A 144,179-nucleotide genomic window follows, 5' to 3' on the forward strand; every position below is an offset into this window, starting at 1 on the left:
GTAGAAAGGGGGCAGACTGGACGTCTTAGTAGGGGTTACTTACAGAGCAGGAGACAGCTATGAGCCCCTGGCTTTCGCCATCCAAAGAGTCATTACCAGGACCCTGGAAGAGAGACAGCCATATACCACCACCCCGAAATTCTCCTGTGACTCTGTCTTTAACAGAAATCTAGGTCAGAGCACCACCTAGTGTCAAGTCCGCAGAGTGGCTGCAGGTGAAATACGGGATGGCCAGCTTGCACCCTGCTTGCTGTCACCCAGTATCCAGCCAAGGGAAGGAGGTCTTGTGTGCTGCAGTTCACCTGGTCCAACAGCTAAGTAACGGATTGCTACAAGATGGCGTTACTCCAACTCCAGCAAGGACCTATGCACCTAGAGATCAGTGCTGTGACCTGGAGCTCAGCAGTCCTCATGGATGAACAAACCCCTAAGAGTTCACCTAGCCTCACAGAACGACCTCTCTGGGAAGAGAAGGCTGGATGGTGAACCTAATTTCAGAGGTGCAAGATAAGCAGAGCTTAGTTAAGGTCATGCCAAGGACATGACTGCAGTGAGTGTAGATTTCTTCCTGAAACCCATCTGCAAAATGGGAAAGGGGCTGAGCACATCAGGGCACACCTGTCATCCTGTTTACAGAGAAGACATAGGTAGAAGGATCTTAGTCGGAGGCTGACACTGGGCAAAATTGGAAGGACTTTCTGAAAAAGTATCTATAGCAACTGGGCACGGGTGGTTCAAGCTTTTCATTCTAGCTAAACAGGAAGCTGAGATCTGAGGATCATGTTTCAAAGCCAGCCCGGGCAGGAAAGTCCATGAGCTCTTAACTCCAATGAACCACAAGGAAACCAGAAGTGGTGCTGTGGCTCAAGTGGTAGAGTGCTCACCTTGAGCTGAATAGCTGAGGGACAGTCCCCAGGCCCAGAGTTCAAGCCCCACAACTGACAAAAAAAAACTTAATGAAAACTGATGCTGGTGTGCCAGTGCTTCCCGCCACCATCCCCAGACTTCACCCCACCAGTTCCTAGAGAGATACCAGTTATCTCCCAGGGAGGATGTGAAGTGTTCAACATGCTCTCTCCTCAATGACATGAATCTTTAACATATTATACCTAAAAAACAAATTCATATAGCACTTTTCTGAGAAAAAGAAATGCTCCAAGTTTGGATCGTTGGATGGATGGATTGTGGACAGATGGAGAAAGAATGGATGGATGAACAGATGGTAAAGAAGGGGATAAGGGATGGAGGGTAGAAAGATGGATGATAGATGAAATGATGAGTGGGTGAATGGATGGATGGGTGGATTGTGGATGGATGAGCATGGATGATAGATGGATAGATTATGGGTGGGTTGATGGTTGATGTGTACATAGTGGTTGGGTGAATGGAATATGGATGACTGATGAGTAAATGGGATTGGATTAATGATGAATGGATGGGCGGATGGACAGATGGTGGAGAGATGGATGAGGGATGGATTGGTAGATATATGGATAATGGATGAATTGACGGGAGGTAGATGGAAATATATTTGGTCTTTGCTCCTCTTAGCATAGAGCTTCAAAAATCTTCTTCAAGAAGATATTAAAGTGAATCATGTTTTGAGGATGAGATTCTTGCTAAGCCATCTTGACAGGATTCTTGCTCAATCTAGGTGATGTAAGGATGAGCGGGGGATCTGGAGAGACTTCAGGAAAGCCCCTAAACTTTGGTGCCATTGGGTTATTATGGGGGAGCACTGCCACCTAGTGTCCACAGAGGTGAACAGCAGGAGCCTGAAGAGACCATGAAATGGTCAAAGCAGGGTAGTTGCCAAAAAAATACAATGAAACACTTCTTGCCATGTTTTTGGTGTGTGTGTGTGTGTGTGTGTGTGTGTGTGTGTGTGTGTGTGTGTGTGTGTGTGTGTGTGTGTGTGTGTGTTCTGAGCCTTGAACTCAGGGCATGGGTGCTCTTCCTGAGCTTTTGCGTTCAAGACTAGTGCTCTACTACACAGGCCACAGCTCCACTTTCAGATTCTGTGAGTGGTTAATTGGAGAAGAGTCTCACAGACGTTCCTGCCCAGGCTGGCTTTGAACCGTGATCCTCAGATCTCGGCATCCTGAGTAGCAAAGAAGACAGGAATGAACCATCCGTGCCTTGGTTTTGCCACTTTTTAATATTTGCAACTGGTTACATTTTTTATTAACTTCGTTAATTTAGAGGTGATATACAGTGGGATTACATTTACATAGGCCAGGTAATAAGTGCATTTCCTTTCACAGAGTATCATCTGTTTCCCTCATCCTCTCCCATTCCCTCCCTTCTATCTGCACCCACGAGTTGCATAGTTTGCTTTCTTCCATTTTAAGTACACTCCACTGCTGCACTTTTTCACCCTTTTCCCTCAGATTCTATGCTCTCCCCTCCCCTTCCACAGATGTTCATGTGAATACACTATCTATAAGGTAAAGAACATAGAGTCATCATATATATAAAAAAATAAGAAAAAAGTTAGTTATTTCCATATCTTTGGAGTTCATTTCCGTATGTGTATTATATAAATAAAAAGAGGTGCTTGGGTAATACACCTTGGTGATTCTCTCCTAAGGCGATCCTCTTTTGGTCTCACTGTATGTGAGTATCTAGAATTCTGTATAATTTGTCATATACCAGTGTGTTTCAGATCTAATCCACCGATCAGGGAGAATATGCGCTATTTGTCTCTGTAATCTTGGCTTACCTCACTTAACATAATTTGTTCTAGTTCCATCCATTTCCCTGCAAATGATATTATTTTCTTCTTTCTAATGGTTATGTAAAATTCCATTGTGCACAAGTACCACTTTCCTTGTTGTTGGTGGTGGTTGTGGTGTTGGTGGTCATAGGGCTTGAACTCTGGGCCTAGATGCTCTTCAGCTCAAGGCTAGCACTCTTACCACTTGAGCTACTTCCAGGTTTCTGGTGGTTTATTTGAGATAAGAGTCTCATGGACTTTACTGCCTGGGCTGGCTTTGAACTGTGATCCTCAGATTTCAGCCTCCTGCATAACTAGGATTACAGGCATGATCCACCGGCACCCAGCACCACATTTTTTTTGATCCATTCATCTATTGTGGAGCATCTGGGCTGTTCCCATATCTTAGCTATTGTGAATAGTGTGGCAATAAACATAGATGTGCAGGTGTCCTAATCATGATGTTCAGGGTAGATGCTGGGTATGGCTGGGTCATAAGGAAGGTCTACATTTAGTTTTTTGAGGAACCTCCATATTACTTTCCAGAGTGGTTGTATTAATTTACATTCCCACCAGAAGTACTGTAAGGTTCCTTTTTTCACACACTCCCCCCACCCCTGCCCCAGCATTATTTGTTGTCCAAATTCAGAAGACTGGCCAGTATAACCAGGGGTGAGATGGTATCTTGGGTTTTTTTGTTTGCTTTTTGGCCAATCATGGGCTTGAACTCTGGGCCTGAGCACTGTACCTCAGCTCTTCAGTTCAAGCCACAGCGCCCCTTCTGGCTTTTTCTGCTTATGTGGTGCTGAGGAATCGAACACAGGGCCTCATGCATGCCAGGCAAGTACTCTGCCACTGATCCACCTTCCCAGCCCTTAGGGTTGTTTTGATTTGCATTTCCTTTATGGCGGGAGATGATGAGCATTTTATCTATGGACAGGGATGATGAGCATTTCTTACTGTATTTCTTTGCTATTCTTACCTCTTCTGAAATTCCCTTTTTTGCTTCCATGCCCATTTAGTGATTGGTATATTAGGTTTAACAGATATTGGTTTCTTGAGCTCCTTGTATTTTTTTGGCTATTAAGCCTTTGTTTGATGTATTTCTGGTAAAGATCTTCTCTCAGTGTACTAGCTGTCTTTCTAGGTGAATAACTATGTGCAGAAACTTTTTTATTTTGATGTAGTCCCACTTATCAAGTCTCTCTCCTCTCTGTTGTGCCCCTGGGACTTTATCCAGGAAGTTTCTGCTGTACCTGTAAGTTCTAATCTGTTACATTTCTTTAAAGACCCAAGCAAAAGTCTTTTAAAAATGCATACCTTGTTCTCATTTTCATTTTGTATTTTGAGAGGATGTTTTGTTATGTAGCCCAGGCAGACCTCAAACTCATGATCCTCCTGCCTCAACCTCCCAAGTGTTAGAATTTTAGACGTGCCCACATCCAGCTCTCCAGATATTCCTAGGCAGGACAAGTCAGTTGTTTAGAAGAAGGTCTCTTGATTTGGGTTTGTTTGGTGGTTTCGCAAAATATGAAGCAAGGCATGGTGGTGCATGCCTATAATCCCAGGAACCCAGAGGTGGCGGAGGGATTTAAAGCCAGCCTGGGGGCTGGTAATGTAGCTCAGTAGGAGAGCACATGCCTAGCATGTTTGGAGTTCTGGGTTCAATTTCCAGCACCACAAAAAAAAAAAAAAAGATAAAAAAGAGATCTAAGTGTTTGCAAGTAGAATGTGTCTTAAAGTTGTAAAGTGATAGCCTTGAGCACAAAAGCTCAGGCACAGCACCAGGCCCCAAGTTCAAGCCCCACAACTGACTAAAAAATAAATAAAAACAAATCAAGCTTGGACTAACTGAACGTTTCAATCCAGTTTCTATACCCCAGTTGGGACCAAAAGGTTTGTTGTTTTTTTTTTTTGTTTGTTTGTCTTTACCAGTCCTGGGGCTGGGACTCTGGACCTGGGTTCTATCCATGAGCCTCTCTATGCTCAAGGCTAACACTCTACCACTTGAGCCACAGCACCACTTCTGGCTTTTTCTGAATGGCTTATTAGAGATAAGACTTGCAAGGACTTTCCTGCTCACGCTGGCTTCCAAACATGATCCTCAGATCTCAGCTTCCTAGAGTAGCTTTGATTACAGGCGTGAGCAACTGGCACTTGGCTTCAAAGATTTTTTGTTTTGTTCAATGAGATTGCAAGAGTGGTAGTACATGCCTGTAGTATCAGCAACTCAGGAGACCAAGGTATAGTAATATTTAAACTCAAGAATTCTATGGCCTAGCCTAGACATCATAGGAAGACCCCTTCTCAAAAGAAAGAGCTTGTGCAGGGTGTACCCATGTCTGACACTGGGTGTGGAATGAGCCAGGCTGGTGAGCTGCATGGATGGTGTATGTCCGTTCTTCTAGACTCAGTGCCCCTTCCCCTGCATTTCATCCTGGAATGCAGTAGCTAAACTCAAATGCTCCTGACGTCACTAGCAACATGTCTAGCAGCAAGGGACCAACTCAGACTCCTAAAGACTTTAGGACAGCACCCAAAGAGGAGTTCCAAATGCTCAACATCAGAAAGTCCTTTTATGTGCCAATCTTGGGGCTTGAACTCAGGGCCTGAGTGCTGTCTCTGAACTTTTTTTTTCTTTTCTTTTTTCTTTTTTGCTGGTCCTCTACCACTTCTGACTTTTTGGTGGTTGATTGAAGAGAAGAGTCTCACTTTGGTGCTCCAGCTGGCTTCAGGCCATGATCCTCAGATCTCAGCCTCCAAAGTAGCTGGAATTCCAGAAGTGAGCTGCCAGCTCCAGACTGAGCATCAGCAATTCTTAAGACAATTCCTCTCCTGCGGGACTCCCTCGCCAGATGTTAGCTGTAGCCCCAAACCAAGCAAGCAACGCCCATTCCTCCCCCTGTATGCGCCTCATAAATATTTTATGGAGCTGTTCATGAATGATGTAGGCAATTAACCTCCATCCTGGTTTTATTAATGGAAGATGTTGCAATTGCAAGAACAGAGCAGGCATCCTTGGTTCAGGAGGCAGGGCCGCCGAGCCCAGGGGACAGGCTGAACAGGTACACACAGACTGGTGGCTCATTGCTAATGGCTGCTGGCATCTGGCTCTCAGAAGGTTGGCACGCAGCCCTGGCAAAAGTTCTGGACAAGCTGGACTGAGCCAGCTCACCACATAAGATGGATGAAGGCGAGATCAACCCCAGTGGGGTTTGAGTCATAAAAGTCTGCCTTGTTGCCTTCTTGCATAAACTCGTGCTGGCACACATCCCTTCCCCCTATGCACATGCAACTTCATGTCAGATGTATCTACAGGGAAGGGGAGGGAGAGGGAGAGAGAGGAGGGGGGAGAAAGTTGGAGATGTGGAAGGAAGAAGGAGATAGGAGGAGGAAGGGAAAGGGAGAGGAGAGGAAGAGAGGAAAAGACAGAGAGGGAGAGGGAGACAGGGGAGAGAAGCAGAGGAGGGAGAGGGAAAAAGAGGGAGTGAGAAAGTCAAGAGGGAGAGAGATAAAAGAGAAACAGAAAGAGGGAGAGGGAGATAGAGGAGAGGTAGAGAAGAGAGAGGGAAAGAGGGAGGGAGGGAGAAAGAAGAGAGAAGGGGAAAAAGAGAGGGAGAGAGGAAGGAAGAAGAGGAGGAGAGAGGAAAAGAGGGAGGGAGGGAGGGAGATAGGGAGGGAGAGAGAGAGGGAGGGAGAAAAAGGGAGGGAGGGAAGGAGAGGGAGGGAGGGAGAGAAAGAGAGATGGAGGGAGAGAAGGATGGGGGATGGACAAAGGGAAAAAAGAGAGGAAGAGAGAGGAAGCAAGGGAAGGAGGGACAGAAAGAGGGAGGGAGAAGAGGAAGAGAGAGAGTGAGAGAGAGAGGGAGAGGGAGAGGAGAGAGGGAGGAAGAGAGAGGAAGAGGACTTGTGTCCCTGGAAAGCTGAGCTCTGAGGCAGGCCAGTTGGGAACCACCCCCCCCCGCTGTAATTTGCATAGGTCCCTGGTTTCCTAGCAATGGTCTCTGACTGGCCCCAGCCCTGTCTGTCTGCCCACTGCCTGCCCCTCCCCTAGGGCGGGGCTTGTAAGGGTGACTGACAATGAAGCTGAGAGACCCAGCCCTGCCCCAGAGTCATGGATGCAATCACCAAGAATCCTGCCAATTCCGCAGGATGCAGCACCTCCTCCTGGCTGCCTCCTTTTGGTGGAACAAAGGTCTGGATGTGGGGGGAGGGAGGCACCTCCAGTCTGGCTGGGCCCAGGTTGGAGTGAGGCTGTTTGGGAGGCCCAGCGGGGAGGCTAGGCCAGGGAGGCTAGGCAGGGGAGAGGAAGGAGAGGGGGACTTTGCTGGGGTTCCAGAGGCAGAAGTCCGGAGCCTGGGCTCCCACCACGCACTCGACCTGGGAGGAGAAAGTGAGGCAGTGACAAGCAGAACCAGGACCACCGGAACAGGGGCAGTGGAGAAAGAAGGTCCACGTCAAAGCCCCTCTTGACCACCTCTTCCCATCAAGCCAAGGGCACGTTGGAAGGAAGGGTGGGAACTCATCATGAGACACTTCTCCCAGTCCCGGACAACTAGGTGGTTATCTGCTATTAGAAGTGTGGGGGGGGGGGTTGGAATTCCTGGGCCAAGCTTCGTAGCACATGCCTTTAATCCCAGTTACCATTGAGGAAAAGGGTACTAATGCTCCCCAGGAAAAAGCATGAGACCCTATCTGAGAAAGAATCTCAAATAAAAAAGGGCTGGAAGCATGGCTCAAGTGGCAGAGCACCTGCCTAACAAGCAAGACATCCTGAGTTCAAACCAGCCAAGCAAAAAAAAAGTCTGTCACACATGCTCTCCTGTTTCCACCCTCTTCTTACCCTCCCAACCCTTCCCTGATGCACCCATATAGTCCTGCAGTTCAAGAACACTGCTTCAGCACCCAGAGCAGACACAAAGACACTGACTGTGTTCAAGGCCAGCTGCCAGGTGCTCATCCAAATCCACACTTTGGAAAGATGACCACAGCCATTGTTCCTCTCCAAAAGTGGCTGTGGGGTTGCTGTCCGCTCATGTCTGCAGCTGAACAGACCCATGCCACACTTAAAATACAGACCACTGCTTTCCCTTCAGGACTTGCTGGCACCTGGCACTGCTTTTTATTTACCTTGACCAGGACCCAATTCCCAGGCTGGGAATTCAGTCTCTTCCCGTCTCTTCCTCAAAAATTGGTCTGACCTGAAGCTTTGAAAATATTAGAGGAAACACTTCAAGACCACCAGGTAGGTGTGGTGACTTCTGCCTGGAATCCTGGCTACTTGGAGGCTAAGAACAGGAGGACTACACAGAAAAGTTCAAGATATCCTACCTTAACCCATAGCAGGGTACAGTGGCATATGCCTGTCATCTAAAGCTACATGAGAGGCTGAGATTGGGAGGATCATGGTTCCAGGACAGCCAAGGCATAAATAAATAAATAAATGCCCTCAAAACTCCATCTGTACAGAGGGAAGTGGAATGGGGCAGCCTGTTCCTGTGGTTCCAACAACAACAGAGCACCTAAAGCAGCCAGGACATAGGGAATGGAAAGCCTGCCCTATAAACAATAAGCAAAAAATAGGGATGGAGGTGTAGCTCAGCAGTATTATGCCAGCTTAGTAAGTATGGAGCTCTGAGCTCAAACACAAACAGAGAGGAGGGGGCAGATGTAGGCACAGGTAATAATTTCCTAAGGACTCTAATAGCTCAGGAAATAAAAGCAAGAACTAGCTGGGTACCCGGTGGCTCACACCTGTAATCCTAACTACTCAGGAGGCTGAGATCTGAGGATAATGGTTCAAAACCAGCCCAGGCAGGAAAGTCCATGAGCCTCTTACCTCCAACTAATCACCAGAAAATCAGAAGTGGTGCTGTGGCTCATTTGGTAGAACGCTTGCCTTAAGCTGAAGAGCTCAGGGACTGCGCTCAGGCCCAGTGTTCAAGCCCCACCACCTACACACACACCTTCCCCCCCAAAAAGCAAGGACTAACAATTGGGATTGCATCAAATTAAGAAGTCACAGAGCTGGTTTGTTGTTGTACACCTGCAATCTCAGCATTCAGGTGACTAAGGAAGTACTGGGTAACCTAGTAAGATCCTGCCTCTAGAAAGAGGTAAGCCTTCAGAGTAAGAAAGGCCTGCTGACACCTGGTTTGAGCAAAGAAAAATATCTGTTATTTAAAGTCACCAAGCCCATAAGAATTGGCTGTGGCAGGCTAGAAAGGTACTACCATCCCCTACCGTCTCCCTCTCCTCGGGTGTCATGCATTGGTTGATTCTCTGTGTCAGCTTGACTGGGCCACAGGGTGCCCAGATATGTGGTTTCTGGCCTCCCTGCGAGTTTCTGGATGGCATCGGCATTTAACTTGGTGGGCAGAGTCCAGCCAGTTTGGGCTATGCAGGTGGACGTCATCCAACCCAAGAATAGAGCACAAAGGTGGAAGAAGCTTCATTCTCTCAGCCTGCCAGCTGGAGCTGACACCTTGCTCTTCTCCCCATGGACTGGGACTGGCACCTCTGGCTCTTCCAAGTCTCAGAGAATCTGAACTCTGCCTTTCCCAGGTCTCCAACTGACCGATAGCAGACTAGATTTGCATAACTCAGGAACAAATTGCTGATGATAACTCTTACTATATACAGATGCTCCATGCACAGCCTACACCCGGACTTCCCATAGGGTTACATCCCAAGTCTCCTGTCAAACATTTTGACAGACTGTAAGTCAAAGATGCCTTTCATCCACCTCCTCCCAGGCATTGTTGCTTAGCAACACAGCACACCACAGAGGGTCCACTGATTTCCCTGGGGATGTGTAAGCTCACTGTCACCATGCAATGTCCTGGACATCACTAGCTAGGGGACCAAGCAAGACCTGGTGAAAGTGAACTGCTCTTGTCTTTGTCCCATGGTGGGATAGTGCCATTGAGAGTTCAGCCATCATAAATCAAGGACTGTCTACTCACCTACAGATCCATCCCTTGCATCACCAAGGAAGATGACATAGATCTCATCTAAACAACAAACACAACTGCTCCAGCAGTGAGAGGGCCTTCTCTGCTCCCCAGGAGGATGGCTCTGGCTGAGCCAGGTCATGGGGGCAGAGGCAAATGAGAGCTTGTGGGCCCCTGGAACAGAGGCCCACGCCATTCCTTAAGGCTCCTCCCAGTGGCTCACTCCCTAATGTCACCATTTTGGATTCAATGTCAACAGATAAATTGGGGGAAAGAGCCTGAGGAGCCCCTGCCTCTGCCTTGTCACACTAGCCAGTGGCTCTGAACACTGAGGTCAAGTTGTATCTTCAGACACCAGGTAGGCAGGGCTGGATGGAGGTTTCCAAGAGCTACTTGCTGTTTGTATTTGAGGGACAGCTTATAGCCAAAGACCTGTGCTTTTATTATTGGGGTGTGTGTGTGTGTGTGTGTGTGTGTGTGTGTGTGTGTGTGTGATTGGTACATGCACACACACTGGTTCCAGAAGCTTGAACTCAGGGACCCACTCAGCTGCTTGGCTTTCTTGCTCAAGGCTGGCATTGTAACACTTGGACCACCCCAGGCCCACAGGCAACCCACCAGGCCACACATAGATGGATCCTTTTCCACTGAAGAGATGGGCCTGCACAAGAGGCAGAGGCCCCGTGTACTCCTTCACCCCAAGACAAGGAATGTCTACTCTGTTTCCTGCACCAGGCACCTAAGATTTGAGGAACACAAAATGGCCTGTGAGGGCTATAAATCCTTTGATGTTCCTCTCCCATCATCATGTAGTGAGACAAGGCCCCTCCTCTTCTCTATCTCTGTCTCTGTCTCTGTCTCTGTCTCTGTCTCTGTCTCTGCCTCTGTCTCTGTCTCTGTATCTCTGTCTCTGTCTCTGTCTCTGTCTCTGTCTCTGTCTCTGTCTCTGTCTCTGTCTCTGTCTGTCTCTCTCTCTCTCTCTCTCTCTCTCTCTCGTTGGTCATGTGGCTTGAACTCAGGGCCTGGGCACTGTCCCTGACCTCTTACTCAAGGGTAGCACTCAGCCATTTTGAGCCACCAGCTCCACTTACACTTTTCTGGTGGTTTATTAGAGATAAGATACAATGGGACTTTCTTGTCCAGTCTGGCTTTGAACAGTGATCTTTAGATCTCAGCCTTCTGAGGATTACAGGTGTGAGCCACCCATACCCAGCTATGTCCCATCCTTTTGATCCTAGGCTGGCTGCAGCACCAGTTCTGTGCAGGGCAAAGCCATGGTGTGATCCACTGCTAACTCTAATTCTCCTCAGAACATGCATACTGTAGTCCTGTGCTGCTTTGAAGACCACATGTGGAAAGAAACACACACACACACACACACACACACACACACACACACACACACACACCCTGCATATGACCTGAGCCAGCACAGCATGGCAGATGGCTCCAGCGGTTCCACATGCCTCCACCTCCACCACCAGCCAGTTCCAGCCCCTTGGGGCCTGAAGCAGGTGGCAGAACTACGTGAGTAAGCACCTCTAGGATCCTGGCCCACACAAGTACATTGGGGTGCACCGCTCAAGTTTGGGGTTCATCTATGGGAGCAATGATGCTCTCTTTGAGTTCCCTCAGTAATTAAAATTTCAACTTGACCTTCTCAGGTTGACAAGCAAGGGAGGAGTTTGCCTCCTGAAAATTCTAGAACCTTTTATATAATTATGGATCATGGGATCATGTGACTCAGTGAGAGAGAGAGAGAGAGAGAGAGAGAGAGAGAGAGAGAGAGAGAGAGAGAGAGAGAGAGAGAGAGAGAGAGAGAGAGAGAGAGAGAGAGAGAGAGAGAGAGAGAGAGAGAGAGAGAGAACCAGTTAAACACAAAGAGAATAAAAAGAAGAGCCAGGCACTAGTGGCTCATGCCTGACATACTAGTTGCAACTCAGGAGGCTAAGATCTGAGGATCAAAGTCTGAAGCTAGCCAAGGCAGGAAAGTCCATGAGACTCTTATCTCCAATAAACCAACAAAAAAAAATGGAAGTAAAGGATGTGACTCAAGTGGTAGAATACCAATAGAATACCAGTGAAAAAGCTAAGAGACAGTACCCAGGCCCTTAGTTCAAGCTCTAGGACTGACAAGAAGTTGTAAAAGGAAGAGGGAGAAGGAAGGGGAGCGGAGGGGAGGGGGGAGGGGAGGAGGGGGGAAGGAAGAGAAGGGAAGGGAAGGGAAGCTGCAGCTCTGTGGGACAGGGGCAAATGCATCATGCTGATCACAATGGTCAGGCCTTGGAGGCCAGAGGCAGCCAGAGAACTCTGTGAAGCCTGTCCCAGGAGGGAAGGAGAGGTGAGGGGAGGGAGGGGAAGGGAAGGAGAATGGAGAGGAGGGGCAAGAAAGGAGAGGAGGAGAGGGAAGAAGAAAGAAAAAGAGAGAGGGGGAGGAAAGAAGGGGAAGAAAGAAGAAAAGGGAAGGGGAGAAAAAAGGGTTATAGGAGAGGAGAAGGGAGGAAAAGAAGGGAAGTGCCACGCCACATACACTTGGTTGAAACTTTTGGAATAAAAGGTTCTGGACAGGAGTGGAGCTTGGCATAGACTCAAGCCCCAGGCATCCCCCAGGAGTTGGTGGAGAACTGGATTCCCTAAAAAAGACAATCTGGTCAGACTTAACCCGTTGTTCTCTGAGAAAGAGAAGTTCCAGTGTGACTGCTGCTCACCACAGTGACCCAGGGCCCAATGGCAGGATGCCTGCCCTGTACCCTGACAAGTCCCACCTGGGAGAGCGTTTGTCCTGCCTCCAGGCCAATTCAGGCCTGCCATTGTATACAACAACTTTTGTTTCCTGCTCTAACAAGTAGCTCAGTATCCAACCACCATGGGAACCCAGTCCGAGAGGCACAATGGAGACGAAGCTGTCAAAGCAAGCGTTTGGAAAGGAGCAGAGATCACAGCAGGCAAAGCAGCCATGAAGATGTGTCTGCAAGGAGTCCTTAGCTGGGTTCAGCAAAGAGAGGCCGGCGCAGGTGGGCAGAGCACTTCCATAAAGCTGCCTGTGGTGGATAGATGGCTTCTAATTTGACATGGACAACAGAATAAGGGACTGCAAGTTCAATGAATAGTCTCTGGCCAGAGAAACAAGGTCAAACACTTAAGTTTCTTCATTTCCAGTGGTTCCTGGTATTTCCAGCTGAGTGGACATCTTTCTGTGACCAGTGGGTGCCACGCCACCTACTGCGGAGTCTGCGTGAGAGATTGTGTTGGACAAAGAGCTTCAAGGAAGCATGCCTCCAGGAAGGAGGTGTTGGTTTAAGGCTTTCCATACACTTGGCTGCACCTTCATAGCCTCTACCTTTATTTTTACTATATTCTTCTTGGCTGTACATTTGTTGCCTTTATTCTCGTTTTGGCTATTTTTCTATTGATCCACGAACAGAGCATGTTGTATTTTTCCAGTCCAATAGAGATGGCTTCTCTAAGTAATAAAGACTAAGGCCAAAGATTAAATGTGGACAATCCCCCAATCAATCTATCATCTGATGTGACATTGCCTCCAGATACTCCTACAACTTCCAAGCGGTTTTGCAGCTCACGAATAGTAAATATAGAGACTTAAAATTTTTAGATATGTCCAACAGACAAAATCAATGAACTAAACTAAGTTAGAAAGAGTTATCCCAGTAGTTTAGAGAGTTCTAAAAAGAAGGGACCTCTGATTATAAAAGAAAAAGAAAGATTCTCCCAACAGTTATGATTAAGTTTAGTCCAACTTACATTATAGGGAATAGATGGTGTTTTCACACAAAATATAAAGTTAGTGACATATTTCCTAAACCAACCAAAAACCATTTCCTTATACAGGAGATTATAAAGATAAAATTAGTTGGATAAAATTAAAAACAGTACAATGTAAGTACAGTCCTGTCTTAGGTTTGTTAATTATTAAACATAAAAAAGGCTGAATAGATGACGTATTCTATTAAACAATATGTTAGACTTGTTTCGCACCACTTAGCTTAAACAGTTGGTGGGATAGTCATTAAATTTCATGTAATTTATCAATGCTTTGCCTTTAAAAAATTGATTACGTGCTTAAATAAACAAAAAATCTATGTCACATTCACACACTGTATAAAAATGTTAATTCTCCTCAATAAAGATACACTCAGATGCAACTTTTTTGAGTCTGTGTCTGTTTGTCACTTCGCCGACTCCTTTGCCCACGTATCCCGAGATCCCTGTCCCGTCGGTCCCAGTGCTCCAGACGAGCTGGTCCGTCGCAGGGAAGAGTGTAAAGGGGGAGCAAAAGGGAGAGAAGAAAAGAAGGTAGAACAGAAGGACTGAGTTGCATGAAGGGAGCTGATAAGAGGAAGGAGAGGGTGGGGCTGCAATGGTGGTGTCAGTGGCCTTAGAAGAAGAGACACACAGGTCAGGCATGGTGGCTAGTATCTGTAATCACAGCTGTGTGAGAAGTGTAGGTTTGGAAGATCTCAATCAAGCAGAAGGGTGAAACCCTATCGGAAAGAGAGTAAGAAAGGAAAGAAGGAAGGGAGGAAGGAAGGAAGGATGGAAGGAAGAAAGAAAGAAAGAAAGAAAGAAAGAAAGAAAGAAAGAAAGAAAGAAAGAAAGAAAGAAAGAAAGGAAGGAAGGAAGGAAGGAAGGAAGGAAGGAAGGAAGGAAGGAAGGAAGGAAGGAAGGAAGGAAGGAAGGAAGGAAGGGAGAAAGAAAGAAAGAAAGGAAGGAAGGAAGGAAGGAAGAAAGAAAGAAAGAAAGAAAGAAAGAAAGAAAGAAAGAAAGAAAGAAAGAAAGACAGAAAGAAAGACAGAAAGAAAGAAAGAAAGAAAGAAAGAAAGAAAGAAAGAAAGAAAGAAAGAGAAACAAAACCTTGCTAAAGCCATGGCTGAGGGGAAGAGGGCTTGGTTCAAGGATGTTCCACTGGCAGCTGTGTTGACCCTGGACGCCGCAGAGTGAGGAGCCATGAGAAGCTAATGTGTTCAGTGCTGAGCCAACCTCTGACCTTGTGACAGGAGCCCCAGCTAAGAGACCCCATCACATGGGGTAGTGCTTCTCCCAGAATCCATTGGGGGGAGGGCAGGCAGAGGGTAACATGACCCAGAAGGATCTCACAGTGAGGGGGAAACAGAGCTATGGGCTCTTCTTATCTTCAATCAACCAGCAGAAAGCCAGAAGTAGAGCTGTGGCTCAAGTGGTAAAACACAAGCTTTGAGCAAACAAGCTCAAGGACAGCACTCAGCCCCTGAGTTCAAGCCCCAAGACTTGCCCCCCCAAGAAAAGAGAATAAAAGAATCTGTCACAAGAGCTCCAAAAGTGACCTGGGCCCTCAAGAGCAGCAGACCCTGAAGTGGGAGGCAGACAAGGCCCTGGAGGGAAGCCACTTTGGGACAGGCCCTCCCTGTGCCTGGGGTGGAGGGGCAAAGGCTCCTATGTGCCAAACACAGCCATGGTCAGGGATTGCAAATCTGCAATCCCTGGGTTTGTTTGTTTTTGTCAGTCCTGGGTCTTGAACCCAGGGCCAGGCCACTGTCCCTGAGGTCTTTTTAAACAAGGCTAGCACTCTACCACTTTGAGCCAATTCAATTTTCCAGGAGATGTGCTGTTTCATGTATCCCCAGCCCCAGCTCCACTTTGACTCTCTGGGGGTTACTTGGAGATAGGAGTCTCCTGGAAACCCTCAGATCTCAGCCTCCTGAGTAGCTAGGATTATGGGCAGGCATGAGCCACCAGCACCTGCCTGGCTCCCTCCTCAGCATTTAGCACCAGGAAGCCACATGAGCAGGAACCCAGAGCTAGGGGAGTGCAAACAAAGGCAGATCACAGTCCAACACCAGCTAGCATCTTCTTTACATATGGAGGGCTCTGGCAGTCCCTCTTCAGCGTTTTGGGGGCCACCAGCTGTGCCAGCAGGCTAGGCCATAGTCTGGGCTTAGCCACAAGTGCTGGGCTGGGCTGAAGTGGACTTGAGCTGCCATTCCAGAGGGGCACTAGTCTATCAAGTGGCAGATGTTTTCCTAGGGTCTTGATCCAGTCTTCTAGCCCACTGGAGCACAAAGGTGCAGGGCCCTGGGAATCAAGCCCTACCCCCAGGTTTAAGCCCCGCCCCTGCTCCTCTCAACCAATGACTTTTCAAATTAGCACCTACATCACTGCAAGTTTCCTTGTGGCATTTCCACAGGTCTACAGCGCATCTTGATCAATATCTCCGTCTTTCTCCCCCATCACTGAGCCCTTCTTGAAGAAATCTCAGGATCCAGGGTTGTGGGTTTCATCTGTAATTCCAGCTACTCCGGAGACTGAAATCTAAGGATAGAGGTTGGAAGCCAGCTGAGGCAGGAAATGCAAGCCTTTCTTATGTCCCATTATCTTAACAATAGAGCTCCATCCTTAAGCAAAAAAAAACAGAGTTACAGGCCCTGAGTTCAAGCACCAGTATATATAAAAAAAAAGTGGTCTAGGCTAGCAAAAATCATGATCCTATCTCAAAAATAACTATAGCAAAAGTCAGTATACACTGTGGAAAATGAACTGTGTAACTTGCAGGCAGGCTGGGAGGGAGAAACTGAGGAAAAGCAAAGAAAGGAGTGAAATGTATTCATTGCCTGACTTATGAAATAGTAACCCCTTTGTATAACACCTTAATAACTGAAAAAAATAACCACAAGCTGGGCACTGGTGCCTCATGCCTGTAATCCTAGCTACTCAGGAGGCTGAGATCTGATGATCATGGTTGAAAGCCAGCCTGGGCAGGAAAGTCTGTGAGGCTCCTATCTCCAATTAACCACCAGAAACCCAAAGTGGCACTGTGGCACAAGTGGTAGAGCACTTGCCTTGAGCTGAAAATCTAAGGGACAGCACCCAGGCCCAGAGTTCAAGCCCCATGAAGACGACCCCTCCAAAACAAAAAGTTTTTCCTAGGGGCAGGACATGTGGCTCAGTGGTAAAGTACTTGCTTAGCATGCATGAGGCCCTAGGTTCAATTCCTTGGTAGCACATAAGATTAATAAAAGAATGGGGGAGGGGGGAGGCTGGGAAGGGAGGTGAAGGGTAAAACAAAGGAGGAGGCTGCAATGCTTGGTAAGAAATGTATGCATTATCCTGCCCATGTAATTGTAACCCCACTGTACAGTATGTTCTCAAATAAAATAAAATAAAATTAAAAAAAATAAAAGAATCATAAAAAACAGTTTTTCCTAGAGTTACAAGGATTTTCCCTTATGTTTCTCTCTCGATATATGTATTTGATCCTAGGGTTTGAACTGGACCTGAATGCTGTCCCTGAGCTCCTTTTGTGCAAGGCTAACACTCTACACTTGAGCCACAGTGCCACCTCCAGCATTTACTGTGATACATTGGAGATAAGACTCTTATCTCCAAAGCCCAGGCTGGCTTTGAACTGCAATCCTCAGCTCTCAGCCTCCTCAGTGGCTAGGATTACAGGAGTGAGCTACAAGCACGAGGTTATATTTTATTTTTAGTTTGCCTTTAATTCTGTGATCCATTTTAAGATCACTGATCCAATTATGTAGGCTTGGTTACTGTTGTTGATGATGATGATTAAGCATGTGTTTCCATGACGTGTTTGTCTTCTCTTCTGAACTTCCTCTGTCCCTACAGCCATACAGCTGTGCATTTATTTCTAATTTACTAACTTCTAATGCATGAAGAGCAGGATAAAGATTTGCCTGCTAAGAAGAAAGGAAGGAGAATTTAGCTTCAGAAATTGTTGAATTTTTTTAAACAAATATTCCTTCGGTGCCAGTGTCCAAAAATAAATATAGCCATTACCTGACTCACATAACTGTGACCCCTCTGTATATCACCTTTATAATAATAAAACAATTTATAGGCACCATGGCTCATATCTGTAATCCTAGCTATTCAGGAGGCTAAGATCTCAGGATTGCAGTTTGAAGCAGCCTGGGCAGGAAAATCTGTGAGAACCTTATCTCTGATAAACTACTCAAAAAAATCTAGAAGTGGAAGAGCGCTAGCCTTGAGCTTGAGCTGAGCAATAGTGCCCAGGCCCAGAGTTCAAGCCCCACAACCACCACAACCAACAACAAAAAATCCACTTCTAGACTCCTTATGGGGCTGAGATGGTGGCTCAGTGATAGAGTGCTTTGCCTTGCGTGCTTGAGGCCCTGGGTTCAATGATTCAGCACAACATAAGCAGAAAAATCTGGTGCTATGGCTCAAGTGGTAGAGTGCCAGTCTTGAGCTGAAGAGCTCAAAGGACAGTGCCCAGACCCAGAGTCCGGGCCCTAAAACTGAACAACAACAACAAAAAAAGCCAGAAGTGGCACTGTGGCTCAAGTGGTAGAATGCTCACCTTGAACAAAAGACACCTGGAGGAGACTGCACCCAGTCCTTGTCTCCAAGCCTGAGGGCAGACAATAAAAAAGCAAAACAATAAAAAAGAAAACAATTTTTAAAATCCACGTATTTCAACCATTACGCTATTGTGGTCATGGGACGGAAATAGGACATTTATCAAGAAATGCCCTCCAAACCAAGTCCATGCAGAATTATTGAAAAATCTTGGCCAGATGCTGGTGGCTCACACCTGTAATCCTAACTACTCAGGAGGTTGAGATCTCAGGATCGCAGTTCAAAGCCAGCATAGGCAGAAAAACCCTGAAAGACACTTATCCACAATTAATCAGCAAACTACTGGAAGCAGAGCTGTGGATCAAGTGGTAGAGCACCAGCCTTGAGCAAAAAGGTTCAGTAAGAGAACAAGGCCTCAAGTTAAAGGAGATAGAGGGAAGGAAGAAAGGTAGGAAGGAAGGAAGGACGGAAGGAAGGAAGGAAGGAAGGAAGGAAGGAAGGAAGGAAGGAAGGAAGGAAGGAAGGAAGGAAGGAAGGAAGGAAGGAAGGCAGGCTTATCAAATGTCTTCCTGAACAGAGAGCCAGGCAAGGTGGTGTGTGTCTGTATTCCCAGCAACCAGAAGGCAGAGGCAAGATAATTATAAGTTCCAGGCCACCTGGAACTCCATAGCAAAACCCTGTTTCAAAGAACAGGAGAGGAAGCCATGTCCTGGAGGCTCCCATATATAATCCTTGCTCCTCAGGAGACTGAGATCTGAGGATCACAGTTCAAAGCCAGCCAAGGAAGAAAAGTCTGTGACACTCATTTCCAATTAACTAAAAAGCCAAAATGGAGCTCAAGTGGTAGAGTAACAGCCTTGAGTGAAAAAAACTCAGGGACAGCACCCAGACTCTGTTCAAGTCCCAGGACAGGCATGAGTGTGCGCATGTACACATGCACACACACATACACACACACACACACCACCACCACCACCACCATGACCACCACCATCCAAGCCCCTCGCCAGGCAGACACTTCAGACAGCAAAATGAAGCTGCCATCATTAGTGCTTTCTCTGAAACCCACATTGCTAAGTTGCTGGGTGTATTTTCCAAAGATGGCTACAAGAATAGTTTCGCCTACATACTTTTCCTTAGTTTGTTTTGATTTTGAAACAGTGTCTCACTATATAACCCAGACTGGCCTGGAACTTCTGATTCTCCTAATTGCCAGCACATACCACCATACTTGACTTTGAATATTTTTTACCAAGACCCATATTAAGAAATGGTTAGGCCGGGCACACACCTGTAACCTTAGCTGCTCAGGAGGCTGAGATCTGAGGATCATGATTCAAAGCCACCCCAGGCAAGGAAAGTCCAAGAGACTCTTATCTCCAATTAATCAGCAAAAAGCCAGAAGTGGCGCTGTGGCCCAAGTGGTAGAGAATTTGCCTTGAGCTGAAGAGCTCAGGGACAGAGTCCAGGCCCAGAGTTCAAGCCCCATGACCACCACCACCAACAAAAACACATTTAGGCTAGGCATTGGTGGCTCCCACCTATAATCCTAGTTACTCAGAAGACTAAGTATCTGAGGATTGTAGTTGGAAACCAGTCCAGGCAGGAAAATTAATGAGACTCTTATCTCCAATTAACCACTAGAAAACTGGAAGTGGAGCTATGGCTGACAAAAGAGAAAGAAAAAGAAAGATGGATGTTTAGGCCAGGTGCTGCTGGCTCACACCTGTAATCCCAGCTACTTAGGAAGCTGAGGTCTGAGGATCAAGGTTCAAAACCAGCCCTGGCAGACAAATCTGAGATTCTTCTTTTTTTTTTTTTTTTTTTTTTTGCTGGTCATGGGTCTTTCTTTCGTGTATGTGTGTGCATGTGTGTGTGTGCTGGTAATAGGACTTGAACTAAGAGAATGAGTTTTTGCTTTGACTTTTCTGCTCAAGGCTGGCATAGCACAACTCAAGCCAGAGCTCTACTTCTGGCTTCTTGATGATTAATTGGAGATAAAAGTCTCAAGGACTTTTCTGCCCTGGCTAGCTTGGAGCTACGAGTCTTACTTCTTACCCTCCTGAGTAGCTCAGAAAACAGGCATGAGCCACAGGCACCCAGCTAGTGCCATGATATATTTATCTAGTTGGACAGTTTATGATGTTTCCAGGTTAGTTTTTGTTGTTTTATTTTTTTGCCTTTTAAAAAGGATCTGAAATAGCACAGTTGTAACTCAGTAATGAAAGTACATGCGATTCTTTCTATAGGGTGATTTCTTAGTGGTAGAATTTCTAGGCAAAAGGAGCAAATGCTTTTCTTAAACAAACAAACTTATTTTCTGCCAGGCACCACTATAATCCTAGCTACTCAGGAGGCTGAGATCTGAGGATCACAGTTTGAAGCCAGCCAAAGCAAGAATGTCTGTGACTCTTGTCTCCAATTAACCACCAGAAAACCCGGAGTGGTGCTGTGGCTCAAATGGTAGAGTGCTAGCCTTGAACTGAAGAGCTGAGGGACAGCACCCAGGCCTAGAGTTCAAGCCCCATGACCGACAAAAAAAATTAATAATTCTATACTCTTCAGAAACACACACATATACATATCACTTACAATTTCAAAAGGGTGTTCTCATACTCTCAGTCATTAGTTCGTTCAATGCTCATGACTCCTCCAGAGGGAGGAGACCATTATGAATCCCAACTTTTCAGAGAAAGCAAAGAGGTTTCATTGAGTGAAGCCATTCGCTTAGTGTGACACACACAACCAGCCAGTTGCTGAGCCTGCCTGCCCTTCATGTCACCTGTTCCACACTCCTCCATTCCACCACCTCATGTCCACTCCTCACTTCAAAACATTCCTGTGATAGAGACCTTCTAGACTCTTCTAGATCCACAATGGATGGCTGATCTTGCAACCCCCATGAATGGAGCCAGAATGGTTTCTATAAGAGCAAGTGGATCTTGGCCAATTTACTTTTATAGGATGATGTTCAGGGGCTCCATTCAGCATGAAGTAGGTAATTTCTGGGGCTCAGATGGTTCTAGCATTGCTTTCATGGAGCCCAGAGAACGCCCTTTGGTCAATAGAACCTTGTCAGTTCACTTGTATAAATTAAAAATTCCACCATAAGATTTATTTACTGATTTATTTACTTTTCCCCAAAGAAGATCATTGTGATTCTGGTTAAAATGCAAACCTGCACAAAAGGGCACAGAGTCTGACCTTTCGCTTACACTCCTTGATCTCCTTCTAGCTATCTTGGTTTCCTGATTGTCAATGCTACAGCATTGGAGCCATAGTACCTGTCATACCTTACTGTAGGCAGTGCAGATGTAGCCCTCAGCAAGGTGCTCACAAGAGTCCCTAAGTGCTAAGTAAAATCAGGTATTCTGGGTGCTTCTTGGTTGTGACAGCTGCTGGGGAAAGGAGCTGTAGGAGGGTCAGGACCGAAGAAATAGCAGTTCACCTGGGAGGAGCAGCTCATGGGCCATGTGACATGGGATGTGGCCCTGGTGGGAGGTGGGGGTTGGTAGAGAGGATTGATGGATGGTAGGGAATTCCAAGTGCTGTTGCCCTGCTGTCTGGAAAACCCATATAGGTGACAGACCAAGGCTGCTTTCCTCTTTCCTTCTCATCTCAGCAGGTGGGGCCCACACTGGGTGGCCTGGGGAGTGAGGGGAGGAGGAGGAGGAGGAGGAAGGCAATCAGGTTCTGGCTAAGGATGGGTTCACACTCTCCAGGAAACTATAACATGGGCTCTAGAACAGCCTGGTGCAGAATTTGGAGCAATGCAGCCAGGCGGGGCGCATGGCTGTGGATGATAGCAGGCATAGGTGTTTTATGGCTGTGGTGGTGCAGGTTTGCCGGTTTATATGACTTGCCTTTTAATGTTCTGCATCTCAGGCATTGTTTCTGCAGTGCTCGCTCTTTCTCTTTCTCCCTCTCCCTCTCCCTCTCCCACTCCCCCCTCTCTCTGTCTCTCTGTCTCTCTGTCTCTCTCTGATCCTAGTCATCTTCCATTTGTTTCTGATCTTTGGAAATGCAGAGGCATCACATAGAAGGGCAGAAACAATGCAGTTCCTATGGCATGCACCACATGTCTGTACACACAGGTCACCACTGTGGCCAGCGTCATCATGCAGCTCAAGGATATACACACACATAGGACCAAGCATCAGGCTTTGTTAAAGCATGAAGCAGGCAACTTGCAACTCAGACTTTGCCCTTCACCCTTCTCTCCTCCAAAGATCTATTAAATGTGCAGACACAGAAATATTTTTATGCTGGCAATGAGGCTTGAACTCTGGACCTCATGCATTTGCTTAGCTTGTTTTGCTCCAGACTAGTGCTTTACCCTCCATTCGACTGACCTCTCCAATTTTGACTTTTTTCTGGTTAATTGGAGAGAAATTTTCCATGGATTTGTCTGCCCTGGCTATTTTTCAACCTTGATCCTCAGGTCTCAGCCTCTTGAGTGGCTAGGATTAGAGACATGAGCTATTAGCACTAATGTGAGAAAAAGTCTTTTCTATCAAAGGAGTTTTCTTCATTTCTGTTAATCTTGAGAGATTTTCTTTTCTTTTTCCATTTTGTCCACTATGGGTCTTTATCTCTGAGTCTGGGCACTGTCTCTGAGCTCTTCAGCTCAAGGTGAGAGCTCTACCATTTGAGCCACAGCACCACTTCTGGTTTTCTGGTGGTTTGTTGGAGATAAAGAGTTTCATGGACTTTCCTGCCCAGGCTAGCTTTGAACTGTGATCCTCAGATCTCAGCCTCCTGAGTAGCTAGGATTACAGGTGTGAGCCACCAGTGCCTGGTGAGAATTGTTTTTCTGAAGGGTTCCTGCTTTGGCCAGGTGGCTTGGCCCTTGTTAAGTACACTTTACTTACAAACTTCCTTTTCCTGAGCACCTGAGAAGCTCCTTGAATTTTAATTACATCTACATCCCTTTCCACATTGTGAGCCTGAGCTCAGCCAAAGGGAGCAGAGGGTGGTGCCTGCTGGATCAGGGATAGAATGGGAACAGCCAGCCTGCCTGCTCTGTGTGGTTGCTTGCCAACTTTTTGACTGATGGTGCATTCTTCTGTAGAAATAAACTTAGCCTTGGTGAGTTACTTTTGAGATACCCAGGAACTGAAAATCCACTTTCCTGTCCAGATCCTTAACCTACACAACCTGGAAGTCTGCATGTACACAGAAGAGGTAGGGCTTGCTGCCTGTCCTGAGCACAGTAGGGTTGCTCTATAACTGACCATAATGCACTTGTACTGAGACAGGAGACACATGGGCTAGAATAGAATCTCCATCAGCTCTGTGACCTTGTATCTATCTCCTGGCTGCTCATTTGCCCATTCAAACAATGGAGTTCATGCTTAGCAATCTCTATGTTCTCCTCCAGTCCCGTTGGCCTTGTCCTCTTGCTTTTCCCAGGCTCCTTCTTCTCTCCTATATATTTAAGACATTTTTAAATTTTATTTATTCCTGGTGCCAGTTTTGGGACTTGAACTCAGGACCTGGGCACTGTCGTTTACCTTTTACTCACAAAGCTGGTGCTCTACCACTTGAGCCACAGCCTCACTTCTGGCCTTTCTTTTACTCATTAATTGGAGATAAGAATTGCACAGTCTTTTCTGTCCAGTCTGGCTTTGGATAGCAAGCCTCAGGTCTCAACCTCTTGCGTAGCTAGGATAACATATATGAGATATTAGTGCCCAGGAATCAATTATATCTCTAAATGAAGTGAAACATACATAAAATATTAATTTCAATGTTGGACAGTAAAGTGCTATAACGAATCCTCCATCTTAGACTGTCTCTTTGTCAAGCATATAACTTTCTACTCTGTCAAGTCCCTTAATAATGGCAACCCTTATGGCCAAATGGTTCCTAACAGGTGATAGCCCCCTCCCCCCACACCAGGGAGGGATTTGAGGGAGACACATATTTTGTAAGAGAGACATTCAGACAATGGCACTCATTCATGCCCCTAAACTCATGTCTTTTCTACTTGCAAAACACATTAACTCACCTGGCACCAGTGGCTCACACTTGTAATCCTAGGTGCTCAGAATGAGATCTGAGGTTCATGGTTCAAAGCCAGCCCAGGAAGGAAAGTCCATGAGACTTTTATCTCCAATTAACCACCAGAAAAACAGAAGTGGTGCTGTGGCTTAAGTGATAAAGTGCTTGCCTTGAGCTGAAGAGCTGAGGGACAGTGTCTGGACCTAGATTTCAAGCCCCATGACCAAAAAAAACCCCCAAGAAACAAAATAGACACATTAACTTCATCCTAGTATTCCCCATCCCTGCACCCACAAAAATGTAAACTTTGCCACTTATTTCAGCATCAACTTTGTCTAAAATCCCCAGTATGACCTAAGTCACATACAGACCAGCTTTAAATCACGCTTCCTTCTGAGGCTGTATGCCAGCAGAACCTAATGTATAGTTTTATATACAATGGCAGACTGTCATAGAATGAACATCCTCGGGCTGGGAAGGTGGCTCAGTGGTAGAGCACTTGCCTTGCATGCCTGAGGCCCTGGGTTTGATTCCTCGGCACCACATAAGCAAAAAGAAAAAACCCAGAAGTGGCACTGTGGCTCAAGTGGTAGAGCACTAGCCTTGAGCTGAAGAGCCGAGGGACAGCACACAGGCCCAGAGTTCAGGCCCCATGACTGGACCCCTCCCCCAAAATGCACATCCTCATTTCTAGAGGGCTACATAGAACAGAAGAAAGGAATAGCCATTAAGTAACCAAAATCCAACAGAGTAAGCAACATTAAATCTCAAGGCTGGAGATGGGTCATCTTAATGAGATTCCATTTCGTGGAGACTCAAGGCCTCAGGAAGACTTTCCTAGGTGATGCTCATGGTTCCGCTCATGCTGAAATTTCATGCCTATGACTTCTTTAGGCTGAGGCTATATATTGTAGCTCTGTGCTTGTGTGTGTGTGTGTGTGTGTGTGTGTGTGTGTGTGTGTAGCCAGGTCTTCCATCAGTCCTCTCAATATTGTCCTAGCAGAGATCTTGATAAACTCCAGTGTCACAGCCTGTTCTCTATAACAGCTCTGTCCCTGAAGTAGAACCCTGCCTGGTCTTCAAAGCTTTTGCAAGCATCCTTTGAAATCTGGCCGGAGGAAGCCATGCCCCCATAGCTCCCACCTTCAGATTGCCTGTGGAATTCACTGTATGTGGACAGTATACAAACAAGGCTTGCATTGTGGTGGCCTGAGGCACATCTTTTGCCTCAGAGCCACAGCTGGGGGTGTGGCAGAGGAGTGCTGTGGCAGAATGTAGGGATCAGAAACTAGAACAACTCTTGGCAAGGATCCCCGTAGGTCCCACAGGTACTCTGAGCCTGTGAGGGGATGGGTAACACTAGAAATCTCTGAAATGCCTTCTAGAAGCTTCTTTCTATCTTTGCTAATCTCCATATGATTACTTGGTCACAACTTTGCTTTTCTGTCCTCAGCACACTTTGTTTATGTGTGTGTATGTGTGTATATGCAAACTTGTATGCATGCATGTGTACATGCTGGTCTTGGGGTTTGAACTCAAGACTTGTGCTCTCACTTAGCTATTTTGCTCAAGGCTGGTGCTCTGCCACTGGAGCCACACCTCCATTTCTGGCTTTGCTTTTTGGCTGGTTAGATGAAGATAAGAGTTTCCTAGAGTTGTATAACCTGTCTTGCTTTGAACCATGATCATCAGATGTCAGGCTCCCTGAGTAGCTATGATTACAGGTATGAGCCACTAGTGAACCGTGATCCTCAGATCTCAGCCTCATTGAGTAACTAGGATTACAGTTATGAGCCACTAGTGCTCACCTTGAACATGCTTTTTTGACTTTTTACATGGACAGTCTCAGAACTTTCCAGATCTTCCTATGCTCATTCCCACCTGAGTGTAAATTCTGGGCTTCAGATCATTTGATAATTCCTCTCTTCTTGCATTTTACAAGAAGCTGTTCAGAGAAGTCACATAGATTCCAGAACCTTTGCTGCCTGGAGAGATTTCTCCTGCTTGATTCCAGAGCATCACCCCACACATTCTGCCTTCTATAGCATCTGAGGAAAGGGACAGAATTCACCTAGAATCTTTGCAAGGTCACAGCAAGGCTGGCCTTTCCTCTTCTTTCTTTCTCACACTTTGCTCAGCATGTCTGAGGCTCCATTTCAGCTGATTCTAAGTCCTGACTGCAACTGCTGAGAACACAGTTGTTTTCCCTCCCTACCACTTTATTCTAACAGAACCTATGGCCTAATGCTTCATTTACAAAAAAGCAAGACTCCTCATGGCATTCATCTCCAAACCCTTCTAGCTTGGGCCCTGTATCCTGCTCCAAACCCACTTCCACATTGTTAGATATTTAGGAGAGCCACCACAGTGTACCACATGGCTCTGGGACCCATCTTTGTCATTTTAGTCCATTGGTATGACTATAACAAAATACCAGAGGCTACACACTTTATTAACAAGAGAAACTTGTGTTTTATTGCCTTGAAAATGGAGACAAGTTCATGGCCCAGCTGTCAGAGGCTCAATTATCAAATGATGCTACAGTTAGCTTCCAACATGGTGCTTGGAACACAGCATCTTTGGATGGGGACGGACACTTGCTGAACATAGACACCAGCAGTCAGACTCCCCTTAGATTCCTTTCTGATAGCATTAATCTCTCCACAACGTCAGAGCCCTCCTGGCCTAAACACCTCCCCAAGTCACCACCTTCTAACACTGAGAGGATGGGGATTAAGTGTTCAGCGTGTGAACTCGTGTGTGTGTGTGTGTGTGTGTGTGTGTGTGTGTGTGTGTGTGTGTGTGTGTGTGTGTGCACTCAGACCACAGTGATCTCACTTTCCGCATCTCTGATATAAAACATTCTGTGTGCTAAACAGGTATATTAAGGAGTTCCATGTGAAATCATATGAGCACCAGGAAACATGCCATGAACTTGAGATAGAGGGAGAAGGGATGATGGCTAGGATTTTTTTTTTTTTTTTTTTTGCCAATCATAGGGCCTGAACTCTGGGCTTCGGCTCTGTCCTTGTACTTTTCAGCTCAAGGGTAGCGCTCTACCACTTGAGCCACAGCACCACTTCCTGTTTCTCTAGTAGTTTATTGGAGACAAGAGTCTCACAGACTTTCCAGCCTGGGCTGGTTTTGAATCGTGATCCTCAGATCGCAGCCTCCTGAGTAGCTAGCGTTACAGAAGTGAGACACCAGCGCCCTCTTTTTCTAGGATTTTTATCCCTTTCTCCTGAATAGAATTAAACACACTGTGAACAAAAGTGTCAGTTTGTCCTCTGTATATTGGTATTATTTCCAGGCCACCATTGTGATTTCTGAGTACTGGGATAAAAAGATTCATGAAGCCAGCTTTCCAAATATATAGTATGGAGCTATATTTGGTGATGCCCATTCAAACAGCATAAGCTCATTTATGAATTCTAATTTGTATTTCACTCAGGAATCACATGGAATTAGACACCAGACTAAGGTGAGCTACATGGAAATGAAATGGACAGAACTCGAGACTTCAAAATTCTGTTGGTCAGCCAGGCCCTGGGGGCTTATGCTTGTAATCCTAGCTACTGAGACGTCTGAGATCTGAGGATTGCAGTTCAAAGCCAGCCCTGGTAAGAAAGTCAATGAGACTCATGAACCACCACAAAACTGGATGTGGTGCTGTGGCACAAAGTGGTGGAGTGCTAGCCTTGAGCAAAAAGAGCTCAGAGACAGCATCCAGTCCCTGAGTTCAAGCTCCACAATAGACCAAAAAGAAAACAAGACCAAGGATACTAGCCAGGCCCCAGGATACTAGTTCAAGCCCCAGGACAAGCACAAAATAATAATAAAAATAGATGCAATCATGGTTCTACTGTCTGAATTAGCTTTTACTTGTTGGAATTCTCTTTATGAAGGGATCCAGCTATTAGGGGATACTGACAGGAGGTGAGGAGTACAGAAGTCAGGCCATCCTCAACGTTTTTGTGTGACCCAACACTCAGTTCCATAACCTTGATGGCTGAGCTGTGGGATGAGTTTTATAGTCCTTGCCTTCCCTCTCAGGGGTGCAAAGCATTCACTGAGTTCTTCAGGTAATAATGGTAGTGTGCATGCTCTTAGGAGGTCTCCTCATCTCTATAATCATGTGAAGTAGAAATGGTGTTTCCACAGCCCTGCAAAACCACCTCCACCAGCACATTGACCCTATACTAAGGTGAACATATGGGAAGTAAAAATACTCAGGCTGAGTCTGAAGCAGTGAGACAGAGGGCCTGCACCATGCACAGCTCCTCTGGGTGGAAATCTGCAGCTGGTGCCTTACCATTTGAGTCAAAGCTCCGTTTTCAGAGATATATATATATATATATATATATATATATATATATATATATATATATATATATACAGATATATATATATATACAGATATATATATATATATATACAGATATATATTCAAATATATATTGTGAAACCTTTATTTATTTAATATATTTTTGTAAAGATACTGTACAGAGGGTTACAGTTACATGAGTAAGGTAATGAGTACATTACCCATGGAAGCATTGTTACCTCCTCCTCTGTTTTCCCATACCATCCATTCCCTCCCTACCTCCCCACTCCTCCCTCCCCACCCTCCACCAGTAGTTGTAAACTTCATTTTCAACAAATTTCTTGTACATCTCATTGTTACAATGTGTCAACCTGTATCTTTATTTCAGCATTTTGTTATTTCTCTTCCCTTCCCCAAATTAGAAAATTGTATATACAAGATGAAGGGCACTACAATCAGTGAACCAGGGGTTATACCATGGGGAAAGAACAGACAAAAGAACCCAAAAATCACATAGTACATGATACATACATTAAAATAACAGTAAGAAAGATAAAACCTCTTGTTTCCCTATCTTGGGGTGGGGGGGAGTTCATTTCACTTAGCATCATCTTATATGGTCATATGACAGGCTTTTTTTTTGGGGGGGGGTCTGGTCGTAGGGCTTGAACTCTGGGCCTGGGCGCTGTCCCTCAGCTCTTCAGCTCAAGGCTAATGCTCTACCACTTGAGCTGCAGCGCCACTTACGGCTTTTTTCCTTTTGCTTATGTGCTGCTGAGGAATCGAACCCAGGGCCTCAGGCATGCAAGGCAAGCGCTCTACCACTGAGCCACCTTTCCAGCCCCGACAGGCTTTTTTGTAACCTGGCCTTTGAACTATGATCATCAGATCTCAGCTCAGATTAAAGGTGTGAGCCACCCATGCTTGGCTTTGCTCAGAATTTTTATTCCGAGGGACTTCTGCCAGCTCTCATTTGGCTGTGGGAGGAAGAGACACCAGTGGGAAAAGGAAATGTGAGCTTTTGGTGGAGGGGGCTAGTGGAAGCTCAGTAGAACTTTCTGGAAGATGGAGTTCTGTATCTCCATCAGGGCTTTAATGCTTTGGACTTCCAGTATCCACAATCACTTTTTTTGTGCTATAAGTGGGGCTTGAACTCAGGGCCTGGATGTTGATCTTTAGGCTAGCACTCTACTACATGAGCCATAGCTCCACTCCCGTCATTTTGGTGTAAATTGGAGATAAGAGTCTCATAGATTTTCTTGCCTAAGCTAGCTTTGAACATTGAGCCTCAGATCTCAGTTTCCTGAGTAGCTTGGATTACAGGCCTGAGCCAACAGTGCCCAGCTTACAATGACTTTTTAGCGAGAGGTAGCTATAGGATGACTTGTTAGATGGGTTTGGTTTAGTACCAGCAAATTGTTCCTGGAATTTAAGCTTGGAGCTTGGGTGCTGTCCCTGAGTTTTTGTGCTCAGGGCTGCTGCTCTATTACTTGAGCCTCAAGTCCACTTCCAGCCTTTTGGTTAATTGGAGATGAGAGTCTCATGAATTTTCAGGATGGCTTTGAATCATGATCCTCAGATCTCAGCCTCCTGAGTAAATAGAATTACAGGCATGAGCCACTGGTGCCTGACTTTAAAATGAGATATTTTCACATGCAATTCATATGTGTTTCTGGCTCCTTTGGGACACCAAATTTTTTGATAACATTGGTCTTTTTTTGCCAGTCTTGGGGCTTGAACTTAGGACACTGTCCCTGAGCTTCTTTTGATCAGGGCTAGCATGCTATCACTTGAACCATGGCACCACTTCCGGCTTTTTCTATTTATGTGGTACTGAGGAATTGAACCCAGGACTTCATGCATGATAGGGAAGCACTCTACCATTAAGTCACATTTCCAGTCAATATTGATCCTTATAGGTCTTCAGTAGTATACTATGGGAAATTGGTGTGTGTGTGTGTGTGTGTGTGTGTGTGTGTGTGTGTGTGTGTGTGTGTGTGTGCATGCATGCATGTGTGTGCATATGTGTGTGTACATATGAATGAGTATACACCTTGCTTTGCACTTGCCCAGAGCTCTCTAGTTCCAGACCTCTTGACCTGTCTAGCCATTTTAATACTTGATGGCCCAATCATTTATGACACCTGATCCAGGCAATCATTTTACCTTAGAAGTAAGTGCATGATTCCCAGATAAGGTGTGTGACTTTATCAGAGTCACACAGCATCCACCATAGACAGAATAGGCATTGTTCACATAATATGAAGTTGCCCTGTGGCTCAAGTGGTAGAGTGCCAAATTTGAGCCAAGGAAACAAAAAAGCCAAGAGCAAGTGTAAGGTCCTGAGTTCAAATCCTAGTACTGGCACAAAAGACAAGGCTTTCTCTGCATCTCTATGTCATGACGTCTCATTTACCTCAGAGATGATCGTTGTTAAGTTTCCTGAGTGCTTACTTCAACAATTTATGTGGATGAATCTAATAAATTCTTTCTCCCCCAGTATTTTAACACAACAGTAATTAGGCCACTCATGGTGTGTGCAGACCTCCTTCATTTTTTTTTTTTTTTTTTGTCGGTCGTGGGGCTTGAACTCTGGGCCTGGGCGCTGTCCCTCAGCTCTTCAGCTCAAGGCGAGTGCTCTACCACTTGAGCTACAGCGCCACTTCCGGTTTTCTGATGGTTTATGGGAGATAGGAGTCTCACGGTCTCTCCTGCCCGGGCTGGCTTTGAACCGCGATCCTCAGATCTCAGCCTCCTGAGTAGCTAGGATTACAGGCGTGAGCCACCAGCGCCGGGCACCTCCTTCATTTTTGCTTAACATTTTTGCTTTCATTTCAGCACACAGGACTCTTTTATTTATCTCTTTTTCTGGCCGTTTATGGGGCTTGAATTCTGGGCCTGAACACTGTCCCTCAGCATTTCAGCTCAAGGCAAGGCTCTACCACTTGAGCCACAGCGCCACTTCTGGTTTTCTGGTGGTTTATGGAATATAAGAATCTCATGGACTTTCCTGCCTAGGCTGACTCTGAACTGTGACCTCAGATCTCAGCTTCCTGAGTAGCTAGGATTACAGGTGTGAGGCACTGGCACCTGGCTTTATTTATCTTTGATGGCTGCTAATGACAGATGAACTTTAGGCTATTACTCAGGACCAACAAAGTTAATCCACCAAAAAGCACAGACAAGAAACATCTTAGACTTTGTGGATCCTAGGATCTATGTACCCACTCTTCTTCCTTCCTCTTATTTTGAACACTGCTTGGACCAACAAAGTTAATCCACCAAAAAGCACAGACAAGAAACATCTTGGACTTTGTGGATCCTAGGATCTATGTACCCACTCTTCTTCCTTCCTCTTATTTTGAACACTGTTTTAACAATGCAAGGATTATCACTAGCTCACACCAACAGTCTGATGTGGCTACTACCTCTGGTCTTGAATCACAGCTCATTTACTCAGGCCTAAAGTAGAAAAAACAAAATGTATCTACCAGACACTTTGGGGACACATTTCAAGCAAAATCGTGACCAGACTTGCCTCAACCTTTGCATCTCTGAGTAAGAGAAGAAATCATGGGGAGCAGCAGAGCTGCTGGAAGCTCTTCAGTCATTCTTTCAGAGAGCTCTGTCCATTGTGCTGAAGATTCGTCCCCTGCTAGAGGCTTACGTGGAACTTGTCTTGAAATACAGAATTGGAAAGACTCACCTTTTTCTCAATTTGAGAGGGAGGCTCAGAGCATAGCTGCACCCCTCCCCCCATGCTGCTTTATCTCTTTCCTCCTTTTTTTTGGTTCCACTTCTGTTGTTCACAGTTTTTGGTGATAGCCCTGTTGCCCACACTTTTAGAGACAGTGAGTGAATCCATTTGGTCAGTAGGGGAAAGGAGTTGTTTCATCACTTTGGAGGCTTCTGTCTACCATGAACAGAACCCCCTGGCACAAATGAATTTAAATAAACAACATATACCACATCAGGTATATACCATGTGTAGGTACAGAAGGAGGGATGTTTCAAGGTAAGACGCAGAGAGTAGCTGGTTGGGGATGCATCATGGTTGATTTTGGCATATCTATTCAACATATTAATTCCATCTTTGGGAATAAGATGGGTGGCCTTGATCTAGGAGACATTGTCTGCTGCTTCACAAAGACAGGAAACTTCTTCCCTTCTCCCTTACACCCTTGACATGCATTCCCTCATTGGCCAGAACTGGGTCACCTGGCCAATTGCTGAGCCAATCATTGATAAGAGGGATTTAGCAAACCAGCCCTGGCTGAGAAAAATTCTCTGGAGTGGAACAGAGAGTTTTTTGGGCTGTCACGGCCCTTTTTAAAAATTCAGTGTATTTTTTTTTTTTTTTTTTGTCAAGCAGATCACATTTGGGAAACTGGCAGAGAGGAAAGTGGGAAGAACTTTTCTTCTTCAGGGGAGAGATATTTCTCTGCAAATCCCTTATCTGAGCAAACCTAGGTCCTGGGAATGAATGGACTTGTAGGAAGGCATTAGAGTGACAGGGAGGAAGAGGAAGAGGTGAAGCTTCAGAGTGAAGCCCGCCTCCTACTTCTTTTTCCATCTTTCTTTGCTTTTTCTTCTTCTAAAATTTCTGTTCTCTGCAGAGACCCAAGCATCCAGAATAGAAGCTCCCAATAGGTTTATCTACTCATTTATCCTTCTCAGGGAACAATTGCTTTGTTAGCATTGAAAAGATTTATTCACCCCATCTTTGTTTTCACCCTTGTGGGTTTTCTGCTTATTATTGGTTGTTTTTTTGTTTCTTGCTTTTTCTTTTTGTACCAGTCCTGGACACTGTCCCTGAATTATTTTTTCTCAAGCCTGAACTCTACCACTTGAGTCACATCTCCACTTCTGGTGGTTTCTTTTGTTTAATTTTTTTTTGGAGTGTCTGGTCGTGGGGCCTGAACTCTGGGCCTGGGTGCTGTCACTCAGCTCTTCAGCTCAAGGCTAGCGCTCTACCACTTGAGCCACAGCGCCACTTTCTGGCTTTATTTTTGGTTATGTTGTGCTTAGGTATTGAACCCAGGGCCTCAGGCATGCAAGGCAAACAATCTACCACTGAGCCACCTTCCCAGCCCTGGTGGTTTCTTTTGGTTTTGAACTGCAATCCTCAGATCTCAGCCTCCTGAGTAGTTAGGATGACAGGGGTGAGCCACAGGCACCTGGCTCTGCTGATTATATTTTAAGCTTAACATGGAAAAGCTTCTCTTTGAAACCTTTGCTTATGTATATCAAATGTCAATGGAGAGTTGGAACCAATTTTCCAAGTGTTTATATCATTTCATTCATTCCCTAATGCATTCATTCTTTCATAATCTTGTAATATCATAAGCACAAGTCCAATGCTGGCCCTTCTTTCTTGCCATAGGGGGTATTTGGGCATGACCTTTGAGGCCAGACTCCCAGGAGAGTCAAATGAAGAAATAACAAGGACTGAGGCAAGTACTGAGAAATATAGTCCCCAAATTCCTTCCATGGAATTTTGCTCCAGGATCCATGCTGCCTGAATCCTGGAATAGGTCACCTGCCTAATTTTGTTTCACAGACAAAGTTGGCACAAGTCAGCTGATGCTTTGTGTTGATCTCTCCTCCACATCTTCAGGAAGGAGACCACATGATTACATGACCAGAAGATCATGTGATTGTGTGACCACACGTCTCTTTCGCTGCTCCAAAGATGACAGACACGTGGGATGGGGAATCACATTGGTTTCTGTGTCAGGCTGACTTATTCCTTCTGTCTCTACTCCTGTTCTTCAGTTTTCTGGTCTACCTAATGGGAATTAAGATAATGTTTACCTCCCTGGGTGATTGCAAAGATAACTCATGGGAAGTCTCTGGTCTAGGCCCTGCCTCTAACAGTGCATATACAGTGTATTCTTTTACCTACCTGAAAGTGTATTTTAGTCCCAAACAGTACTATTTTCATAAGCATAGAAGCATGATCATATGCTGTTGCTGTTTAGAAGGAGGTCATCAGCAAAAGGTTGTTGCTCAGACTGGGTCTCTATCCCGCCTGGGGGCTGAAGTTGTTTGGTCACCCCATGCCTGTCGCTCCCTCAACATTTTAGAATTGAGCTGCATGTCTCACTTTGAACTATGATTACTTCCAGTAAACACTGGGAAGAAGACTGCATTGGAAATGATTCTTGAAGAGTTCAGCGGGACAGAGAATACACAGATACAGAACATAGGCAACTAGACTAGAAGCCTTGACCATTGCCAAATGTAGAGTAACAAAGAGATCAAGGAGAAAACTCCATGATTATTTCATCCACAGAAATACCAACTGGTTGTGGAAGTTTGGGTACATGGATCTCTCTACCTTTTCTTGTGTGTGTGTGTGTGTGTGTGTGTGTGTGTGTGTGTGTGTGTGTGTGTGTGTTTAAAAGAGACAATATTATGTTGATATTATATTGTGCTATAGATCCCCCAGATTGTTACCCAAAGATGGTTTTGCTTGACCCACAGAAGATTTTAGACTTTCAAATTAGTTTGTCAGGTCTGGTGCCTCTGGCTCACACATGTCATCCCAGCTACTCAAGAGGCTGAGATCTGAGGATCAAGGTTCAAAGCCAGGCTGGGCAGACCAATTGGAGAGGCTCTTATCTCCAATTAACCAGCAAAAAACCAGAGGAAGAGGTGTGGCTCAAGTTGGTAGAGCACCAATCTTTATTTTAAAAAAAATGCTAAATCAGAGCATGAAACCCTGAGTTGAAGTTTCCGTGCCCACTACCACACACAAATTAGTTGTCATCATTTAAAGAATAGATGGTTTCATTCTGCATCTGGAGGAACAGATAGCTGGAGTTGAAAATTGCTACCATTAAAAATTGTCATTGTAGCCGGGGGCTGGTGGCTCACACCTATAATCCTAGCTACTCAGGGGGCTGAGATCTGAGGATCTCGGTCCAAAGCAAGCCGGGGCAGGAAGGTCCGTGAGACTCCTATCTCCAATAAACCACCAGAAAACCGGAAGTGGCACTGTAGCTCAAGTGGTAGAGTGCTAGCCTTGAGCTGAAGAGCTGAGGGACAGCACCCAGCCCAGAGTTCAAGTCCCATGACTGACAAAAAAAGAAAAAAAATTCCTTGTTATTATAAAGATGATGCACAGAGGGGTTACAGTTCCATAAGTCAAGTCATGAGGACAGTTCTCCTTGGCCATTGTTCACCGCTTCCCATGCTCTCTTGCAGTGTTCCCTCCCCTCCCATCTCCACCAGTAAGTTGGATAGTTCATTTAAAAGTGTCCATTGAGTACTGTTATAGCATTGGTTCACCCTTTGTCCCTCCATTTCTATGCCTCCAACTTCCCACCATTTGAAAGGCCATTTGAAAGGTGATTTTTTCGGGAGGAGGAGCAGGGGAACTTCATCTCCACTCACCCAGATGGCTCAGTAGAGTTTTCTGCCTGCATCCCTGAGAAGATCATCTGCTTAGCATGATCCAGATTCTCCTGAGGGTTCTAACTACAGCAAGGCTTGCTCCATTCTTCCAGCCAAAAGGGGAAATAAAGGCAGATTGATATTTTCCTGTCTGTCTGACATTTCACCCCCTCTCCCAGAAAGAATGTGTATCATTAACTTTATTGATGATAACAGCCTTTATTTAGTAGAATTTAGGATGATTTCAACACCATCTCTCAACGTATACTTTTGAGTTGTAGGCATTAACATCTCCCACTTGTTAGAAGAGGAAACAGAGGTTCAAAGAAGCTAAGGAATTTACCGGGCCAACCTCTGATGCAGATTGACTGACAAAACACAACCTCTTGCCCTGGAACCACTAGAATCATCCAACAGCAGAGATAGGGCCAACTGGTCATCCAATTAAACAACACCAATAAGGCGAGTTTTCAAAGCAGGAAGTTTCCATCTGGGATAGATTTCTCAATTCACATGTCATAGGAAGGAATCCTCAGCCCTCTGAATATACCATCCGTGTGCTTGGGAGGAGACAGTGTCCTCCAGAGAGGTCAAAGTTTGGCATTGTGATGAGATACTGTCAGGCTGAATGTAGCCAGGAAGTAAAACATTGCTTGCAACGTCAGGGAGAGGTGAAAAAAGAGCTCAGCTCCATGACACTGGCAGAGACCTGAGGCTGGTGCTCTGGGCAACATTTAGCTCAGCAATCTCTGGTGAGATTTGACCAGCTGGGCCTGTGCAAACATTACACAGTTACAAAACTAGGTGATGTTATAAAGATCATCTGGACCCATAGCTATAGTGAAGATTTTCTTATAAAAGCTCAGCAGTGGACTGAGAAACTCAGCATAGCCTGGTGCTGCTGGCACACACCTGTAATCCTGGCTAATCAGAAGACTGTGATCTGAGGATCTAAGTTCAAAGCCAACCTGCAAAAGAAGGTCCATGACACCGTTAACTTTAACCCTGCAAAAACCTCCACCTGTATCTGGGCACTGGTGGCTCACACCTGTCATCCTTGTATTTAAGAGACTGAGATATGAGGATCATGGCTCAAAGCTAGCCTAGGAGGAAAGTCCATCATGAGATTTTTTTTTGGGGGGGGGGAGCGGTTGTGGGGCCTGAACTCTGGGCCTGGGCGCTGTCCCTCAGCTCTGCAGCTCAAGACTAGCACTCTACCACTTGAGCCACAGTGCCACTTCCGGCTCTTTTCTTTTTGCTTGTGTGGTGCTGAGGAATTGAACCCAGGGCCTCAGGCATGCAAGACAAGCCCTCTACCACTGAGTCACCTTCCCAGCCTCATCATGAGATTTATATCTCCAATTAATCTCCCCAGAAAGCTAGAAATGGAGCTGTGGCCCAAGTGCGAAACTGGTAGCCCTGAGCAAAACAACAACAACAAAAAAAGCAAAAAAGATTCAGGAACAACTCCCAGACCCTGAGTTGATGTCCCAGTGCCAGCCTCTAGAGAAGACAACAACAAAATAAAGCAGTATGCTACAGCACACTCCTACAGATTTGGTAGAGATGTGCTTGACCTTCATTCAAATGACGAGAACTCTGCTTGATGCTGCTCAGTAGGGCAGTGGGGAACCTCTCCTTTCTCTGCGGGTGTCAATCATTCATGTCGTTTGGTGAAGGTTCTATTCCCATCTGGTTACCATTCCTCGGCCAAAGCTGTTCTATGTGATTGAGTTTTCAGCTCTCTCCAACTATTTTGAAGCTCTTATGACCCATTTTCTCTCCTGGGAGATTGGTCCTTCTAGGAAACTTCACCTGGATGAGTTTTGCTGGTTGGTCTCACATGCAGAGGCGCCAGTGAACCATTATACTTGGATGTGTTTTGATGGGCTGGGTCAGTGGGAGGCAGGAAGGAGGCCTAGGCCCTTCTCTATTGATTTCTTGATTCAGTGTGACATTGGTGATCATCATGGCTTCCATCTGTGTGGTCCCTGATGGACGTTCCCTTGTGCACAAATCTGACTCTCTGTGGACTCTGATAACACTTCTTCTGAGCTTTCATCTCCTTTGGCCTCAGGGAATCCACAGCTCTCTTTTGCTGCCAATCTCCATGTGGCTCAGTGGCCCTTGTTTATTCTTTAACCTCCTACCTATCACTTCTTTCTTCCAGTTGGTTCACACAAGTGAACTAAATTTGTGTGTGTGTGTGTGTGTGTGTGTGTGTGTGTGTGTGTGTGTGTGTGTATGCAAGTACTTAGACTTGGGTCTCTTTATTTGTTTTGAGTACACTCAAGACTTGTGTTCTACACTTTGAGCCACAGCTCTACTTCCTGCTTTTTGGTCAATTGGAGATCAGAGTCTCACAGACTTTTCTGCCCAGGCTGGCTTCAAATCTTGATCTTCAAACCTCAGCTGCCTGAATAGCTAGGATGACAGGCATGAGCTACTAGTACTGGGCTTTTCATGGGGCATTTTGTTTCCTGCTGAGACATGGAGCAGTTGCTCCTGCTGAATTTACTCCTATGTGTTCCAATTGTTTTTTGGTTATTTCACAACCAATTAGATCCAGCCCATCACCAAGATCATCACATTGGCTGCCTGCCCCTGGCACATATCGTTGCCCCTCCCTGACTTCTTGGTCAACTAGAAATGTGAGGTCATTATGATGAGGTCATTCTTTTTGGAACTTGATTTCAGAACTAGGTTACCCAGGCTACAGGCTTGCCACCATCTTAAGGACTGTTTATGAGTGAGCTACCGTATTCCTTCATTCTCAACTTTCTGCTCTTAAATGAGAGTATCATAGCATTCCTTTCAAGCTAATTACTGCTAGGATGAAGTGAATTGACATACCTGGCAAACTTTATACAGGACAGTACTTAGTGCTTCATACGGGTGGCCTTCATTGTCAAGGTAACCATGCTTTACATACTAGAGCAAACATTTGATCAAAACACATTGCTTGTCTTTTATAGGATGCCAATTGTCTCATGGGCACTGCAAACAGTGATGCTGTGGTACTTTCTGGAGCCAGGTATCTTGGGAAGGAAATGGTGAGCCATTGTGTGTGTGTGTGTGTCTGTGTGTGTGTGTGTGTGTGTGTGTGTGTGTGTACACTTGTGTGTGAACGCACGGGTGCATGTTCTGGTCCTGAAGCTTGAACTCTGGACCTGGGCACTGTTTCTGAATTTTTCTACTCAAGGCTAGTATTCTATCATCTGTGCCACAGTTCCACTTCTGGCTTTTTGGTGGTTCATTGGAGATAAAAGTCTTAGGGACATTCCAGCCTAGGCTGGCTTTGAACCATGATCCTCAAATCTTAGTCTCCTGAGTAGCTAGGAATACTGTTGTGAGCCATCACTGCCAGAATTGTAATTGTCTTTTTTTTTCTTTTCCCCAGCCTTCTTTGAGTTTTCTCAGGTGCTCCCTAATGTGTGATGGAGTTGTATGTGAAAAGATGATTATAAGCAAAAAATATTGTGTGTTGGAAAATGTGTTTAATTTACCCTGGCTACTGGATATCTTTGCCTAGCAACAATGTGCTAGAGTGGTTAGTTATTAACTCTCAGATTTGCTGGGCTGATCTGAAACTGTAGGTACCATCTCTGTTCAGCTTTGCAGGAGAAAATCCCATTCATCAGCCTGAGAAAAGATTCACATTGAAAATTCAAGATATGAGCCAAATACTGGTGGCTCAAGCCTGTCAACCTAGCTGCTCAGGAGGTTGAGATATGAGGATTATGGTTCAAAGCCAACCTAGGCATGAAAGCCCATGAAACTTTTATCTCCAATGAACCACCAAAAAGCCAGAAGTGAAGCTATGACTCAAGTGGTAGAGTGTTATGCTTGATCAAGGGACAGTGCTCAGGTCCTGAGTTCAAGCCCCAGGACTGGCAAGCGTGTGCATGAACTTACCCTCCAAACCCCTTACCCACAAATTCAAGATATGTTTTCTACTAAATGGTTGTCATTTTCTGCCATCTATTACAATCAAAAAAAGAATCCATAGTTGGGATAATATAGGCAGGGTAAGGTGATAGGGAAGCTAGAAAATATATTCAAAAAATTAAGCTGGAATTAGGAGTGAGGGTATAATCAGGCTAAAAAAATAAACACTCTGGCTGGGTGCTGGTGACTCACATCTTTAATCCTATCTACTCAGGAGGCTTGAGATCTGAGGATCCTGGTTCAAAGCCAGCCTGGGCAGGAAAGTGCATGAGACTCTTATCTCCAATAAACAAAAACTGGAAGTGGCACTATGGCTCAACTGGTAGAGTGCTCACCTTGAGCTGAACAGCTGAGGGACAGCGCCCAGGACCACAGTTCAAACCCCACATCAACAACAACAACAACAACAAATAATCGGTGGAAAAATCATTAGAACCACAAGAAGTTGAATCCAAAACTGTTTCAAGAACCCACAGACCTGCATTCTTTCTAACACTTTCGTTTTTTCTTTTTTCTTTTTTCCACATGTAGAGTAAAGATTTCTGCTCCAGAGAAGTAAATAGGTGTGGGATAAAAAGTGCCTTTTTATGGTAAATCTATGACCAGAATGAGTATCTTAAATACGATCATGAAGAGCAGACTTCCATGTCACAAAACCCCTTTGCCAATCCAGATCCACTGTGCCAGTCTTGCATAATAGTATCAAAATGAAGAAAAACAACCAAAGGATAATTGAGAAGTTGCTAGGCAACCCTTCATCCAGGTGACCAGTTTGTGAATAAGGAGCTCCAAACCACATAGAGACATGAAGGTCACCTACGAAGGCCCTAATTCTCTGTTTGGCAGAAGCCGTCAAATTCTCCCACTCCTGGCAACTGGCAGGATACTGTCAGCTAACTTGTGTGTGGGTTTTTGGATGACTTCAAGCTTGTATTGTTAATCTAAGTTCCTCAGGGGTCACAGGGGGGCATGGAAAATCTAGTAGGGTTCCCTTTTCTTTCTTTTTCTTTCTTTTTTTTGTCAGTTATGGGACTTGAACTCTGGGCCTGGGTACTGATCTTGAGGTCTTCAGTGCCCTACCACTTGAGTCACAGCACATTTCTGGTTTTCTGGTGGTTAATTGGAGATGAGTCTCACAGATGTTCCTGCAATGGCTGGCTTTGAACTGTGATCCTCAGATCTCAGCCTCCTGAATAGCTAGGATTACGGGCATGAGCCACCAGTGTCCAGAGGGATCTCTTTTCTATTCAGGAAATCTCTTTTCCACATACCTTCCCAAAAATACCTAAGAAACCAGAAACAGAACTTGATTATTTTGTGGCCCTTGGGATTGAATTTAAAGTCTCACATTTATCAGGCAAGTACTCTACTATGTTAACTATACCCTCAGTCCTGTTTACTTTTAGGGTTTTTTTCTTTCTTTCTTTGTTTCCCTCAGTTAGGGGTCTCATGTTTTTACTCCTACTGACCTTGGACCACAGTCATTTTACCTTTGCCTCCAGAGTAGCTGGAATTATAGTCATGCATTATCATGTCTGGATTTTTTTAAAGTATTTGTATTAAAATTTGAATTCAGGTCTTTGAGGCTCAAGGCTGGTATTCTACCCCTTCAGCCACACCTCTACTTCTTGCTTTTTGATGGGTGGTTGGATATAAGACCCAGAGGATTTTCTGTTTGGGCTGGCTGAGAATTTGATCTCCAGATCTCAGCCTCCTGAATAGCTAGGAGTGCAGATGTGATCCACCAGTGTCTTTTCCTTCTCTTCCTCTTCCTCTTCCTCCTCCTCCTCCTCCTCCTCCTCCTCCTCTTTCTCCTTCTCCTCCTCTTCCTCCTCCTCTTCCTCCTCTTCCACCTTTTCTCCTCCTCCTCCTTCTCCTCTTCTTCTTCTCCTCTTCCTCCTCCCCTCCTCTTCCTCCTGCTCCTCCTCATCCTCCTTTTCCTCGTCCTCCTCCTCCTCGTCCTCCTCCTATTTCTACTCGTCCTTCTCCTCCTCCTCCTCCTCCTTTTTAGGTAGGTTCTCCCTAAATTTTGTCTTGGCTAGCCTTCGACTATGGTTCTCCTATCTCTACCTCTAGAGGAGTGAGTCAGCATAGCTGTAAAGGAAATAGAACTTTTGTCTGAATCACTGGGGTGACAAAAGGAACAGGAATTCATATCATCTCAACCCTCTCTCAACCTCTTCTAATTCATTTCTTCCTCCCTCTAAACTTTGTGTGTGTGTGTGTGTGTGTGTGTGTGCACGCGCGCACGCACATTTATAATTGTGCTAATACTAGGGCTTGGACTCAGGGCCTGGAGCTCTCATTTGGCTTTTATTGCTTAAGACTGTACTTACCATATCGAACACAGCTCCATTTCCAACCCTTTTTTGCCAGTCGTGGGACTTGATATCAGGGCCTGGGCAGTGTTCCTAAGCTTCTTTTACTCAAGGCTAGCGTTCTACCACTTGAGCCACAGTGCTACTTCTGGTTTTTCTGTGTATGTGGCACTGAGGAATTGAACTGAGGCCTTTAGCCATGCTAGGCAAGCACTCTACCACTCAGCCACCTTCCCAGCCCCTTTTCCCAATTCTTTGCTGTTGATTGGAGATCAGGCTCTCACAGACTTTCCTGCCTAGGCTGGCTTCAAACCGAGGTACTTAGATCTCAGCCTTCTGAAAAGCTAGGATTATAGGCACGAGCCACCAGCATCCAGATTCACACCATGTTTTTTTGTTTTGTTTTTTGTTTTTGTTTTTGCTTCTGATCCAGATTGTAAACATGTCTTGTATGGATTTATATCCTGCTTAGGGCCATAGCCCACACAGTACAAAGCAGAGTTTACCTTCACATGAGGTGAATTCTCCTGGGCATTTAGTGGTGAGGATTACATAGTGTGGGCTATTATAAGACCCAGGCAGTATGTGATAAAATGGGAAAGCACACAGCAGAGACCCTGGAATCTCTTTGATGGCCACAAAGGGAATGTCTGGGTTTCCTCCTTCTTGACATAAGTTCCTTTTTGGATTCTCCACATGTGAAGTTGCTCTGAAGCGATCCTTCTTTGATCTCCAACAGAACGCGCTTTGTAGAGCATTTCCATCCCTGACCCCCTGTGCCTCTCCTTCCCACAATAGTCAGATATTCTTCAGAGATAATGCTATCTGCACAGTAGCTTTTTCTCTTTCATGTCCCTGAGAAGTAGGGGTGGGGAGGCTTCAAACTTAGACACCTACATCATCACTGGAAGGTCTTTGTTGCTTTTCCTTGAGATAAATGGGTGCCAGTGTCTCTGGGCAAAAGGAATCAAACTTTGAACAGTGATTCTCAGATCTCAGCCTCCTGAGTAGCTAGGATTACAGGTGTGTGTCACTGATAGCTGGCTGGATTCTTTTTTCTTTTTTGTCAGACCTGGGGGTTGAACTCAGGACCTGGGCACTGTCCCTGTGATCCTTTTGCTCAAGGCTAGCACTCTACCACTTGAGTCACAGCCCCATATCCAGCTTTTTCTGTGTATATTGTCCTGAGGTATCAAACCCAGGGCTTCATGCATGCTAGGCAAGCACTCTACCACTAAGCTCTGCATTCCAAGCCCTGCATTCATGTTTGAGGATGGTTTTCTTTCTCTTATCAGCCCTCTTTCCTTCTTGTAGTTTGCTGAGAACCTCAATTCCTTTCTCCTGAACACCACCAGTTTCTCCTCCAAGTGGAAAAGAGATGGAAAGGATTCAGAGTTTCGTAATGCTTTGTTTTGTCTTTATTTTTCTCCTATTGATTTCTTTGTAATTAAAAAGGTCATAGAAATGTGAGGGGCTGAGAAGGTGAATCAGTGTTAGAGTGTTTGCCTTGCATGCCTGAGGCCCTGGGTTCTATTCCTCAGCACCACATATGCAAAAAGAAAAGCTGGAAGTTGCACTGTGGCTCCAGTGTTAGAGTGCTAGCCTTGAGCTGAAGAGATGAGGGACAGCTCCCAGGCCCAGAGTTCAGGCCCCACGACTGGGCCAAAAAAGAAAAAAAGAAATGTGAGAGAAATGGTAGAAAGATGGACGGGATCCTAATAGATGAGGTGGGTGGAATATGGTGAATAATGGTGAATGCATGTGGTTGTAGAGAATGTGGACTGACAATCATTCCTTCATGCTGAGTTTTTGGGGTAGGGAAGCCAAAGGCCCAGGGAGGGGACTTGAGTGGCCTGTGGAATTTCTGTGGGCAGGGCTCTCAGCGAACAGTGCCCCTGGTGGCCAAATCCAGTGTAGCAGCGCATGTTACTTTGGGAAGCAAAGAACTGTCTGGCCTTGGGCTTCCCACTCACCATGCAGAAACAGGAGAAATGAATTTGCCCGGGGACATTTTTTTTTAGATACAGCCATAGAATGCATACATCCCTCTAGAGAATCAGCCTCTGTGGGCAGCTGGTTGTTTAGCAGGTTTGGAGAAGAAAGGAGGGAGAAAGAGCCAGGGATGTTGGTTTCTTGTTTTTAGCTCTGTTAGCGTCTTCTGTCCCCTGTGCTAAGCAAGGTATTGTCAAGTGACTTTTTTAGAAGTGCAGTGTTGGATTGCTCTGCTGGTACTCAGAGACTCTCAGACAAGCATCTTCAGTCTTCTATTCAATAGTTTTCCTGCTGACCCATAAACCACACATCATCTCTGGGCATGGTTCTGTTTCTCTCTCTCTCTTTTTTCTTCTTGGTGCTGGTTTTGGGGCTTAAGCTCAGGGCCTGAGTGTTGTCTCAGAGTACTGTCTATCACTTGAGCCACAGCTCTACCTCTGTGGTGTGTGTGTGTGTGTGTGTGTGTGTGTGTGTGTGTGTGTGTGTGTGTGTGTGTGTGTGTGTGTGTGTGTGGTGTTTAATTGACAAAAAGAGTCTCATACATTTTCCTGCCCAGGCTGAGATTGAATGATGAGATCTCAGATCTCAGATCTCTCCTCAGATCTCAGCTTCCCATGTAGCTAGGATTACAGACATGTGCCACTGGTGCCTGAATATGGTTACCTCTTCTTCCTTTTCTCCTGTTTCTGTGGTTCCTTTTGTTCATTCCTGGCCACTTCCATCTGGTGAAAAATGTTTTAGCCATCTTCTTCCCAATCCCTTACCCTTTCAAGAAGCCATGTGTGATATGATTACCAGATGCAATCTCTTTGATCATAAATAGGATCCCATTTTACTTCCTGAACTTCCTGTTACACAATGGCCTCCACAAATGGCCTATCTCCTTCTGTTCTCACAAAAAGCCTACGATCAAAGCAGTTGTCTTTTATAAAAATTGCCAAACTGTGGGCCAGTGCTTTATACTTACAATTCTAGCTGAGATCTGAGGATCATGGTTTGAAGCCAGGTTGGGCAGACAAATATGAGAGCCTCTTATCTCCAATTAACCACCAAAAAATAAAGAGCTTTATGTACAGCACCAACCTTGTGCTGCAAAAAAGCTCAGGAGCAGTGCCTAGTCCCTGAATTCAAGCTCTAAGACTGTCAGATGCACACACACATACACACACATGCACATATACACACACACACACACACACACTTGTCATTTTATAGTTAAGAACTGGAGACACAGGTTAAGAAGCTTGTCCAAGATTAACTCACTGACAAACAGCAAATCTAGGAAATAAACTCATGCCTCATGGGCTCCATCAGTCATACTTGTTCTTCCTGGACTGCCATATCAGCTGCAGAGCTCTGCTTGGTTATTGGCAACATGAATTATGGCATCTTGAGATGGGTGACAAATCCCTGTGTATCACTTGGCAGGGCTGAGCTTGGTGAAGCTATCTGGGTCACCCAGGTGGACATTGTCTCAACAACAGTGATATATTCAGGTCCCATGAGAGAGAGAGACACCAGGGCCTCTTCCTTCTTCTGCATTGGTGCAGGAGGAGCTACAACTTCAAGGAGAGTGAGAATTTGGCTCTGGTCCCTGGGCTACTGCCAAACCAGCCTTGTAGAGGCTGCTTCTGCTTAGAGATTATCACAAATTGCTGGGCCCCACACCTGACAGCCAGCCAGCTGCATTATGTGTTCAGAAAGCCAATAGAAGCTGCCACTGCAGAAAACTTCCGTTTATGTTCTTATCCTCCTCATCCATCATGCCAGACAATGGAGTCAGTGCGACAGTCACCTTCATCCCAAATGAGGATTCAGTGTTGAGGGGTCACGTCTCAGGGGGACAGAGGGCCTTAGCTCCCTCGGGGAAGGGCGGTCACCTCCTTCTGGCATGTTAGGCAGGCATTTCCTCTTTCAACCCCCATTTGTTTATGCATGTATTGAGCAAGTTGCTGATGCCTAGCTACTGGTAGCAGCCAGTAGTCTCTGACCTCTTCTAAAAGATGAGAAGAAACAAGTGCTACCATTCCTCCATGGTAGTCAGCAAGAGTCTGAAAGTTTAGTTCTGAGATTGCTGCTAACCATGTGTGTGTGTGTGTGTGTGTGTGTGTGTGTGTGTGTGTGCGCACGCGCGTGCACGCGCACGCACAAATGCTTGCGCATGCATGCCAGTACTGAAGTTGAACTTAGAAACTTCTGCTTGCTCTTGTTCAACTTTGTTGCTTATGGCTGGTGTTCTACCACTTTATCCATACCTGTACTTTCTTGTGCTGGTTAATTGGAAATAACAACCTCCAAGATTTGTAAGCCCAGGATTCTCAGATCTCAGCCTCCTGAGTAGCTAGGATTATAGGCATGACTGTCGGCACACAGCTTGTTGCTAATTTTTGAATAAAAGTTCAGAAAGCCATTTTCATCCTTGGAGCCAGAACTAATCCTTTGCTTTTCATGCATAATCTCTCTCTCTTTACAATTGGTGATTTAAAATAAATAAATGAGGGCTGGGAAGGTTGCTCAGTGGTAGAGCACTTGCCTTGCATGCCTGAGGCCCTGGGCTCGATTCCTCAGCACCACATAAGCAAAAAGAAAAAAAGTCGGAAGTGGCGCTGTGGCTCAAGTGGTAGAGCGCTAGCCTTGAGTTGAAGAGCTGAGGGACAGCGCTCAGGCCCAGAGTTCAGGCCCCATGACCGGACAACCCCTCAAAAAAATAAAAAATATAAATGATCCTTAGTTATGGTGGGCCACGAAATCTTTCAAAAGGCTTAGAAAGGGACTCTGGATGTGGCTCAGTGGTAGAGCACTTGCCTTGCCTGCATGAGGCCCAGGGTTCGATTCCTCAGCACCACATAAGCAAAAGGAAAAAAGCCGGAAGTGGTGCTGTGGCTCAAGTGGTAGAGTGCTAGCCTTGACCTGAAGAGCTGAGGGACAGCGCCCAGGCCCAGAGTTCAGGCCCCAGACCGGGACCCCTCTCCCCCCCCCCCCGCTGCAAAAAAGATACATTTCAAAAGGCTTAGAAACCAAGCAAAGGCTGGAAGTATAGCTTGATGGTAAAGCATTTGTCTAACGTATATGAGGCCCCCAGTTCATCCAACAGCACAAAACCAAATAGCAGCCAACCAAAGTTCTTCCTCCTGAGCTCTAGCCTCTCTCCAAAGTGACAGCTTTTCCTTTCTGGAAAGCAGTTTTGGGACACGTAAAAAAATATGAGGGTGTTCTGTGTAGAACCTTGATTTTCTTAGCTAAACCATTTATCTTAGAAGCCTTTCTGTGCCAGTGCAATATGTTGAATTTATTCTTTTTAAAGATTGTGCAGGATTATATTGTAGGGATGTGCAATACTTAATGATGCAACCCAATGGCTCTGTGTGTGTGTGTCAGTACAGGGGCCTAGCACTACCACTTGATCCATAGCTCCACTTCTACTTTTTGTTGGTTAATTGGAGATCAGATCTCACAGACTTTCCTGAGTGGGTTGGCTTCAAATTTTGATCTTCTGATCTCAGCTTCCGGAGTAGCTGGAATTACAGGTGTGAGCCACAGGTGTCTAGCCCCGTTTGATATTGACAGATGCTTGTGGGTTTTTCTTTCTTTACTGGTTGCTTTATATACAGCTCTACAATTTCCTTGGCATACTTTAGGCTAAATGCTTAGTGAAGAAGCTGCTGATTCAGAAATGTGATTTAATTTATTATAGCTGTTTCCATATTGTCTTCTGAAGCTTGAATATTCTCATAGCATCCTACTGTATGAGACTATTTTTTCCTTATGATTTTCCTTCTTTTGGCCAATCTTGCAAAACCCATTTTCTTGTATGTGGAAGGAATATCCTGTTATCTCTAAAAATGACTTAAAACTTCATTTAAAATTTTCTTTTGTGCTACTATATATGTTTGTATTCTGTCCTTTTTTGGAAGGGAGCTAAGTGAAAGTGTTGTTCATCTGTGTATTCATAAAGGTATTTTTGCTTTTTTTTTTTTTTTTGGTCAGTCATGGGGCTTGAACTCAGGGCCTGGGCACTGTCTCTGAGCTATTCAGCTCAAAGTTAGCTATCTATCACTTTGAGCAACAGTACCACTTCCAATTTTCTGATGGTTTATTGGAGATAAGAATCTTGGAAACATTCCTTCGTGGGCTGGCTTTGGATCTCAATCCTCATATCTCAGCCTCCTGAATATCAAGGATTACTGGTGTGAGCTACCAGCACCTGGATATTTTTATTTTTTAAGTTGTCTAATAAGAAAAAGGGTTTAGAGAAAAAAGTCCACCTATATGAATGTAACCAAAAGCTGCTTGGCTCTAATTGAGGAGACCAGAAGGAAAGGTAAGAGTGTGAGAGTCATTTGATTGTAAAAACAATCCCATCTCATTATTCTATAGGGACTTGGCCTGTGATGGCCTTGATCCTTTGTGAGTTCCTGTAAGTAATGTGCTAGTCTGCTTTTCCCAGTACTTGTCCCTAATTTGCAATTGTCATGAAGCAATGGTGTTTGGGGTTGGAGGCATGGCTCAGGTGATAGAGCACCAGCCAATGAGCAAAAACATCAGATACCCAGTTTGAGTCCCAGTCTCAAAAGAAAATGTGTGAGGAAAATAAAGTACTACCTCATTGAAATATTACATATAAACATCATAATCACACAGTTTCAAATCTTCATTTAAATCATGGATCCATTTGAGTTGATTTCTTCTTTTAAAACTGCTAGAGGTAGGAATCTGATTTTATTCATCTGCAGGCAAGATATCTAATTTCTCCAGTCTCATGTATTGAAAAGATTGTCCCTTTTCCAGTACCTGCCTGTCTTTTCTGGGCGTGGTCAAAAGTCACTTGGCTATAGATGGTGGGGTTTATATTTAAGCTCCATATTCAGTTCCATGCATCTAAATGTATTTTTTAAATATATTTTTTGCCTGTCCTTGGGCTTAAATTTAGGGCATTCAGTTCCATGCATCTAAATATGGCTTTAAATATTTTTGTGCCTGTCCTGGGGCTTGAATTTAGGGCCTGGGTGCTGTCCCTGAGCTTCTTTTACTCAAGGCTAGTTTGACCACTTGAGACACAGCTCCGCTTCCAGCTTCTTTTTGCTTCAGATTAAGATCCTCAGATCTCAGGCTTCTGAGTCTCTAGGATTAAATAAATGAGCCACCAGTGCCTGAATAGTTTTTCATTTTGAATAAAAGTTTACAGAATCAAATACTTCTTTCAAGGATAATTTAATATATATAGTAACCAACAATTTCAATTTTATAACTTTAAAAGGGTGTGTCAGCTGGGCACTGGTGACTCACACCTGTAAGTCCTTGCTACTCAGGAGGCTGGAGATCTGAGGATCATGGTTCAGTGCCAACTCAGGCAAAAAAGAAGTCCGTGAAACTCTTATCTCCTGTTAAACACCAAAAAGCTAGAAGTGGAGCTGTGGCTCAAGTCGTAGAGTGCTAGCCTTGAGCACAAAAGATCAGGGTCAGGGTCCAGGCCCGAAGTTCAAGTCCCAGTTCTGGCACACATGCTCCAGTAAAGAGAAATAGTAGTTATTGGTAATCCCCAATACCCCTTTAATGCAGAAATCCCATCTTCATCATTTGAATCCTTCCTGTGAGTACTACATAGGTGATTGCATGAATATTGGATGCTTACTTTAGGTGAATGTCATTCTTTGCTAAGCCACACTTTATTTTCTGTGGACTTGCCTCTACATATATGTATATAATTTGTGTATAAATACAAATATATATGTATATAATTTAATGTGATTGTAATGTAATATATGTATAATATAATGTATAATATATGCTAATGTATATGTATACATAAATTATATAAAATTATATAAATATATAAGTAAATGCATACATAAAATTTATGTATAAATTATATACATATGTAATTTAAAATTAAATAAATTTTTATTTTATTTTATTTTATTTTATTTGAGAACATACTGTACGGAGGGGTTACAATTACATGGGTAGGATAATGCATACATTTCTTACCAAGCATTGCAGCCTCCTCTTTGGTTACCCTTCACCTCCCTTCCCAGCCTCCCCCCTCCCCCCCACTCAATCATACCCCCCTACCCCCCCACACCGACATTGTAAAGCTGGTTTTGACATGACATTTTGTACTTCTCATTGTTGCAACAGGTCCACCTGAATCCTTAAACGACTTGTTGGTCCCCATCTCCTCCACATGTTATACTGACATCAAATATAGTGAAAGCGGGGTTACACTGTGGGAGAGGGACATACAAACCAACAAATAAATAATCTTATAAATGCGTTAGAAACACATGCATGAAAGAAACGAAAACATTAAAATACATATTTAAGGGTTCATTTTCCTAACATCACATTATCTGACCTTTTCCGCTTGACTCATACCTATACTAGATATTGCAAATAAGGGAAACCATGGGACCTATGTTTCTTTGGGCCTGGCTTACTTCACTTAATATAATTTTTTCCCAACCTTTCAATTTCCTAACAAATGGGGAAATGTCATTCTTTCTGATGGAGGCATAGAATTCCATTGTGTATATATACCCCATTTTCTTGATCCATTCATCTACTGAGGGGCATCTAGGTTGGTTCCATATCTTAGCTATGGTAAATAATGCTGCAATAAACATAGTTGTGCTGGTAGCTTTAGTGTGGTCTTGTTTGTAAACATTTGGGTAAATGCCCAAAAGTGGGATTGCTGGATCATAGGGGAGATCTATGTGAAGTCTTTTGAGGAACCTCCATACTATTTTCCAAAGTGGTTGAACAAGTTTACATTCCCACCAACAATGAAGTAAGGTTCCTTTCTGTCCACATCCCCTCCAGTATCTGTTGTTGTTAGAGTCCTTGATTTTTGCTGTTCTAACTGCAGTGATGTGATATCTCAATGTTGTTTTGATTTGCATTTCTTTTATGGCTAGGGATGTTGAACATATCTATTGGCCATCCTTCTTTCTTCTTCAGAGAAGCTTCTCTTTAAGTCTTTCGCCCACTTATTTATTGGGCAGTTGTTTCTTTGAGGATTTGTTGTTGGGTGGTTTAATTTTTTGAGTTCCAAGTATATTTTAGATATGAGACCCTTGTCCGTTGTATGGTTAGTAAAGATCTTCTCCCAGTCGGTGGGCTTTCTATTGATCTTGCTAGCTATGTCATTTGCCCTACAGAAGCTCTCCAACCTTATGAATTCCCATTTGTCTAACCTTTCTTTGATTTGTTGTATTTCCGGGTCTCTATGCAGAAAATTTCGGCCTGAGCCAAGGAGACCTAGGGTTTCTCCTATTCCATCCTGTAATGTTTTCAGAGTGTCTGCTTTGAGTTCAAGGTCTTTGATCCATTTGGAGTTGATTCTGGTGCAGGGTGATATAGAAGGATCTAGCTTTAGTTTTCTACGTGTAGTTAACCAATTTTGACAGCACCATTTACTGAAGAGGCTATCTTTCTTCCATTCTATTGTTTTAGCTTCCTTATCGAAGATTAGATGGCTATAGCTCTGTAGGTTCATTTCTGGGTTTTCAATTCTATTCCATTGGTCCTGAGGTCTGTTCTTATGCCAATACCAAGCTGTTTTGATTACTATGGCTTTATAGTAGAGTTTGAAATTTGGTATTGATATTCCTCCAGCAGTGTTCTTTCCGTTGAGGAGTGTTTTTGCTATTCTGGGTCTTTTATTGTTCCATATGAATTTTTGGATTGCCTCTTCTATTTCCTTGAAGAATGAGGGTTGAATTTTGATAGGTATCGCGTTGAATTTGTAGATAGTCTTGGGAAGTATTGCCATTTTCACGATGTTAATCTTTCCAATCCAGGAGCATGGGAGGTTTTGCCATTTTTTAAGTTCTGTGTTGATTTCCTTTTTCAAGATTTTAAAGTTTTCATCATAGAGGTCCTTCACTTCTTTAGTTAAGTTAATCCCTAGGTATTTTATTTTTTGTGGGGCTATTACAAATGGAGTTGCTTTCCTAATTTCAGCCACACTTTTCTCATTGTTGGCATACAGAAAAGCCATTGATTTTTGGGGTTTAATTTTATAACCTGCTACTTTGCCAACGTTTTGAATCAGCTTGAGTAATTTGGGAGTGGAGTCTATGGGATTCTTTAAATACAAGATCATGTCATCTGCAAAGAGGGAGAGTTTTATTTCTTCTTTCCCTATTTGGATCCCCTTTATGTCTGCATCTTGTCTTATTGCTGTAGCTAGGCATTCTAATACTAGATTGAAGAGAAGTGGAGAGAGTGGGCATCCTTGTCTTGTTCCTGAGTTAAGAGGAAATGGCTTTAGTTTTTCACCATTGAGTATAATGCTGGCTGTAGGTTTGTCATATACAGCCTTTATTGTATTGAGGAATGATCCATGGATTCCTAATTTTTCAAAAACCTTCATCATAAAGGGGGGTTGGATCTTGTTGAATGCTTTTTCTGCATCTATTGAGATTACCATGTGGTTCTTATTCTTGCTCCTGTTGATGTGATGAATAATATTAATTGATTTGCGTACATTGAACCAGCTTTGCATCCCTGAAATGAATCCTGTTTGATCATGGTGTATGATTTTTTGGATGAATTGTTGAAGTCGATTGGCCAAAATTTTGTTGAGAAGTTTTGCATCAATGTTCATCAAAGAAATGGGTGTATAGTTCTCTTTCTTTGATGAGGCCCTGCCTGGTTTTGGGATGAGGGTTATGAGGGCTTCATAGAATGTGTTCGGTAGTGAGCTTTCTCTTTCAATTTCATTGAAGAGTTGGAGGAGTATTGGTGTGAGCTCTGCTTTGAACGCCTTGTAAAATTCTGCTGTAAAACCATCTGGTACTGGACTTTTCTTAGCTGGGAGGACTCTTATTGCTGTATCTATTTCAATGCTTGATATGGGCCTATTAAGCTGGTTTAACTCATCTTGGTTTAGTTTTGGCATGTCAATATTTGCTAGGAAAAGGTCCATTACTGTCAAGTTCTGAAACTTATTAGCATGAAGTTTTGAGAAGTATTCCCTTATAATGTTCTGAATCTTGGTTGTTTCCGTGGTGATGTTTCCATTCTCATCTCTGAGTTTATTAATTTGGGTGTGTTCTCTCCTTTTTCTGTTAAGGTTTGCTAAGGGTCTGTCAATTTTGTTAAGTTTTTTGAAGAACCAACTCTTTGTTTTGTTGATTTTTCTATAGTTTTTTTTGGATTCTAATTCATTTAATTCGGATTTCATTTTGATTATTTCTTTCCATCTACTGGATTGGGGTTTATCTTGCTGCTCTTTTTCAAGGAGGTTGAGATGTGTCATTAAATTGTTAGTTTCAGATCTCTCTAATTTGTTGATGTAGGAGCTCAGAGCTATAAACTTGCCTCTGAGTACTGCCTTTGCTGTGTCCCAGAGGAACTGGTAATTTGTGTGTTCATTTTTGTTGAATAGCATGAACATTTGAATTTCTTTTCTAATCTCTTCCATGACCCACTCATGATTCAGCAGTGTATTGTTCAGCCTCCATGTGATACCGGACTTTCTTTGGTGGCTTTTGGTGTTGAGTTCTAATTTCCTTGTGGTCAGAGAGAATGCAAGGTATAACTTCAATGTTTCTGAATTTAGACAAGTTTGCTTTGTGGCCTAAAATGTGGTCTATTTTAGAAAACGTTCCATGTGCTGCTGAGAAGAACGTGTATTCTGTTGCTGCTGGGTGAAATGTTCGGTAAATGTCTGTTAAGTCTAGTTGATCTATGCAGCTGTTTAGATCTGCGGTTTCTCTGTTGAGTTTTTGCCGAGTTGATCTATCTAGTGGGGAGAGTGGTGTGTTAAAATCCCCAACAATTAATGTCTTTGGATCTATATGGGATTTGAGGGAAAGTAGTGTTTCTTTGATAAATTTGGGTGCTCCATTGTTTGGCGAATAGATATTTAGAATTGTAATATCCTCCTGAAGGAGAGATCCTTTAATTAGTATGTAGCGACCTTCTTTATCTCTTTTCACGAATTTTAATTTGAAGTCTATTTTATCTGATATTAGGATTGCAACTCCTGCCTGTTTATGAGGGCCGTTTGCTTGGTAGATTTTGTTCCAGCCTTTAACATTGAAAATGTATTTGTTTTTATGGGCAAGATGTGACTCCTGCAGGCAGCAGATAGAAGGGTCTTGTTTTTTAATCCAACTAGACAGTCTATGTCGCTTAATTGGAGAGTTCAGTCCGTTAACGTTAAGAGATAGGACTGAGCGGTATTTGGGAGTTCCTGCCATGTTATCCACCTTCTTGGTGGCTGTGAAAACTGGGTTCTTCCTAAGGTTCTTGGATTCTCAGTTTGGGTGCAGTTTCTTGGCCTTTGTTGCGGTCTTGTTTGTTTTCTATGTGTAGGACATCTTTAAGAAACGTTCGTAGGGCTGGTTTGGTGGAGATGTATTGTTTCAATTTTTCTTTGCTATGGAAGGTTTTTATTTGGCCTTCAGTTATGAAGGAGAGTTTAGCTGGTTACAGTATTCTTGGTTGATAGTTGTTTGTTTTTAGGGCATGGCATACGTCATTCCAGGCTCTTCTTTTTTTTTTTTTTTTAATTGTATTTTATTTTATTTGAGAACATACTGTACAGGGGGGCTACAATTACATGGGCAGGATAATGCATACATTTCTTACCAAGCATTGCTGCCTCCTCCTTTGTTTACCCTTCACTTCCCTTCCCCGCCTCCCCCCTCCCCCCACACAATTTTACCCCCCTCCCCCCACCCAATTATACCCCCCTGCCCCCCCCACACCGACATTGTAAAGCTGGTTTTGACATGACATTTTGTACTTCTCATTGTCGCAACAGGTCCACTTGAATCCTTAAACGACTTGTTGGTCCCCATCTCCTCCACATGTTATACTGACATCAAATATAGTGAAAGCGGGGGTTACACTGTGGGGGAGGGACATACAAAGCAACAAAGAAATAATCTTATAAATGCGTTAGAAACACATGCATGAAAGAAACGAAAACATTAAAATACCTATTTAAGGGTTCATTTTCCTAACATCATATTATCTGACCTTTTCCGCTTGACTCATACCTATACTAGATATAGCAAATAAGGGAAACCATGGGACCTATGCTTCTTTGGGCCTGGCTTACTTCACTTAATATAATTTTTTCCAAACCTTTCCATTTCCTAACAAATGGGGAAATGTCATTCTTTCTGATGGAGGCATAGAATTCCATTGTGTATATATACCACATTTTCTTGATCCATTCATCTACTGAGGGGCATCTGGATTGGTTCCATATCTTAGCTATGGTAAATAATGCTGCAATAAACATAGTTGTGCTGGTAGCTTTAGTGTGGTCTTGTTTGTAAACATTTGGGTAAATGCCCAAAAGTGGGATTGCTGGATCATAGGGGAGATCTATGTGAAGTCTTCTGAGGAACCTCCATACTGCTTTCCAAATTGGTTGAACAAGTTTACATTCCCACCAACAATGAAGTAAGGTTCCTTTCTGTCCACATCCCCTCCAGCATCTGTTGTTGTTAGAGTTCTTGATTTTTGCTGTTCTAACTGGAGTGAGGTGATATCTCAATGTTGTTTTGATTTGCATTTCTTTTATGGCTAGGGATGTTGAACATTTCTTCATGTGTCTATTGGCCATCCTTGTTTCTTCTTCAGAGAAGCTTCTCTTTAAGTCTTTCGCCCACTTATTTATTGGGCAGTTGATTCTTTGAGGATTTGTTGTTGGGTGGTTTAATTTTTTGAGTTCCAAGTATATTTTAGATATGAGACCCTTGTCCATTGTATGGCTAGTAAAGATCTTCTCCCAATCGGTGGGCTTTCTATTGATCTTGCCAGCTATGTCATTTGCCCTGCAGAAGCTCTGCAATCTTATGCAATCCCATTTGTCCAACCTTTCTTTGATTTGTTGTGCTTCCGGGTCTCTATTCAGAAAATTTCCACCTGAGCCAAGGAGACCTAGGGTTTCTCCTATTCCATCCTGTAATGTTTTCAGAGTGTCTGCTTTGAGTTCAAGGTCTTTGATCCATTTGGAGTTGATTCTGGTGCAGGGTGATATATAAGGATCTAGCTTTAGTTTTCTACATGTAGTTAACCAATTTTGCCAGCACCATTTACTGAAGAGGCTGTCTTTCTTCCATTCTATTGTTTTAGCTTCCTTATCGAAGATTAGATGGCTATAGGTCTGTAGGTTCATTTCTGGGTTTTCAATTCTATTCCATTGGTCCTGAGGTCTGTTCTTATGCCAATACCAAGCTGTTTTGATTACTATGGCTTTATAGTAGAGTTTGAAATTTGGTATTGATATTCCTCCAGCAGTGTTCTTTCCGTTGAGGAGCGTTTTTGCTATTCGGGGTCTTTTATTGTTCCATATGAATTTTTGGATTGCCTCCTCTATTTCCTTGAAGAATGAGGGTGGAATTTTGATAGGTATCGCGTTGAATTTGTAGATAGCCTTGGGAAGTATTGCCATTTTCACGATGTTAATCTTTCCAATCCAGGAGCATGGGAGGTTTTGCCATTTTTTAAGTTCTGTGTTGATTTCCTTTTTCAAGATTTTAAAGTTTTCATCATACAGGTCCTTCACTTCTTTGGTTAATTTAATTCCTAGTTATTTTATTTTTTGAGGGGCTATTACAAATGGAGTTGCTTTCCTAATTTCAGCCACACTTTTCTCATTGTTGGCATATAGAAAAGCCATTGATTTTTGGGGGTTAATTTTATAACCTGCTACTTTGCCAAAGTTTTGAATCAGCTTGAGTAATTTGGGAGTGGAGTCTATGGGATTCTTTAAATACAAGATCATGTCATCTGCAAAGAGGGAGAGTTTTATTTCTTCTTTCCATATTTGGATCCCCTTTATGTCTGCATCTTGTCTTATTGCTGTAGCTAGGCATTCTAATACTAGATTGAAGAGAAGTGGAGAGAGTGGGCATCCTTGTCTTGTTCCTGAGTTAAGAGGAAATGGCTTTAGTTTTTCACCATTGAGTATAATGCTGGCTGTAGGTTTGTCATATACAGCCTTTATTGTATTGAGGAATGTTCCATGGATTCCTAATTTTTCCAGAACCTTCATCATAAAGGGGTGTTGGATCTTGTCAAATGCTTTTTCTGCATCTATTGAGATAACCATGTGGTTCTTATTCTTGCTCCTGTTGATGTGATGAATAATGTTAATTGATTTGCGTATATTGAACCAGCTTTGCATCCCTGAAATGAATCCTGTTTGATCATGGTGTATGATTTTTTGGATGAATTGTTGAAGTCGATTGGCCAAAATTTTGTTGAGAAGTTTTGCATCAATGTTCATGAAAGAAATGGGTCTATAGTTCTCTTTCTTTGATGAGTCCCTGCCTGGTTTTGGGATGAGGGTTATGATGGCTTCATTGAATGTGTTCGGTAGTGAGCTTTCTCTTTCAATTTCATTGAAGAGTTGGAGGAGTATTGGTGTGAGCTCTGCTTTGAAGGCATTGTAAAATTCCGCTGTAAAACCATCTGGTCCTGGACTTTTCTTAGCTGGGAGGTCTCTTATTGCTGTTTCTATTTCAATGCTTGATATGGGCCTGTTAAGCTGGTTTAACTCATCTTGGTTTAGTTTTGGCATGTCAATATTTGCTAGGAAAAGGTCCATTTCTGTGAAGTTCTCAAACTTATTAGCATAAAGTTTTGAGAAGTATCCCCTAATAATGTTCTGAATCTTGGTTGTTTCCGTGGTGATGTTTCCATTCTCATCTCTGAGTTTATTAATTTGGGTGTGTTCTCTCCTTTTTCTGATAATGTTTGCTAAGGGTCTGTCAATTTTGTTAAGTTTTTCGAAGAACCAACTCTTTGTTTTGTTGATTCTTTCTATAGTTTTTTTGGATTCTAATTCATTTAATTCTGATTTAATTTTGATTATTTCTTTCCGTCTACTGGATTGGGGTTTATCTTGCTGTTCATTTTTGTTGAATAGCATGAACATTTGAATTTCCTTTCTAATCTCTTCCATGACCCACTCATGATTCAGCAGTGTGTTGTTCAGCCTCCATGTGATACCGGACTTTCTTTGGTGACTTTTGGTGTTGAGATCTAATTTTATTCCCTTGTGGTCAGAGAGAATGCAAGGTATAACTTCAATGTTTCTGAATTTAGACAAGTTTGCTTTGTGGCCTAAAATGTGGTCTATTTTAGAAAACGTTCCATGTGCTGCTGAGAAGAACGTGTATTCTGTTGCTGCTGGGTGAAATGTTCGGTAAATGTCTGTTAAGTCTAGTTGATCTATGCAGCTGTTTAGATCTGCGGTTTCTCTGTTGAGTTTTTGCCGAGTTGATCTATCTAGTGGGGAGAGTGGTGTGTTAAAATCCCCAACAATTAATGTCTTTGGATCTATATGGGATTTGAGGGAAAGTAGTGTTTCTTTGATAAATTTGGGTGCTCCATTGTTTGGCGAATAGATATTTAGAATTGTAATATCCTCCTGAAGGAGAGATCCTTTAATTAGTATGTAGCGACCTTCTTTATCTCTTCTCACGAATTTTAGTTTGAAGTCTATTTTATCTGATATTAGGATTGCAACTCCCGCCTGTTTATGAGGGCCGTTTGCTTGGTAGATTTTGTTCCATCCTTTAACTTTGAAAATATGTTTGTTTTTACGGGCAAGATGTGACTCCTGCAGGCAGCAGATAGAGGGGTCTTGTTTTTTAATCCAACTAGACAGTCTATGTCGCTTAATTGGAGAGTTCAGTCCGTTAACGTTAAGAGATAGGACTGAGAGGTATTTGGGGGTTCCTGCCATGTTATCCACCTTCTTGGTGGCTGTGAAAACTGGGTTCTTCCTAAGGTTCTTGGATTCTCAGTTTGGGTGCAGTTTCTTGGCCTTTGTTGCGTTCTTGTTGGTTTTCTATGTGTAGGACATCTTTAAGAAACGTTCGTAGGGCTGGTTTGGTGGAGATGTATTGTTTCAATTTTTCTTTGCTATGGAAGGTTTTTATTTGGCCTTCAGTTATGAAGGAGAGTTTAGCTGGGTACAGTATTCTTGGTTGATATTTGTTTGTTTTTAGGGCATGGCATACGTCATTCCAGGCTCTTCTTGCTTTGAATGTCTCTGCTGAGAAATCTGAGGTAATTCTAATTGGTTTCCCTTTATAGGTGATTAACCTTTTCTCCTTGACAGCTTTAAGGATCTTTTCCTTGTTCTGAGTTGATCCTGTGTGGATTATAATGTGACGGTGGGATGTCCTATTCTGGTCTGGTCTATTTGGGGTTCTAAAAGTTTCTTGTATCTGAATAGGCCTATCTTTTTGTATGTTTGGGAAGTTCTCTGCTAGGATCCTGTTAAACAAATTTCCTAGACCATTAACTTCTGTTTCTAGGTGCTCCTCTACACCCATTATCCTTAGATTGGGCCTTCTGATGGTGTCTTCCAGGTTTTGGATAGACCTATCATATTTCTTGGGTTTGTCTTGGATGGTTGTATGTTCTTTCTCTATAATATCTAGGCTGTCTTCAATCCGTGGGATTCGATCTTCTGCATGGTCTAACCTGCTGTCAAGAGTCTCTACTTTGTTTTTTATCTCTTTTCCTTCTAATTGGTCAGCTTTGATGGCTTCAAGTTCTTTGTTGAAGCTCTGTTTTAGGTCTTGTATGAATTTCTTTACTTCCTTAATTTGGTGTTCAGTGTTTGTTCTCACATCACTTAGTTGATTGGTTATGGTTTCATTGGACTCCCTTTCCTTCTGTTGGTTCCATTCAGCATTCCCTTTGTTGTCTCCCTGACTTCTTTCAGCTCTTTGTTAATGGATTCCATGAATGCCTTTAGTGATCTTTGTGTATTCTCTACCTGGTCTCTCAATTCCTGAATTACTCTTTGATTTGCTTCCTCCCGTCTGTGGGATTCCTGCAGTTCTCTTTCTTCCCGTTCGTGGGATTCCTGCAGTTCTCTTTGAGTGTTCTCAACCTGCTCATGCCATTCCTCCCTTTCTCTTTGAGTATTCTCAAGTTGTTCACGCAAATCCTGTATCAGTTTTTGAGTAGCTTCCTCACGCTTATGATATTCCTGTATAAAATTCTGGGATGCCTCCTCTCTCTCCCTATCACGCACATACAGAGTCCTTTGTACATTGTCAAACTTCTCATTCATGATGTTTGCTAGTAGTGTTTGTAGAGCTATTTGGGAACTCTTCTCTGGATTATTCTTTATCTGTTCTAATCCCAATTAAATAAATTTAAAAATTAAAATTAAAGATTAAAATATGCCTCCATCAGCCATACTGTCCTTATGTGTTCTAATTTCTCTTCACTATTTTCAGACATATTGAGTGTACAACCGATTGTAGAAAACATTGTACAATAGATTCTAGAATATGTTCCAGACTCAATCCTGGAGACTATTCCAGTGCCTATTCTAGAACCCATTTAGAACATACTTTCTGGAAATGTTCTAGAACATATTTTTGGAATTATGACCTGTTGAGTTTCTGATTTGTTTGAACCTCTATATGTCCCTGTTTGTCTCTCTGTTTTCAGTCTGCTCTCCTATTGGGGTCTCTCCTGTTGTCATGTTTGTGAATTCCTTATCTTTTTTTCCCTTACTGAACCTCATGTCCATCACCTTGCTTTTTTGCTCTTGTCATCTTGGTGAAGAGCTTGTTTTTTTAATATATATTTTTATTGTAAATATACTGTACAGAGGGGTTATTGTACAGAGGTTACAGTTATCGAGCATTGTTATCCCCCCTTTGTTTTTCCCCTATGGTTCCTTTCCTCCCCACCTCCCCAACTCCTCTCAACACTCCCAGCCTCTGTGCCTGAGGTTCTAAAGTTTGTTTTCAACATGGTGTCTTGTACATCTCATTGTTAAAATGAGCCAACCTCTATCCCTATTTAAGCATCTTGTTTTTTCCCTTCCCCTCCCCAAATTAGAAAAATGTTTATATAAGGATCAGGACACTAGAATCAAATACAGTGAAAACAGGGGTTATACCATGGGGAGGGAACATACCAAAGAAACAAAAAACCCACATACTACATTATAAATATGTTAAAAACAATAGCTAGAAAGAAAAAAAAAAACACTGTCTATCTTGGGTTTCATTTTGCTTAATATCATCTTATGGTCATATGTACACAGCTTTTGACCTTTGCTGCGTGTCCTAGACATAGAACAGTTATTGCAAATAAGAGAAACCATGGGACCTATGTTTCTTTGGGCCTGGCTTACTTCATTTAATATAATTTTTTCTTAGTCTTTCCATTTGCTAACAAATGGGGCAGTATCATTGTTTCTGATGGAGGCATAAAATTTCATTGTATTTATATATACCACATTTCTCGATCCATTCATCTACCGAGGGCATCTGAGTTGGTTCCATACCTTAGCTGAGATAAACATAGTTGTGCTGGTAGCTTTAGTGTAGTCTTGTTTGTGATCATTTGGGGCCCAAAACTGGGATTGCTGAGTCATAGGGGAGCTCTATGTGGAGTCTATTGAGGAACCTCCAAACTACTTTCCAAAAGTGGTTGAACAAGTTCCCACTCCCACCAATAATGCAGTAGGCTTCCCTTCTGTCCACATCTCCTCCAGCATCTGTTGTTATTAGCTTTCTTGATTCTAGCCATTCTAAGTGCGGTGAGGTGGAATCTCAATATTGTTTTGATTAGCTCTTCTTTTATGGCTAGAGAAATTGAGCATTTCTTCATGTATCTATTGACCGTAGTGAAGAGCTTCTTTGGGGATTTTTCTCAGAATAGACACACAGGCGCAAACATTGAAAGGAAAACTGTTTCCTGAAATATTACTGGTTTAATCTTTGCACTTCATTGACCTTTGACATGGGAAGAGGACTCTGGGTTAGAAATTATTTTCTCTTCTCATTTAAAAGGCCTGGTTTCATTTTCTTTAAAGTTTCATGAAGTTCTATTGAGTGAGAATTGGTGTGTATTCACGTGGGTTTTTTTTTCTCTAGGGGAATTTTTAGCTTTTTAAATATGATTTTAATTTTAAAATAATTTAAATTTTAATACACAAATTTAAATATTATTTTAATGTAATTTATTGTTGATATATTTAAATATAATTTTAATGTGTTGTGCAGAGAGCCTACTATTTCATAAGTCAAGTAATGAGTCCATTTCTCCTTTTGGACACTGTCACCCCTTCCTTTACTTTCCCTGTTTCCCCCTCCCATCCCTGCCCAAAAGTTATGTAAGTCATTTTCCACATAGTGTCTCCTGAATAGCATAAGTGCATTTGTTTATTCTCCCTTCCTCCCTTTCTGGGCCCTTTCTTTACTCACCTCACAGAAGAAAAAAAAGCAAAAATACCATCACCACCGAAAACAACATTTATATCTTTTGTTCTTCATCTGGAGAAATTGGAAATTTATTTGATCATTGATTGTTGAGCACTAGACTTGACTTAAGCCTGTTTTATCCTGTACTGATCTTTTGGTTGTTTTGTCTGTTGTGGGGCTCGAACTCAGGGCCTGGATACTGTCCCAGAACATTTTTGTGCTCACAGCTAGTGCTCTACCACTTGAGCCACAGCACCATTTCTGGGTTTTTGAGTTTTAGAGATAAGAGGCTCACAGGGACTTTGCTGACCAGGTTGGCTTTGAACAATTATCCTCAGATCTCAGCCTCCTTAGTATCTAGGATTACAGGCATGAGCTTGTAATTACAGCTCAGCTTGTGCTGAGCCTCTCACTGTGGAAACTCAGGTTATTTCCTTATAGGAAAGAATTAGAAAATATTCTGTGATTACTGCCTTTCTATTCTTCCCCCATTTCTGTATCAGAATTCCTGTTACACAGGTGCTGGAATTTCTGGAGGGATTATTTGTCTTTCTAGTATTTTCTTCCTTGTTATCCATTGTTTAGTCTTTTATGTATTTATATTTGCTAGATTATCTTCTCTGTCTTATGATCCATAGATTTTTATTTCTCCAATCACATCCTTATTTTCAAAGAGTTCTTTCAGCTTTGATATGACTCCTTTAATAGAATCATATTTTAACTTTATGGATTCAGTGTCTCTGGCAGCTCTTTCTCACAGGCTACTAAGGACAGATTTTATTTTTCTCTTTCAGTTTTTCATCTTCCTGAATAGTACTTGTTCCACTCTCCTCTCAGCTCTGACCCCTCCAAAGTATATATATCCTATCTTGCCTTTTTCTGTTGTTGTTCAAGTCTTTTCTCTTACATCAATCTTCTTTGGTTGTCTGCTTATATTTAAGCATGGGTACCACTGACAGGGTTCATCCAGAGTTTTTTGTGTGCGTGTATGTTTGCATTTTATGACGATTAGTTGGGCTGACTTAGGAGAATTCTGAGGGGTATTTTCTTCTTGAGATCTTTTCTCTGTGAGATGTTTGAGTTATGCAGAAAACAATTTCTCATATCTTGCTAAGAAAATGTGGCTATCTCTGCTTTGGTATTCCAATTAGAAATAAATCCTAAGCCCAGCACTGGTGGCTCACGCCTGTAATCCTAGCTACTCAGGTGGATGAGATCTGAGGATCACAGTTCAAAGCCAGCCCAGGCAGGAAAGTCCTTGAGACTCTTATCTCCAATAAACTACTCAGAAAACCATAAGTGGGGCTGTGGCTCAAGTGGTAGAGCGCTTGCCTTGAGCTGAAAAGCTGAGGGACAGCGTCCAGGTTCAGAGTTGAAACACCACGACTGACAAAAAAAAAAAAAAAAGAAAGACAGAAGGAAACTAATGCTAGAGTCTCAGCAACCCCAGGCTTCCTTATCTACTCTGAGATCTTGGTTTTATTCATGCTTCAGAATCAATTGTCAGCATGGTTTGGGGCACAACTCCCCTAAGTTAGGGAGGACATGTGGAATGGTTTTCTTTTTTCCCCCAAGTTTTTTTTTTTTATGAAAATTTTCAACCTTTTTTTTTTTTTTGCTGATCCTGGAGCTTGAACTCAGGGTCTGCTTGCTGTCCTTTAGCTCTTTTGATCAAAGCTGTTGTTCCACCACTTAAGCCGGACCCCTACTTCTATCTTTGTGTTGGTGCATTGGGGATAAGAATCTCTCTGATTTTTGGCTTAGACTGGCTTTGAACCATGACCCTCAATATCTCTGCCTCCTGCAGAGTTACTATTACAGATGTTAGCCACCAATGCCTAACAATTGTGTTTTATATGCCAACTCTTGGATCCTTTCACCCCTTTATGTTTTATACATAAACCCTTGCAATCTCCAATTTCCATACAGGCACAGAGAGGCAGTTTTACACAAGAAGAGATTCATGTCATGGAGGCAAGGAGGAGGAACCAGGAATGGAGTCCTAGTTTTCTACTTCTGGATCCTGGCAGGTAATAGCTATTTCAGATCCAATTGTAGAATAAATGAGCACATTTATTCTCACATGTTGGGATGACCAAACTGATGAGTGTTTGGGGGAAAATAGGAGGCTCCAACTGACCACTCCTCCAAGAGATTTCCATTTGCCTGAGGCACTGGATATTATATTTGTAGTCCAATGGTAAAGGGGTCAACAAGGATGATATTCGTAATGGCAGGCATTTATCTGTTGTCTGACCTCTGGACACCTTCAGAATCAGAACAGGTTTGCTCAAATGAGTTCTAGATTTAGTCCTCATCCAGATGTCCTACAGAGTCCCCCAGAGTGCCTGACATTTAGTAGGTTCTACAGTCATTTGTTGAAGGATTGCCATAAATCACTTAAGTCCTATTAATCAAATGGTCAATCTTTTAATCATTAAGTTGCCAAGTTGAAAGGGACTTTTAGTCTGTGTCACACCTGAGGTCCAAACATTTTTAAAAATGAGGCCAGGCATTGACTCTACCCTCTTGTTCTCTGTTATTATCAATCTTCTTTATCCTCGCACTGATCTCAAATGTCTGGCTCCAAATTCTATTTGTGTGACTGCCCCTTTCCCCAAGAAAGAACATCTTCAATAGCTCTTCTTTTATTCTATTTTTTTCTTTCCTTTGGGTTCTTGAGCATAAGGTCTCCTGTATAAGTCAAGGTTGACTTCTAAGCAGTCCTGAGTGGCCTTGAACTCATGACTTTCTGCTGATTGGGATTATAGGCATGTACTATTTCATACCCACCCTGCAACAAGTTTTTCCTGCGTATCAATTAACTAATGATTATATCATCAAACAAACCTGCAGAATGGCTTTTGATGACAATAGGAGTTTCAGGACCAAACAAGTAGCCATGAGCCTTAGAGATTTTGTGCTTTCTCCTGCAGTTATAGCTTGATAAGCATTGCAGAAAGCTTTGCAATATTTCTGTCCTCTAGAAACTCATAGTCTAGATGGCAACAGTAAATCGAGACCAATCAGGGGAGCTTTTGTTGTGGTTTCTCTGAAAAAGGGACTCATACAGTGGGCTCAGATTGAGTGCACATGACAGGAAGTGTACACCCCAAACAGCAAATTTCTTCTTTATATTTGCCTAACTTTCCACCAAAATGCCAAGACTTTGCCCACTTTCATCACTTGTATGGCCAGTGTCTAGAACAGTACTCAGATATTTCAGGGAGAAGGAGGTAGAGGTGAAGGTAGATACATGGGGTAGATTTAGACTAACAGCTATAATAACTTTTCTTCTGAGGATATGTGTTTATTGTTGCCCCAATAAGTTATCTCATGAACACATATCCAAAACAAAATCAAACAAAAAATTCCCTTCCATCTCTGAAAGCATCTCATTCTATGATTTTATAAACTTTACAAGTGCTACTGGTTAGTAATAGAAGTTTGGTTATTTCAATAGCTGGTGGAGGACAACATAGTATGTATTTTTGAGCTATTTTATTCCCTGAGGTTATACTTCTGTTAGGTTTTTTTAAAAAATGTAGTCAAAGGTAGGGAATGTCTCCTAGTCTATGACAAGGCTCTGTTGGTCGGTCTCAAGGTGTCTGCACACCGACCTACTAATATGGCTAAAGTCTATGATGTAAGACAAGGTCTAGAAGAAAGTCCATTCAACCTTGCCAAACCCTTTTACTTTGCTGAGTTCCTTACCTCTGGACAGGAAATGGTATTCAGTCCTGGATTTAAAGGATGCTTTTTGCAGCCTTCCTCTGGCCCTGAAAAGTCAGGTATTGTTTGCATTTGATTGGTATGATCCTGAGGGAAGCATCAGCAGAGAGCTAACACGGACTAGACTTCCCCAGTGATTAAAAAATTTCACTACTCTGTTTGATGAAGCATTTCACAAAGACCTATGTGAGTATCGGGAAAAGAACCCAGGGCTGAGTCTGTTGCAGTATTTTGATGATCTACTGATAGCCACTAAGACCAAATTAGAATGCAGAGAAGGAACTGCCAATCTGTTACAAACTCTGGGAAAGGAGAGGTATCGGGCATCGGCTAAGAAAGCCCAGCGTTGTAAACCAGAAGTACAGTATTTGGGATATATCCTCAGAGATGGGCAGAGGTGGCTGACTGAGGCAAGAAAAGGGACTATGTTAAAGATACCCACTCCAAAAACTCCAAAGCAAGTGAGGGAGTTTCTGGGAACTGCAGGATTCTGCAGACTATGGATACCAGGATTTGCAGAAATAGCCCATGCCCTGTATGAGGCCACAAAACTAAAATAAAATAACTATTTGTACTGATTCACAACAGCAGGCCTTTGAACTTCTGAAGCAACTCCTCTTGCAGGCCCCAGCATTGGCCTTGCCAGATAGGAAGTTAATGGAAGCCGAATAAGGGGTCTAGGCCGGGAACAAACTTGGAGGTGGCTTTCACTGAACTTAAGAAAGGAAAGTTTGGTTACAAGTATTTACTAGTGTTTGTAGACATCTTTTCAGGATGGACCAAGGCTTTCCCAACCAAGCAAGAGACTGCAGGAATAGTGGCCAAGAAGATTGTAGAGGAAATTCTCCCAAGGTATGGGTTTCATGCAGTAATAGGGTCGGACAATGGACCAGCCTTTGTATCCAAGGTAAGTCAGGGAATAGCCACTGAACTGGGGACAGATTGGAAATTGCACTGTGCTTATAGACCCCAACATTCAGGACAGGTTGAAAGAATGAATTGGACCCTAAAAGAGACCTTGACTAAATTAGCCTTGGAGACTGGTGCAGACTGGGTGACTCTTCTTCCCTTGGCCCTATTGAGAGTTAGGAACTCTCCTTACCAGTTAGGATTGACTCCCTTTGAGATCATGTATGGCAATCCAACTCCAATGATCCTTAGCCTCCAATCAGAATTATTGGTGGAGCTGGGTGATGGAGAATTAATAACCACTCTTCCATCCTTGCAGAAGGTGCAAGAAGAAATCTGGCCTAAGACAAAAGCCATTTATGAATCTGCTTCTATACCCACATCTCACTCTTTCAGGCCTGGGCACTGGGTCCTGGTCAGAAGGCATCACGCAAGGACACGAGCCCAGGTGGAAAGGTCCATATATGGTGATTCTGACCACTCTTAAAGCTTTAAAGGTGGACGGAGTAACTGCGTGGATCCACCACACCCATGCCAAGCCAGCTGATCCCTTCAATCCTGAGGAGGAGGAGCCAGCAGCATCTTCAGTGTCAGCAAGGGAGGGTGTGCCTCACCCAAATAACCCACTAAAATTGAAGATCTGAAGATTGTCCAGGAACTGATTCTACTATTGATAAGTATGTGGTAAAGGGAATTAACCCTCATGACCCTTACCAACTAACTTGGCTGGTGACTCCTAAATGGGGCGAACCCATTCCTGTGGCAACAACAGAAGCCCCACTTAATACCTGGTGGCCAGACTTAATAATAGACTTATGTGATTTACCAATTGGGAGTTGGGATATTCCCGACCATTATGACCCTAGCAAACTGCCTGAATGCAATGGCCAAACAACTTGTACAGCAACAAAAAGACATTGTAACTCACATGGGCTAGACAAAACGCCAGGAGGATGTGCAACCCCAGCCAGAAGATATTACTTAGGGAGATGGACTATCTATGTCTGTCCTAGAGATGGGAGGAGCCCAGATCTTGCAAAAAAGTGCGGTTATGAACAAGACTATTTTTGCAAAGAATGGGGTTGTGAAACCACAGGAGATGGACATTGGAAGCCGTCCTCTAACTGGGACCTTATTACTATGGCTAGAAAATGAACCTATCAGGGTGAAAAAAATTGTGGAGCAATTCTAGATAGACCGTTAAAGAATTCCGGTGTAATCCTCTAACTATTACTTTTACTGAGATAGGGAAACAATTTTGTGGTTGGGCCCAAGGAAGGACATGGGGACTGAGGCTATATAAGGATGATTATGACCATGGATTAATTTTCAGAATAAACCTTAGACAAGAAGTCATTAGAATAGCCCTGGTGGGCCCTAACCAGGTTATTCAGCCTATTCTGCCCGAGAAAGCCCCACCTGCACCACCCCAACCTGAAAACATAACGAGACTTATAGTTACAGAGTAACACCCTACATTAGTAGGGCAGCAACCCCAAGACAATTAGAACCAGTGGACCTAGTACTAGTATTGCCTACAAATTCACTAATAGAATTGATTATAGGTTCCTTTGCATTATTAAATGCCTCTACCTCAGAATTAACTAACTCTTGTTGGCTATGCTATGACACTGTACCACCTTATTATGAGGGGATAGCAGTAGTAGGTAATGTAACCATGTCTGTGAGTCAAAAGGAGTGCAGATGGACTAGTCAAGTTAGATTAACAATGGGCCGAGTTACAGGTCAAGGGATCTGCATAGGTGAAGTACCTCAGGATATGAACTGGATATGCAACAAAACCACAAAACTGCCTTAGAAAGGGAATGAACAAATGAAATATTTGATCCCTCCTAGCAATACATGGTGGCTGTGTAATCAATCTGGACTAACTAGTTGTGTGCATATAAAAGTTATAATGAATGCAGGGGAATGTTGTGTGATGATAAGATTGTTACCAACCTTTTTTTTTTTTTTTACCATAGTAATGAGGAATTTTTAGATTTATATGAAGCTCCAAATTTTAAGAAAGATAGATATAAAAGAGAGCCTTTCACAGCTATTACAATTAGCCTGCTGTTAGGTGCAAGCATTTGGAGGGTTAGGAACAGAAATAGCGGCTTTAAAAAGACAGGAACAGCATTATTCAGCCTTGAGGGAATCAATAGATGAAGATATTAAAAGAATAGAGAGCTCGATTTCCCACTTGCAAGATTCCTTAAACTCTTTAACAGAGGTGGCCTTACAGAATAGAAGAGGACTAGACTTACTATTTTTACAACAAGGTGGATTATGAGCTGCATTAGGAGAAGAATGCTGTTTTTATGTAAATCACTCAGGGGTAGTAAAAAATAACATGGCAAAAGTTAGGGAAAGATTAGAAGAATGAAAGAAAAAATGACAGTCTGGACAAGGATGGTTTGAATCATGGTTTAATTTTTCTCCTTGGTTAACTACCTTAATTTCTACATTAATTGGACCCTTGCTAACAGTACTGCTATTGTGTACTGTTGGGCCTTGCTTTCTAAACAGATTGTTACAATATATAAGGGAAAGGTTGGAGACTATATCATTAATGGTAAAAGACACCTATTCTCCTGTAAACACATCTGATGTTGAAACTGAGATGTAATGTCATCAAGATTGATAACTGTGCCAAAACTCAAGGGAGGAATGTAAGAACCAGACTAAAGCCTTATTGTGACAGCTTTTAATGAATAGAGTGAAAACATGCAAAGGTCTCAGTGTGAGCATGACAAGGATAAGAGAAAGCAAAAAAAGATCAATACATGAGTGTCATGAGCGTGAGGAAGCTACTCAAAGATTGATACAGGAATTTCGTGAGCAGATTGAGAACACTTAAAGAGAAAAAAAGGAATTGCCTGAGCAGGTTCAGATCGAAGAGATTGACAGGAATTGCGTGAGAAGGTTGAGATCAGTCAAAGAGATAGATAGGAATTGTGTGAGCTAGCTGAGAACAGATGAAGAGAAAGTCAGGAATGGCATGAGCAGGCTGAGAACACTCAAAGAGAACTACAAGAATTGCATGAAAGTGAGGTAGCTAATCAAAGAGAAATATAGGAACTGAGAGATCGGGATGAGAATAGACTAATATCAATAGAGGCATTCATGGAATCCATAAACAGAGAGCTGAAAGAAGTCAGGGAGACCAAAAAGGAAATGCTGAATGGAGCCCAACAGAAGGAATGGCAGTCCAAGAAAAGCATAACCAATCAACTAAGTGATTTGAGCATATACACTAAACACCAAATTAAGGAAGTAAAGAAGTTCATAGAAGATCTAAAAAAAAGCTCCAACACAGAAGTTAGTAGGAAACTGACAAATTAGAAGGAAAAGAAATAAAAAAACAAAGTAGAAAGTCTTGCCAATAGGTTATTCCATGCAGAAGATCAAATCTCAGGGATTGAAGACAGCCCAGGTATTATAGAGAAAGAACATACAACCATCCAAGACAAATCCAAGAAATATGACAGATCTATTCAACATATGGAAGACATCATCAGAAGTCCTAATCTGAGGATAATGGGTATAGAGGAACACATAGAGAGAGAAGTTAATGGTCTAGGAAATTTGATTAACAGGATACTAGCAGAGAACTTCCCAAACATGCAAAAGATAGGCCTATTCAGACACAAGAAGCTTTTAGAAGTCCAAGTAGGCCAGTCCGGAACAGGACATCTCACCAAAACAATATAATTTGCAAAGGATCAATTCAGACCAAGGAAAAGATCCTTAAAGCTGTCAAGGAGAAAAGATCAATCACCTATAAAGGGAAACCAATTAGAATCACCTCAGATTTCTCAGCAAAGACAACTAAAGCAAGAAGAGCTTGGGATGTTGTATGCCATTCCGTAAAGAGAAACAACTATCAACCAAGAATCCTGTATCCAGCTAAACTCTACTTCATAACTGAAGGTCAAATAAAAACCTTCAATAGCAAAGAAAAATTGAAACAATATATCTCTGCCAAGCCAGGCCCACAAAATATACTTAAAGATATCCTACACATAGCAAACCAACAAGACCACAATAAAGACCAAGAAACTGCACCCAAACTGAGAATCCAAGAACCATAGGAAGAACCCAGTTGGCACAGCTTCCAAGAAGGTGGATAAAATGGCAGGAACTCCAAAATCCCTCTCAGTCCTATCTCTCAAAATTAACGTAATGAACTCTCCAATTAAGCAACATAGACTGTCTAGTTGGATTAAAAAGCAAGATCCTTCTATCTGCTGCCTTCAGGAGTCACATCTTGCCCATAAAAATAAACACATTTTGAATGTGAAAAGCTGGAACAAAATCTACCAAACAAACGGCCCCCATAAACAAGCAGGTGTTGCAATCCTCATATCAGATAAAATAGACTTCAAATTAAAATCAATGAGAAGAGATAAGGAAGCTCACTATATACTAATTAAGGGATCCCTCCTTCAGGAGGATATTACAATTCTAAATATCTATTTTCAAACAACAGAGCACCCAAATTTATCCAAGAAAAACTACTTTCCCTCAAATCCCACTTAGATCCAAAGACATTAATTGTTGGGGACTTTAACACACCACTCTCCCCACTAGATAGATTAACTTGGCAAAAACTCAACAGAGAAACCGCAGACCTAAAAATAATGCATAGATCAACTAGATTTAAGAGACATCCACTGAATATTTCACCTAGCAGTATCAGAATACACGTTTTTCTCAGCAGCACATGGAACATCTCCCAAAATAGACCACATTTTAGATCACAAAGCCAACTTCTCCCAATTCAGAAACACTGAAATTATACCTTGCATTCTCTCAGAGCACAGGGTAAGAAAATTAGAGCTCAACACCAAAATCCACCAAAGAAAGTCCTGTAACGCATGGAGGCTGAACAACACTGTTGGACCACCAGTGGGTCATGGAAGTGATTAGACATGAAATTCAAGTATTCATGATATTCAACAAAAATGTACACACAAATTAGCAGTTCCTCTGCAACATAGCAATGGCAGTACTCAGAAGCAAGGTATAGGTCTGAGTTCCTACATCAACAATTTGGAGAGATCTGAAACCAACAATTTAATGAGACATCTGAGCCTCCTTGCAAGAGAGCAGCAAGATAAACCCCAATCTAGTAGATGGAAAGAAACAATTAAAATTAAATCAGAATTTAAATTAATTAGAATCCAAAAAGACCATAGAAAGAATCAACAAAACAAAGAGTTGGTTCTTGGAAAAATTTAACAAAATAAACAGACCCTTAGCAAATCTTATCAGAAAAATATGAGAACACACCCAAATAAATAAACTCAGAGATGAGAATGGAAACATTACCACAAAAACAATCAAGATTCAGAACATTATATGGGAATACTTCTCAAATCTTTATGTTCATAAGTTTGAGAACTTGGCAGAAATGGACCTTTTTCTAGCAAGTATTAATATGGGGAAACTAAACCAAGATGAGTTAAGCCATATTAACAGGCCCATATCATTCATTGAAATAGAAACAGCAATAAGTGGCCTCCCATCTAAGAAAAGGACCAGATGGTTTTACAGCAAAATTCTACAAGTCCTTCAAATCAAAACTCACACCAATATTGCCTCAGCTCTTCAATGAAATTGAAAGAGAAAGTTCACTACCGAATTCATTCTATGAAGCTATAATAATCCTCATCCCAAAACCAGGCATGGACTCATCAAAGAAAGAGAACTATACACCCATTTCTGTGATGAACATTGATGCAAAATTTCTCAACAAAATTTTGGCCAATCGACCTCAACAATTCATCAAAAAAATCAGACACAACGATCAAACAGGGTTCATTTCAGGGATGCAAAGCTGGTTCAATATATGCAAACCAATTAACATAATTCATCACATCAACACTAGCAAGGATAAAAACCACATGGTTATCTCAATAGATGCAGAAAAAGCATTTGACAAGATCTAACACCCCTTTATGATTAGTGTTCTGGAAAATTAGGAATCTATAGAACCTTCCTCAATACAATAAAGGCTATATATGAGAAACCTACAGCCAGTATTATACTCTGAAATCCTCTAAAATCCTCTAAAATCAGGAATGAGACAAGGATGTCCACTCTTCCCACTGTTCTTCAATCTAGTATTAGAATGCCTAGCTAGAGCAATAAGACCAAATGCAAACATAAAGTGGATTCAAATAGGGAAAGAAGAAGTAAAACTCTCCCTCTTTTCAGATGATATGATCTTGTATTTAAAGAACCCCACAGACTCCACTACCAAATTACTCAAGGTGATCCAAAACTTTTGGCAAAGTAGCAGGGTATAAAATTAGCCCTCAAAAATCAATGGCTTTTCTGTATGTCAACAATGAGAATACTGTGGCTGAAATTAGGAAAGCAACTCCATTTGTAATAGCCCCACACAAACAAAATAAAATACCAAGGTTAACTTAAACAAAGAAGTGAAGGGTATTTATGATGAAGACTTTAAAAACCTGAAAAAGAAAATAAAAATAGAACTTAGAAGGTGGCAAAAATTCCCATGCTCCTGGATTGGAAAAATCAACATCAAGAAAATGGAAATATTTCCCAAGGCTATCTAAAAATTCAATGCGATACCTATCAATATTCCTGCCTCCTTCTTGAAGGAAATAGAAGAGGCAACCAAAAATTCATACGGAGCATAAAAAACCCCGAAAGCAAAAATGATCCTTAACAGAAAAACAGTGCTGGAGGCATATCAATACCAAATTTCAAGATCTACTACAAAGCCATAGTAATCAAAACAGCTTGGTACCAGAACAAGAGCAGACCTCAGGACCAATGGAATAGAATTGAAAACACAGAAAAGAACCTACAGACATATAGCCATCTAATTTTCAATAAGGGAGCTAAAAATTAGAATGGAAGAAAGACAGACTCTTCAGTAAATGGCTCTGGCAAAAGTTGTTAACTTCTTGTAGAAAACTAAATCTAGATCCTTATATATCACCCTGCACTAGAATCAATTCCAAAAGGATCAAAGACCTCGGAGACAAAGCATACACCCTGAAGACATTACAGGAAGGAATAGAAGAAACCCTAGGTCACCTTGGTACAGGATGACATTTTGTTAATAGTGACCCAGAAACACAAAAATCAAGAAAGGTTGGACAAATGGTATTGCGTGAAATTGCAGAGCTTCTGTATGGCAAAGGACATAGCCAGCAAGATCAATAGAAAGCCCACGGATTGGGAGAAGATCTTCACTAGCCACATAATGGACAAGGGTCTCATATCTAAAATATACCTGGAATTCAAAAATTTAATTCCCCCAACAACAAATCTTCAAAGAAACAACTGCCCAATTAATAAGTAGGCAAAAAACTTAAAGAGAAACTCCTCTGAAGAGGAAAGAATGATGGCCAATAGACACATGAAGAAATTCCCAACTTCTCTTGCCACAAAAGAAATGCAAATAAAAACAACATTGAGATACCACCTCATCCCAGTTAGAATGGCTATAATCAAGAACTCTAATAACAACAGATGTTGGAGGGGATGTGGACATTGTTGGTGGGTGCATAAGCTTGTTCAATCACTTGGAAAGCACTATGGCGGTTCCTCCAAAGACTCCACATAGAGCTCCCCTATGACCCAGCAATCCCACTTTTGGACATTTACCCAAATGATCACAAACAAGACCACGCTAAAGCTACCAGCACAACTATGTTTATTGCAGCATTATTTACCATAGCTAAGATATGGAACCAATCCAGATGTCCCACAGTAGATGAATGATCAAGAAAATGTCGTATATATACACAATGGAATTTTGTGCCTCCATCAGAACGAATTACATTGCCCCATTTGTTAGTAAATGGAAAGACTTGGAAAAATCATATTAAGTGAAGTAAGGCAGCCCTAAAGAAATAATAGGTCCCATGGCTTTCCTTATTTGCAAAAACTAGTATATATCTGAGTCAAGCAGAAAAGATCAGATAAGTTGATGTTAGGGAAATGAACCCTAAGATTTATATTCAAATTTTTTTTCTTTCCTGAGATTGTTTCTGAAATATTTAGAAGATTATTTATTGGTGTCTTTATATGTCCCTCCCCCACTATATGACCCCTGCTTTCACTGTATATGATGTTTGTGTAATTTGAGAAGGGGAAGGGAAAAAACAAATCGTTAAATCAAGGATACGGGTGGACCCATTGCAACAATGAGATATAAAAGACGTTATGTCGAAAAACAAACATTACAACTTTGGTGTGGGGGCAGCAGGTGGATAAGGAGGTTTCGCAGGGGGGGGCCTAGGGAGGATGGGAAGGGGAAACAAATAGGAGGCTACCATGCTTGATAAGAAATGCACTCAATATCTTGCATATTTAATTTAACCCCTCTGTACAATATTTTCACAATAAAATAGCAGCTTGGTCCTAGTACAAGAAGACTCCAGGGCCAATGGAATACAATTGAAAATCCAGAAATGAACCTAAAGACCTATAACCATCTAATTTTTGGTAAGGGAGCTAAAAAATAGAATGGAAGAAAGACAGCCTTCTCAGTAAATGGTGCTGGCAAAATTGGTTAACTACTTGTAGAAAACTATAGCTAGACCCTTATATATTACCCTGCACCAGAATCAACTCCAAATTCATCAAAGACCTCGGAGTCAAAGCAGACACTCTGAAAACATCACAGGAATAGGAGAAACCCTAGGTCTCCTTGGCACAAGCCGAAATTTTCTTAATGGAGACCCAGAACCACAAGAAATCAGTGAACGTTTGCGCAAATGAGATTGCATGAAATTTCAGAGCGTCTGCATGGCAAAGGACATAGCTAGCAAGATCAATAGAAAGCCTACGGATTGGGAGATCTTCACTAGCCATACAACAGACAATTGTGTCATATCTAAAATATACCTGGAATTAAAAAATTAATTTCTCCAACAACAAATCTTCAAAGATACAACTGCCCAATTAATAAGTGGGCTAAAGACTTTTGGAGTGTGTTCTTTACTCATATAAAACTTGTCTGTAAACTTCTGATTGAGAGTATTACAAAAGGAAACAATATGCCATTTGAAGGCCAGCATGAACAAAAGGAAATATTTATTTTAAAAGTGTTCTGCTGCAAAGAAACAAAGGCATGGATGTTTTAAAGTGTCTTATGCAAGGATGTTTCACTCCTGAGATGATTTTCTTGTTGCAGGAGTCAGTTATCAATTCCTTTAGTCTGGTCTGGAGTTTGCCATTGCAATAAGGATTCCAAAAAAGCAGGATCCAGTGAGTATGATCAGCAAAAGCAGCCTCCTCTCAGACCAGTACTCCTTTAAGGAGGATCCCAAAGAAATACCTGGTGTTTGTTTTGTTTGTTTAGTTTGTGCTGGTTCTGGGACTTGAACTCAGAGGCTGGACACTGTCCCTGCCCATCTGCCCTCAAAGCTAGTACTCTACTGTTTGAGCCAAAACTGCACTTCTGTTTTTTTGGTTTTTAATTACAGATAAGAATTTGACACACTCTCCTGTCTGGTTTGGCTTTGAACTAAGACAGTAAGAAAGCTAAGTGACATGAACTTTATGGACTTCTCTTTTGAACCAAGAAATACTAGATGAAGCTTATTATTAGGCTAATATTTGACAATTAGTAAAAGAAGAAAATATGTTCAGCAAAGGATACATAACTTAAATAACTCAGTAAATATAGGTGTACTGAATCATTTTGGAATTATTTTCTCTGCTTGGCAAGATTACTATTGACTTTGTCATTCCTTTTTGGGAAATTTAAAGTCATATTTGCACTTTTTTCTTGGTCGTGGGGCTTGAACACTGATCCTGGGCACTGTCCCTCAGCTCTTCAGCTCATGTTGAGTGCTCTACCCCTTTAGCTACAGCACCACTTCCAGGTTTCTTGTGGTTAATTGAAGATAAGTGTTTCATGGACTTTCCTGACCAGGCTGGCTTTGAACCACAATCCTCTGGTCTCAACCTCCTGAATAGCCTGGATTACAGGCATAATCCACCAACACCTGGCTCATATTTGCATTTAGTGCACTTAATGACACTAAGTATACAAAGAATGGAAATCTGAGTCAAATGATATGACATTGCAGTTTTCAGAATAATTGAGGTAGCAATAAATATGTCCTCCTTTTCCATTTTGTTACATTAATGCCTCATGAGCTATGGGATCCTTAGATTACCATCTCTTCCATTTGTGTAGGTATATTTAATATTAGGAAATGTTCATAGAGAAATAAAGAAAGACATGTTTTTAGAAAGCAAAGGAGATCAGGTATGAAAGAACACCCTAGAAGGAGATATATTTATCACACGGAGATTAAGAACTACCCTAAGAGATTTAGAATGTTAAAGACAATGAGGAAGAAGCCTAGTTGATAACTTGTTCTTCAATAACCAAAAATGGTTCCTTAGAACGATTTCTGCTATACCTTTTTGACTATCACATATTCCTTTCATCTGGAGTTATTCCTTCTCTTCTGATACAACTGTTAATTAACCTCTGTCTTTTTGGTGCCAGGACTGGCCAAAAGGTTTCTAAATCTCACTTAAACTACCCTTCTCATTGTTATTAGCAGTGACCACTCAAAAGCCTGGAATCTTTGAATTTCCAGAATTAATCTTCACCTGACATCTAAGCACATTCCTGGCATTAATTGCTGTGACCTAATGAACAAAACTTTTTTTTCAACACAGTATCCAAATATAGGTAAAGTACATTAATTAGGTACTATCCTCAGGTATCAGTATGCATGGAGCAATTATTTATTCCAAGTATGGGTTCTTTATTTTGCATTTGTTGTTATTTTGCCAGTCCTGGGGCTTAAACTCAGGGCTAAAGAATTATTCCTCAGCTTTTTTTTTCTTTTTGCTCAAGTTAACCCTCTACCACTTGAGGCACAGCACCACTTCCAGTGTTTCTTTTTCTGTTTATGTGTACTGAGGAATTGAACAAAGGGTTTCGTGCATGCTAGGCAATCACCGTACCATGAAGCCATATTCCCAGAGCCCTAAAAGACTTTCTAAAGATGGTTTTACATTTTCATTCTGTAACAATGTATCATAATTTTGGCCAGAAATTTTTGCTAGGAAAGGACGTTGAACACAATACTAAGTCCAATAATGTTAGATGGATAACGAATGACTGTCGCAGTCTAACCAGGGCACAGAGGGGCTTACCTCATGTAGCTGGTACAACAGACTGAGAGAGACAGCCGCTGAACCACAGCTCACCTCCAGAATGAGAGGGCCCCCTTGGTTCCAGGCACATGGGGATGCTAGGACACCTCTCCAGCACCCATTCAATTAGTTCCTGAAAGAGAGAGAGTGAATGAAAGATGGCCAGAATTACACTTAAGCCAGGTGCCGGTGGCTCAGGTCCATAATCCTAACTACACAGGAGGCTAAATCTGACGATCATGGTTCATAGTCAGCCTGGGCAGGAACATCTATGCGACTCTTATCTCCAAAGAACCACCAGAAAATCATAAGTGGCACTGTGGTAGAGCACTAGCCTTGAGCTGAGGAGCTCAGAGACAGTGCCCAGGCCTAGGGACACTGCCCAGACCTAGAGTTCAAGCCCCACGACTGACAAGCAGTGGACTTCCCACCAAAAGAAGTGGACTGATTAGCACCCATTGTCCTTGAAGCATGGCAGAGGAGTTATGAGTAGGTCACCCCGCTTCTCTGTTCCTCAATTTCCCCAGCTGCAAAATTGAACAAAGTGAAGGAACCCCTTCCTCATGGGGATAGGGTAATAATGAAAGAGAGCCATGTTTTGTTTCATAATCCTATACCTGTCGCACCATTAATAACACACACTGTCTGAGCTCTTTCCGGGTATCTTCCTGACATATTCTCACAGAATTGCTGAGAACCGTATCTGACTGCCGCTCCCTCTGTGCCTGGCCCTGCTCCAGAGATCCCTCTGTATTAATCCCTTGTTTCCTCACAACTGTCCCATGAGGAGACTGAGGTCCGATGGTCGAGGCCCAACCCAGAACTTCACCTGTGGTCAAGAAATGGCTGCCGTGGACTAAGTCTGGAAACATCCATCTAAATAAATTACTGAGTGTGACACTACGTGTCTACCATCCCAACTACAGAGGACTTGGCCTGGTGGTACATGCGTGTCACAGATAGGAGGACTGCAATCCAGCCCAGCCTGAGCATCTATTAAGCCTCAATGTTGGAAATGCCCAAGACAGAAATGCTTGGCTGGCATGGTAGAAGACCTGATTGGCAAGCCTAAGGCCTTGAGGTCAAACCATAATATACCAAAAAAAATCAGATGCCCAGTACCACAAGCTCTTGTCTATAATCCTAGCTACTCAGAAGCCTTAGATCTGAAGATCACAGTTCAAGATTTAAAATAGGGTTGGCCTCGCCCATCAGACATCATGATGAGAAGACCTGGAGTCTGACCTATGTTGTTATGCTTCATTCTAGCAGGGCTCATATCCTTACTAAGTGTTGGCCAAGCTCTGTCCCCCTGGGAAGCCACCCAATGCAAGCTGCACTCCCAGGTTCTCCCAAACTCCCACTGCCACTAACCAGGCCCAAAGGAGTACACAGCTCCAGGGCACACAGATCTCTTGTTCTTTTAACAGTGCTGAGTCCCCTTCAAGCGTCCCTCCCTTCCAGGTCCCCAGAGCTCAGCTGTGAAGCCCATGTATCCCCCAAAAGATAGCAGGTTGAAGTTACCATAGCCAGTCTCCTTGTTACAACTCACATCTACACACACACACACACACACACACACACACACACACACACACACACACACACACACACACATCCAGACCGGTGACGGAAGACTAGTCAATACAGCACATGCAATTTGCCAAATGATCACTCACCTGAGTACAGTCAGGCTGTACAAGGAGAAAGATTATCTCTCTCTGTGTGTCTCTCTTTCTATCTCTCTCTGTATCTCTCTCTTTCTCTCTCTGTCTCTCTCCATCTCTGTCTCTGTCTTTCTCTGTCTCTCTGTCTCTGTCTCTGTCTCTCTCTCTCTCACACACACACACACACACAAACACACACAGACTCAGAGCAGTGCCTCTCCTGAGTTTGTTGGAGACCAGATGGACCAGGAGCACCAGCAGAAGTTGAAAAGCTGGGAAATGTGATCACCCTGTAAGAACTGTTGACAGCTGGTGCGGGGGGTGGACAGCCGGGGTGCATGTGTGTGAGTGGGGTGTTCCTCCCAGATATTCACCTTCTGCTCCGACCCCCAACACACTCACCTCCCTACCTGGCTTTTCTTGGAACCTCTTCAAGTGAAAGGGTGACCAAGCAAAGAAAACAAGGGCTCACACAGCAAGGGGGTCTATCTTCTGCATCCAACACCCTCCACCCCAGAAAAAAGGAAAAGTACCCAGAAGGCAAGTGTAGACATGTTACTCCCCTCCTCTGAACTAAAGCCACCAGGTTTCCACCATGGAGAGGAAGGGTGCAGATGCGCCACTGTGTGGCTCCCACTGCTCCATGCCAACGGCTCTGTAGCGCCCACTCCTCACCCAACCCTGCAACTCCTCGTTTCCTGGGACAGTGGAGGCTAGGGATGGGGGTGGGATCCTCAGGTCAACACCCACCCCCATCCATGGGGCATTTGTGGCAGGGCCTGGGCCAGACTGTGGGGCATGGGGCGGTGCCGGTCCTGGTCAGGAGGGGGTAGGAGAGGGGGATATGGGCTTGTAGGGTGTGGTCCTGTGTGGGCAGCCAATCACATGTGCTGCTGAGAGAAGCTTTTGGCAGCTGCTCTGGGTGAGGCCAGCAGCAATGACAGAGACATGGCAGACACTCAGGCCCGGAGCAGATGACAGGGGTCCAGGACTAGGTCAGAGCCACAAGCCGGCCAGTGGCGAACCATTGCACCATTGCCTGAAGACTCCAAGAGGCACCACAGGTCTGAGCTAGCAACACCAGGTTTGAAATGTTGCACAGCTAGGAAGGGTAGGAGGGGGCCAGGGCACGGGCTGGCACATGGCGGGGCTGAGCAAGGCCTCTCTTCCTAGGCCTCAAGTCTCTTGCTCACCACTCACCCACCTCTACCTTCCTCAACTACTGGTAGTGTTGTCAACCACAGAGGTAATCCCGGTGCTACAGGGCAGCATAGAATGTGGGCATGGCCACCATTCTTGTATACCATTGGTCAGAAACAACCATGAAAGAATGGGGGTGTGTCTCGAATACTGTGATGCAGGCAGAATGGGCGGAGTCAAGATGACAGCAGTCCCTTTCCCAGGAAACTCTATCCAATCCAGTTGGGGACAAGAGGGTGACCAGCTTTAGCCAGATGGCTGCACAGATTGTTGTGTATGTCTGTTTGTTGCCAGTCCCAGACCTTGAACTCAGGATATAGGCACAATCTGTGAGCTGCTTTTGCTCAAGGCTAACCACTGGAGCCATAGAGCTCTACTTCTGGCTTTGTTTGCACTGAAGTTGGACAGGGGTCTCAAGGACATTCCTGCCTAGGTTGACTTTGACCATGATCCTCCTATCACAGCCTTGTAAGTATCAAGGAGGACTGTTGAGAGCCACTGGTGCCTGCCTAATCATTGGTCTTGCTGATGTACTCGAACAGACCGGTGAGTTCCTTACCCTAAGGTCTACGTGGTGGGAGCTAGAGCCCACAGTTTGAATCCTGGTCGTGCCACCTCCAAATGGTAGGAGATCCTAAGAAACTCATTCCTATTCATATGATTACCAATGGAATGTGATGTATTTCATGATTGAATGGGAAGTTCTTGAATGTTTCTAGGATAAAATTATACACAATAATATTATGAGACAATGATAAATTTTAACTAACACTTTATGAAGCATTTAAACAATCACATTCATTAAATGGAGGCAGAATGAAATACCTAAGAATTGTGCCTCACATACTATAAAGGTGCCATTTTTCTACCAGGACTGGGATTTGAATGCATGGTCTGGGTAACACTGTTGCTCTGTGTGTGAAGGGGAAGCTTGCCTCCTTGAAGTAAAAAAATTCAAGTCCGTTCCTTACGCCTGAAATCTATCCCCACCACTAGAAAACATCCTATTTGTGTACATTTTAAATATATGATTTATATTCATATGTTGACTCCATATTGTGTTCAGTGTAGTTACTCATTTTATTTTTTGTTTTATTGACTGTTCATTTTATTGACTATTATGACACGTAGAACAGTAATTACATTGATTACATAGGACATATGTTTGCTTATGTATGCCAGTTCATACCTGACAACCAGGCCTTTCACAGAAAAGAAAAACTTGTGTCACCATCAGCTTCTTATGCCACAATTAATTTTTTGGGAGTGCTGGCATCTGAACTCATAGACTACAAGGCCCAATTCATGAATGGGTGAGGGTCAGCACACCACCACGGGCAAATTGAATTGACAGGCAGTTCCCAGGACATGAGATTGAGCCCCAGAGGTTGACAAAATAAGAACAGATTGACATGCAGATAGTAGTATATTAATATATATATAATATAATATTGTATATATTATATATGATATAATTATATATACATAATATATAATATAATATATATATATATATATATATATATATATTTATATAGTGCCAGAGAGGTCTATCCATTATTCAGTTATATAGACTACATTCCTACCAATTCTTGGGTATTTATTATGCCTCCATGTAATTAATGTCATTGTTTTCATCCTTAATAAATTATTAATTAAATCAGTATCCTGAAATTATTGCATCCCTGTAGGAAATAATATTCTTTTAATGCTTCATATTAAATAAAAATAATCAACCTACTGAAATCATGATGTCAAATTTTATAGGTGAATCATTCACGAGCAACTCATTCAACCGTGACATTTATAACATTACATCGTTATTCCTATGGATGGGTACAAGTCTCCTAGGATCTCCCGCCAGCCGGAAGTGACATTACTGGGATTCGCCCTGCGGGACTATGGCTTACCTAATAGCCCACCAGCATTTAGCAATGCAAGGTGAAGTACCATTTGGAGCCGTGTCATTCAGGCACAGATGGTCATGGTGCAAAATGTAAAAGCACTATCCCACCTCTTCTTTTCTGGGCATCCCCCGCAAGGCCTGGAGGTCTAAGATTCCAGGATTGGCTGTGGTTCCAGTGGCTGCACCCCAGCCTAGGGTGATAGAAGCTGAGGCAGAGTTGCACTGACCTGAGTTCAATATCTTGCTTGGCCAAAAAAAAAAAAAAATTATCTCCCTGGCTTGCAATTGGTGCCGTTTTATCTGCCAGGCTTTGGATTTGAACTCAGGGTCTAGGTAACTCTGCAGCACTGTGGATCAAGGGGAAGCTCACCATGCTTGAAGACAAGAAATTCAGGCCTGTGCCCTAAGCCTGAATTCAAGCCCTTGCCCTGGGAAACATACTATTTATATACATTGTAAAGATAGGATTTGTAATTACCTATAGATGGTTAGTCCATATCTTGTTTGTTGTGGTTATTTATTGTATTTCTGTTGTATTCATTTATTTACCATTTATTTTATTGACTGTGATAACACATATTCCATTTATTATATTGATGACATGCTATCACATAGTATCTAGATTTGTTGATGTGTTCTCCATCATGTCTGACACCCAGGACTCTCAGAGAAAGGGAAAAAAGGTGTCACACTATGCTTCTTACTACATGATCCAATTGTTGGCAGTGCTGGGATATGAACTCAGAGCCTAGCAAACCCAATTCATGAATGGGTGTGTCAACAAGGCAACCTCTATCCCAGGAAGCAGCCAGGAAGTTCACAGACCCTGAGATCAAGACGCAGGGGTGGACAAAATAGCCATACATGGATAGGTAGGTGGTAATATACCAAGAAATATATATTTGTGCCAGAGACATCTACCTAGGATTCAATAACATCAACTATATTCCTACCAACTCTTAGGTTGTTATTATACCACCATTGAAGGAATAGGATTCTTTTCATGTTTAGTAAGATATTCATTAAGATCAATCAGCGACCTAGGATCATTGTGTCTAATTTTAGACTAGACTAATGCACGCAGAAACTTTTCATTCAATCCTGAGTTTGCTCACATTCTATTGGTATTCCCATGCATAGGAAGAGTCTCTTGGAAATCACCCCACTGGTAGGTGTCAGGACCAGGACAAGAATTCAGGGCCTACATGGCTGCATGGGCCTATGGCATAGCCCACTAGCCTCCCCTAATGCAAAGTGAAGTACCCTTTTGTAGGTGTGTCATGGAGACCCAGGATGGTCACCATGAAAAGGAACAAAATATAAAATATCCATCCCATGGCTCTCTCTCTCTCTCTCTCTCTCTCTCTCTCTCTCTCTCTCTCTCTCTCTCTCTCTCTCTCTCTCTCTCTCTCTCTCTCTCTCTCTCTCTCTCCCTCCCTCTCTCTCTCCCTCTCTCTCTCTCTCTCTCTCTCTCCCTCTCTCTCTCTCTCTCTCTCTCTCTCTCTCCCTCCCTCTCTCTCTCTCTCCCTCTCTCTCTCTCCCTCTCTCCCTCTCTCTCTCTCTCTCTCTCTCTCTCTCTCTCTCTCTCTCTCTCTCTCTCTCTCTCTCTCTCTCTCCTTCTCTCTCTTTGTTGTTTTGTTTTGTTTTATTTCCGGCAAGACTTCAGGGCCTAGGATCCCAGGGTCAGCTATGGACCCATGGTAGCCCACCACCCTGAGATGATTGAAGCTGATGTAGAGTTAACTCAGTTCGTGGTAAATCTATAGCACTGTGGGAGGAAAGGAAGCTCACCGTCCTTGAAGACTGCAATATCAGTCTATGATGCAGGGCCTGAATTGAAGCCCTAGTACGGCAAAAATAATATACCCACCTATTTTACACATAGGATCTCTATTTACATACATGTGTGGAATGTGTCTTATGTTCAATGTAGTTATTCTTTTTATTGTGTGTCTTAGTCATGGATGCATTTTGTGTTTTATTGAGTATGATGACAGACATAACTGTGCTGACACGGATGACAACCTATTTCCATGGCTATAGAGTTGCCTATATAGCATTCTTCATCCTCCTTGAGACCTAGGACTTTCACAGGGCAGGAACACAGGTGGATCGATGGGCCTCTCACACCAGGATTCATCTTTTAGCAGTATTGGGATTTGAACACAGAGTCTAGCCGGTCCAATTGGGGAAAGGGTCAAGGTGAGGATACAGGCCTGTGAGCAACTAAGGAGCTAGGCCATTCCCAGGACCTCACATCGAACCCCAGGGAAGGCTAGGATAGGAAGAGATTCATACTTGAAACTTAGGATCTATATTGACATACATGTGGGGACAGCCTCTTGCATTAGGTTTACTTCTCCTTAATTTGTGTCTAATTCATGGAGATATTCTGTGTTTTACTGAGTATGGTGACAGGTATAACTGTGCTGACATGGATGACAACCTGTTCCCATGGTTACAGGGTTGCTTATGCATTCATTCTCCATTCTAGCTGAGACCCAGGACTTTCACAGGAGAGGAAAACAGATGCCAGAACTGGCTTCTGACATTAGGATGAATCTTTTGTCAGTACTTGGATTTGAACTCAGGTCTAGGTAACTGTTGCATGTGGAGGGAGGGGAGGCTCACCATCCTTGAAGACTAGAATATCAGGCCTGGTCTAGGGCCTGATTTGAAGCCCCTAATGTGGACAAAATAAGACGCTCACATCTTTTAAACCTAAGATCTCTATTTACATACAGGTGTGGTATGCATCTTGCATTCAGTGTAGATATTCGTTTTATTTTGTGTCTTTTTCAAGGAGGTATTGTGTATTTTGTTGATTATAGGATGACATATATAACTGTGCTGACATGGATGACACCCTATTCCCATGGGTGTGGAGTTGCCTATGCTATCTTGATTCTTTATTCTTGCTGAGACCCAGCACTTACACAGTACAGGAAAACAGGTGCAAGGATTGGCTCATCACATCAGGATGAAACATTTTGTAGTTCTGGGATTTAAACTCAGGGCCACATGGTTTCCCTTATTTGCAATATCTAGTATATGTATGAGTCAAGTGGAAAAGGTCAGATTATGTGATGTTAGGAAAATGAACCCTTAGATATGTATTTTAATATTTTTTCTTTCATGCATGTGTTTCTAATGCATTTATAAGATCATTTCTTTGTTTCATTTGTGCCACCTCCCATGGCAGGGCAAGTTCTGTGCATTTATACTGCCTTTGTATATTCTGGTGTTCAGATACAGTGCTCAATATAATTCAGTAGTCCTTCTGGCAGACAACTAGGACACTGACCTTAAAGAAATGTTTCATTGAGGCTGATGATGGGCCTATGATGCCTCTCCTAGTTTTCCAGAAGCTTGGGGAATCGAAGCACATGTCAGATATCACAATCCTTCCTGTCTTCTAATTCTGGTGAAGCTCATCAGGTTTTGCAACCTTTGCCCTCTCCCAGTTGTCCCCTGGGTGGCTAGGTTTGGTGGTTGAATACAGGGCCTGGGTGCAGATTGTGAGCTCAGAGAAGTCTAGTGCTTTACCATTTTGTGTCACAGCTTCACTATTGCTTTCTGTGTGTATGAGTGTGTGTGTGTGTGTGAGAGAGAGAGAGAGAGAGAAAGAAAGAGAGAGAGAGACAGAAAGAGAGAGAGAGAGCGAGAGAGAGAGAGAGAGAGAGAGAGAGAGAGAGTGCATTCACTAGTCCTGGAGCTTGTACTCAGGACACGATCACTGTACCTAGTGTCTCTTGTACAAGGATTGCCCTCTCCTACTTGAACCACAGAGCCACTTCAGGTATTTTCCTTTTGATGTGGTGCTGATAAATGAAGCCCAGGGTTTCACAGATGCAAAGCACCCTACCCCTAAGGCACTTTCCCTGACCTGTACTTTAGGTTTGTTAGTTTGTTTCTGTCTTTTTTGTTTTCGATGTAGGAGTTGAAATCTTGGCCTGGTTGCTGTCCCTGAGCAATTGAGCTCAAATCTTGTGCTATACCACTTGAGCCACAGAGCCACTTCCTGTTTTCTTGTGGTTAATTGGAGCTAAGTGTCTCAAGGACTTTCCTGTCCAGACTAGCTTTGAACCATGATGCTCAGATCTCATCTTCATGAGTAGCTAAGATGACAGGCATGAGCCAAAAGCACCCAGCTTCCACTTCAGGTTAATTAGTGGTGAATTGGAGATAATAGGCACATCAGACCTTTTGTGTCTGGGATAGTTTGGAACCCAGATACTCAGATCTCAGCTTCCTGAGAAGGCAGGATGACAGACCTCAACTATAGAACCATAGGCCATGGCACTCTGCTGCGAGGGGGTCCTTGCCTCCACATGGTGGAGTGGTAGCCATGCGCCCAAGAGATAAGGGTCATTGCCTAGGCCCTGAGATCAAGGTTCATGACTGAGAAAACAAAACAAAACAAAACAAAACAATTGTCTGCAATAGACAACCCACTAGTCTTCACTAATACATAATTTTGTCCCTGCCATGGAGATATATTGGAGCCTCAATATTCTTGTCTGCATAATCATCTCAGTTCTGGAGCTCTTACAAGGAAAAGATGAAAGAATGCACCCTTTGAAGGAAAAACCACACAACACTTTTTTTTTTTTTCGGTCAAAGGGCTTGAACTCTGGGCCTGAGCTCTGTCCCTCAGGTCTTCAGCTCAAGGCTAGTGCTCTACCACTTGAGCTACAGTGCCACTTCCAGTTTTATGGTGATTTATTGAGATAAGTGTTTCATGGACTTTCTTGCTTGGGCTGGCTTTGAACCACGATCCTCAGATCTCTGACCCTGAGTAGTCAGGATTACTGGCTTGAGCCACCAACTCCCGGCTCCACATAACACTCTTTACAGGCCTCAGCACACAGCATCCTATGAAAGTCTCAGCACCCAGAACCCAATGCAGCACTCAGCACACTGCACCCTGTGAAGGACTCAGCACACAGCATCCTGTGCAGGAATCAGCACACATAACTCCAGGAATGACCCAGCACCCCAGGAAGGACTCATCAAATAGCTGTATCCCACAAGCTGTCAATAGTATTAGGGTGCTTTCATCAGTATCACCATTCTTTCAGAAACACATCACAAACTACACAACGTTCACATCTAATGATTCAGAGGGTTTTTTTTGGGGGGGAGAGTCAGCCACGGGATTGCACTAAAATGTTGGGGGTACTATCCTAAGATGTTTTGCTCAAGTTTAGAGCTCCACCACTTTGAGCCACAATTCAGAGTTTCACAGCCATCCTGAAAGGGCTGGGTTTTAAACCCACCACTGTCAGATCTCAGCCCCTGAGTACCTTTGATGACAGAGGTGAGCGAGTCAGCAGCATATGGTTCCGTGGAGCTGGGTTGCAGTGGTATACTTCTGGCTAAGTCAGGTTAGATGGCAGCTGTCTGCACGAGACTCCCGGCTTGCTCTGTGATGAAGTATTTGAAGTCCTATCCTTATAGAGTTGCAGTCATAATATTCAATCTTTTTTGGTGTCCGTAAGGGTCTAGACACAGTCCCTAAACATTTATGCTTAAAGCTAGTGCTCGAGTGTTTCAGTGACAGCACAAATTCCTGATTTTTATGTGCATGTGGAAGTAAGGAATCAAATTCAGGGCTTTGTATGTACTAACCATCACTATACCAGTGAATGCCAGGAGAGAAAAGTATATAAACAGATTAGTGTGTAGATTGGCATATATATATATATATATATATATATATATATATATATATATATATATATATACATATGTATGTATAAAACAAGAGAAAGATGTCTGTATAGTATGAAATTACATATATTACTACCAATTACTTACAATTAAATTATTTCTTCCATTTTTAAGTTTCATTGTTGAATACATAATAAAGTATTAATTGAAAATTAGTCAATGTAGTATAATTGTTGTGTATAATTTTATAGTATACTCATACACTAACTACTAATTTAATTGTTACATTTATAATATTCCATTTGAATGTATGTGTATTGGAATGCATTTCTTAGAATCTCCTGCCAATCATTAGTGGCAGTCCCAGATTCAACCTCCATGCCTAAGTTGAGGTTTCGGCTATGGTTTCCCTAATAGTGAGGCAAACGTCAGCATGCAAGGTCATGTACATTTTCTGGGCCTCGTCATTTAGACCAAGAATGGTCACAATGCAAAGAGAAAAAATGTAAATCCACCTTCTTGAACATCTCTGTTTCATCCTTCTCCTTTTTATTTTTATTTTTTTTGTCAAGCCTGAGATTTGAACTTGGGTCCTAGTATCCCAGGGTCAGCTGTGGTACAGATGCCACGACCTGACTTCAAGCCCCATGCTTGGCCAAAAAAAAAAGGCCCTGGTTTGGAATTTGCACCATTTTTCTGGCAGGCCTGTGATTTGAACTCAGGGTCTGTGTAACTCTGTGGCACTGTGGGTGAAGGGAAAGCTCACTGTCCTTGAAGACAAGAAATTCAGACCAGTTCCCAGGGCCTGAATTAAATCCCCAGCACTGGAAAAAATAATATTCATATATGATATCTATTTACATACATGAGTTTAGTGAGTATGATGTTTATTACCCTTATTTATTTAGTATTATTACACAAATAATATTTCATTTATTACATCCTGTCACACAGGATATATTTGATATGGATTATACATCATATTGAGACCAGAAGTTTTTTTCAGGAAAAAAATGTGTCAAAAGTGGTCTCTTACTACATTAATAATTTTTGACCATGCTGAGATTTCAACTCACAGCCTAGAGAATGCCCAATCCGTAAATGGAGTCACATCTTAGCACACTAGCCTCTGGCAAATTGACCTGCCAGGAATATATCTATATATCTATATATCTATATATATCTATCTATATCTAGATAGATAGATAGATAGATAGATAGATAGATAGATAGATAGATAGATAGATAGATGTGTAGATTGCTGTATATATATATATATATATATATATACTTAGAGAATGTGAGGATAAAATTAAATTATATATATAGTTACCAATTATTAGTTATTAAGTTATGTCTCCATTTAATGAAGTATCATGGCTGAATACTTATAAAAAACATTAATTAAAAATTACTCAATATCCTTCCAGTATGTAATCATACCATGGTGCTAAAATGGAAGACATAAATCCTATAATTTTTGTGTGGCTTTCTAAAATACAATCATGAATTCACTGAAAATTTAATGAATACTTTTATAACATTCCATCAGTATTCACATAAATAGGAATGAGTTTGTCAGGATCTCCTTCGATTTGTGGGTGACAGTCCTGGCCTTCCAACTACAGGCCTGGGTAGTTTACTTCGAATGCAAACCATTAGAATGACACTGTGAAGATTTCAGATTGTCACGATTTAAAAAAGAACAAGAAGAACAAAAGAAAGCCAGGTGTCAGTGGCTCCTGTCTGTAATCCTAGCTCCTCAGGAGGCTGAGATGTAGAGAATGCCAATTTGAATGCCAGGGCAGGAAAGTCCGCGACAATCATATTTCAAAGAGATCACAGGAAAATATCCCCATGGGTTAGGGCTATGGCTCAAGGGCAGAGCGCCACCCTTGAGCAAAAGGAGATCAGGGATAGGGCTCATATTTCAACGTTGGACCTGCCAAAGAAAAAAAAAGAAGGCAGTAACTCCATGTTTCTGTGTATGGATGGATGATGTATGGATGGTGAGCATTCATCATGTGGCCCATGCCCAGCCCCCAACCTGGGCAAGTTTGGACAAGCCCTCACAGAATACTAAGTCTGAGCTGGCAGCTTAAACAAAACATCCTTCTCTGCCATTTAGTAAATGAAGCCCTGAAGGCTTCCCTGGGTTGGTGTATGCAATGGGTGCATTATGTTCTGGCTGAGATGTCCCATTGGGATATCTAGCAGTCAGCCACTGCCTCAAGAGAGACCACAGTTCCTAGGATGTAGGAGTTGTGAAAGGTTCTGGCTCCATATTCCCTATCCCTCTGTAGGATGTAAGCCTAGATCTCTGGGGCCTCGTGGCTATCACTCATTCATCATTTCTCATTGCCAAGTCTCAGGCTGGTCCCAAATCCTGGCAAAGATATGAAATGGCCAGTGATTTCTTTGTTGAAAAGGGTACGCGAATAAATCCCACCCTCATAGCTCCTGTTAGAAGTAAGCCTTAGCTGCGAATGTGGCTTAGTGGTAGAGTGCTTACCTAGCAAGCATGATGCCCTGGGTTCGATTCTTCAGTACCACATAAACAGAAAAAGCCAAAAGTGGCACTGTGTCTTAAGTGATAGAATGTAGCCTTGAGCAAAAGCAGCTCAAGAACATGCCCACACTCTGAGTTCAAGCCCCAACACTGGCAAAAAAAAGTGATCTTGGTGAGACATACTCTTCTGGAACTCAGGAGGGCCAAGGTTATAGGTAAGAAGTAGAGGGCAGGTACTGGTGGCTCATCCCTGTAATCTTAGCTACTCAGGAGGCTGAGACCTGAGGATCATAATTGCAAGCCAGTGCAGTCAGGAAAGTCTATATGAGACTCTTTTCTCCAATTCAGCCCCCAAAAGGCCACAGCTGTGGTTCAAGTAGTAGAATGCTAGCGTTGAGCATAAAAATTCAGTGATGCCATCCAGGTCTAGAATTCAAACCCCAGAACTGGCACACACACACACACACACACACACACACACACACACACACACACACACACACACACACACCAATATAGAGCATTTGCCAGTCAACCTACCAAGTTCCATCTCTAGGAACTCAATATTTTTTTAAAAGAGGGAGAATGGAAGGAAGGACTTGCTCTAGGAGGTGATATAACCAGTGCCAAAATTCCACAGGATTTCTAATGTAGAACAGAACAGAGAGCCTCAGCCAGAAGGTATACAGCATGGGCAAAGGTCCTGAGGTGTGGTGTTAGAGCAGGTGGTGTGGGGGGAATGAAGTTTCTGTGTCTTCAGACAAGTCTGGCTGAACAATCAAGGCTGGGTCAAGGTTTGTACTTGAGTCACAGGTAGGGCAGAGCGTAGGGTCCAGAATGGGGCCCAGGGGAAGATTAGCTTGACTTTTCAACATGGACCTCAGCCATTTCCTGTGGCTGAAAGCCTATTTTTCACAGCTCCTGACACTCAGGCATCATTTGCATTGAGGAGTCATGGCAAACGCAAGGAAGAACTCTTGATTAGGAAAATCTTCTAACCCAATGCCACCAGTGGCTCAACCCCTGTAAATCCTAGCTACTCAGAAGACTGAGATCAGAGATCGTGGGTCAAAGCCAGCTCAGCGGAGGAAAGTTCATGAGACTCTTCTTGCCAATGAGCTATCAAAAGCCAGAAATGGAGCTGTGGCTCAAGTGGTAGAGTGCCAGCTTGAGGGAAAAAGTAAGAGACCAGAGCCCAGACCCTGAGTTGAAGACCGGGTACTGGCACAGAAAAAATACAGAAAACCTTTCAGGAGCTCCCAGTTCACTGTGGAGAAAAGCCATTATTAGCTGGGCATAGTTGGCTCATTCCTGTCATCCTAGCTACTCAAGGCTGAGACCTGAGAATCAATCAAGATTCAAAGCTAGCCTGGGCAGACTATTATCTCCAATGAATCATCAAAGAACTGGAAAGAGAACAACTGTAGTTCAAGTGGTACAGCACCAACTTTGTGCAAACAATCTAAAGGATAGCATCTACGTCTACACTCTGAGTTCAAGTCCCAGGAAACACACACACACACACACACACACACACACACACACACACACACACACACACACACACTCACTAACATTCTTAGCAGGTGCCAGTGGCTCATACCAGCAATCCTAGCTACTCAAGAGGCTGAGATCTTAGGAATGGCAGCTTGAAGCCAGCCCAGGCAAGAAAGCCATGAAACTCTTATCTCCACTAAACTAGTAAAAAAGATGAAAGGTGAGCTGAGGTTCAAATGGTAGAAAGTTAGCTTTGAGCAAAGGAAGCACAGGGACAGTGCCTAGGCCCTGAGTTCCAGATCTAAGATTTTTTTAAAGACACCATTTGCCACTCCCACAGGCCATAAATCCAGATTTTGGTCATCCTAAATCTCACTTCCCCTCTTGCCACTTCCACAGTCCTCCCACAAGTGGCCAGTGTGTAGCCAACACTGGGTTAAGAAGTGAATGTACAAAAGGGGAGGCTTAGCCAGGTCAAGACTAATGCCCCAGAACATTGAGGTATTGGCCATACCAGTCTCTTATCCCCCAGTTCCCTGGCCCTGGAATCTAAAGTCTGTGCCTATGTATTCTGGGCATCCAGAATTGTCTAGAAGGACCTGAGAGGCCCAGCTGGGGCTGGAAGATAGACCGTCCTATGATAAAGTATGTTTACATTTACTAGACACTGATCAATACTTTCAAGCCACATTGGCCTCACCTCCCATGTAGTCCAGGATCCTCCTTGCTTGGGTGGTCTTCAGTCAGCTGTCAAGCTCGAGTTGCCCAGAGCCACCAGCAACCCCCTATTCCCTACTCCACTGCAAGCCTGCGGAGAGGGATGTGCAGTCAGAGGCGCAGCTGAGGTAAAGGACAGGACATCACATGACTGAGGCCTTCCCTCAGAGGCAGTGGAGATACTCTGCCAGCTGTCTCAGAATTCCCTGGAGTCAGCCAAATATTTGGACAGTCAGAATTGTGCCCCAGAGAAAATCTGGAACACAGGCCTCTGGCAATTTAGGACTCATTGTAGACTCTGACAAGGGACTTAAGGCAAGGTTGGTGTGGAGGAGGGGCACTATCTTAGGTCAGAAAGATACAGACAGGCACCCAGGAAGGGGACAGAGAAAGATGAGGAAAAGTTACACACACACACACACACACACACACACACACACACACACACACACACACACACACACACACACACAAAAAAACACGGACATTTCAAGGCCTCAGCAGTTCCTGAGAACTATGAACTCTCTCCATTAGTATAACATCCGATTCGTGAGAAGATGGCACTATCATACTCAGACCAACTGTAGACACAAAATCGAGCCTCTCACATATGTGGAATATCGCATAATCCAGCATGTAATTTCCTACCGTACACACTGCTATGTGGAAAACTAAAGCCACCTCTTTGTTTATTGTTGGTCATGAGATTTGAACTCTGGGCCAGAGCACTGTCCCTCAGCTCTTCAGCTGAAGATGAGCACCTTCCCACTTGAGCCACAGGGCCACTTCCTGTTTTCTGGTGGTTCATTGGATATCAAGTATCACAGACATTTCTGGTCAAGCTGTCTTGGAACCATGGTCTTCACATATCAACCTTCTGAGATGACAGTTGTGAGCCACCGGCAGCAGCCAGCTTCAGCCACCTTCAAATACCCAGAGGAAAACCAATTCGTTAGGCCACAAACTTCTTGCAACCCTTGATTTCAGACTTTGACACCCCACATCCAAATCCATCCTTCATTGGATAGAATGCAGACACAACAACCCCACACCAGCACCCATTTGCCTACTCCCTGCCTGACACAGGCCACATCCTCTTGAGTTCTTGGTAATGTACCACCCATCCTACTGTGGCTTCAAATGGGGGCAACCTTGGGGAGTTCTTAGAAATGTCTGTACAGTGAGGCCAGTATCTGGTCTCTCAAACACAGCACACACACACACACCTCCATATCTCTGCAGGCAAAAATGTTTTACTTTTCAGTTGTGGGGCTTGAACTCTGGGCCTGGGTGCTGTCCCTGAGCTCTCCAGCTCAAGGTGAGCACTCTACTACTTGAGCCACAGCACGTCTTCCAGTTTTCTGGTGGTTTTTTGGAGATAAGAGTCTCAGGGTCTTTCCTGCCCAGGCTGGCTTTGAAGCGTGATCCTGAGATCTCAGCTCCTGAGTACCTAGGATGACAACAATGAGCTACTGAAATCTTCCATAAAGGAGCCATGAAACTGTGAAGGAGAAAACAAAAGTTGTGACTGGGCTCGTACTTGGTATTGATGTAAAAACAACAACAAATATACACACAGAGAGGAATAAAATGCTTTTGCTATTTTTAGACATGGTGACTTAACTATATTTTCATTGCTCTCATCTTCGTGCTCTCTCAACACACACACACACACACACACACACACACACAAACACACACACATCCAAAATGGTGACTGAAGACTCTTCCATGCAGCACCTGCAATTTGCCAACTGATCACTTAAGTACTGTTGACAGGTGGGGTGGGGGGGAACAGGCCATGTGTATGTGTGTCAGAGGGAGTGTGTTACTCCCAGATATTCACCTTCCATCTCACCCCCAGTGCCCTAACCTCCCTAGTGGGCTTTTCTGGGACCCTCCTTAGGTAAGAGGGTGACTGAGAACAGAGGACAAGGACTCACACAGCAAGGGGTCCCTATCTTCTGTATCCAATGCCCCACACTCCCAGAAAAAAGGAAAAGACCCAAGAAGGCAGGTGTGGCGTTGCTCCCCACCTCAGAATAAAGCCACCAGGTACCCATCTTGGAGAGGAAGGGTGAACATGTGGGGATGTGTGGTTCCCACTGCTCCAGGCCAGGGGCTCCCTTCTCACCAAACCCTGCACCTCCCCATTTCCTGAGACACTGATACTAGGGATGGGAGTGGGATCCCTGGATCCACACCCACTCCCCCATCTCCCACTCTTGGGGTGCATTTGTGGCAGAGCCAGTGCTGGCACCTGGAGCTGGTGAGGCAAGGTTTGGATGCAAGAAGGGAGGCAGGACAAGGGAGGCAGGAGTCGTGGGTCTGGGTTGGGGGGAAGAGGAGTTGGGAGAGTTCACGAGGTGTCCGACCACGGGATATCCACTCATGTGTGCTTCTGGGTGAAGCTGTAGGCTGCTGTTCTAGGTGAAGATGGCAGCAATGGCAGCATCATGGCAGATGCTCAGGCCCAGAGTAGAGGATGGGGCGGGGGGGAGGCAGGACGTGTTCAGGGCCACAATCTGGGCTGGGGCACACCATCGCTGGATGACTCTGTGAGGCACTGCGGGTCCGAGCCAGCAGCAACATGTTTGAAACGTGATGTCGTGGAGAGGGCAGATAGGGGCCAGGAAAGGAGCAAGCAGGTGGCAGGGCTAAGCGTGCCTTAGCCACAGGTGAACTCCTGGCACAGGGACCTTGGACTCAGGGCCTACTTGGCCTCTGAGCCTCCCTGGGCCTGTGGGAGGGATGTGCCTGCTGTGCTGGCTTTGTGCTCTGTGCTCCTGGGCCAGACCTATGCTCCTACAGCAACAGAGGCCAGCCATTGACGCAGCCTCTCCTGGTGCATGTGGCTGCTCATCTCTCTGCCACCACTTCTCTCGAGGGCTGTCTTGCCCTTATAGCACAAGCGTGTCAGCCAATGGGTGCAGCAGCTATATGCCTCCTCTGCCATGCCCTGTCCTCCTCTTGGTCATGCCCCTCCCTCCTCTGCCGTGTCCCCCACCTCTTAGACTTGTGCTGCCCCGAGTCTGCCATAAGGCTACCAGGCCATGACAGAAGCAGCCCCACCTCATCTCAGGGCTTACCCCAACCCTAGCAGCTGCCCAGGGTGATCGAATCTCCCCTCAGTCCAACCACTGGGGGAGAATCTTCTCCATCCACCCCATACACCAAGCAGGTGCACGATGACCCTCTGTATTTGTGTGTGTGTGTGTGCGTGTGTGTGTGTGTGTGTGTGTGTGTGTGAGAGAGAGAGAGAGAGAGAGAGAGAGAGAGAGAGAGAGAGAGAGAGAGAGAGAGAGAGAGAGAGAGAGAGAGAGAGAGAGAGAGAGATTGTCGGGGATAGCTACCTCTCAAGGACTCAGAACATAGGACCCTTTGGAATGACAGCACACAGCACACTTTAAAAAATAGCACAAATAACTCTGTGTAATGGACTCAGCACAATGTGGCTTTTAAAAGACTCACCACATAGCAACCTTTGGGATCTTCATGGTAATCTAATGACCAATAAGATTAGACATGTCATTTTGACATCACTAAACGTAAATATCATGGTATTATGACATCATATGTCATAGTGGCATTATAGACATATTGTGAATGCCTATTCTGTGATTTCATTCTATTTCAAGGGAGCAATATTGGTGGATATCAGAAATCCATTGTGAACTCAAAGCTACTGTGACATGAGAATTCCCTTTGTGACAAATCACAGTGCCATTGTGATATCATTAACCTGTTGTGACATCACAAACCTGTCCTGTCCATTGTGACCTCACTATCAATGTGACATCACAAAGCCATTGTGATATCACATTGCTGTTGGGACATTACAATCACCTTGAGACCTCCCAAACCCATTATGACATCTTTAGCGCTTTGGAAAAAAGCGCTTTTGGAAAAAAGGCCTTTGTGACATCACAGTCCCTTTGTGTATCCATATCTTCGTTGTGAAATGTCAATTGAGATCAGATATGCCATTGTAATATCACAGAGCATTTATAATATAATCATCACTGTGAAAGTACATTGTCATAATGACAACATCAGCTCATTGTGACATCACAAATTTGTAATGACATCTTACCACTATTATATTACATTGTCATTGTGACATCATATAAACATTATGAATGCCTATTATGTGATTTCATTATATTTCTTTTTTTAATTTAATTTATTTTTTGTGAACATACTACTGTACAGAGGGGTTATAATTACATGGGCAGGATAATGCATACATTTCTTATCAAGCATTGCAGCCTCCTCCTTTGTTTACCCTTCACATCCCTTCTCTACCTCCCCCCCTACCTCCACCAACCAATCCTCCCCCCCCCCCGCACCAACGTTGTAAAGCTCGTTTTCGACATGACAACTTGCACTTCTCATTGTTGCAACAGGTCCACCTGTATCCTTAAACGACTTGTTTTTCCCCATCTCCTCCACAAGTTATACTGACATCAAGTATAGTAAAAGCAGGGGTTATACTGTGGGGGAGGGACATACAAAGCAACAAAGAGATAATCTTATAAATGCGTTAGAAACAAATGCATGAAATAAAAAAAACACATTTGAATACCTATCTAAGGGTTCATTTTCCTAACATCACATTATCTGACCTTTTCCGCTTGACTCATGTTGCATGTGGTTATATATCAAAAACATATTTTGACTTCATAACCATTTTGACATCAGAATCCCTTTGTGACATAACATTGCCATTATGATATCTCTAAACAATGTGACAACTCAAACATATCCTGTCCTGCCACGCCTACTCCAGTGGAGTCTGCTTAGCATGGAAACCTGCGTTCAAACCTGAGAATGGGGCTTCAAAGAGGCCTACCTCCTGGAAAGGCTGGCAAACCTCTGGGAAAGATGTGTTTCTGCTTTTCTTTTCTTCACTGTATAAGAGTGCCTATTAATCTTTTACTGTTTCTACTGCTCTTTGTACTTACTCATTGTCAACGTCCCCTTATTCAAAGCTCTTTCTTAAGAGTGTTGACGACTCCAATAGCTGATGAGTGTCTTAAAAATATGACTAACTCACCAGAGTTAAGTGCTACCCTGGAAGCCCCTCTTATGGAGGCTAGTAGACAAGTCATAAGTAAATATAAAAGTATTGAGGGTTTCACAAAGTCACTTCAGCAGAAGGAATTGTTTGTAAGAGATTTACAAGAAGCTGTAGGCATGGCTAGAACAGAAAGAATGTATGGCAATTGCTGAGATAACTACTTAGGAGAAAGAATTTCCTGTTACTCTCTTTTATTTACTAAGAGACTTGCTAGATCTTTGTCTCCTTGGTGCTTACTACTAAAGAAGGAACAGGAAAGATCTTATGGGACAGTTAAGGCCTCTATAAAAGAAGGTAATGGTTAATTGGTGACAAACATCGAAACCCATTGTATTTCATAGAGATAAGCTGGAGACAAGTGCCTATCAGGAGACCAGCTGGTGACCACCCAAGAATGAAGCCCTCCAGCAAGATTGTGTAACCTTTTGCCCTTTCTTATGGAGAATTTTTGCTATAAAAGTCTGTTATCCTCTGCATTAAATCGCACTCAGCATCCACTCCTCTTGTGTGTGGGTTGTCTGTTTGCCATCTCCCCACCTATTCCAGTTCCTCCCCTAGGTGTCCTCCGTCATCCCGACAGAGCCGGTCCGTGGCACTGTCCTCATAATTTTTATGACATGTTGCCACTGTGTAATGTTAGGTCCATTGAGAGCTCAACCTCTTTTCTACCTCATTATTTCAGGTATGACATGAAATATTAGAAATATACTGTGACATCATGAATATTGTGACATCACACTGCTAGACATTACACTGTCACATTGTCACATCACAAATCTGTTCTGTTGTCACATCACAAATTTGTTCTGACTTCATCACATTTGTGCCAACAAATACCTTTGCAATCCTCACAATCCCATTCTAAACTCATATACTCATTGTGAGTTAATGACAATTGAGTTCTGAAATGACATTGTCACATCACCAATCTACTGCAACATCACAAAACTATTTTGAATTCATCACTATTATGGCATCAGCAACTAATTGTAACATAACAACACTCCTATGACATTATAATTTGACATCATATTGCAATTGTGATATTACTGTACAATCATGTTTTCACAAACCTATTATGACCTCATCACATCTTAGAAAATTCATGGCCTTTGGGACATCAAACTCTTTCTGTGAACTTGTATCATTGTGAACTTGTAGCAATTGAAATTTGAAATAAGGTGTGATATTACAAACTAGTTTTGACATCACTAACCCATTTTTATATCATTAATGAAGTACCCGATTTTCAGATACCACCTCTTAGACCACCAGAGACCACGATCAATGCAAACATCAAAGAGTCGTTTATTGTAAGCTCGAGCTTGGTCCTCCACACACTTGGTAACCAGTGCCACTAAGAGGTCCCAAGCACAAAATTAGCACAGCTTTTATACTATCAAACAAGTTTACAAGTTCAGGGGTTTTCCACACAAGCAAGTTCACAAGTTCAGGGGGTTTAAGTCCACCTTGACTGCACTTCCCTTTTTCTGATGCAACACCTTGGCAAATGTTCTGTTCCTTAAGGGTGGCCAGGGTTGGTGGCAACCTGCTGTTTTCCTGAGAGCTATGTTTTTCTTTGGCAGCACAGCTCTCTTTTGGAGTTACTCTGAGGGCAGCACAGCTCAGGACGCTACTCTGAGGGCAGCACAGCTCAGGGGGCTTGATCTTAAAATGAGTTACTTTAGGTCTTCAATTAACACTTTACAACCGAAACTTGTTAGGAACTTTAGCACTTTTGACAAAAAATCATGGCCTTTGTGTCATCACAGTTCATTTGTGTATGTTGTGACTTCATTCTCTTATCCGCACTATAAACTAATGGCAATTAAGATCTGACATGACAGAGTGTGACATCACAAACACTTTGTGACATCATCACCACTGTGACATCAGACTGTCATTATGATACCATCAGCTCATTGTGACATCTCCATATTACAGTGACATCATAGCATTATGACATCGCATTTCATTTTACTGTCATAGGGGCTGAGAAGGTAGCTCAGTGGTAGAGCACTTGCCTTGCATGCATGAGGCCCTGTGTTTCATTCCTCAGCACCACATAAGCAAAAAGAAAAACGCCAGAAGTGGCACTGTGGCTCAAGTGGTAGAATGCTAGCTTTGAGCTGAAGAGCTGAGGGACAGTGCCCAGGCCCAGAGTTCAGGCCCCATGACAGGACCCCTCCCCCCAAAAAAAAGAAAGCTGTCACAGACACATTGTGATTGTATATCCTGTGATTTCATTCTATTTCAAATGTGGCATATCACTTGCTATCAGAAACACATTGTGACCTCATAACCATTGTAACATTATAAACCCTGTGTGATATCATAACCAGTGTGACATCACATTGTTTTCATGACATTTTTAGCTTATGGTGATGTCACAAAATGACAATGACATTATAGCATTTGCCATTATGTCATTGTGATAACATAGACACATTATGGATGCCTAATCTGTGATTTCATTGTATTTGAAATGTGGCATGTGGGTTGATATCAGAGACTCATTTTGATATCATGACCACTGTCACATCAAAATCCTTTTGTGACATCAATTTGGCAATGTGACATCACAATGGCAATGTGATGCTAATAAGGCATCGTGATATCACAATGGTCACAAACTCACAATGGGTTTCAGATATCAACTGACATGCCACATTAGTAGTAGAATCAAATAAAATAATAGGCAAACACAATGTGTCTATCACATCAGAATGACAATGTAAAGTTACAATGCCATGATGGCATTGTAGTTTTACATGTCAAAATGAGCTGATGGTGTAATGGCAACATGATGTTACAATTATGATGATGTCAGAAAGGATTTGTTATGTTTCAATGGAATGTCTGATGTCAGTTGTAATTAGTTTCCCATGAGGATATGAATACAAAAAAGTTCTGTGATGTCACAGAGGCCATGTGTGTTTTCAAAGGTATTAAGAGGTCATAATAGGTTTGGGATGGCACAATGTGATCTGTAATGTCACAATGGAAATGAGATGTCCCATTGGGTTTTTAATGTCACAGTGGGGATGAGGTCACAATGGTTTTGTGATGTCACAGTTTGTAATTTCTGAAAGATATACCTAATTTCAATTACTCATAATTGAATATGAGGATACCAGGTGATAGGAGAAGCTTCAAAGTATGAGGCCATACTATCTGAAAACCCAATGGAACGGTGATTTCACAATGATAATGTGATGTCTCAACATCATGTTATAATAATGTTTTGATGTCACAATTGGTGACGCCATACTGATGAGGAGGTTGCAATAGATTTGACATGTCCCAAGGGGTTGGTGATGGCACAATGGCATGTGGGATCTCAATTGTTATTAACTCAGCATGAGTATATGAGTTTGGGAAGGGATTCTGATGTCACCAAAGTATATGTAGTCAAAAAGGTGAAGAAATAACAGGTCTGAGATGTCACAAAGTGACACAATTTTTATGATGTCCAGCAGTGTGATATCATGGTGTTACACTGGATTTTAGATATCTCATGTCATATCTGAAATGTGAGGTCGAACGCAGATTTTCAACTCACAAAAAGCCTAAGATATCACAATGGCATGTCACAAAAGTTATGAGGACAGGAGAGGTATTTGATGTCACAGTGGGTTAGTGTTGTAACAAAGGCAATGTGCTGTGACAAAGAGATTTTGATGTGACAAAGATTATGAGTTCACAATGGTTTCCTGATATCAACCCACATGGCACATTTGAAATAGACTGAAATCCAAGAATAAGCATTCACAACATTACCTTGCTCATGTAACTGTAATCCCTCTGTACACTATACTACAATAAAAAATGCACAGAAGAAAAAAAAAAGAAAAACATGATATAGTGTCATTGGGATTTGGTGATGTCACAATGAGATGATGGTGTCATGATGACAATGTGATTTCACAGTCACAATTTTTGCTCAAAGTATTTGTGATGATACAATGCTATGTGTGATCACAATTTTCACTAGTTCGCTATGAAGATATAGGTAAACAAATGGTCTGTGATGCCACAGAGGTTATGTGTCTTTTAAATGGTGCTGAGTTAACAGTAGCTTTGTGATGTCACAATGTGAATGTGAAGGCACAACAGCAATTTTATGTCACAATGGGTTTGTGATGTCACAGTAGTGATGAGGTCACAATGAGTTTGTGATGTCACTATTGTCACTATGAGTTTCTAATATTAAAATGACATGTCCAATTTCAATTTCTACTAGTTCATAATGAGGATACAATTTCAAAGAAAGAATAAAGCTCCAAAGAGCATGAGTTTTTAGTCATAACTTCTGTGATATGCTGCCATTAGGATATTTTAGGCGTTTAGTAAGCTTAGAATCTGTTTTCAAACTCATAATAATTCAGGTATGAAATATTGTATCAGAAATTGACTCTGACATCATGACCATTGTAATATCACATTGATAAACATCAAGACCCTGGTGTCACATTGTGAACTCACAAATCTGTTAGGACTTCATCACATTTGGGCCAACACAGGTCTTTGGGAACAACACAGTCCCTTTGTGAAATCATATCTTCATTGTGAATTAATTACAATTGAGATTCGGCATGCCATTGTGACATTTCCAGCCAATTGTGACAGCACAAACCTACTATAGTAAGAACACATTGTGATCTAATAGCCATTGTGGTAGCACAATCCCTTTGTGACTCCACATTTCCATAGTGATATCACTAAACCACTGTGAAATGATAATCCTCTCATACTCAATTCAGGTATGAAATGTGATACCCGAATCCAGTGTGACATCTACATCATGGTGACATGACACTGATAGATATTATGAGCATTTTGTCACATTCTGAAAAGACACACCTGTTAGGACTTCACTTTTGTGACAACGCATGCCTTTGGAGACATCACAGTCCCGTTGTGAGCTCATATACTCATTGTGAGTTCATGACGATTGAGATCACATGTCACCATTTGATATCACCAACCCATTGTAACATCATACACCTCTTGCAAACTCGTCACTAGTGTGGCATCACCAATTGTGATAACAAAACATTATTAAGTCATCATATTGCAATATCACATTGCCATTGTTATATCACTGTTCCATTGTGTTTTCAAAAACCTAGTATGTCTTCATAGCATTTTAGAAAATTCATGGCCTTTTTATTTGTCTTCTTCTGTGAAGTCATATCCACATTGTGATATAGTACAACTAAAATTGGTTATGTGATTATGAGATGTGACTTCACAAAACTATTTGATTTCATCACCAATGTCACATCACAAACGCATTGTGAGATTTCATTGCCATTTGACATCACTATCACATTGCAACTTCCCAAAACTTTTAGGACCTCAGCACCTTTGAAAAAACACATGGCCTTTGTGACACCACAGCCCCTTTGTGTAACTATACCCTCATTATGAACTGGCAATTGATATCAAACATGCCATTTGTGACATTACCAGTGTGACATAATATTGTCATTATGACAGCCTCAACTACTTTTGACATCACAAAACTACAATGACAAGATAACATTATGAGATCACGTTGTCATTGTGATGCTATAGACAGATTGTGAATGCCTGTTTTTAATCTTTTTTTTTTTGCCTGTCATGGGGCTTGAACTCTGGGCTTGGGTGCTGTCTGTGCTCTTCAGCTCTAGATGAGCTCTCTATCACTTGAGCCACAGTGCTACTTCTGGTTTTATAGTGGTTTTATTGGAGATAAATCTCATGGACTTTCCTGCCTGAGCTGGATTTGAGCTGCTATCCTCAGATCTCAGGCCCCTGAGTATCTAGGATTACAGGCATGAGTCACCCATGCCCGGCTTTTTCATTCTATTTCAATTTTGACCTGTGTGTTGATATCAGAAATATAGTGTGACCTCATAACCATTGTAACACCATAAATCAGCAGTGACATCAAATTGTCATTATGACACCATCAGCTCATTGTGATATCACCAAATGACAATGGCACCATAGCATTATAAATCACAGTGACATTGTTACATCATAGAAGTAAGAGTGTTATGGCCTATTCTGTAAATTCATTCTATGTCAGAAACCCATTTTGACCATATAACCATTGTTATATCACAATCCTTTGTGACATCACATTGCCATAATTATATCAATAACCTCCTGTGCCATCACAAAGCAGTCCTGTTCTTATAAGTTTTGTGACATACTGCCATTTTCATATATTAGGTCCTTTGTGAGCCCATAATCTGTTTTCAATTTCATGTTTCTGGCATGACATGTGATATCATAAATCCCCTGTGACATTATTCTGCCAGATATCATGATCATTATGTCACATTGTGACATCACACAACTTTTTGAATGGCATCACATTTGTGACAACGCATGCCTTTGGAGACATTACAGTCCCTTTTTGAACTCATATATTTATTGTCAATTAATGACAATTGAGATCTGCCATGCCACACTGGCATCACGAACCCATTGTGACTTCACAAACTTATTGTGACCTCATCACGAGAATAGCATCAACAACTAATTGTGGTATCAAAGCATTATTTTGACATGATATTATGGTATTGCCATTGTGATATCACTGTCCAATTGTGTTTTTACAAACCTCTATGGCCACATCACATCTTAGAAAATCCATGGCCTTTGAGACTTCGAGCTTTTTCTGTGAACTCGTGTTCTTATGACCTCAACACCAATGAGACAAACAATCGAGTCACATTTAATATAATAAACCAATTTACACTAGAAAGGGGATTGTGATTACCTTATCCTGGACTGGGTACACAAGTCAAAGAGCAACCTTGACCACCAAACCTCAGACCTCCAATAGGCAGCCCCACCGGTCTGCAAAGAAACAACCAAAAATTTTTTTATCTCCAAAGCTCAAAAACAACATGGGCAAGGCTTTTTACTTTTCAATTCCTCCCTCCTTCGCTACAGACCTGTCCTTCCTTCCTGGTCTTTCCCTTTTTCCCTTCCACCCTTTCCTTCTTCTATTTAGGCTTCTCCACTCTCCACAGGCCTGCCCTACTCTGCCCCAGTGACCACATGCCAACCTTCTGCTCTCCCTCAACTTCCTCTCTTCTCAGGTTTTTCCCTTCCTGCTGTCTCACCACTTTCTTCCATCCGTGTAGCTCCCATTTTTATCTCCCCTTCAAATGCTCTGAAAATGCAATCTATATATACGTTGTACACCTCCTCACTCCAACGGATATGCTGCCTAATAGTTTTCAAACATCACTTCCCAAACTGCCCAATGCTCAATCACTTCTTGACAGCTCACTATGTGAGGCTTGACACCTCCACCTTTGGCGGCATTCCCAACTCTCTCTGGTGGGCCAGGCCAAGAATTTAAAATGATTATCGGCTCCCACAGATAATTCTGGCCCCACTGGTTATTACAGTATCCTCATAGTTAATTAGAAGAAATTGAAATTGTATACATCATTGTTATATTACAAACTTGATGAGACATAACTAACCCATTGTGACTTCATCACTGTGGTGACATCACAAATCCATTGTGATATCACATTGCCATTGTGTCACCATGATCACATGATGACATCCCAAACCTATTATGACTTCTGAAGCTTTGAAAGAAAGCACGGCCTTTGTGACTTCATAGGCCCTTTGTGCACCCATATCCTCATTTTGAGCTAATGACTATTGAGATCAGACATGCCATTTTAACATCACAAAACCTTTCTGACATCATTACCAGTGTAACATCACATTGTCATTATGACAACATCAGCCCACAGTGACATCATAAAACTAAAATGACATCATAGTATTATGACATCACATTGTGGATGTGATGTCACAGATTCATTGGAATGCCTATTCTTCGATTTTTTTCTATTTCAAATGTGGCAGGTGGGTTGATATCAGAAATACATTGTGACCACATTACCATTATGACATCACAATACCTTGATGACACTTATTGCCATTATGATATCAATAACCCACTTTGACATCACAAAACTGTCCCATCCTCATAATGTTTTGACATGCTGCCAGTGTGATCTCTTTGGCCTCTCTGAGTTCATACATTGTTTAAATCATACTACGTCAGGTATAACATGATATCAGAAATCCACTGAGACATGATGAACACTGTGACATCACACTGCCAGATGTCATGACCACTGAGAAACATTGTGACATCACAAACCTGTTAAGACTCATTACACTTGTGCCAACATATGCGTTTGGATACATCATTATCCCTGTGAACTTATATAATTGTCAATTAGAGATCTGGCATGAGATTGTAACATCCCCATCCCATTGTGAAATCACAAACCTATGTGACCTCATCATCTGTATGGCATCACCAAATATTTGTGACTTCAAAACAATAGTATCTCATGTAATGGTAACATTACATTGCCAATGGGATATATCTGTTCCATTGCATTTTCACTAACCTATTATGTCCTCATAATATTTTACAAAATTCATGGCCTTTCGGACTTCTACCCAAACCCAGAGTTCAAGCCTCACGACTGACCTAAAAAAAGAAAAAAATATATATATATACACCCTATATATATATACACCCTATATATATATATATACACCCTATATATATATATATATATATATATATATATATATATATACACCCATATACATATACAGACACACAGTATATATATGATGGGATGAATTGAATATAAATGAATATTTATAATACAAGTTTAAATATAACTGAATATATATTTACACTATATACACATATTAACTTATGTAAAATCATATTATATCTGTATGTTTATAAATATATTTGTAATTAATATCCAAAGAGTACATCTGAAGATTTTCAGGAAAATATAGAGTTTCTAAAGGCTTACTACTGACCCATCATACTTTTAAGCAATTTTTTCACTTATTACAATGTCTGGAGTACTAACATTGAATAATTATGAAACATAGTAACTGTTATAGTCCTTATGATTTTAGATTAGAAACTTCTACTTACTCGGTATGAAACCTACCAAAATATGATTTTGAAATCACACTCCACAAACTGGACATATACATCAAATTAGCAACTTACTTTATATCACATAAATTCAGTTTCCTTAGATTCATCTACAAATAAAAACATGCATGCATTTTCATGCTTACATACACCCCAATATTCACATGACATACTAAATGTGACACTGTAATAAATAATAATATAGATACTGAAAAAGCACATTTTGCAAATGTAATTAAATTTTATTTTTTAGATATAGTGCATTATTGAAATACTTATGAAAGAGCAGCTGAGAGGATGTTTCAAATACTAGAGTGCCTGCCTTAAAGAGCATGTTTCGAAGTCCAAACCTCATTATTTCCATCCTTCTTTCTCCCACATAATAAAACATAAATAACTATAGAATTAATCTACATATCCCTTAATCACTCATTAAATAAAGAAATTGTAATATATATACACACAATGATATATTACTTAGCCAGACATAATAATGAAATCTTATTATCTTCAAGAATATACATAGAAGAAAAATTCATATTAAAGCTATATGCCATACTGTAAAAAACAAATTCTAGATTTCTCATATGCAGAATCTAGACCTAGAAAATAAAATGGATGACCAAGGTATAAAAGGTGGAACTGATTAAATTTGGAAAAAAAAAGTAAGAGAGGAGATGAAGAGAAATATTGTAAAATATATATGTTCAAATAATTTATGTTAGCATGATGACATAATAAAAGTATAAAAATAAGATAATGAAATTCATAAAATGAACAAAATTTAGCAAGCTACATTATATGGATATGTGTATAACATAATAAAATACCTTGTGAAATTAATATTTGAAAATAAGAAGACAAAAATTCATTCCAGTTGTTCTAGATTCATATGTTAATTTCCACTTTTTGTTCAGTTATTTCCCTAATAAAGTAAAAGGAGATTTTGCTCATTTAGAAAGACTATCTTGTCCAATTAAAAGTAAAGTATTCTAGTGAATTGCTGCCAATGTGAAATAGTTCAATCCAATTAATTATTATATTAGAATATTTTCAATGCTCTCTTTAAAATAGTATCCCTATTGCTATATACTTTTTGCTATTTGTTGAATATGTTTTCTTTCCTCAATCACTATATATCATTTTCTGAATGTAGTTTGGTATATGCAATTAGGATATATTATACCTTACCTGGAAATCAATTATTCAAAAAGTTTTTATCCAAAGTGCCTATAATGAAATAAAGAGGTAAATCCAAATTACGTATTTTTGAAGACAATACTTCGTTAGTCATCTTCTCACATTCCCCATTCCCTTCTTGAGAATAATACACATTGTAAGGAAATGCTTAGAATGTTTTGGAGAAATAGTTTGACTTTAAACCAATGAGTTACTCTATGCTGCATTTCTGTTTACTTTATATCCAGAAAAGCTAATTTCTTACCTTATCATTTTCCTTAGGCTTTATATTCAGGTTTAAACACTGATGGGTGACAAAGATATAAACATTTTTTAACAGTGGTTAAATTGAGGCTGAGGAATCTAGGTACAACTATACTCATGCAGATAGGGCTCATCAGTCATGAGACCATGATATCAAAATGTTAACCTATGCTTACTGAAATTATGTTTATGAGATTTTGTGTATTATAAACAGTGGTTATTGGCATTTGTTTTGTAATCATCATCATTTCATGGTTTAGGTACTGAATTGAGACATTAAACTCAGAACTAAATTTAAGGAGGCATCCAAAATTAGTTACCAAGATATACATAATTTAACACAATGTTTTAAAAATACAAGCTAAAGGAAATAATTTATGGAAAAATCATTTAAAATAAACACAGGGTACGTATCACTGATTTTTCTTAAATGCCAGTTTGGAATAAGATTTGCATGATGATTTTTCTGATTATATACGTTTAGTTAGGTCTTGATATTTAGTTGGAGAAGTTCTGTTCTTTTATATATTCATTTGTCAGATCAAAGAGGAAATGAATTCCGTGCCAGAGTCAAATCCGTAATAATGTTAACAGTTGTATCCTGTTACTTTGCCAAAGTTTCAAATCAGCTGGAGTAACTTGGGTCTTTTTTGGATCTAACTAAGTAGGCATGCAATTTTGCCAGTACTAGAAAGATATTGACCAACATTTATTAAAACAGTATTTTCCAGAAACTAGTCCTATTCTCTCTTTTCATTAGATTTTTTATTTCATTTATATCATATGTTGATGTTTTCCTTTTGATAACCCACATTAAATCATCTACAGTGTAATTTAGAGTTGTTTAAAACTATGTACACTCAGGTACACTGCAAGGATTCTATTATTTGCATATTTTGTTCCTGTGAAATCAGTAAGATTTATTTCTCAATATGGATACTATTGGACTTATTCATTGCATTTCTGAATTTTTTTAAGTATGTCATGATTTTTGTGATTTAGTATGTCATGATTTTTGTGATTTAATACTGTAATATATTTTTTAATATGTGCAGATCTTACTTCACATACAGTTACCTTTGTTTTAAACAATTTGATCTATTCAAGGGATTTGCTATATTAGGTTCATCCAGATGAATTTAATTACAAATTAACACAACCTTATTTCTGAAAGACTGTTATCCTTATATTTCTGCTCAAGTTAACATGTATTTGAGGTTTTTGTACTTAAAAAAGAAACTGAGCATAACATGTTTTAGTTCCTGGGGGAGTTCCAATTTCTTGGTTGGTTTTGCAGCTGTGGTGACTTCAACATATGTGTACATTTATTTTAATTGTTTTGTGCCTATATTTTGTTTCATAAAACAGAAAGTAGAAAAAGCATCAGTAATTAAGAACTTTTCCAAATAGAATTCTAATAGAGACACTTGAAGTTTTGTGACAACTGGGACCCGAGAGTTCTTGTTAGTGGAAGGGATAGCAGAAAAACAGAGACATTGTTTGACATAATTGAATTCTGCCTCCTCTTGCCTCACTATTTCCAATGGTAATAATTTTGTCTGTATTAACTTAGAATTTTTGGTTTAATTGGGACACACTACACATTTATATTTGATTTCAACTCTAAAATCTTCTTTCCTTTGTTTAAGATCACAGATGTGAATTTATAATGCTAAAAAAGCATCTACTAATTTATATGAAATTGTCCAAACTAGTTTCCATTCAGACTATATGCAATATAGAATGTAATAATAATAGTTAGAGATAGTATGTAATAATTGACTTTGGGGAAAGTCGATTAAAGTGGATTTTTGTGTGATACTGAGTAATAGTAAAAATTATACTTGATACTATTAAAAATAATCCCAGTTATATCTAAAATAATTCATAGTTATAAACTAATGCTGAAAAAATGAGATTGTTTTTTGGAAAATGCCAGAAGTTTAAATAAGCTTGCTTTTTAAAAATTGACTTGGAACTGGGCTTCATGGCTCATGCCTGTAATCCTAGCTACTCAGGAGTCTGAGAACTGAGAATATTGGTTGAAAGCTAGCCTGGTCACAAAATACTGTGAAACCCTTATCTCCAATAAACCACCTAAAAACTAGAAACAGCACTGTGGCACAAGTGGTACAGTGGAAGCCTTGAGCTGAAAAGCTGAACACTGGCCCAAGCCCAGAATTTAAGCCCACGACCCACAGAAAAAAACTTTATATGGATTTGTTCTTCATTATTTCATGATTTTTTATGAGTGGTTGCTCAGTGAAAAATGTCATTAGTGTTTATATTTTGTGTTGGCATAAATGAGCCTACTATTATGTTAATTTAATCAAAAAACTCTGTGATTCTATGATAGTATAAATTTTGTGGGTAATGGTTAAGACAAGGTTGCCTTTCTGAAAAAAATATTTATATCACCCCCCAAAAAAGAGGAAGAAAAAAATTATATGCCCGGAAACTTACTCTGTAAATCATAATGGACTAATATTCTGTCATAGGTTAAGTTGTTGCCATTTGATTTTAGTATGCCCCAGAAAGACCTATGTGTGAAAAAAATGACTTTCTTTTTCCTCCCAGATTGTGGAGAATACCTGAGTAGTTCTTCTGGAGATTAAGTTCTTTAGACTGAAACCTATGAGTACATAGAATCTCATCTTCCTTCTATATTTTAAACATTCTCGGTCAAAAACATTTCTCTTTGACATACTCCCCACCTTGACAATGTCTTGTCACAGCCCCCCAAAGCAGTAAAACAAACTGAACATATACTGAAACTTTCAAACTTTTAAATCTGAGTAAGCATTTCTGCTTAATATATGGACAATATCACTTATTATGGAAGGTTATAAAGCTAACACAGAAGTTTAGTCTTTCTAACAATGTAGAGTATATAAAACTGTGCTTTATTATAAAATATCTAACTCCTATGAGAAGAAGCATTATGAATAGGAAAACAGAAATAAAAGAAATAAACTTATTGATATAGACAAAGCTTCCCAATGTGAAATATGGCACAAACTGTAATATTTAGGGTTTTCCTTCCTATACAGAAGAAATAAATGGTATTTTTACTTGACGAAATTAAATGTAAAAGTATGCAATCAATCATATTAATTTGTGTTTTTATAACTTAACTTGTTTTCCTACAAATTTCTAAAATAGTGTAGCTTTGGAAAAATCAATAAATGTTGCATTTACATGTACAATTAAAAACGCTTTGTGACATCTTCTCCAGAGTGAGATCACATTGTTATGATACCATCAGCCCATTGTGACATCCCAAAATGACAATGACATCATAGCATTATGACATCACATTTTCATCGTGAGGTCATAATGACAAGTTGATTGCCTATCCTGTGATTTCATTCTATTTCAAATGTGGCATATAGGTTGATTTTAGAAACCCATTGTGACCACATCACCATTATGACATTGCAATCCCTTTGTGACCTCATATTGACATTGTGAAATCATTAATGGAATGTAACATCACAAACCTGTCTTGTCTTAAATTTTGTAACAGGCGACTACCTTGACCTGGGCTGGATGCCCAGAGCTCAATGCAGCCTCAACCCTGGACCCTCAGAACTTGAAAGAACAGCCCAGCCATTTGTTGACTGGTCTGCAAACAATCAATCTTGAAAATAATGATCTCCAAAGCTCCACATTTCAAAGACAAGGCTTTTCCCTTTTTCTTCATCCTCCTTCTCTAAAGACCTTTCCTACCTTTCAGGTCTTTTCATTTTTTCCTTCAACCATTCCCTTCTTCTCTTCAGGATGCTCTACTCTTGAAAGGCTTGTCCTGCCCTGACCAGGTGGCCAGTTGCAGTCCTTCACCTCCTTCTCTCCTTCAATTTCCTCTTCTCCCAGGTCTTTACCATCTTGCAGTCTCATCACTTGTTTCCTTCCAGGCCTTTCCCCTTTTTATCTCCCCTTCTGTTGCTCTGAACATGCAGCCTATATATAGGCTGTACCCTTCCCCCCTGCAATATGTTTCCTGCATAACATTTTTCAATCATCACTTCCCTAATGTCCATGCACGATTACTTCTTTGCAGCTCCCCATGTGGGGCTTGACATTTTATCTCTTTCAGCAGCATGACCTCCCCCCTCCAGTGGCATGCACCCCCCTCTCTGTTGGTCCAGACCAGGAGGTCATGATGACTATCTGTTCCCGTGGATTATAGGGGCACTGCTAGTTATTACAGTGTCCTCATGGTGACCTAGGAGCAATTGAAATTGGACAAATAATTGTGATATTACAAACTTATGACTTAACTAAACCATTGTGACCTCATCACCACTGTGACATCACAAACCCATTGTGACATTGCTGTTTTGACACCAGGATCACTTTGTGACATCCCAAATCTATTATAACCTCTTATAACCTTTGAAAAAATACATAGATTTATGATATTACAATCCCTTTGTGTATCCAAATCTCCACTGTGAATTATTGACAATTGAGAATCAGACATGACATTTCAACATCAGAAACATTTTTGAGATCATCACAATTGTGACATCACATTGTCATTGGGACACGATCTGATAATTGTGTTATCACAAAACTAAAATGGTATGAAAGAATTAGAACTTCACATTGTCATCGTGACATCATAGACATGAATACCATTTTTGTGATTTCATTCTATTTCAAATGTGGCCTGTACTTTGATATCATAACAAACTGAATCACAACTATTGTGACATTACAATCCCTTTGTACATCACATTGCTATTGTGATATCACTAACCCACCCTGACATTACAAATCTATCCTGTCATCATAACTTTTGTGACATGGTGCAATTCTGATACCTTAGGCCTTTTTGTCCTCATGATCTGTTGTTGAACTCATTAGATTTCACATATGACATTTGATATCACAAATTCCCAGTGACATCATGACAATGGTGACATCACACTGCTAGATGTCATAACCATTATGTCAAACTCTGACATCACAAACCTTTTAGGATTTCAATATATTTGTGACAACACATACTTTTAGAGAAACCACAGTCCCTTTGTGAACTCATATACTCATTGTAAGTTAAAGACCATTGAGAACAATCATGTCATTGTGACATGCCCAACACATTGTGACATCACAGTGCCATGGTGATATACTAACACACTGTGACATCACAAGCCTGCCCTGTCCTCATAAGTCTTGTGATATGCTGTAATTGTAATGTCTTAGGCCATTTATGAGCTCATAATCTGTTTTCAAACTTATATTTCAGTTATGATATGTGAAATCAGAAATCCACTGCGACATCATGACCATTGTGACATCATACTGACAGACATCATGAACATTGTGTCACACTGTGACATCACAATCCTGCTAGGATTTCATCACATTTGTGACAAAACATGCCTTTGGAGAAACCACAGTCCATTTGTGAACTCATATTCTCTGTGATTTCAAGACAAATGAGATCCTTTATGCCACTTTAATATCACCAACCAATTGTGACATCATAGACCTACTGTGACCCCTTAGCAGTATGGCATCACCAACTAATTGTGAGATCAAAACCTTTTGTGATGTCACAATGTGATATGATGACCATGGCATCTGTCAGTGTGATGTCACAATGGTCATGATGTCACAGTGGATTCCTGGTATCTCATGTCATACATGAAATATGAGGTTGAAAACAAATTATGAGGGCAAAAAGGTCTAAGATATCACAATGTAAGCATGTCACAAAAGTTATGAGGACAGGAGAGGTTTGTGATGTCACATTGTGTTAGTGATATCACAATGGCACTGTGATGGCACAAAGTGATTATGATGTCAATTTTTTTCGTCGGTTGTGGGGATTGAACTCTGGGCTTGGGCACTGTCCCTCAGCTCTTCAGCTCAACGCTAGCTCTCTACCACTTGAGTTACGGTGCCACTTCTGTTTTGTGAGTGGTTTATTGGAGATAAGAGTTTCTAGGACTTTCTTGCCCAGGCTGTCTTTGAACCCTGATCCTCAGATCTCAGCCTCCTGAGTAGCTAGGATTACAGGCATGAGCCATAAGCGCCCAGTTCAAAATTGTTATGTAGGCACAAAAATTCATTTCTGATAGCAATTTCCATACCACATTTTGAATACAATGAAATCACAGAATAAGCATTCACAATTTGTCTATGATGTCACAATGAGAATTGTCCTAATGCGATTATGTCATTGAGTTTGGTGGTATCACAATGAGCTGATGCTTTCATAAACAAAAAGTGATGTCACACTTTTGAGGATGTCACAAACACTTTTTGATGTTATAATGGCATGTCTGATCTCAATTGTCATTATTTAACAGCAAGGATATAGGTACACAAAGGGACTGTGATGTTGAAAAGGGCATGTGATTTTCCAAAGGAGCTAAGAGGTCATAATAGATTTGAGATGTCACAATGACAATCCTATCACAATGGGTTTGTGATGTCGTGGTGGTGATGATGTCAAAATGGGTTTGTGATGTCACAATGAGTTTGTAATATCACAATCAAATTTCCAATTTCAATTGCTATTAGTTCACAAGGATGATACTGTAATAATCAGCACAGCCCTGATAATCTATAGGGTCTGATAATCGGTGTGGCCCCATCTCTTGGCCAGCTGGAGAGGACAAAGTATGCCACCAAAGAAGATGGAGCATTCTGTAGGAGGGCCTGGGACAGTAATCACCAAGTGTTGAGCTGTTAAGAAGTGATTGGGCTGTGGGCAGTTTGGGATGTGACAGTTGAAAACTGTTAAGCAGTTGGTGTGGAGAAGGGTTACAGACTTTATATAGGCTGCTTATTCAGAGCAATAGAATTAGAAGAGAAAAAGGGAAAAGTCTTGGAAGAAGGGAAGTTGTGTGGTAGCAGAAAGGGAAAGACATGAGAGGAGAGGCAGTTGAGGGAGAGCAGGAGGTAAAGGATGGCAACTGATCCAGGCAAAGCAATTCAGGCCTGTGGAGAGTAGAGCGGCCTGAAGAGAAGAAAGAACTCGTAGAAGGGAAAAAGGAAAAGACATTGAAGGAAGTATAGGTCTGCAGTGAAGGATAGACTAAGGGAAGGGGGATAAAATGCTTGCCCTTTGTGTCTCGATGGATTCTCCGAACAATAGAGGTTCTAATATTTGGAGACCCTCATCGATATAATCCATTTGGATGGCATCAGGCCTTGGCCTCAGGGAAAAATCCCCATAGGTGAGAGTGTCAGCCTTCAGGGTTGAGAGTCGACCTCAAGTGTTTGTCTCCTGAGGACCAACATGGACAAAAGTCATTTAGGTACCTCTAGGGGTACGTCTGGGCAAGCGTGCCAGCCTGTTTTGGGGACTCCATCTGGAGGTCATCTGTGGCTTCCTTGAGAAGCCATCTGGAACCTCCTTGAGAGGTCATGTAGGGCTTCCTTGGGAAGCTATCTGGAACCTCATCATGAGTACATCTGCGACATCCTTGAGAGGCCATCTGAGACCTACCTTGGAGGTCATCTGGGGTCTTCAGGGGCCATCTTGGACTTTCTCCAGAGGTCATCTGGGGCTTATTAAGGAGGCCACCTGAGAACTCTTCAAAAGTAGTCATTGGGGCTTCCTTAAGAGGCAATCTAGGACCACTTATGATGTCATCTGGCGCTTCTTTGGGAGGTCATCTCGGGTTACCTTGATGAGAAAAATATGACCGTCTTGGACATCATCTGGGACTTCCTTGAGAATCCATATATGACCTTCTCTGGTGGTCATCTGTGGCTTTCTCAACAGGGTTATCTGGAACCTCCTCTGGAGTTCATATGTGGCCTCCTTGAGTGGACATCTGAGATACTTGAGAGGTAATCTCAGCCTCATTGTGAGGACATCTGGGACCTCCTTTGGAGGTCATCTGACACTTCTTGGGAAGCCATTTGGAATCTCCCTGAGAGGTCATCTAAGGCCTCCTAGGGAGGACATATGTGACGTCTTCCAGAGGTCATCTGTGACCTCCTTAAGAGGCAATCTTGGATATTCTGTCTGTCATCTGGAACCTTCTGTAGAGTTCTACATTGAAAGGTGTGGGACATGTGGGTTAAGTGTCTGTGGCTATTGGTCTCTGTGTGTATGCTTATAGTTCTATCAGTGTCCTGTATGCACTTCTGTTTAGTCCTTTTCTCAGGATGGGAAAACAAGGCCTAAAGTTGTCATATCCAAAAATTCTCCCCCAGGTTTATAGAGTCCCACAGAGGAAGATGCACTGATGTACTCTCTCTCCTATTCTTTGCCATCAGCACCTCTAATATTAAGTCCTCCCATACCAAAAGTAGTTACTTGTACCAGCCTGAGGTGGCACAATGTGGTATGTTAGCCTTATTACCCTTGAGACAGGAATATGGAGGAGATGGTGAGCAGGCCCCCTTTCTAATATATGTTCACTTTACCACTAGTGACCTATATAACTGGAAACAGAAAAATCCATCTTTTTCAGAAATAAAAAAAAAAAACAGGGGCTCATTACCTCATTAGCGACAGCAATTTTCACAAACAAGCACATCTGGGATAAGTGTCAGCACACTTTACAGGTGCTTTTCACCTAGAAGAAAAGGGAGTGAATTCTGATCGGTGACTTGAAGTGGTCCTTGAACCAGACAGTAGGCCCACTATTGAACCAGACCAATTGGAGCAAGTCTTTCCCCAGACTTACCCAAGCTGAGACTAACAGTGATCGAGGTATGGAAATGCTTACCAATTATTGCCAGGTTCAGGTAGCAGGAATACCGCAGTTGCTAGAAAGCCAAGTCATCAATCTAAAGTGAGTGAGATGATACAGTTCCCCAGTGAGTACCCAAATGTTCTTCTGAAAGTTCTCCCAGAAGCCTAAAGGACCTATAAGCCTATAGGTCTTGAAGCCCTGGAGAATCAAAGAGCCCTAAATATGGCCTTTGTTACCCAGTCAGCCCCAGATATTAGAAGAAACCTTTAAAAGTTAGAAGGTTTTGAGGGAAAGTGTATTTTAAGTTGGAAGTGGTTGCTCAGTGGCTGTTTGATAACAGAGATACCCTGGGAAAAAAAGAGTTTAAGAAGGGGGTTTGAGTTTTGGTAGGAGCACCAGAATAGGGATGAAGAAATCCTTGGCAAAGACAGTACAATTCAGTTGCAACTGGCAGTAGGGAACCTCTAGGACTAGATCAGTGTGCTTATTGCAAGCAAAATGGACATTAAGAAAATGAATGTCCAAGGAGGAGAGAGATAGAAAATGACAGGTTAGTAATCACATTAACTATCTGGAAAATGTGTTCATATCTCTGAGAAATACGCAAAGGAGCATGGGGCTCTGAATTCCAACTGTGTTCAATTTAAGAAAGAGCCTTCTGAACTTAAGAAGAAATGTGACAAAGAAAATATTCACACACTTCTATCTCAAAAAACACGCTTATAAAAGACTGAATCACCAATATGTGCCAGTCAAAACCCACCAAGAGATTAAAAGCACATAGAAGAGTAAACTGGAGAAAACAGAGAGAATTATTTGATTTTGAGAAAAGATTTGAAGATATAAATTAGGAACTTGTGAGAGTCAAAAATGAGAAGAAAATACTCAAAAGGAACCTAGATAACACTCAGAATCAAATGAAATTCAAGTACAGTACCCTCGGTGAGCATGAGGCAAATTAGGGGACCACAAATCAGAGGCTGACAGAAGCACAGGACTCCAATGCTGCCATCCTTGCTAACCACAAATGAGGCCAAGAAGAGATTCTGATGCTGCAATAAGAAATCATGGCCTGGGCTGGGAGGGTGGCTCAGTGGTAGAGCGCTTGCCTTGCATGCCTGAAGCCCTGGGGTCGATTCCTCAGCACCACATAAGCAAAAAATAATAAGCCGGAAGTGGTGCTGTGACTCAAGTGGTAGAGTGCTAGCCTTGAGTTGAAGAGCTGAGGGACAGTGCCCAGGCCCAGAGTTCAGACCCCACGACCGGACCAAAAAAAAAAAAAAAAAAGAAACCATGGCCATGATAAAGGAGCTGGACCTAATATAATAATGTATTAGGCTGAAGTAAATGTCGATTATAAGCTTTGAAGAGTGTCACCAGAAATTCAAAGCATTAGAGAAAGAAGGAACGAGTAGTTAGCAGAGAATTTGGGGAAGTACTGTGTCATAGAAGATGAGGCCAAGAAAAGTAAACAGGAAAATATCAGGCTCAGGAAAGAGATTTTTCTCTTCAGAAAGAATTAAAGGACCACATGCTCTGATAGGGAATGCTGGGGAAAGGGAAAGAGCATTAGGAAGAAAAACAGAAGAGCTAAAGGAACAGTTGAAACATCTGTCACAAAAATACACTGAAGTTGAAAACTAGAAAGAGAAACTACTAGAGTAAAAGCCCCAAAAGACTGCTGAGATCTTCACCATAAATATAATGCAGAAGCATCGTGTCCCAATGGAACAGGTGGAGATGGGAAATAATACCTCGCAATAGTACCTTTGTGAACTTAAGGGAGAAGCTGAAGAGCAAGCAAAGGTGTTGTGAGAAGGAGCAGCAGTTGTCAAGTCAAAGTATCTCTCCTGTAACCCTGCAAAACAGTTACAGGTTAAGGAGCACATTGAGAAGAACAATGCGATCTTGAAAGCAATTTTGAGAGAAAAGGAGGAGAATAAAATGGAAGAAGTCTCCAAGGTTCAGAGTACTGTACAGGAATTAAAGAAACTAGAGACCCTAAGATAAAGGGAAATATCTGAGCTGATCAGGTAGCTTGGGAGATCACTCTATAAAAGCAGTGGGGTCTCTAGAGCTACTAGTCGTTAAAATTAAAGGAAGAAGAAAAATACAGTTGTAATAAGTGTGCAAATGTTGACACTGAACCTGTGAAAAATGCATACAGGCTTAAGCTTTCTGTCAGTTTACGTGTAGATATGTGCACCCTGGTAAATTTCCCGAGGCCACTACCTAAAAATGTTCTGAAAACCAGTGGGCCTTAACCTGACAATACTTTGTAAGGTGTGTAGGTAATTTCCAATAGGTAAATGCTGAAAAGCTGGAACCTATGGAAAGAATTCATATGTGAGGAACCTCAGATGGTGAATTTGGGAAAGTGGACTTCACAGAGGTAAAGCCTGGAAAGTATGGGCATTGTTATCTATTAGTAATAGTGGACACTTTTTCAGGCTGAGCTGAGGCATGTAATAATTCCTTGATTTGGCTTACTCTTAGCTGTGGGGTCTAAAGATGGGCCTGTATTCATGGCCCAAGTTCTCAATTATTAACTAACACTCTAGGAATAAATTGGAAGTTGCAATCCATTTATAGAACTGAGAGTTCAAAGCATTAGAAAGAATAAATATGCCCTCAAAGGAAACTAACTAAATTAAATACAGAGACTGTCCATGGCTTGGTGAGCATCCTCCACTTTGCTCTCCTTCGAGCAAGATGTAGCCCTTACGTTAAAGCATTTAATCACTTTGAAATACTTTAAGGTGGACCACCCCCTTTTGTTCCTAAATTTGGGAAGGCTATATTAACAGAAATGTCTAGCTACAATCTGCAGGCTTTACAACATATTCTTTTATGGACCAATCCTTTGGTAACCAAGGCCCACCGGCCACCTAAGAAAAACTCCACCTAAAGGGGAGGGGCTAAGATCGCGATGGAACAGCAGGGAAACACCACAGCTCTCCCCAACGAAATACAGAGTTTGGATTTCAATGCTCCATTTCTGCAAGTGACCCATTAAAAAAAAGGCGATTACTCAGAGAGATACAGGAAGTGAAAAAAGAAAAGGGAAAAACCTACACAGACAGACAGTAAAGTGGGAAGACCCTTCCCCAAGCCTTGATGGTGATGTTGCTCCCCGCTGAACAGCTTAAGTGGTGAAGCTTTGTGCCAGCTTGCTTAAGTGGCCTGACTCTGGACCCTCCTAGGACCACACACCCACAAACAACCCAAGGCTCACAGAAGACTCCCCAGGTCCAGTGCCAACCCAGAGAATACAAACCGAAATCTCAGAAGAGCTGGCATGAAGATTCCCCTCACCCTCCCTGGCATGGCGCCTCTGCCTGGCTGGTGCAAGCACCCCAACCCAGTCAGGAGCAGCAGCAGCTGTCAGCAGTGGTGAACGACTCTAGACTCACAGTGTGGCACCTCTGTCCTGCCGGTGTAAACAGCCTAGCCTAACCTGGAGGAGCAGCAGCAGCTGGCAGTAGTGGCAAACCACCCAGACTCTGGACACAATGCCTCTTGGCACTAGCCCACAGGAACAACCCAGACCAGTCCGGGGTGGCAGTGATAACTGGGATGGGGACAGCTGCAGTGAACAACTCCAGACCCATGGCAGCTTGTGCCTCTCCATACTGGCCCACATAAGCAGCCCAGCCCAGCCTGAAGCAACAGCACTGGTTAACACCTCACTCCTGGTAGGGTGGAGGGCTTCTCCATACTGGCTTTCATAAGCAGCCCAGCCCAGCCCATGGTGGCAAAGGTGGTGAACAACCCTAGACATGACGCAGAGTGTGGTGCTGAACAACCCCAGAAAAGCCTCATGAACTTTCCTGTTTGGTCTGGCTTTGAACCTGAATACACAGATCTGACACTCCTGAGTAGCTACAATTACAGGCATATACACCAGTAGGGTCTAATTCTTGCCAACCCCTTCACTTTTTCTACAATAGATCATTTCTTAGTTCATACAAGGAATTTAAGCAAATACAAGAGAATCGACATAATACCCTGTATTCTATCTGACCATAGTGGAATCAAACTGGTTCTCAATAACAAGGCATAAATTAGAAAAAACTTAAACACATGGAAATTAAACTGAACTAAGTTGAACAATACATGGGTCACAGAAGAAGTTAAAGTAGAAATTAAAAAGTTCCTACAATTCAGTGAAAATGAAGAAACATCACAAAGAAACGTATGGGACCCAGCGAAAGCAGTCCTGAGGGGCAAATGTATTGCTCTCAGTGCACATATCAAGAAAACAGAGACCAAGTAAACAATCTTATGATACAACTAAAACTACTAGAGAAACAAGAAAAAAAATTGAACCGAAATAAGAGCTGAAATTAATGAGATAGAGACTGAGAAAATTATAAATAAAATTTATAAAACAAAAAACTGTTTTTAAGAAAAAAAATCAATTAAGACTGACGGACCACTGGCAAGAGAAACTAACAAAATAAGAGAGGAGACCCAAATAAATATTATCACAGATACCACAGGACAAATTACAACAAACATCCAAGGCATCCAAACAATCATAAAGAAATAATTCCAGACTCTACTTACAAAGGAAGGAAAACCTAGCAGACATGGATGAATTTCTACAGAAATACAAATTGCTATCTCCCCTTTCCTTTTTGGACCTGCTTCTCCACCATGTATGGTTGGGTTAGCAGTTCGGTAAATAAATTTCTTTTACTGCCTTAAATGTGTTTAGTATTCTCTTCATAGGCTACCAAATGAAACTTACCTATTTAATGTTCCTTACATATGATTCTGTAACTCAGATGGGGTTTTTGAGTTGGAAATGTTAGAATTTCCTAACCTCTCCTTTTCTGTGAACTAAACTGCCTTGAGACACCACAGGAGACTTTTCACCAATACCATTGCTGGCCTTCACATCCACGTCCACACCCCTTCTCTTCTCTGGTGAGTGAAAATACTCTCTACGGCTCTCCGTTGCTCAATCTCTGTTCAGATGTGGCACCGTGATAGAGAGTTTCTATAGCCTTAATCGGAAAGGCTGGTCACCTCCAAACCCAATGTTGCTTGGTTATGGGATCTTGGCCATTTCTCTCTAGACTGCTCTAGGGGAAGTAGGGACATTGCTTCTGCCTGGTCAGCTCTCCTTCTCTCACCAGACCGACTGGCCTACTCATTTAACGGGGTGCTACGAGTCATGCCCGAGCCATGAAACCCCTCTGAAATGCCTCTTGTGCTCCCTGGATAGCCAGAGCACCTAATATTTTTATGCTGTTCTTAGATTTACACAATTTTTGCCTCTGCAATGGTAAATGTTCCGAAGTCTTTTCACTTTCAGAATCTCTTTGCTCTCTGCTAATCATGTCCAACTTTCTATATCTCTCCATTTCTTTTCTACAACTATTTGTATTGTGCCATGAAACATGTGACATTGGCTGGGTCCAGGGGACCCATTTTAGGTTCCCTCTAAAAGGCTAGCCAAACTGGGCTTCATTTTTGTTCAGGCTTTCTTTGCATTTTTTTTTTTAGAAATTTGCCATCTTGAGTTCGCCATCTTGGTCAAATGGTGGGTGAAGGATTTGGCCCCCTCCAATCCTTACCCTTCCACCAAGCTTTCTTCTCCTCCATCCATCTATTCAAATGTGCCTTGCTAACAAGTTGCTCTTTTCACAGACTCTGATAACTGTGGCCCAACCATCTGATGTGCTTTGTTAGCAAAGATGTCAGAACATTGTTGTCTAAAATTTTAGGATTTGAGTTTTGCCTTTTTTGTTTTGTCTTGTTTAGGCTAGTACTGACTATGTGATTCTAAAATATTGGGCATATCTGTGCCCATTGTGTCATTGCAGAATATTTGGTCAATTCTTGATAAGGACCAGGTAAGCTCTACTTATTCTATTTGAACTTCTTGTTGCTTTAATTGGAAATAACAAAGAATTTTTGTGACAAAATTTGCAATTCAAATCCAGCCCGGGGTGAAATATCCCTAAGACTCCATCTCACAACTAACCTGCAAAAAGCCAGGCTGGAAGCTTGGACTGAGCCTCTTATCTCCAACAAGAAAACACTGCAAGAGTTTCTATAACTCAAAGTGGTAGAGTGCTAGCCTTGAACAGAAGTGCTAAGGGATAGTGCCCAGGAATTGAGTTCAAACCTCCTTTAATTCCAATTGGGACAAACCATCCTACCAAGACATTTAGACTCAGCCAGTCTGCAGAAGAAAGGAACATGGAAAAGAGTAATAGGACATGATACCACATCAGCCACTTTGTGCCTGCCCTTTCAAAAGTAACCAGAGCAGGGAGGTCAATGGAAGTAAGAAGACTGTCCATCTAATGACCATACCTTTCTACCTTTCAATTGGACAGGAATTTATATTCTTGCCTTTGTCACTTGACTTGTTCTCTACCTAGTCGCCAGATGTCACAAGTAGCTAGGGATATTTCTAACAACATTTTCAGCCCCAAGTCCTTCCTCTTGCCAATTTTTGCTCTCTAGTATTTTTTCAGTCCCTCAATGCCTTATGAGATGACTCCATACTTCGTCCAAGAGACTTGCCTCCTCCAGATTTCATCACAGGACTCATTGTCCAAGTGACAGCTGTTGCCTGCTGCCTTCTCTCAGAGGGGATCTCATGTCAACCTTTTACCCATACTGTTGATACCCCTTGCAAACAGGAAATAGCCAGAGAGGATCTTCACCTTTTTTCAAAATTATCAAAAGGCTGGAATGTAAGGTCTGAACAGGAACAACTCCCTCCTTCTTGGCTAAGTTTCCGCCCAATATCTGTTACATAGGTAACTAACAGACCTGGAAGCAGTCACCTTCTCCTCCTGCTAGATCACATCCTGGGCCACCTCTGGTCACAAGCCTCCCATCTGACTTTAGGAGGGTACCAGGCCCTGAGGTCACATCGAGATCCAGTGTGTCTACACTTTTCCCCACCTGGCCAACTTTTTCCTTTCCCTAACCTAATTAAGTTCTGGCCCAGAGGTGGTCGCCCCCTTCCTTTTAAGCCATGCTTCTCCACCATACATGGTGAGGGCAGCAGTTCAGTAAATAAAATTTTTTTCTGCCTGAAAAATAAGAAATACAAATTGCCCAAACAGAACCAAGAAGAAAGAAATCAATTAAACATGTTAATTTCCCTACAATGAGATAGTAGAAGTAACCAGAAATCTTCCAACAAGAAAATCCCAGGACCTGATGGATTCACTACAGAATTCTATAAGACCTCAAGCTCTTCAGAGAAATAGAAACAGAGGGTGTAATCCCAAACTCATTCTATGAAGCCGATATCACATTCATCTCCAAACCAGGCAAAGACCCAACAAAAAAAGAACTACACACAAATCTGTTTGATTAAGACAGATACAAAGCTCCTCAATAAAATTGCAGCCAACAGAATCCAGAAACATTTCAAAAAAATCATACAATATGACCAAGTGGGATTCATTCCAGAGATGCAGGGATTGTTTAACATATGTAAGTCAATAAATCTCATCCATCACAGCAACAGATCCAAGGTCAAGAACCACATGATTATCTCCATTGATGCAGAAAAAGCTTTTGATAAAATTCAGCACTCATTTATGTTAAATGCTATGGAAAAAATAGGAATAGAAGGAACATTTCATATTATAATAAAAGTCTTACATGGCACATCAAAGGCCAATATTATACTTAATATGGGAAAACTACAACCAATTCCCCTAAAAACAGGAACAAGGTAAGGATGCCCACTCTATCCACGCTTCTTCAATATAGTTCTGGAATTCTTAGACAGAGCAATAGGTCAAGAGAAAGACATTAAAGGGATCCACATAGGAGAGGAAGAAGATAAACTATCTCTTTTTGCAGATGGCATTATTTTATAAATAACCGATTCCTAAAGCTCCATCCCCAAACTCTTAGAGCTTATAAACCCATTTGGCAAAGTAGCAGGATACAAATTAACCCACAGAAACCAATCGCTTTTCTGTATACTAACAATGTACAAATAGAAAGGGAAATCAAAGAAACAACCCCATTCACAATAACATCAAAATAAAAAGTGTCCAGGAGTTAACTTAACTTAAGATATAGAGGGTCTGTTTCATGAAAACTATAAAAGCCTAAAAAAAAGAATCATAAAGATTACCAGCAAATGGGAAGAAATGGGAAAAATATTTACCAGCAAAATAACAGTCAAGCGTCTAATATCCATTATATTATAATATCCATTATATTATATATGGTGAAGTCAAGAAACTAACCCTTCACAAACCTAACAAACCAATCTTGAAATGGTCAAGGAAGCTAAAGAGAGACTTATTAGAAGAGATAAAAACGGCAAAGAAATACATGAGGAAATGATCATCATCCCTGGCTGTAAGGGAAATGCAAATAAAAACAACTCTGAGATACCACCTTACCCCAATCAGATTGGCCTACATTCTAAATTAAGCCAATGACAAAAGCTGGAAAGGATACAAAGAAAGAAACATTACTACATTGTTAGTGGGAATGTATACTAATACCACCACTTTGTAAAGCATTCTGGAGGTACTTATGAAAGCTAAATATCCACCTGTCCTATGAACTGGCCATACCACTCCTAAGCATTTACTCTGAACAACAGAAACCAGTGTACATAGACATACACACCTCTATGATTGCTGCAGCACTGTTCACAATAGCCAAGATTTGGAAAAAAATACCCAGATAAGCCACAAATGATAAGTGTACCCAAAAAATGTGGAACCTATATACAATGGAATACCATGTAGCCATTAGAAAAGACAAAATGAAGGTATTTGCAGGGAAATGGATGGAACTAGACCATATTATTTGAGTGAGATAAGCCAAGAACAATGAGACAAATGGCATAGTGTCTACTTGATACACGGATGCTAAAGCCAAAATGCAAGAAGGTATGACAAAGTAAACAGGACTCAAGAAACAATGGACAGCCACTCATTTTGTTGTATCACCATTAACGACTCCATGTTCTTGACTATGTATTCTGCAGAAATATTCACGCAATGGAGGGAAGCCAGGAGGAGGAACACAATAAGTGGAAAATGGAACAACATACAACAAAGGGGCCCATCAGCTGCACTGAACATAGAAGAAAAATAACTAAGCAACCCAAACACAGTGATGGGAAGAGATGAATGAGAGGGAAAGAGGGCAAGATGGAATTGCCTATATTAAGCAAAAGGAAAAAAAATGTAAATATCACCTGAGGTGGGAAAAATAATTTGGATTGTAAAAGCTCATAGAATTAACAAACTTTGGAATATGATAACAATAATTTGCCTTGTCAAGGTTGAAATGTGTTTGTGACTTTAACTAAGTATCACAATTCCACAATACTGTGAAATATGTGAAATATATGTAATCACCTATCTCAATTTTTACAAAAAATTGTGAGAAGGGAAGGGTTAGGAGGAATGGGTGACAATGTTGTCAGACACCTTCTATTTGTGTACTGTTTTTTAGAATGGGAAATTCTTTGTAAAACTATTTAAATATAATAATAATAAAAAGTGTTTAAAAATAAACATTAGGATGAAAATAAAAATTTCAAGTATAAAATAAGAAATTAAATCCAGTTGGAAGGAAATTTTCTTTGAGGAGAGTAGTTTAGTATATTCTATAGCGTCTCACTTCAGAAGTAAATTAAAAAACTAGACCCCAGGTAAGTGAAATAAACTAAGAAATGGAGTTGAAAAAAGAAAATAAGAAACTCCACCCACTCTTTCTTGCCTGGACAGCTGGAGTGGATAAAAATTCATCATGCTCCTGAATTGGAACCGAAGTAGCAAAGACCTTATTGGTGGTGCTAACTTCACTGTCACCTATTGAATTAGCACGAAAACAGCATTGGATCCATCAGTCTCAAGTGGAATAGGTAGTGGACCAATATACAGAGAAGGCTGCAAGATGGACTGTTAAGGATAAAACTTACTAAGTGTTAATTAGTGTTAACTAGTGTGTTTCCATAATTTACTTGTTTTCTATTAAATTTACCTTTTAAACCTGTTCATTGGGTGGAGAGAAGGGAATTTTTAGGATTTGGTTAGAAGGAATCAAGGATTTGATTGGACATGAAAAACATTGAGGGATATATGACGCAGCATGGTCCTAATAATGAGCAGGGCCCACTAATCAATGTTGCCCCATGACCTGGCCCACTGGCGTGCATGTGGCATGCCACACAAGTGAGCAGGGCATGCTGCTGGAGGGGGTAGGATGTCATCCTCACATAATGAACTTTGAAGAATTGATTGGGGAACAAACAGTTTGCGAAGTGATGGTTGAAAACTGTTAGGTAGGAAACCCACTGGAGTGATGGAGGGGTTCAACCTATATATAGGCTGCATGGTCAGAGCAATGGAATTGGAGAAAATCAAGGAATGACCTGCAAGGAAGGAAGTGGTGAGACAGCAGGAGGGGAAAGACCTTGGAGAAGAGGAATTTGAGGGAGAGCAGAAGGGGAAGGAAGCCAATTGGCTACCAGTCCAGAGAAGTGTAGTGGAGAGGCCTAAAGAGAAGAAGGAAGTGATGGAAGGGAAAATGGGAAATGAAGGAAAAGTCTATAAAGAAGGAAGGAATAAGGGAAAAGAAAAACTCTTACCTATTGAAGTTTGGGGCGTGGAGATGATAATTTGGTGGGTTGGTCTTTTGCAAACCAATTAACTATGCCTATTGGACGTCTGAGGTTTGGTGGTTGGGGTTGGGCTGTCACTGAGTGTACAGCCCAGAACAAGGTAAATGGAGGCCCATTTCTAGTGTAAATAAAGTTATCGTCAATGGGCCTCATTGGATTGTCTTGTGTTTTATGCATCATAAGTGTGCAAGTTCACAAGATAATAGGCTCAAAGGCCACGAGTTTTGTAAAATTTTATGAGGTCAAAATAGGTTTGAAAAACCCAATGGAACAGTGATATCACAATGGCAATATGATGGCACAATATCGAGTGATAATAATATTTTGATGTAATACTTAGTTGGTGATGCTATAATGGTGATGAGGTCACAGTAGGTTTACCATGTTACAATAGGTCACAATAGGTTTTTCTTTTAATTGTGAAAATACTGTACAGAGGGTTTACAATTCCAGGGGCAAGATAATGAGTACATTTCTTATCAAGCATTGTAGCCTCCTCCTTTGTTTCCCCTTTTCATCCCTTCCCATACTTACCTGGCAGGGGAAATACCACGATCACACAATAGGTTTATGAAGACAGTTATGATGACCGTTACGATGTCAGTTCCACCCAGGAGAAAGTCACCCAGCCCAGGCAGAAAAATTCGGCCCACATAGGAGTGACTTTCTTCACCAGGTAAACACAGCCAGAGACTGCCTCTCCCTACAACAGCCTAGACAAACAATTGAAATTCAGTAAACATAAACCCCGCGAAAAGCTCCAAGCTGGGCTCTGTGAGTGTCTCAGGAGTTAGCCCCTCAGGGAAAACTACTGTTTCCTGAAAGACCTCAACCCTACCCAGAACCTAGCCTCATCACAGCATCTCCAAACTAGAGGAAACAGCCATCTTCCTCTTTTGTGATATGCCAAGCAGATCTCCCTCCCACTGAACTAGCCTGTGAGGAGGATCAAAAAACAGGCCTAACACAGAGCAGTTTCTGCCTGCCCAAAAAGAGAAGAAACCAATCAAGCCATAGGAAAACCAAACACCAAAAGCAGACCCGAGACTCTACCAAGAGACTCGTTATGGACACAGGGAGATACAGGGTCTTCACATTCACCCCCCCCCAAAAAAAACAAATAATCAAGTAACTCTTTTTTAAAACTTTTCTTAAATTTTTATTTTTTTAAAGTGTTTTCTGTTAATCTTTTTTTCTCATAATTTTTATTTTTGTGGTGTGTATGTGTGTGTGTGTGTGTGTGTGTGTGTGTGTGTGTGTGTGTGTGTGTGTGTGTGTGTGTGTGTGTGTGTGTGTTTAATCTCATTTGAGCTTTTGGTCCTTTTTATTGTTTTCATTTTTTTCTCTCTTTTTTTTGGATGACTTAATTACTGTTCTGCTCATCCCAAGATATATACCTGTCATCAATTATTAGACCTTATTCCCTATTGTGTACATACTTAATCCAGAAATTTATTACTAAATTCAAAACCTCTTAGGCTTAACTTCTTTAAAAGCAGTATAATCGCTTTATACCTACATAATTATCAAGTAACTAATTTTAGTATTTTTTATTTTTTTTGCTTTCTTGTTTCTTTCTATCCCTCCGCTACTCTCATCCTATCCTTTTCTTCTCTCGGTAGCATTTCTTTAAACGTACATAATTTTTAAGTGTTTCACTTCTTAAATTTAGTTTTTGTTTTTCCAATTTGCATTTTTTAATTTTTTTATTTTTTTTATTTTAATTTTAATTTTTTGTGACCATACTGTACAGAGGGATTACAAGTACATGGGCAAGATAATGAGTACATTTCTTATCAAGCATTGTAGCCTCCTGCTTGGTTTACCCTTCACATCCCTTCCCACGCTCACCCCCAGACCCCCACCCAATCATCCCACCCCACCCCCATAACCCAAACCAAAGATGAAAAGTTCGTTTTCGACATAACAACTTGTACTTCTCATTGTTGCAACAGGTCCCCCTGTATCCTTAAACCACTTGTTTTTCCCCATCTCCCACAAATTATACCGACATCAAATATAGTGAAAGCAGGGGTTATTCTGTGGGGGAGAGACATACAAAGCAACAAAGAAATAATCTTATAAATGCTTTAGAAACAAAGGCATGAGAGAAAAAAAAACATTAAAATACATATCTAAGGGTTCATTTTCCTAACATAAAATTATCTGACCATTTCTATTTGACTCATACATATACTAGATATTTGAAATAAGGGAAACCATGGGACCTATATTTCTTAGGGCTTGGCTTACTTCATTAAATAAAATTTTTTCCAAGTCTTTCCATTTCCTAACAAATGGGGCAATGTCATTCTTTCTGATGGAGGCATAGAATTCCATTTTGTATATATACCCCATTTTCTTGATCCATTCATCTACTGAGGGGCATCTGGGTTGAATCCATATCTTAGCTATGGTAAATAATGCTGCAATAAACATAGTTGTGCTGGGAGATTTAGTGTGGTCTTGTTTGTAAACATTTGGGTAAATGCCCAAAAGTGGCATGGCTGGGTCATAGGGGAGCTCTATGTGAAGTCTGTTGAGGAACCTCCATACTGCTTTCCAAGTGGTTGAACAAGTTTACACTCCCAACAACAAAGAAGTGAGGTTCCCTTCTCTCCACATCCCTTCCAGCATCTGTTGTTGTTAGAGTTCTTGATTTTTGCCATTCTAACTGGAGTGAGGTGGTATCTCAATGTTGTTTTGATTTGCATTTTTTCATGGCTAGGGAGGTTGAGCATTTCTTCATGTGTCTATTGGCCATCTTCCTTTCCTCTTCAGAGAAGTTTCTCATGAAGTCTTTAGCCCACTTATTAAATGGGCAGTTGTTTCGTTGAGGATTTGTTGTTGGGGGATTTAATTTTTAGAGTTCCAAGTATATTTTAGATATGAGACCCTTGTCTGTTGTGTGGCTAGTGAAGATCTTCTCCAAATACGTGATGCTTTCTATTGATCTTGCTAGCTATGTCCTTTGCCCTGCAGAAGCTCTGCAACTTCATGCAATCCCATTTGTCCAAGATTTCTTTGATTTTTTGTGTTTCTGGGTCTCTATTTAGAAAATTTCGGCATGTCCCAAGGAGACCTAGGGTTTCTCCTATTCCATCCTGTAATGTTTTCATATTGTCTGCTTTGGTTCTGAGGTCTTTGATCCATTTGGAGTTGATTCTGGTGTATGGTGATATATAAGGATCTAGATTTAGTTTTCTACAAGTAGTTAACCAATTTTGCCAGCACCATTTACTGAAGAGGCTGTCTTTCTTCCATTGCATTTTTTTAGCTCCCTTATCGAAGATTAGATGCCTATATGCCTGTAGGTTCATTTCTGGGTTTTCAATTCTATTCCATTGGTCCTGAGGTCTGTTCTTATGCCAGTACCAAGCTCTTTTGATTACTATGGCTTTATAGTAGAGTTTGAAATTTGCTATTGATGTATCTCCAGCAGTGTTCTTTCCGTTGTGGAGAGTTTTTATTATTCGGGGACTTTTATTGTTCCATATGAATTTTTTGGATGGCCTCTTCTATTTCCTTGAAGAATAAGGTAGGAATTTTGATAGGTATCACGTTAAATTTGTAGATATACTTGGGAAGTATTGCAATTTTCACGATGTTAATCTTTCCAATCCAGCAGCATGGGAGATTTTCCAATTTTCTAAGTTGTGTTTTGATATCCTTTTTCAAGGTTTTAAAGTTTTAATCATAGAGGTCCTTCACTTCTTTGGTTGAGTTAATTCCTAGGTATTTTATTTTTTGTGGGGCTATTACAAATGGAGTTGCTTTCCTAATTTCAGCCCCACTTTTCTCATTGTTGGCATAAAGAAAAGCCATTGATTTTGGGGGTTAATTTTATACCCTGCTACTCTGCCAAAGTTTTGAATCAGCTATAGTAATTTGGCAGTGGAGTCTATGGGATTCATTAAATACAAGATCATGTCATCTGCAAAGAGGGAGAGTTTTATTTATTCTTTCCCTATTTGGATCCCCTTTATGTTTGAATCTTGTCTTATTGCTGTAGCTAGGCATTCTAATACTAGATTGAAGACAAGTGGAGAGAGTGAACATCCTTGTCTTGTTCCTGAGCTAAGAGGAAATGGCTTTAGTTTTTTACCATTAAGTATAATGCTGGCTGTAGGTTTGTCATATACAGCCTTTATTGTATTGAGGAATGTTCCATGGATTCCTAATCTTTCCAAAAGTTTCATCATAAAGTGGTGTTGGATCTTGTCGAATGCTTTTTCTGCATCTATTGAGATAACCATGTGCTTCTTATTCTTGCTCCTGTTGATGAGATGAATAATAATAATTGATTTGCATATATTGAACTAGGTTTGCATCCCTGAAATGAAACTTGTTTGATCGTGGTGTATGAGTTTTTGGATGAATTTTTGAAATCGATTGGGCAAAATTTTGTTGAGAACTTTTGCATCAATGTTCATCAAAGAAATAGGTCTATAGTTTTCATTCTTTGATGAGTCCCTGCTTGGTTTGTGATGACGGTAATGATGGCTTCATAGAATATGTTCGGTAGTGCACTTTCTCTTTCAATTTCATTGAAGAGTTGAAGGAGTATTACTGTGAGCGCTGTTTGAAGGCCTTTGAAAATTCCGCTGTAAAACCATCTGGTCCTTGACTTTTCTTAGCTGGGAGGTCTTTTATTGCTGTTTATATTACAATGCTTGATTGGGGCCTGTTCTGATGGTTTAACTCATCTTGGTTTTGTTTTCGCATGTCAATATTTGCTAGGAAAAAGTCCATTTCTGTCAATTTCTCAAACTTATTAGCATAAAGTTTTGAGAAGTATTCCCTTATAATGTTCTGAATCTTGGTTTTGTCCTTGGTGATGTTTCTATTCTCATCTCTGAGTATATGTGTTTGGGTGTGTTCTCTTCTTTTTCTGATAAGATTTGCTAAGGGTCTGTCAATTTTGTTAAGTTATTTGAAGAACCAACTCTTTGTTTTGTTGATTCTTTCTATAGTTTTTTTTATTCTAATTCATTTAATTCTGATTTAATTTTAATTATTTCTTTCCATCTACTGGATTGGGGTTTATCTTGATGCTCTTTTTCAAGGAGGTTTAGATTTGTCATTAAATTGTTGGTTTCAGATCTCTCCAATTCGTTGATGTAGGAGTTCAGAGCTATAAATTTGCCTCTGAGTAATGCTTTTGATGTGTTCCAGAGGAGCAGATAATTTGTGTGTTTATTTTTGTTGAATAGCATGAACAATAGTATTTCCTTTCTAATCTCTTCTATGACCCACTCATGATTCAGCAGTGTGTTGTTCAGCCTCCATATGATACCGGACTTTCTTTGGTGGCTTTGGTGTTGAGCTCTAATTTTGTTCCCTTCTGGTAAGAGAGAATTCAAGGTATAACTTCAATGTTTCTGAATTTAGACAAGTTTGCTTTGTGGCCTTAAATGTAGTCTATTTTCGAAAACGTTCCATGTGCTGCTGAAAAAAACGTGTATTCTGATGCTGCTGGGTAAAATGTTCGGTAGATGTCTGTTAAATCTACTTTATCTATGCAGCTGCTTAGATCTGCGATTTCTCTGTTGAGTTTTTGCCGTGTTGATCAATTTTGTGGGGAGAGTGGTGTGTTAAAATCCCCAACAATTAATGTCTTTGGATCTTTGTGGGATTTGAGGGAAAGTAGTGTTTCTTGGATAAATTTGGGTGCTCCGTTGTTTGGCGAATAGGTCTTTTGAATTGAAATATCCTCCTGAAGGAAAGTTCCCTTAATTAGTATGTATCGACCTTCTTTATCTCTTCTCACAAATTTTAATTTGAAGTCTATTTTATCTGATATTAGGATTGCAACTCCCGCCTGTTTATGAGGGCCGTTTGCTTGGTAGATTTTGTTCCAGCCTTTAAATTGAAAATGTGTTTGTTTTTACGGGCAAGATGTGACTCCTGAAGCCAGTAGATAGAACGGTCTTGTTTTTTAATCCAACTAGACTGTCTATGTCGCTTAATTGGAGAGGTAAGTACACTAATGTTGATAGATAGGACTGAGAGGTACTTGGCAATTCCTGCCATGTTATCCACCTTCTTGGGGGCTGTTAAAACTGGGTTCTTCCTATGGTTCTTGGATTCTCAGTTTGGGTGCAGTTTCTTGGCCTTTATTATGTTCTTGTTGGTTTTCTATGTTTAGGATATCTTTAAGAATCTTTTGTAGGGCTGGTTTGGTGGAGATGTATGGTTTCAATTTTTCTTTGCTATGGAAGGTTTTTATTTGGCCTTCAGTTATGAAGGAGAGTTTACCTGGGTGCAGTATTCTTGGTTGATAGTTGTTTGATTTTAGGGCATGGCATACATCATTCCAGACTCTTCTTGCTTTGATTGTCACTGCTGAGAAATCTGAGTTGATTCTAATAGTTTTCCTTTATAGGTGATTAATCTTTTCTCCTTGACAGCTTTAAGGATTTTTTCCTTGGTCTGTGTTGATCCTGTGTGGATTATAATATGAAGGAGGGATGTCCTATTCTGGTCTGGTCTATTTGGAATTCTATAAGCTTCTTGTATCTGAATAGGCCTATCTTTTTGCATGTTTGGTAAGTTCTCTGCTAGGATCCTGTTACACAAATTTCCTAGACCATTAACTACTGTTTCTAGATATTCATCTTCACATATTATCCTTAGATTAGGCCTTCTAATGGTGTCTTCTAAATGTTTGATAGATCTATCATATTTCTTGAACTTGTCTTGGATGGTTGTACGTTCTTTCTCTAAAATATCTAGGCTGTCTTCAATCCCCGAGATTCAATCTTTTGTATGGTGTAACCTGCTGTCAAGACTTTCTACTTTGTTTTTTATTTCTTTTGCTTCTAATTGGTCAGCTTTGATGGCTTCAAATTCTTTGTTGAAGCTTTGTTTTAGATCTTATATGAACTTCTTTACTTCCTTAATTTGGTCTTCAGTGTTTATTCTCAGTTCACTTAGTTGATTGGTTATGGTTTCCTTGGACTCCCATTCCTTCTGTTGGGTTCCATTCAGCATTCCCTTTTTAGTCTCCCTGACTTCCTTAGCTCTTTGTTAATGGATCCCATGAATGCCTTTAGTGATCTTTGTGTATACTCATCCTGCTCTCTCAATTCCTGTCTTACTCTTTGCTTAGCTTCTTCCCGCTCTCGTTCCTGCCATTCCTCTAGTTCTCTTTGAGTGTTCTCAGCCTGTTCACACCATTCCTGCCTTTGTCTTTGAGTATTCTCTAGCTGCTCACACATATCCTGTATTAGGTTTTTGTGTAGCTTCCTCACGCTCATGATATTCCTGTATAAACCTTTGGATTGCCTCCTCTCTCTCCCTCTCACGCTCATACAGAGTCCTTTGTATGTTTTCATTCTTTTCATTTATCATGTTTGCCAGCAGTGTTTGCAGAGCATTTTGAGAACTCTCCTCTAGATTATTCATTATCTGTTCTGTCCCCTGATTATCAAGAGTGGGGGTTGAGATACCCGGACTTGCCCTTTTTCTTGTATTTTTCCTGCTTACTCTGCCCATTTGGGATGAAAATAACACCAGTTTTGTGCTAGAACACTTTCTTAAGGCATGCATCATCCTGAGTCTAAATTTGCACAGTCAATAGTCTACAGATACAGTCTAGTTCAACATATATATCTATTCAACATCAAACAACTGTATATGAATGGGCTACGAACCGCAAAGGAGATTTTGGAAGACCAGAAATTGTTAGAGTTAGGGAGAGAAGGGGGTAAAAAATGGGAATAGAATGAATTGGGAAGGCACTGGGAGAGTTAACTAAGTCCTAATCTCAAAGCAGGAAATAGGTTGGGTAGGATAAAAGTAGAGAGAGAGAAAAAAAGAAGAAAGAGAAAGGGAAAAGAGACCAGAAAAAATGGAAAATTAAAAATTAATAATATTGTGCCAAAACGAAAAAAATCTATCTAGAGTAGAACGTGAATATAATGAGAGAAGGGGAGGGCTATAAAGGAGATGTGAAAAACTTAAAAATAAAAATGCTTGGGTCTGGGAAGGTGGCTCAGTGGTAGAGCGCTTGCCTTGCATGCCTGAGGCCCTAGGTTCGATTCTCAGAACCACATAAGCAAAAAGAAAAAAGCTGGAAGTGGCGCTGTGGCTCAAGTGGTAGAGCACTATCCTTGAGCTGAAGAGCTGAGGGACAGGGCCCATGCCCAGAATTCAGGCCCCACAACCGGACCCAAAATAAATAAATAAATAAATAAAAATGCTTAAAATATTATATAGGAATAAAGATGTAGTACTGCTATTAAGGAATTTAAGTCTCAGAGATTTTGAATTGAGTAATAAATTTGTGGATTAAGTGTGTACACAAATGGAAATAGGGTGTAATATTCAACTACGGGTTTATCTAAGGATGTGCAGGACAATAATTAAGTCACATAAAGAAGAACGAAACAGAGGAAAACATGAAAAGGATAAGAAAGGAAGAAAAAAATCAGACATTCAGTAGAGCTAAACAAAAAACAAAAAGATAATTAAAAAAGGAGAAAGAATACAAAAAATAGTAAGAAAAATGCACACACACATGTATCCCTAAAATAAAAATTATAAGAGAAAAAAAAGTTTCTGGAAAACAATTTTTTTCAAAAAATGTAAAAATTAAAGATTAAAAGAAGTATAAAAAATGTTGTTTGATTTTTGTGTCTCCCTTGTGTCTGTATCCAGCCTCTTTTTGGAATTCTCTGGACTGCTTGTGGTCCTGTGGCTTGGTTGGTTACTTAAGTCAATTTTTTGGAACAGGCAGAAAAATGCTCTGCTTTCACCCAGGATTTTGCAATCCTCCTCCAAGGCTAGTTCAATAGGAGGCAGATCTGCTTTGAGTATCACAAAAGAGGGAGATGCTGTGATGAGGCTAGGTTCTTGGTAGAGTTGAGGTCTTTCAGCAAACAGTAGCTTTTCCCTGAGGGGCGAGTTTTTGAGAAACAGAGCCCAGACTGGAGCCTTTCTCAGGTTTTCTGTTTACCGAATTTCAATTGATTGTCCAGGCTGCTAAAGGGAGGGGCAGCCTCTGGCTCTGATTACCCAGTGAAGAAAGCCACTCCTAGGGCTAGCGCCCCAGCTGGGTGACTTTTCCCTGGGTGGAGCTGAGTCTGGCAGGTCACGCTGTTAAGTTATTGGGACCTGCTAAAGGACTCTAGTTTAATTTCAAGGCCTGAGTTGGAGCTAGCAGCTCCGCCAAGCTTGGTCAGTATCCAAGATGGAGATCTCCATTACTGGGGGGAGGATGGGTGGCCTTCCCTCCTCTGCTCCCTGAGAAGGAGTGAGGACATCAGGCTTCTACTCACGCCCATTCTTGGTTCCTGAGTCATCTCTGGTCTGCAAACTGCAGGATGAAGATGTCCATTCCTTGTAGGTTCTTGCTGGTGTTGAGTAGAATCTGCTTGCCTGCTGCGTCTGGCTCCTTCGTTCAGGACTCTCTGTGATTCAGGTATGGCATCTGCGGCCCCACCAACACCACTGCCTCTACCGCCGCAGCTGCTGGCAAAAGCTCAGAGCTATCTCCCTGCCTGAATTTTCCCTCCCTGGCCTAACTCTCGGACCTGTGTTGGCACATTGGTGTGACTTTCTGGCTTAGGACTGTTCACTGGAACTCTAAAACTACTTTCTATGGGAGAGCTTGTTTAGTCTCCAGCTTCTCCTCCACCATCTTATACAGTCACCCCTCTTTTTTTTATATTTCTCTCCTGTCATTCTGTCCAATCCATTTTCCTCTCTGAGATTAGGAATTGGTTAAATTTACGCTCCTTTTACCCCTCCACATCCCTCTAGTACTATTTGTCCCCACATTTCTCCCTAAAGCTAATAATTTCTGGTTTGCCAAATCATTTTTTGTTGTTTGTAGCACAGTAATACATAGTTGTTTGATGTTGAATAGATTGTATCTGTTGAATTAGATTGTATCTGAAGCCATTTTGATTGTGCAATTATAGGACTCTGGCTGATGCTTGACTTAAAATAATGTTCTAGCACAAAATTGGTGTTACCTTCATACTAAATGGGCAGAAAAAGCTGAAAAGAACAATAAAAATGGCAAGTCCAGGTATCTCAACTACCTCTCATGTTAATCAGGTGACAAAATTGTAATGAATATTCCAGAGAAGCTCCATAAAAACCTGTACATACACTACTAGTAAACATGGTGAATGAAATGATTGACCTTGCAAAGGACTCAGTGTGAGTGTGAAGGGGACTGAGAGGAGGCAAACCAAAGATTAATACAGGAATCATGTAAGTATTAGGAAGTTACTTAAAGATTAATGCAGGAATTGCATAAGCAGGTTGAAAAAAGTCAAAGATAAATACAGGAAATGCATGAGCAAGCAGAGCACAGCCATAGAGAATTACTGGAATTGTGTGAACATGACGAAACTAATCAAAGAGCAATACAGGAATTATGAGAGCAGGATGAGACTAGACAAAGATAAATAGAGGCAGTCACAGAATCCATAAAAAGACTGCTGAAGGAAGTCAGGGAGACCACAAATGGAATGCTGAATGTAGCACTACAGAAAGAATGGGTGTCCAGGGAAACCATAACCAATAAACTAAGTGATTTGAGAAACTGAACACAAAATTAAGGAAGTAAAGAATTTCATACAAGATCTAAAACAAAGCTCCAACAAAATTTTAGAAGCCATCAAAGCCAACCAATTAGAAGAAAAAGAAATTAAAAAAAAGTAGAAAGTCTTGACAGTAGGTTAGAACATCCAGAAGATTGAATCTCAGGGATTAAAAACGGCCTATATATTATAGACAAAAAACATAAAACTATGCAAGACAAATCCAAAAAATATGATAGATCTATTCAACATTTGGAAGACACCATCAGAAGGCCTAATCTGAGGATATGGGTGTAGAGGAGCACCTAGAAAAAGAAGTTAATGGTCCAGAAAACTTATTTAACAGAAACCTAGCAGAGAACTTCCCATACATACAAAAAGATAGGCCTATTCAGATATAAGAAGCTTATAGAACCCCAAATAGACCAGACCAGAACAATATAACCCACTGTCACCTTATAATCTTCACAGGATCAATTCAGACCAAGGAATGGAGCCTTAAAGATCTCAAGGAGAAAAGAACAATCACCTATAAACAGAAACCAATTAGAATCATCCCAGATTTCTCAGCAGAGCCGATTAAAGCAAGAAGAGAATAAAATGGTGTAAGCCATGTGATAAGGCAAACATTTAACAACCAAGAATACTGTACCCAGCTAAACTATCCTTCATAACCGAAGGTCAAATAAAAAGTTTCCATAGCAAAGAAACATTGAAACAATATATCTCCACCAAACCAGCCTTACAAAAGACAAAATATCCTACACATAGAAAACCAACAAGAGCCAAGAAACAGTATCCAAAGGAATAAAATTAGAACTCAACACCCTTTGTGATAAAAGACCTATAAAAACTATGAATCCAGTCAACATTCCTCAATACCATAAAGGCAGTATATGACAAACCTACAGCCAGCATTGTACTTAATGGTTAAAACCTAAAGCCATTTCTTCCTAACTCAGGAACGAGACAAGGATGTCCACTCTCTCCATTTCTCTTCAATTTAGTATTAGAATGCCTAACTACAGCAAAAGACAAGATGCAAAAATAAAAGGGAACCAAATCGGGAAAGATGATTTAAAACTCTCCCTATATGCAGATGACATGATGTTATATTTAAATAATCCCACCGACTCCACTCCGAAATTATTCATGCTGATTCAAACGTTGGCAAAGTTACAAGGGAAAAATTAACTCTTGAAATCAATGGATTTTTTGTATGCCATCAATGAGAAAACCTGGCTGAAATCAGGAAAGCAACTCCATTCATAATAGCCCACAAGAAATAAAATACCTAGGTATTAACTTAATCAAAGATGTGAGGTATCTTTATGATGCAAACATTCAAAACCTGAAAAAGGAAATAAAAATGGAACTTAGAAATTGGAAAAACCTACCATGCTCCTGGATTTGTAGAGTCAAATCCTGAAAATGGCAATACTTCAAAATGGCAATACTTCCCTAGGCTATCTACAAATTCAATGTGATGCTTATCAATATTACAAACTCATTCCTCAAGAAAATAGAAGAGGAATTCCAAAAATTCATATGGAACAATAAAAGACTCTGAAGAGCAAAAATGTTCAACAGAATGAATAGTGCTAGAGGAATATCAATACCAAATTTCAAACTCTACTACAAAGCCATTGTAATCAAAACAACTTGGTACTGACACAAGAACAGACCTCAGGACCAATGGAATAGAATTGAAAACCCAGAAATGAACCCACAGATCTGTAGCCACCTAATCTTCAATAAGGGAGCTAAGAAATAGAATGGAAGAAAGAACTTCTTCTGTAAATGGTGCTGACAAAATTGGTTAATCACTTGTAGAAAACTAAAGCTAGATCCATATATATCCCACTGAAGGGGAAACAAAGAAGGAGGCTACAATGCTTGATAAGAAATGTACTTATTATCTTGCCATTGTAATTGAAACCAATCTGTACAGTATATTCACAATAAAATAAATAAAAATTTAAAAAAGGAATCCACCCCAAATGAATGAAAGACCTCAGAGTCAAAGCAGACACCCTGAAAACATTGCAGGACAAACTAGGAGGTAACTTATGTGTCCTTGGCTCAGGCCGAAATTTTCTTAATAGAGACCCAGAAACACAACAGATCAAAGAAAGGTTGAACAAATGGAATTGCATGAAATTGCAGAGCTTCTGCATGGCAAAGCACATAGCTAGCTAGATCAATAGAAAGCCTACAGATTGGGAGAAGATCTTCACTAGCCATACAACGGACAAGGGTCTCATATCTAAAATATACCTGGTACTCGAAAAATTCAATCCCCAACAACAAATCCTCAAAGAAGGAACTGCCCAATAAATAAGTGGCTAAAGACTAAAGAGAAACTTCTCTGAAGAGGAAGGAAGGATAGCCAATAGATTCATGAAGAAATGCTCAACCTTCTTAGCTATAAAAGAAATTCAAATCCAAACTACAATGAGATACCACCTCACCCAGTTAGAATGGCTATAATGCAGAACTGTAATAACAAGACAAGCTGTACAGGATGTCGGTGGGACTGAAATCTTGTTCAACCATGCTGGAATGTAGCATGGAGGTTCCTCAAAAGACTCCATATAGAGCTCCCCTATGACACAGCAATCCCACTTTTGGGCATTTACCCAAATGATCAAAAACAAGCCCATACTATAGCTATCAGCACCACTATGTTTATTGCAGTATTATTTACCATACCTAAGATATGAAACCAACCCAGATGTCCATCAGTAGATGAATGGATCGATAAAATGTGGCAACCACACTTGATAAGAAATGTACTTGTTATATTGTCCATGTAATTGTAACTCTTCTGTACGGTATTCTTACAATTAAAAAAAAATGTTATATATACACAATGGAATTCTATGCCTCCATCAGAAAAAATGACTTTCCCCCATTTGTTAGGAAATGGAAAGAGTTGGAAAAAATTGTATTAAGTAAAGTAATCCAGGCCAAAAGAAAGTAGCTTCCATGGTTTCCCTTATTTGCAATAACTAGTATATGTCGGAGATAAACACAAACTGTCAGACAAGTTGATTTTAGGTGAAATGAACACCAAGATAAGGACTCACATGGTTTTTCTTTCTTGCTGTTGTTTCTACCATATTTACAAGATGATTCCTTTGTTGCTTTTTATGTCCCTCCCCCACGAAATAACCTCTATTTTCACTGTATTTTATGTTGATATAATTTGGGGAAGGGAAGGAAAAAACATATTGGGATTCATGTGAACCCATTGCAACAATGACATATACAAGACTTTGTGTTGAAAATCGAACTTTACAACTTTGGTACAGGGGGATGGGGGGCAGAAAGGGAGATGGGTAGGGATGGGATGGAGAAAGAAGAGAGGAGGCAACAATGCTTAATAAGATATGTACTCATTACTTTGTTCATGCAATTGTAAACCTTTGGTACATATTTTCACATTGAAAAATCATGAAATAATAAAGTAAAAATCCATGCCAAATTTTTTTTCCATGTCGTGGGGCTTGAACATTGGGCTTGGGGACTGTCCCTGTGCTCTTCAGCTCAAGAATAACACTGTACCACTTGAGACACAGTGCCATTTCTAGTTTGCAAGAGATATATTGGCGCTAAGAGTCTCATAGTCTTTTCTACCCAGGCTGGATTTGAACCACTATCCTCAGATCTCAGCCTTTTGGGTAGCCAGGATTTCAGCATGAGCCACCAAAGCCCAGATTCAAGACAAGTTTAAAAAAGCAAGCTTATTGAACCTTCTGGCTTTTTCTAATAAACAATGTTATTTTTCGGCATTAATTTATAACTGTGAGTAATTTTTAGGTGTAACTTGGAATTTTTTAGTAGAATGAAATATAACTGTTACTATTACTCAGTATCTCACAAAACCACTGTAATTGACTTTCCCCAAAAGCAATTATTACATACTATATTACTCATCATTATTATTACACTCTATATTACATGTAGTGTGAAGTGAAAATAGTTTGGACGATTTCGTATAAATTAGTAGATGCTACTTTAGTATTATAAATTCAGAACTGTGATTTTAAATGAAGGAAAGAGGATTTCCAAGTTAAAATGAAATATAAATATGTAATGTGTCCCAACTGAATAAAAAATTCTGAGTTCATAAAGACAAAAATATTTTCTTTACACTAAATTCTTTGAAGTAATACCATTGGAAATACTGAAACAAGAGGAGGAAGAATAAAAATCATGTCAAACATTCCTAAGCCAGAGAATCACACCAATTGTGCCATCAGAGGACCGAGAGTTAGTCCAGAGAGGGGAAACCCAGGCAAGGATTCAGATCTGAGCGCTTGCCAGCAGCCACCGCAGCGGCCGCAGCATTGGCTGCGGCAGCGGTGGCGGTGGTGAACACAGGGAACCATACCTGAGCCACAAAGAGTCCTGGACGAAGGAGCCAGACCCAGCGGGCGAGCAGATTCTACTCAACACCAGCAAGAACCGACAAGGAGCAGACACCTTCATCCTGCAGTTCACAGACCAGAGACGACCCAGGAATCAAGACTCAGCGTGAGTAGAAGCCCGTGGTCCTCACTCCTTCTCAGGGAGCAGAGGAGGGAAGGCCACCCCTCCACCCCCCCAGTACAGGATCTCCATCTTGGATACCTACAAAGCTCGGCGGAGCTGCTAGCTCCAACTCAGGCCTTGAAATAAAACGAGTCATTTAGCAAGTCACAAGAACTTAATGACGGCATGACCTTCCAGACTCAGCTCCACCCAGGGAAAAGTCACCCAGCTGGGGCACCAGCCCTAGGAGTGGCTTTCTTCACTGGGTAATCAGAGCCAAAGGTTGCCCCTCCCTCTAGCATCCTGGACAATCAATTGAAATTCAGTAAACAGAAACCCTGAGAATGGCTCCAGGCTGGGCTCTGTGAGTTTTTCACAAAATAGCCCCAGGGAAAAGCTACTGTTTGTTGAAAGGCCTCAACTCTACCCAGAACCTAGCCTCATCACTGCATCCCCCTCTTTTGTGATTCTCAAAGCAGATCAGCCTCCCATTAAACTAACCGGGGAGGAGGATCTCAAAATCCTGGGTAAAGCAGAGCATTTTTCTACATGTTCGAACATACTGACTTAAGAAACCAACCAAGCCACAGGACCACAAGCAGACCAGAGACTCCAACAAGAGGCTGGTTACAGACACAAGGGAGATACAGGATTTTTCCCACCCCTCCCAAAAAAAGTCAAAGAACTTTTCTTCTTCTTCTTCTTCTTCTTCTTCTTCTTCTTCTTCTTCTTCTTCTTCTTCTTCTTCTTCTTCTTCTTCTTCTTCTTCTTCTTCTTCTTCTTCTTCTTCTTCTTCTTCTTCTTCCTCTTCTTCTTCTTCTTCTTCTTCTTCTTCTTCTTCTTCTTCTTCTTCTTCTTCTTCTTCTTCTTCTTCTTCTTCTTCTTCTTCTTCTTCTTCTTCTTCTTCTTCTTCTTCTTCTTCTTCTTCTTCTTCTCCTCCTCCTTCTTCTTCTTCTTCTTCTTCTTCTTGTTCTTGTTCTTGTTCTTGTTCTTGTTCTTGTTCTTGTTCTTGTTCTTGTTCTTTTTCTTGTTCTTGTTCTTGTTCTTGTTCTTCTTCTTCTTCTTC

Source organism: Dipodomys merriami, unplaced genomic scaffold (assembly GCF_024711535.1).
Source record: "Dipodomys merriami isolate MVZ:Mamm:240054 unplaced genomic scaffold, mDipMer1.0.p SCAF_240, whole genome shotgun sequence".
Taxonomy (NCBI): Eukaryota; Metazoa; Chordata; class Mammalia; order Rodentia; family Heteromyidae; genus Dipodomys; species Dipodomys merriami.